This window comes from Ranitomeya imitator, chromosome 4, assembly GCF_032444005.1.
Source record: "Ranitomeya imitator isolate aRanImi1 chromosome 4, aRanImi1.pri, whole genome shotgun sequence".
Lineage (NCBI taxonomy): Eukaryota > Metazoa > Chordata > Amphibia > Anura > Dendrobatidae > Ranitomeya > Ranitomeya imitator.
The window spans coordinates 310,692,382-310,836,560 of record NC_091285.1 but is presented as its reverse complement, the minus strand read 5'-3'; positions in this window follow the sequence as shown (position 1 = coordinate 310,836,560).

Below are 144,179 nucleotides of genomic sequence, written 5' to 3'. Positions count from 1 at the left end.
ACAAACCTCAAAACCCCGACAGATGTAAATAGTTAACTGTTTTCTGTTTTGCTGCTTTAAACCCGTCCAGGGTTATTTCTTAAAGGGATCCCTTTGTTGACCCGGGATCCCTATTGTTTTCATTCCTTTTTTCTACTTTGCACAAGTTCATCATTGTTTAAAAGACTGCCGGATCATGAACAGTGAATGATTCCAAAACTGTTTTGTACATAGTTTGCACCTTCTTAAAGGTGCCCCCTACTGGTTTTACAAAAGGAAGAATACTTTGCGAAGAGGTTGGTTTTGGACATGACGCATAAGGTCTTGCTTTCCTCGGACTTGCAGACGGAGAGAATCTGCACTACCTCCTAGAGACTTGGCTCCCTCTTAAAGGGAATGTATACATGTTGCCTTAGGAAAGGTTGAAATGTTGATAATGTTGAAATTTAGAAAAGTTTGATAATGTTGATAGAGATTGAGGACAGGAAAGATTGAAAGTGAAGCCGTAGGGGTTAGAGAGAGAGTCCTCCTGAGAACCGTAGAACGACAGTTGGTTGTTGGAAGAGAAACAATGACAGTAGGCCTGGCCCAGGAGCTAGGCGGTCCTGCATTGGTGAAGCTAGAAAGACAAGTTGAGTTATTTTATAGTATTTTATAGTAGGCCTTTAGTGGGTTCAGCTTATACGCCCTTAAAGGAAAAGTTAAATTATTGTTCAGAATTTGCACTTAGTAGAATACCCGGCTGGGTAATGAGAGTTATTTATAGTACGTAGAATAGGATGTATGTCTTTTGCTGAAATGTATTGTTGTTCTTCTTCCCAGTCCAGGAGTACTGGATTTAACCGGCGGGGAGCGCAGCGCCCCAGAGATCTGGTCGTTGCAGTATGACACTCTGCCGCTAAGGGGAGTGATGGTACGTCTGATGGCACTGAAGGAATTCTACTGACCAGGTATCACCAGCAAAAATTACACTTCACACTCCAGCCACTAGGGGGAGAAAAAGGCTTTGTTTATTGGGCCACTCCTCACACTGGTAAAACTAGGGGTTGGATAGGAAGTTAGTCAGAAGCTGACTGGGTTGGATTCAGGCAACATCCCGTGGCAGGGGGTGTTGCAGGGAGAAGACACAGGGGGGGCCCTGTCAGGCATGGGAACCTGGCAGGTGCCTAGCGAACAGAGCAGAAAGTAACAGAATCGCGTCTGCACACCCCGCGGCGGTATCCTAAGAGAGAGACACGAAGGGAAGGATATTGTGGAACACTGAGAAACGAGATCAAGCACAAAGGAGAACCAGTAGGAGTCGTGCCCCAAGAACGGCAACATCCTACTGAGGCGCGTAGCCGGTGGCCGGAACACCGCGGGAGTAACTGACTCTAGGCCTTACTTCGAACTCCGCAGGACAGTTAATTATAGGTTGGCTGTCTACCTTAAATTTCCTACGAAGACATAGGGGACAACGCGTGGAGAGGGGCGTCTCTAGGGTCCCGGAAGAGCTCCGAGCCTTCCCGTCATACGGGTGCGTCCTAGCCATAACATACCTGGGGGACGAGAAACTAGTAACATCTGGAACAAGCGAGAGAGAATTAGAAAGAACGAACGAACGAGAAGAGCAGTTGTGAGGACTATTCCGAATGCTCAGCAGGGTAGCACTACAACACACAGGCACATAGGTGTGAATTACTTAGGTTTTTAGTTAAACACATCAATTGATGTAAACAATAAAAGTTATTTTTTTCAGCTCAGTGTCCCTTACAAATTTCTGTCCGTGGTTTGTACACTCATTTTGTAGTGGCAGACTTTTTATTTACCACACATGTGTTTATACATGTAAATGAGATCTCCCCTGAGACATCTTTTTTCTAAGCTAAGCAAGCCCAACTTTTCCAACCTCTCCACATATGAGAGGCCTTCTATCACTTGCAATAATCTAGTTATCCGTCGTTGAACTGATTCTAACTTCTGAATATCCTTTTTAAAACTGGATCCCAAAACGGGATCCCATATTCTTGATGTGGCCTCACACATGATTTATAGAGGGGTAATAATACATTGGGATTACAGGATTTTATCTCTCTTTTTATACACAATAAAATTTCAGATTGATTTGCAGCAGCTGCTTGACATTGAGTACTGCTGATCAGTTTACTTGGAGCCAGAATACCCAAGTTCTTCTGTTCTGTAATTCCAAGTATACTCCCATTTAGTGTCCAGTGGCATGTAAAAGTTTCGGCACAGTTAAGCAAGTTGAAGATGAAATGATCTCCAAAACTGCTAAAGTTAAAGATGACACATTTACTTTGTATTTTAGGCAAAAAAAATATCATATAAGACACACTGGAGCATTAGACACCCATAGGTTATAGAGCAGGAAAATAGAAAAAAATTGAAGCAAAAAATCTGCACATGACACACTGTTATGAGGGGGAAATCTGCTGCTGACACTGTTGTAGGAGTAATATCCCCCATCCTGGTATATATATATATATATATATGTCCTCATCCTGGTATATATGCCCCCCTATCCTTATATACAGTGGGGCAAAAAAGTATTTAGTCAGTCAGCAATAGTGCAAGTTCCACCACTTAAAAAGATGAGAGGCGTCTGTAATTTACATCACAGGTAGACCTCAACTATGGGAGACAAACTGAGAAAAAAAAATCCAGAAAATCACATTGTCTGTTTTTTTAATATTTTATTTGCATATTATGGTGGAAAATAAGTATTTGGTCAGAAACAAAATTTCATCTCAATACTTTGTAATATATCCTTTGTTGGCAATGACAGAGGTCAAACGTTTTCTGTAAGTCTTCACAAGGTTGCCACACACTGTTGTTGGTATGTTGGCCCATTCCTCCATGCAGATCTCCTCTAGAGCAGTGATGTTTTTGGCTTTTCGCTTGGCAACACGGACTTTCAACTCCCTCCAAAGGTTTTCTATAGGGTTGAGATCTGGAGACTGGCTAGGCCACTCCAGGACCTTGAAATGCTTCTTACGAAGCCAATTCTTCGTTGGCCGGGCGGTGTGCTTTGGATCATTGTCATGTTGCAAGACCCAGCCACGTTTCATCTTCAATGCCCTTGCTGATGGAAGGAGGTTTGCACTCAAAGTCTCACGATACATGGCCCATTCATTCTTTCATGTACCCGGATCAGTCGTCCTGGCCCCTTTGCAGAGAAACAGCCCCAAAGCATGATGTTTCCACCACCATGCTTTACAGTAGGTATGGTGTTTGATGGATGCAACTCAGTATTCTTTTTCCTCCAAACACGACAAGTTGTGTTTCTAACAAACAGTTCCAGTTTGGTTTCATCAGACCATAGGACATTCTCCCAAAACTCCTCTGGATCATCCAAATGCTCTCTAGCAAACTTCAGACGGGCCCGGACATGTACTGGCTTAAGCAGTGGGACACGTATGGCACTGCAGGATCTGAGTCCATGGTGGCGTAGTGTGTTACTTATGGTAGGCCTTGTTACATTGGTCCCAGCTCTCTGCAGTTCATTCACTAGGTCCCCCCGCGTGGTTCTGGGATTTTTGCTCACCGTTCTTGTGATCATTCTGACCCCACGGGGTGGGATTTTGCGTGGAGCCCCAGATCGAGGGAGATTATCAGTGGTCTTGTATGTCTTCCATTTTCTAATTATTGCTCCCACTGTTGATTTCTTCACTCCAAGCTGGTTGGCTATTGCAGATTCAGGCTTCCCAGCCTGGTGCAGGGCTACAATTTTGTTTCTGGTGTCCTTTGACAGCTCTTTGGTCTTCACCATAGTGGAGTTTGGAGTCAGACTGTTTAAGGGTGTGCACAGGTGTCTTTTTATACTGATAACAAGTTTAAACAGGTGCCATTACTATAGGTAATGAGTGGAGGAAAGAGGAGACTCTTAAAGAAGAAGTTACATGTCTGTGAGAGCCAGAAATCTTGATTGTTTGTTTCTGACCAAATACTTATTTTCCACCATAATATGCAAAAAAAATGATAAAAAAAACAGACAATGTGATTTTCTGGATTTTTTTTTCTCAGTTTGTCGCCCATAGTTGAGGTCTACCTATGATGTAAATTACAGACGCCTCTCATCTTTTTAAGTGGTGGAACTTGCACTATTGCTGACTGACTAAATACTTTTTTGCCCCACTGTATATGTCCCCATCCAGGTATACATGGCCTGCCTTCTTGGTATACATTTTCCCATCCCCATCCAGGTATACATGGCCCCCATCCTCATCCTGGTATACATGGCTCCCCATCCCACCCAGGAATACAGGGCCTGCTCCAGGTTTTTGAGGGCCCTGGGCGAAAGAGTCTCAGTGGGCCCCCCTACCTTTAATACAAACCACAATTCATGATCCACAGATACAGCAGAGAAATATCAGTATAGTATATAGCACAGCCCACGTAGTATATAGCACAGCCCACATAGTATATAGCACAGCCCACGTAGTATATAACACAGCCATGTAGTGTAGTATATACAGACAGTAGTCTACATGTCCCAGCATCACTCACTCAGATGCCATACTGTAGGTCTGCCTTTGCTCCAGGATGGAAGACTTCTTCACTTTCCCCATCACGGACACACACAGATGCTGCACTGCTGCTCATGTTTCTGCTTGGCGATGCACTGCTCATTCTCCGGGCACTGGATAGTCAGACCCCGCGCGCCACGGTGCTGGATGTTGATGATTCCCAGGGCATAACGGACCGCTCTGAGCTCTTAGAATTACGAGCTCATCCTCACTCTCACCCGGAAGTGATAACACGAACCGGAAGTCCCTTTGCGTATCCATGGTGAGACTGCTAATCAATGGCGACGCGTCATGGCTCTCCAGCAGCTGCGAAACTCCTAGAGCTCTGTGCCACCTGCTGTCGGGGATGTGCTCCAAGTCCTGGGAGTTGTGTGTATTACAGGGGACAGGGGATGTAGTTCGGCTGCGGGGGCCCCCCAGGAGCCTCAGTGTCATACTGTCAATGGGACCCCCATCTCACCGGGGCCCCGCCACTTGCCCGGGTGTGCTGGGTGCTGACACCGGCCCTGAGGAATACATGACCCACCTTCCTGGTATACATGACCCCTGGTTCCTTACCTCCACTGCGTTTGATGATCTCTTCACATGGCCGCGGGAGGCTGTGACATCAGTCAGGACAATCCCTCAGAACAGCCTCCAATGTTTTCAGGGCACCTTCCGGTTCTGGTTCAGACGGCCTCATGAATTCCCCAGCAGTCCACTTTCCATCCGTTGGAAAGGACCCCACTCCTCCCACTCGTTCATCAACCAGGCCTCAAAGCACAGGGGGCTCGTCTCCGCCCGGGCTACAGAGCACTTCCAGTCCTGGCACCTGACACCACCGCAGAAGGACATGCTTTGCCTCTGCATGCTGTCTGGCAATGGCATCTCTTCTCTTGACATGCAGTCTCGTCCTTCTGGGCTCCACCCATTCGTGGGTGGAGTCTACTCTGGCTGCCCCACCTGTTTCCTCGCATTCTGGTGAGAAGGCTGAAGCTTCTTCACCCGCACCCATTTTTTTGGGGGGGGGCATTACTCACAGTGGGATGTGTCCTTCCTTTTGGCGCCAGTTTCATTGCATGATGCCAACGAAAGACGGCACCACTCTCTATTTTCGCACCACTGACAGCTGTTTCCTTGTCAGCGGTCGGTGCCATCTTAAAGTCACTATCAGCCCACATCTTTAACTCTTTCATGGCTGTCAGCAGTCCACAAGTCTCAGGGCTCTTATCCACTAGTTCTGTAGCTGTAGGGCTTCTGGATTTGATCCGGCCGACTATGCCAAGTGTAACAAGGGCGACCGGGGAGGTAGTCATGGCCAAGTTTACTAAGACACAGTCAGTGAGCACCCTAGCCCCTTGCACACAGACAAGTGAGGTCCTAGTCCTGTGGCACTGTCAGTTACCTCCATCATACGAGTACTACAGCCACTGGGGATGAGCTCGCAGGAAAATGCCACAGTCCACAGTCTGTTCCAATGGGAAAACTTTACTATAACAATGCAATGCTTCCTGCTCTGTCCCTGCAGCTTTGTGAGATGGCACGGGCTCCACAGTTCCCATCCAGGCCAGGAACCATAAAAGTCCTTCTGGGGTCGGTCCTCAACACCAGGACCCATCCACACAGTCCGTGTTAGCTAGTGTCCCCCTCGACTGGGGTGCCCTCTGCTCCTGGCAGTGCAGCATGTCCTGCCTCGGGCAAGCCTGCCTGGGATCTGCTGCAAGAACAGGAAATCCTTCTGTGAGCCTGGTGGACCAGCCCCCTTTTTACCTCCTATTCCTGAACTAACTTTATACACATGTAGTCACATAACATTCACAGTACATTACGCATTGGACATAGAACATTGTACATGAAACATTACATGTAAAACTTGAGAAACCATTGAGGTGCCGCATGGGCTCAGTGTGTAGAAGAGAGGAGGCAACTGAGGTTGCCCACTATCTCCTTACAATGCTTTCAAAAGGAGGTACTGCTAGGTACTAACCATGCAGGGTGCCCAAACGTTTGCATCTGCCCATTTTCCTTTTTGTAATTTGTAATAATTTGTTCAAAGATCTTACCTAGCATAGACGTTTGGTGTTGTCAGCAACAGCTGACACTTTACTCTCAATCCCATCCACAACATCATTAATGAAGAGATTAAAAATAGTGATGATTGAGCATTACAATGCTTGAGTGCTCGGTATTCAAATAAAGCAGGTCGTACGCTCGGATGGGCTCAACTTGAGTAAAGAGTATATTAGAAGTCAATGGGAAACTCGAGCATTTTTCAAGAAGACCCTAACAGGGGAGCTGGGAGAGGAAAGAAAATCTCTGAAATGGATGGAAACAGCTCTTAAATGGAATGGGAACAGCATGGTGAAGATGCCTGGATGCATCTCTGACTCCCACATTGCTGCTGGGAACAATGTTGTCAGAGTATTACTCCACTTTTATGGATTGACAATAAAAATGCAAAACCAAAGCGCAATGGATTTTGCTGGAAAAAATGTTAGGAAACATTCTTTCCTGTGTAATGACTTGTATGTAAGGCAAAATTAAAAATAGAAAAAAATACCTGCTTTCTCCACCATGCCATCTCTCACCGTATTTCCCCATTGCCTATATCTACAGTAGAGCGATAAATAATAATAATAATAATCTTTATTTTTATATAGCGCTTTACAGTTTTGCAGACATTATCATGACTGTCCCCGATGGGGCTCACAATCTAGAATCCCTATCAGTATGTTTTTGGAATGTGGGAGGTAACCGGAGTGCCCGGAGGAAACCCACGCAAACACGGAGAGAACATACAAACTCTTTGCAGATGTTGTCCTGGGTGGGATTAGAACCCAGGACCCCAGCGCTGCAAGGCTGCAGTGCTAACCACTGCGCCACCGTGCTGCCCGATAAATAAAGCTGCACTCACCAGTAAATATACTTTTAACATTTTACTAACTTATCTGGGCATCTGGTGTGTGTAACATCGTCATACACATGCTGTTTAATTTATGAATTAGGGACTCTGAAACGCGCAAAGTTTATGCGGACAATGCAAGAACTGCCAAAAATTAGAAGAGGTATTCAGATACAATGTAAGTGCTAAAGACACCACAAGGTGTCAGTGTGGGTATTCATGAATTAGAAAAACTGAGAGGAAGACATTCCGGTGAAGTGTAAATAGTAGAACCATAGTGGGACAATACTTACAGTGGTAGTGCAGTCTCGGTTTCCTGAATGGCGCCCTCCCCAATACGTGTTTCGGCACCCCCTGACGTCTCGGTTGTTCTAATTCATGAATACCCACACTGACACCTTGTGGTGTCTTTAGCACTTACACTGTATCTAATTGTTAATTCAATCTTTTTATGTGCACACTATGCCATGAATATTTATTGATATATCTTTTATTGAAAATCTTTTTAAGTTTTTCATTATACTCTTATGTGAAGGTATTCACTATTAGTACATATGCATTGATATTCCTGGTTTGAGTGCCCCTCAGTTATGGTTACTTTTTATGTTTGCATTGTTTTTTGTCTGTTATGATTTACCTGATTTATAAATAAACTTTATCTTATTTAACACCTACTATTTTGGACTTTGGTCGTTTTTTTTCTTGTTTTTGTTTTCATATTGAGGGAAGGAAAAAGGGGAAGAGGACGTGAATTAAAATATAGATTATTAATTGCCTAATTAAATGAACAAAATATGTTGCTGAAATTATCTATCATAGTAAATCAGTGGCATACTTAAATTGTCACATTTATTTCACAAAATTCTCAGTATAGTGTAATAGATGACAGTAAAAAATGTTGTGAATCTATATATAATAATAGCCAATGTCCCTTAAATATAAAATGGCTATATGGACAATAAATTGGATGAATAGCCAGGGAACTAAATTATATTATCGTTAACCAAATAACACACTTAGGGGTCAATAATCATAATAAATTTTAAGTGCCACTAACTATAATTATCTGAGTACAAAGTGGGAATCTTGTTTATTCATAAGAATCATATGTGTTATGACCTGGTGGTGAGGACAATAATTGACCTGGTGGTTAAGAGAACACGGAATGACCTGATAGTTACTAATAATACAGGACAAGCTCTGAGACGTGGGAACTCTGCTGACCGCAATCCCTAATCCTATCACACACACTAGAAAAAGCCGTGGATTGCTCCTAACGCTCCCTATGCAACTCGTCACAGCCTAAGGAACTAGCTAGCCCTAAAGATAGAAAAATAAAGCCTACCTTGCCTCAGAGAAACTCCCCAAAGGAACAGGCAGCCCCCCACATATAATGACTGTGAGTTAAGATGAAAATTACAAACACAGAGATGAAATAGATTTAGCAAAGTGAGGCCCGACTTACTGAACAGACAGAGGATAGGAAAGGTAACTTTGCGGTCAGCACAAAAAACTACAAAAAGACCACGCAGAGGGCGCAAAAAGACCCTCCGCACCGACTCACAGTGCGGAGGCGCTCCCTCTGCGTTCCAGAGCTTCCAGCAAGCAAGACAAAAATCAAAATAGCAAGCTGGACAGAAAAAATAGCAAACAGAGAAAAACAAGCAGGAACTTAGCTTCTGCTGGGAAGACAGGTCACAAGAACGATCCAGGAGCGAACTAGACCAATACTGGAACATTGACAGGTGGCATGGAGCAATGATCTAGGTGGAGTTAAATAGAGCAACCAGCTAACGAATTAACCTCGTCACCTGTGGAAGGAACCTCAGAAGCCGCAGCCCCACTCACAACCACCAGAGGAAGCCCATGGACAGAACCAGCCGAAGTACCATTCATGACCACAGGAGGGAGCTTAACAACAGAATTCACAACAGTACCCCCCCCTTGAGGAGGGGTCACCGAACCCTCACCAGAGCCCCCAGGCCGACCAGAACGAGCCAAATGAAAGGCACGAACCAGATCGGCAGCATGAACATCAGAGGCAAAAACCCAGGAATTATCTTCCTGACCATAACCCTTCCACTTGACCAGGTACTGGAGTTTCCGTCTCGAAATACGAGAATCCAAAATCTTCTCCACCACATACTCCAACTCCCCCTCAACCAACACTGGGGCAGGAGGATCAACGGATGGAACCACAGGCGCCACGTATCTCCGCAACAACGACCTATGGAATACATTATGGATGGCAAAAGAAGCTGGAAGGGTCAAACGAAATGACACAGGATTAAGAACCTCAGAAATCTTATACGGACCAATGAAACGAGGCTTAAACTTAGGAGAGGAAACCTTCATAGGAACATAACGAGACGACAACCAAACCAAATCCCCAACACGAAGTCGGGGACCCACACAACGCCGGCGGTTAGCGAAACGTTGAGCCCTCTCCTGGGACAACGTCAAATTGTCCACCACATGAGTCCAAATCTGCTGCAACCTATCCACCACAGTATTCACACCAGGACAGTCCGAAGACTCAACCTGCCCTGAAGAGAAACGAGGATGGAAACCAGAATTGCAGAAAAACTGTGAAACCAAAGTAGCCGAGCTGGCCCGATTATTAAGGGCGAACTCAGCCAAAGGCAAAAAGGACACCCAATCATCCTGATCAGCAGAAACAAAGCATCTCAGATATGTTTCCAAAGTCTGATTAGTGCGTTCGGTTTGGCCATTTGTCTGAGGATGGAAAGCCGAGGAAAAAGACAAATCAATGCCCATCCTAGCACAAAAGGATCGCCAAAACCTCGAAACAAACTGGGAACCTCTGTCCGAAACGATGTTCTCCGGAATGCCATGTAAACGAACCACATGCTGGAAAAACAACGGCACCAAATCAGAGGAGGAAGGCAATTTAGACAAGGGTACCAAATGGACCATCTTAGAGAAGCGATCACAAACCACCCAAATGACCGACATCTTTTGAGAGACAGGGAGATCCGAAATAAAATCCATAGAAATATGCGTCCAGGGCCTCTTCGGGACCGGCAAGGGCAAAAGCAACCCACTGGCACGAGAACAGCAGGGCTTAGCCCGAGCACAAGTCCCACAGGACTGCACAAAAGAACGCACATCCCGCGACAAAGACGGCCACCAAAAGGATCTAGCCACCAAATCTCTGGTACCAAAGATTCCAGGATGACCAGCCAACACCGAACAATGAACCTCAGAGATAACTCTACTAGTCCATTTATCAGGGACAAACAGTTTCTCCGCTGGGCAATGGTCAGGTCTATCAGCCTGAAATTTTTGCAGCACCCGCCGCAAATCAGGGGAGATGGCAGACAAAATTACCCCCTCTTTGAGAATACCTGCCGGCTCAGGAACACCCGGAGAGTCGGGCACAAAACTCCTTGACAGGGCATCAGCCTTCACATTCTTAGAGCCCGGAAGGTACGAAACCACAAAATCAAAACGGGAGAAAAATAGCGACCAACGAGCCTGTCTAGGATTCAACCGTTTGGCAGACTCGAGATAAGTCAAATTCTTGTGATCCGTCAAGACCACCACGCGATGCTTGGCTCCTTCAAGCAAATGACGCCACTCCTCGAATGCCCACTTCATGGCCAACAACTCTCGATTGCCAACATCATATTTGCGCTCAGCAGGCGAAAACTTTCTAGAAAAGAAGGCACATGGTTTCATCACCGAGCCATCAGAACTTCTTTGCGACAAAACAGCTCCTGCTCCAATCTCAGAAGCATCAACCTCGACCTGAAACGGGAGCGAAACATCTGGCTGGCACAACACAGGGGCAGAAGAAAAACGACGCTTCAACTCCTGAAAAGCTGCCACAGCCGCAGAAGACCAATTGACCACATCAGCACCCTTCTTGGTCAAATCAGTCAACGGTTTAGCAACACTAGAAAAATTACTGATGAAGCGACGATAAAAATTAGCAAAGCCCAGGAACTTTTGCAGACTCTTCACAGATGTCGGCTGAGTCCAATCATAAATGGCCTGGACCTTAACAGGGTCAATCTCGATAGTAGAAGGGGAAAAAATGAAACCCAAAAATGAAACCTTCTGAACTCCAAAGAGACACTTAGACCCCTTCACAAACAAAGAATTAGCACGAAGGACCTGGAACACCATTCTGACCTGCTTCACGTGAGACTCCCAATCATCCGAGAAGACCAAAATATCCAAATATACAATCATGAATTTATCCAGGTACTCTCGGAAGATGTCATGCACAAAGGACTGAAATGCTGATGGAGCATTGGAAAGCCCGAATGGCATAACCAGGTACTCAAAATGGCCCTCGGGCGTATTAAATGCTGTTTTCCATTCATCGCCCTGTTTTATACGCACAAGATTATACGCACCACGAAGATCTATCTTGGTGAACCAACTAACCCCCTTAATCTGAGCAAACAAATCAGACAGTAGCGGCAAAGGGTACTGAAATTTGACCGTGATCTTATTAAGAAGGCGGTAATCGATACAAGGTCTCAAAGAACCATCCTTCTTGGCCACAAAAAAGAAGCCTGCTCCCAACCGTGACGACGACGGGCGAATATGCCCTTTCTCCAAGGACTCCTTTATATAACTCCGCATAGCGGCGTGTTCTGGCACAGATAAATTGAACAGTCGGCCCTTAGGAAACTTAGTACCAGGAATCAAATTAATAGCACAATCACAATCCCTATGAGGAGGTAGGGCACTGGATTTGGGCTCATCAAATACATCCCGGTAATCCGACAAAAACTCAGGGACTTCAGAAGGAGTGGAAGACGAAATTGACAGCAATGGAACATCACCATGTACCCCTTGACAACCCCAGCTGGACACAGACATAGATTTCCAATCCAATACTGGATTATGGACCTGTAGCCATGGCAACCCCAAAACGACCACATCATGCAGATTATGTAACACCAAAAAGCGAATATCCTCCGGATGTGCAGGAGCCATGCACATGGTCAATTGAGTCCAGTACTGAGGCTTATTCTTGGCCAAAGGCGTAGCATCAATTCCTCTCAATGGAATAGGACACTGCAAGGGCTCTAAGAAAAAACCACAGCGCCTAGCAAACTCCAAGTCCATCAAATTCAGGGCAGCGCCTGAATCCACAAACGCCATAACTGATTTGCTCTTTGTCGTCCTATTCTGAGTAATGGACAAAAGAAATTTAGGCTGTACCGTACCAATGGTGACAGACCTAGCGAACCGCTTAGTGCGCTTAGGACAATCAGAGATAGCATGAGTGGAGTCACCACAGTAAAAACACAGCCCATTCTGACATCTGTGTCCTTGCCGTTCAGCTCTGGTCAAAGTCCTATCACACTGCATAGGCTCAGACCTATGCTCAGAGAATACCGCCAAATGGTGCACAGCTTTGCGCTCACGCAAGCGCCGATCGATCTAAATGGCCAAGGACATAGACTCATTCAGACCAGCAGGCGTGGGAAATCCCACCATAGCATCCTTAAGGGCTTCAGAAAGACCTTTTCTGAAAATTGCCGCCAGGCCACACTCATTCCACTGAGTAAGCACAGACCACTTTCTAAACTTCTGACATACCTCCGCTTCATCCTGACCCTGACACAAAGCCAGCAAGTTTTTCTCTGCCTGATCCACTAATTTTGGTTCATCATAAAGCAATCCAAGCGCCAGAAAAAACGCATCAACATCACGCAATGCAGGATCTCCTGGCGCAAGGGAAAATGCCCAGTCTTGAGGATCACCACGTAACAAAGAAATAATGATTTTTACTTGTTGAACTGGGTCACCAGAGGAGCGGGGTTTCAAAGCAAGAAACAATTTACAATTATTTTTGAAATTCAGAAACTTAGATCTATCCCCAGAAAACAAATCAGGAATTGGAATTCTAGGCTCTAACATTGGATTCCGAACTACAAAATCTTGAATGCTTTGTACCCTTGTAGTGAGATGATCCACACAAGAGGACAGACCTTGAATGTCCATATCTACACCTGTGTCCTGAACCACCCAGAGGTAAAGGGGAAAAGAAAGACAAAACACACTGCAGAGAAAAAAAAATGGTCTCAGAACTTCTCTTATCCCTCTATTGAGATGCATTAACACTTTGGGCCACCTGTACTGTTACAAATAAATCAGACAGCAGCAGCAAAGGGTACTGAAATTTGACTGTGATCTAATTAAGAAGGTGGTAATCAATACAAGGTCTCAAAGAACCATCCTTCTTGGCCACAAAAAAGAACCCTGCTCCCAATGGTGACGACGACGGGCGAGTATGACCCTTCTCCAAGGATTCCTTTATATAACTCCGCATAGCGGCGTGTTCTGGCATAGATAAATTGAACAGTCGGCCCTTAGGAAACTTACTACCAGGAATCAAATTGATAGCACAATCGCAATCCCTATGAGGAGGTAGGGCACTGGATTTGGGCCCATCAAATACATCCCGGTAATCCGACAAAAACTCCGGAACTTCAGAAGGGGTGGATGACGAAATAGACAAAAATGGAACATCACCATGTACCCCCTGACAACCCCAGCTGGACACAGACATAGATTTCCAATCCAATACTGGATTATGGACCTGTACCCATGGCAATCCCAAAACGACCACATCATGCAGATTATGCAACACCAAAAAGCGAATATCCTCCTGATGTGCAGGAGCCATGCACATGGTCAATTGGGTCCAGTACTGGGGCTTATTCTTGGCCAAAGGCGTAGCATCAATTCCTCTCAATGGAATAGGATACTGCAAGCGCTCCAAGAAAAAACCACAGCGCCTAGCAAACTCCAAGTCCATCAAATTCAGGGCAGCGCCTGAATCCACAAATGCCATAACAGGATAGGATGACAAAGAGCAAATCAGAGTAACGGACAAAAGAAATTTCGACTGTACCGTACCAATGGTGGCAGACCTAGCGAAACGCTTAGTGCGCTTAGGACAATCGGAGATAGCATGAGTAGAATCACCACAGTAAAAACACAGCCCATTCCAACGTCTGTGTTCTTGCCATTCAGCTCTGGTCAAAGTCCTATCACATTGCATAGGCTCAGGTCTATGCTCAGATAATACCGCCAAATGGTGCACAACTTTACGCTCACGCAAGCGTCGATCGATCTGAATGGCCAAAGACATAGACTCATTCAGACCAGCAGGCATGGGATATCCCACCATGACATCCTTAAGGGCTTCAGAGAGACCCTTTCTGAAAATTGCTGCCAGCGCACATTCATTCCACTGAGTGAGTACAGACCACTTCCTAAACTTCTGACAATATATCTCTACCTCATCCTGACCCTGACACAGAGCCAGCAAGATTTTCTCTGCCTGATCCACTGAATTTGGTTCATCATAAAGCAATCCAAGCGCCAGAAAAAGCGCATCAACATCACGCAATGCCGGATCTCCTGGCGCAAGGGAAAATGCCCAGTCTTGAGGGTCGCCACGTAACAAAGAAATAATGATTTTCACTTGTTGAACAGGGTCACCTGAGGAGCGAGGTTTCAAAGCAAGAAACAATTTACAATTATTTTTGAAATTCAGAAACTTAGATCTATCCCCAAAAAACAAATCAGAAATAGGAATCCTAGGCTCTGACATCGGATTCTGAACCACAAAATCTTGAATGTTTTGTACCCTTGCAGTGAGATTATCCATACAAGAGGACAGACCTTGAATGTCCATATCTACACCTGTATCCTGAACCACCCAGAGATAAAGGGGAAAAGAGAGACAAAACACACTGCAAAGAAAAAAAAATGGTCTCAGAACTTCTCTTATCCCTCTATTGAGATGCATTAATACTTTTGGCCACCTGTACTGTTATGACCTGGTGGTGAGGACAATAATGGACCTGGTGGTTACGAGCACACGGAATGACCTGATAGTTACTAATAATACAGGACAAGCTCTGAGACGTGGGAACTCTGCTGACCGCAATCCCTAATCCTATCACACACACTAGAAAAAGCCGTGGATTGCTCCTAACGCTCCCTATGCAACTCGTCACAGCCTAAGGAACTAGCTAGCCCTAAAGATAGAAAAATAAAGCCTACCTTGCCTCAGAGAAACTCCCCAAAGGAACAGGCAGCCCCCCACATATAATGACTGTGAGTTAAGATGAAAATTACAAACACAGAGATGAAATAGATTTAGCAAAGTGAGGCCCGACTTACTGAACAGACAGAGGATAGGAAAGGTAACTTTGCGGTCAGCACAAAAAACTACAAAAAGACCACGCAGAGGGCGCAAAAAGACCCTCCGCACTGACTCACGGTGCGGAGGCGCTCCCTCTGCGCCCCAGAGCTTCCAGCAAGCAAGACAAAAATCAAAATAGCAAGCTGGACAGAAAAAATAGCAAACAGAGAAAAACAAGCAGGAACTTAGCTTCTGCTGGGAAGACAGGTCACAAGAACGATCCAGGAGCGAACTAGACCAATACTGGAACATTGACAGGTGGCATGGAGCAATGATCTAGGTGGAGTTAAATAGAGCAGCCAGCTAACAAATTAACCTCGTCACCTGTGGAAGGAACCTCAGAAGCCGCAGCCCCACTCACAACCACCAGAGGAAGCCCATGGACAGAACCAGCCGAAGTACCATTCATGACCACAGGAGGGAGCTTAACAACAGAATTCACAACACATATGGCAGGGTCAGTAAACTTATTATATGGAATTAAAGATCTACATCCCCTCCCAAACAACAACAATCATTGTAAGGATTCTCATTCTTATTCTATTGAGCTACCTGCTCAGTAAGATATGACAGCACTGATGTAAGCACAGTATATAGTATGAAATATAAGCGGCATTCCGCGTGTTAGTGGAGCCGCTGTCCTTGTGAATAGAAGTGTGTGCAGTATTACATTAGTGCAGCTCCTATCATGGATAACAGTGCACACAGTTAGATGTCACCAAAGGTGATTACACAGGCTGTCACTAAGGCACAATGTTAGTATGCGGCAGAGCACATGATTATTCCAAAGGAGTCGCTGCACTCATTGATTTAAAGCACGTATAGTGGTATAAAACCACTGTGTCTGTCATTCAGATCATACAAGCAAATACAAGTTATGTCAGTGTGTGTCAGCAAAAGGGCCATCAAAGGATAAATTTATTGCTTATCTATATGCTTGCTCTAATATAGATTTGGCTGACTATCCCAAAAACCTTAAAGTCCCTGACATGTTTTCCGACCATATATGTTGGCTTTATCTAAGGGCTTGATCATCTTCGTCTGCTGCCTATTTATAGTTCTTCAAATGATTGACAAAAACTAGTGCTTCTCACTAAATTAGACTATCATCAAAAAGTTAACTTATTTAAGTTCAGCAATAGAAAAAGTGAATCTCATATATTATATAGAGTTATTACAAACAGAGTGATCGATTTCAAGTGTTTATTTCTGTTAATGTTGATGATTATGGCTTACAGCCAATGAAAAGTAATTATCTCAGTAAATTAGAATAATTAGCAAAAAAACCCTGCAAAGGCTTCCTAAGCATTTAGAAAAGGTCCCTTATTCTGTTTCAGTAGGCTCCACAATCATGGGGAAGACTGCTGACTTGACAAATGTCCAAAAGGCAGTCATTGACACACTCCACAAGGAAGGTAAGCTGCAAAAGGTCATTGCTAAAGAAGCTGTCTGTTCACAGAGTGCTGTATCCAAGCATATTAATGGAAAGCTGAATGGAAGGAAAAAGTGTGGTAAAAAAGGTGCACAAGCAAGGTCCACTGTGTTTTATCAACACCAAAGTCAGTGCAGAACCAAGAAAGTTTTGACCTCTTCATGCTTCCCTCTGCTGACAAGCTTTTTTGAGATGTACTGTAAGTTTCATTTTCCAGCAAGATTTGGCACCTATACTTACTGCCAAAAGTACCAATATCTGGTTTAAATACAACAGTATCACTGTGCTTAATTCGCCAGCAAACTCGCCTGACCTCAACCCCATAGAAAATCTATGGGGTATTGCTAAGAGGAAGATGAGAGACACCAGACCCTACAATGCAGATGAGCTGAAAGATGCTATCAAAGCAACCTGGGGTTCCTTAACACCTCAGCAGTGCCACAGGCTGATCGCCTCCATGCCGCTCCACATTGTTGCAGTAATTGATGCAAAAGGAGCCCCGACCAAGTATTCAGTGCATTTACTGAACATACATTTCAGTACGCCAACATTTCGGATTTTAAAATCATTTTTCAAGCTGGTGTTATAAAGTATTCTAATTTACTGAGATAATGACTTTTAGGTTTTCATTGGTTGTAAGCCATAATCATCAACATTAACAGAAATAAACATTTAAAATAGATCACTCTGTTTGTAATGACTCTATATAATATATGAGTTTCACTTTTTGTATTGGGGAACTGAAGTAAATTAACTTTTTAATGATATTCTAATTTAGTGAGAAGCACTTCTATATTAACCAATCCAATGAAATCTCCAAAATGTATAGGGAAAATCAGTTAGGTTATCTCTATTCCACAGGTCTCCAACCAAAAAGGTGTTTGATTATTTTCATATAATTTTCATGTATTTTTGGTGTTCTGATAACGAAAAAATTATTGAAAAAAATCCTAAATGTCAGGCCTTGCCACAAACCTGTATGTTCTTGTGTAACTCTGGTGTGAATCATCAGCAGGCAGATTATTTTCTTTTCCCACTAGCATCAATAGGAACTGCGTGATTGGCTGGTGGCAGTCAGGTGGTTAGTGACATGTGAAAGGTCCTTATGCTTTCAAGAAACTTGCATTGGAATTTCATTCATCAACTGTGTTTCCCCAAATTAGCATTATAGCTTGGCGGCAGTGTATTAATTCACCTGACCATTTCTGTTTCATTTGTGGTGAATTTACAGTGTTGAATTAACAGATGAATGTCACAGACTTTGTGAAAAAATTATACTTTGCATACTTCTGACTAAACTTGGAGATCAATATAAAGTTTGGGTGCCTCAAAGTGTGCAAATGATTTGTTGAGGACCTCTGAAATAGGTTCAAGGGTAAGAAAAAAGCTTTCCGTTATGGGATTCCTATGGTATGGCAAGAGCAAAAGAACAATAGTGGCGACTGTTACTTTCGTTCATGAAATGTGAAAGGGTATAATTTCAAATGGAAGCATTCCATTTCATATCCCAATTTTCACTCAGCAATTCGTCCCATCCCCCATGATACAGATATACCAGTACTCAAGGCCCCTGCTACCTTCGAAGAGATACCTAGCTCTGATTAAGGTGGAATAACACCTGAACCAGATGACGAATCAAGTTCTGACTTTGAAGATGATACAAGACGAACATTTTGTTCCCAGGAGGAGATGAAGGATTTAGTAAGAGACTTGAATCTTCCCAAAGATGCTGAGTTAGGGTATGTGCACACGTCAGGATTTTTAGCGTTTTTTTGCGGCATTTCGCTATAAAAACGCTATAATTCCGCATTAAAAACGCTAAAATTATGCATCCTATCATTTAGAATGCATTCCGGATTTTTTGTGCAGATGTAAGCGTTTTTTTCCGAAAAAAAAACGCTTACCGCTAAAAATCCGGACATGCTCTATCTTTTTCCGGATTTCTAAGCCAAAATGACATTCCGGAAAAAAAAAAAAATCCGCAAAAATTCTGCAAAAAATCAGCGCAAAATCCGCGCAAAAAACGCACAATTTCCGCGAGAAATCCGTGCAAAAAAAAACGCGGATTTCTGGCAGAAATCTCAGGATTTGGTCAAGAAAAAATCCTGACGTGTGCACATACCCTTACTTGGATCAAGGCTAAAAAGGAGGAATTTAATGTTACCAGAAGTCTCTTTCTCATAGTCCAGACATCATGAAAAGGAGTTAATCCCTTACTTTGCCCAGGAAGACAAGTTGGTATATTGCATCAAAGTCGAAGGTTTAATGGTGAATTCAAAATCCAATATGATTCTGCAATGGTGCCTTTTTATAGATTCTTCAAAAAGAAGTCTCAAAGGAGTTTTACTCCACAACGGCGGTTTTTATGCTTTCATCCCGGTAGGTCGTTCCGTACACTTGAAGGAAACCTACGAGAACTTGGAATTGGTTCTTTGTAAACTTAAATATTAAGACCATGGTTGGCAAGTGTGTGGGGATTTGAAAGTCTTGTGCATGCTGCTCAGGCAACAAGCTGTGTATACTAAATACGCTTTTTTTCCTGTGTCTTTGGGACACTTGAGACCAACAAAATCACTGGAAGAAGAAGAGTTGGCAGCCGAGGGTGCTTACAGTTGGTGAAAAAAATGTCCTCCAAGAAACTTCGGTACCTCCCTATAAAGTTCTTCTACAACCTCTCCACGTAAAATTGGGCTTAAAGAAGCAATTCGTAAAATCAGTTCGAAGAGATGGGGAATACTTCAAATACTTGGTCACCAAGTTTCCAAGCCTTTCAGAGACAAAATTGAAGGAAGGTGTGTTCGTCGGACCAGACATTAGAAGGCTTATACTTGATAAAGAGTTTGTCAAAAACCATGACGGATCCTCAAAAAGTAGGGTGGATTGCATTTAAAGAGTTCGTAGAGAATTTTTTAGGCAATGAAAAAGATCCTGACTACAAAAAGCCTTATGAGTTTTAAAGTGCATTTCCTCCATTCCCACCTTGACTACTTTCCTGAAAATTTAGGAGCTGTAAGTAAAGAGTTTAACGCTCACTCCAAGACTGGATGGCGCGATTGAGGATGCTTAGTCACAACCCTCCAGGGTTAGTCTGGTTTGAGGAACAGTGGGACCACAATCTACTCTACCTTGGTGATCACTGGAGCCTCTAGTGGTGAGTTCAGGCTTGTGCGCCAGGTAGCTGCCAGGTACCACTCCGTGGCAGCATCAGGCAGTAGCAGCTGAACCCACAGGGGGACAGGACACTAATGACAGGTGCAGGCAAGTACTGGTGGGCATGGATGATGTACTGGCAGGCAGGTGGGCATGGCTGGCACTCTGGCAGGCAGGCATGGCTGGCACTCTGGCAGGCAGGTGGGCATGGCTGGCACTCTGGTAGGCATGGCTGGAGGAGCAGGAACTGGTTTGGGAAGGACAGGAACACTGGCAGGTACGTGTGGGATATGGGGACAGGTAGGAACCAGTTCAGATTGGACTAACAAAGAGCCGCAGGATGTGGGACAGGTGCAGAGCAGAGCCGCAGGATGCAGGAAGGGAGCAGAGCAGCAGGATGCGGGATGGGAGTAGAGCTGAGCTGCAGGATGTTGGACGGGAGCAGAGCAGAGCCGCAGGAGCAAAAGAGGGAGCAGACACAAGGAAAGACACAGCAGGGTACGGAAGGCTTCAGACAAGGATACAAACAGGTTCAGGTAAGGAATTAGATCAGACAAGGTCAGACACTGGAACAAATTCAGGATGAAGGATTCAGGCCTGGGTGTACAGCCCTTAGGGTGTCAGAAACAAGACAAACAGGAAACAGGAACAGACTTGGGTATACAGCCCCCTTGGTGACAAATACAAGAGCAGGCACAGGACAGGCCTGTCAACTCGGTAACAGAACACAGACCGAGAGAGAATGTTGCTCAGGCATCTTCCTATTGGTAGAGATACCTTAAGTCCCTGGTACCTCTTGGCAATATGCTGGGGACACATTAGGAGTGTGCACACTGTCTCTTTAAGACTCATTAAGTGCAGGCAGGAAGTATGCACACACCAAGCAGAGGACACATGATTTACAGCATGGAGCAGGCAGAGGGTAGAACACACAACATGGCCCGGAGTGGTGAGTAAGTCTGTGTATCAGCCTGATGGGAGATGGAAAGCCATGCAGTGATGGCGGCAGGGATGGTACAAAGAGCAAGGTGAATGATTCCACCAGGACATTGAAGAGATGGAAAGAAGATACCAGGGAAAATGGAGCATTACAATGATGGCAGACTAATGTAGGATGCTTCAGAGAGGCGTCGCAGATGCTACTCACAAGCGTAAATGTACCAAGAAGAGTCTCACTGGGAAAAAAAATTTGTGAGTGTTAGTGAGCTCAGTTCAAAAATGATTTTCATGAAAAATTTGTAATAAAAAATATGTTTGTAAGTCTATTTTCATTTATTTTGTACACACTTAGATAGGAGAAAAAAGGATCATCCCCGCGCTGCCGCATGAAGAATTTCAAAAATTGTAGAGGTTTCAACGTGGTTTATTCTACGCGTTTCAGGGTTCAGGTGACCCCTTCATCAGGACATACCACAAATATTGTACCATATTATGGTATTATTATGGTAATATGGTACAATATTTGTGGTATGTCCTGATGAAGGGGTCACCTGAACCCTGAAACGCGTAGAATAAACCACGTTGAAACCTCTACAATTTTTGAAATTCTTCATGCGGCAGCGCGGGGATGATCCTTTTTTCTCCTATCTAAGTGTGTGCTTCAATCAGGTCCTGCACTGACCTGTGGATCTGCAGCAGCCGCCATTAATATATGTCCTTCCTTCAATCTCACCAGGTGAGTAGTTCTCTTGGTGGGCAACTTTGTGTAACGTTTGATAAGACCCTATTTGCGCTTTTGTGTCTCCCTCTTTTCATTTATTTTGTGGTATTGCTTTATTTAACATAGTTACCTAAATTGTCAGGAAATGTGATGTCCTATGACAAAACTGAGGTCATTTTCGGATTCAGTGCACCAAAAAACATAAAGATTTAGTGGAATAACCAAAACAGCTCTTGAAATGTTATTTTTTGCAGACCTGTGTTCTCAATATATAAATCATTCAGGTTGATGGTAAACCTGTATAAGGTAATTGTTCAATAAATGAAAAGTATAAAGTTAGTGCATTAGATTATATCTATTGAATTCTGAACTCCCAAATCCAAAAGCCCTCCTCCTTCTGAGCCCCACTATGCCTAAATCATAGTAAGCGGCCACATGTTTAATATTATTGTAATGGAGAGAAGACATTTAATTTACAGATGCATATCATCAGAAGCACCAGCTAAGAACAATGTATGGGGGCTAGGGTTGAGCGAAACGGGTCGAACATTTTCAAAAGTCGCCGACTTTTGGCTAAGTCGGGGTTTCATGAAACCCGATCCGACCCCTGTGCGGGGTCGGCCATGCGGTACGCGACTTTCGCGCCAAAGTCGCGTTTCAATGACGCGAAAAGCGCCATTTCTCAGCCAATGAAGGTAAACGCAGAGTGTGGGCAGCGTGATGACATAGGTCCTGGTCCCCACCATCTTAGAGAAGGGCATTGCAGTGATTGGCTTGCTGTCTGCGACGTCACAGGGGCTATAAAGAGGCGTTCCCGCCGACCGCCATCTTACTGCTGCTGATCTGAGCTTAGGGAGAGGTTGCTGCCGCTTTGTCAGAAGCAGGGATAGCGTTAGGCAGGGTCCATTAACCACAAAACCGCTTGTGCTGCAGCGATTTGCACTGTCCAACACCACCCTCGGTGTGCAGGGACAGTGGAAGTTTTTTTTTTTTTTTTTTTCCCCTCAGCGCTGTAGCTCATTGGGCTGCCCTAGAAGGCTCCCTGATAGCTGCATTGCTGTGTGTACGCCGCTGTGCAAACCAACTGCTTTTTTCAAAGCACAAATCCTCTTGTTCCTTCCTTTCTGCACAGCTATCTTTTTTGTTTGTCCACACTTTTTATTTCATTTGTGCATCAGTCCACTCCTTATTGCTGCCTGCCATACCTGGCTGAGATTACTGCAGGCAGGGAGATAGTAGCTGCCTGCCATACCTGGCTGAGATTACTGCAGGCAGGGAGATAGTAATTGTAGGACATTCCCTGTTTTTTTTTTTTTTTTTTTTTTGGTGGGAGATTAAGATTGGCAATTTGGCATTTCTGCTAGAGTGCCATCCCTGTGTGTGCCATCTCTCTCACATAGTGGGCCATAGAAAGCCTTTTCATTTTTCTGTATTTTTTTTTGTGGGGTGTATAAATTCTCCCTGATAAAAATACAGTGGGAGATTAATATTGGCCTTTGGGCTTGTGTGCCAGTCCTGAGTGTGCCATCTCTCTCACAAATAGTGGGCCATAGAAAGCCTATTTATTTTTTTTTTTGGTTTTATAAATTCTCCCAGAAAAAAAGGGAGATTAATATTGGCCTCTGGGCTTGTGTGCCAGTCCTGAGCGTGCCATCTGTGCCAGCCAGCCCTGAGCGTGCCATCTCTCTCACAAATAGTGGGCCATAGAAAGCCTATTTAATTTTTTTTTTTGTTTTATCAATTTTCCCTGAAAAAAGGGAGATTAATATTGGCCTCTGGGCTTGTGTGCCAGTTGTGAGCGTGCCATCTGTGCCAGTCCTGAGCGTGCCATCTCTCTCACAAATAGTGGGCCATAGAAAGCCTATTTAAATATTTTTTTGGTTTTATAAATTCTCCCAGAAAAAAAGGGAGATTAATATTGGCCTCTGGGCTTCTGTGCCAGTCCTGAGCGTGCCATCTGTGCCAGTCCTGAGCGTCCCATCTCTCTCACAAATAGTGGGCCATAGAAAGCCTATTTTATTTTTTTTTTGGGTTTTAGAAATTCTCCCTGAAAAAAGGGAGATTAATATTGGCCTCTGGGCTTGTGTGCCAGTTGTGAGCGTGCCATCTGTGCCAGTCCTGAGCGTGCCATCTCTCTCACAAATAGTGGGCCATAGAAAGCCTATTTAAATATTTTTTTGGTTTTATAAATTCTCCCAGAAAAAAAGGGAGATTAATATTGGCCTCTGGGCTTCTGTGCCAGTCCTGAGCGTGCCATCTGTGCCAGTCCTGAGCGTCCCATCTCTCTCACAAATAGTGGGCCATAGAAAGCCTATTTTATTTTTTTTTTGGGTTTCAGAAATTCTCCCTGGAAAAAAAAAGGGAGATTAATATTGCCCTTTGGGCTTGTGTGCCAGTACTAAGCGTTCCATCTCTCTCTCTCTCTCAGTCAGTGGGCCATAGAACGCATATTTTTGGTTTTATTTGTTTTCTAAATTCTCCCTGAAAAAATCATTTTATTTTATTTGGTTTCTAAATTCTTCCTGATAAAATCATATTTTTTTTATTATTTTTATTTCTAAAGTCTCCCTGAAAAAAAAAAAAAAAAAACAACCAAAAAAACAGTGGGAGATTAATATTGGCCTTTCTGCTTGTGTGCCAGTCTTGACTCCTGGGTGTGCCATCTCTCTCTCTCTCTCTCTCTCTCTCTCTCTCCAATTGTGGTCCATAGAAAGCCTATATTTTTTTTCCTTGATTTGGGTTCTAAAATCTACCAGAGAAAATAACTACATCAATCATTGGTAGAAAAATATTGGCCTCTGGGTTTGTGTGCCACTCCTGACTCCTGTGTGCGTCATCTCTCAGTCAGTGGGCCATAGAACGCCTATTTTTGGTTTTATTTGTTTTCTAAATTCTCCCTGAAAAAATCATTTTATTTTATTTGGTTTCTAAATTCTTCCTGATAAAATCATATTTTTTTTATTATTTTTTTTTCTAAAGTCTCCCTGAAAAAAAAAAAAAAAAACAGTGGGAGATTAATATTGGCCTTTCTGCTTGTGTGCCAGTCTTGACTCCTGGGTGCGTCATCTCTCAGTCAGTGGGCCATAGAACGCCTATTTTTGGTTTTATTTGTTTTATAAATTCTCCCTGAAAAAATCATTTTATTTTATTTGGTTTCTAAATTCTTCCTGATAAAATCATATTTTTTTTATTATTTTTTTTTCTAAAGTCTCCCTGAAAAAAAAAAAAAAAAAACAACCAAAAAAAACAGTGGGAGATTAATATTGGCCTTTCTGCTTGTGTGCCAGTCTTGACTCCTGGGTGCGTCATCTCTCAGTCAGTGGGCCATAGAACGCCTATTTTTGGTTTTATTTGTTTTATAAATTCTCCCTGAAAAAATCATTTTATTTTATTTGGTTTCTAAATTCTTCCTGATAAAATCATATTTTTTTTATTATTTTTTTTTCTAAAGTCTCCCTGAAAAAAAAAAAAAAAAAAACAACCAAAAAAAACAGTGGGAGATTAATATTGGCCTTTCTGCTTGTGTGCCAGTCTTGACTCCTGGGTGTGCCATCTCTCTCTCTCTCTCTCTCTCTCTCTCTCTCTCTCTCTCTCTCTCTCCAATTGTGGTCCATAGAAAGCCTATATTTTTTTTCCTTGATTTGGGTTCTAAAATCTACCAGAGAAAATAACTACATCAATCATTGGTAGAAAAATATTGGCCTCTGGGTTTGTGTGCCACTCCTGACTCCTGTGTGCGTCATCTCTCAGTCAGTGGGCCATAGAACGCCTATTTTTGTTTTTATTTGTTTTATAAATTCTCCCTGAAAAAATCATTTTATTTTATTTGGTTTCTAAATTCTTCCTGATAAAATCATATTTTTTTTATTATTTTTTTTTCTAAAGTCTCCCTGAAAAAAAAAAAAAAAAAAAAAAACAAAAAAAAAACAGTGGGAGATTAATATTGGCCTTTCTGCTTGTGTGCCAGTCTTGACTCCTGGGTGTGCCATCTCTCTCTCTCTCTCTCTCCAATTGTGGTCCATAGAAAGCCTACATTTTTTTTCCTTGATTTGGGTTCCAAAATCTACCAGAGAAAATAACTCCATCAATCATTGGTAGAAAAATATTGGCCTCTGGGCTTGTGTGCCACTCCTGATTCCTGTGTGCGTCATCTCTCACTCAGTGGCCCATAGAAAGCATATAGTTTGTTACATTTGTTTTCTAAATTCTCCCTGCAAAAATCTATTTTTTTTTTTTTGGGGGGTTTCTAAAGTGTTCCTGAAAAAAATAAAAATAAAAAAAAAATAATAGTGTGACATTAATATTAACATTTGTGCTTCAGTGACAGTCCTGCGTGTGGGGCATCTCTCTAATTTGCAGCCACCAAAAAAAGAGTGTGTAACATTGGGCCTGATTTTCGCTGTGGTCTCACCAACCTGTAAAGGGGTAGCTAAATCATACTGAAGTTATAGCTCACCGTGTAAGTTGTGTGACTGCAACAAATAACGTTAGTTTGGTTACGTTTTTAAAACAATGAGGAAGTCTAGTGGAAGAGGTCGTGGCCGGGGGCGTTCATTGTCAGCTGGTAATGAGGGTAGTGGTAGTGGTGGAGCATCAGGTGGTCGTGGGGGAAAAAATATTGCACCTAAGTCTGGAGCTGTGGAGCCAGGTTCGTCGTCCGGCTACACAAGGCCTCGAACGCTCCCTTTTCTGGGATTAGGAAAACCGCTTTTAAAGCCGGAGCAGCAAGAGCAAGTTTTGGCTTATCTTGCTGACTCAGCCTCTAGCTCTTTTGCCTCATCTCGTGAAACTGGTAAAAGTAAAAGCAGCGCGTCGTTAGTGGATGTTCACGGTCAGGGACAAGTCACTTCCTTGTCCTCTTCAGCAAAAACAACAACAGAGAAGAATGCAGCAGGCGACACAACGGGTTACTCCATGGAGCTCTTTACACATACCGTCCCTGGCTTAGAAAGTGAAGCAGTTAACAGTCCATGCCCATTACAAATTGAATCTGACATGGAGTGCACTGACGCACAGCCACAGCCAGACTACTATGCTGGTCCTTTGACTCAGACCACAACATTGCCCTCGCAGGGTGCTGATCAAGAATCAGACCCTGATGAGACTATGTTGCCCCATCACGAACGCTATACCACCGAACGACACGGTGACACAGACGAAGTTGCGCAGGAGGTACAAGAAGAGTTATTAGATGACCCAGTTCTTGACCCCGATTGGCAGCCATTGGGGGAACAGGGTGCAGGCGGCAGCAGTTCTGAAGCAGAGGAGGAGGAGGGGCCGCAGCAGGCATCAACATCGCCACAGGTTCCATCTGCCGGGCCCGTATCTTGCCCAAAACGCGTGGCAAAGCCAAAACCTGGTGGAGGACAGCGTGGCCATCCGGTTAAAGCTCAGTCTGCAATGCCTGAAAAGGTATCCGATGCTAGAAAGAGTGCAGTCTGGCATTTTTTTAAACAACATCCAATTGATCAGCGCAAAGTCATCTGTCAAAAATGTTCTACTTCCTTAAGCAGAGGTCAGAATCTGAAAAGTCTCAATACTAGTTGCATGCATAGACATTTAACCACCATGCATTTGAAAGCTTGGACTAACTACCAAACGTCCCTTAAGGTTGTTGCACCCTCGGCCAATGAAGCTAGTCATCAACGCAACATCCCTTCCGGCAGTGTAGGACCACCATTTAGCGCACCACCTGCTGTATCTGTGCAGGTATCTTTGCCAGGCCAAAGCAGTCAGGGTCAGGGAATCACCAGTTTCGTAGTAGGAAACACTGCATCTAGGGCACCGGCGGCAACAATACCATCTCCCACCGTCTCTCAGTCTGCCATGTCCACCGGCACCCCCGCTAGTTCCACGATCTCCAGCTCTCCAGTCCAGCTCACCCTACATGAGACTATGGTTAGAAAAAGGAAATACTTAGCCTCGCATCCGCGTACACAGGGTTTGAACGCCCACATAGCTAGACTAATCTCGTTAGAGATGATGCCCTACCGGTTAGTTGAAAGCGAAGCTTTCAAAGACCTGATGGACTACGCTGTACCACGCTACGAGCTACCCAGTCGACACTTTTTTTCCAGAAAAGCCATCCCAGCCCTCCACCAGCATGTTAAAGAGCGCATCGTCCATGCACTCAGGCAATCTGTGAGCACAAAGGTGCACCTGACAACAGATGCATGGACCAGTAGGCATGGCCAGGGACGTTACGTGTCCATCACGGCACACTGGGTAAATGTGGTGGATTCAGGGTCCACAGGGGACAGCAAGTTTGGGACAGTTCTGCCTAGCCCACGGTCTAGTAAACAGTTGTCTGTAGCCGTTCGCACCCCCTCCTCCTCCTCCTCCTCGTCCTCCTGCAGAAGCAAGAGCTCGTCCACAGACCGCAGTCGCACAAACACTCCATCCGCACCTGCCACTGTTGCACACCAGGTCTCCCATTATGGGGCAGCTACTGGCATACGTCAGCAGGCTGTATTGGCTATGAAGTGTTTGGGCGACAATAGACACACCGCGGAAGTTCTGTCCGAGTTCTTGCAGCAAGAAACGCAGTCGTGGCTGGGCACTGTAGATCTTGAGGCAGGCAAGGTAGTGAGTGATAACGGAAGGAATTTCATGGCTGCCATCTCCCTTTCCCAACTGAAACACATTCCTTGCCTGGCTCACACCTTAAACCTGGTGGTGCAGTGCTTCCTGAAAAGTTATCCGGGGTTATCCGACCTGCTCCTCAAAGTGCGTGGACTTTGCGCACATATCCGCCGTTCGCCTGTACACTCCAGCCGTATGCAGACCTATCAGCGTTCTTTGAACCTTCCCCAGCATCGCCTAATCATAGACGTTGCAACAAGGTGGAACTCAACACTGCACATGCTTCAGAGACTGTGCGAACAGAGGCGGGCTGTTATGTTTTTGTGGGAGGATACACATACACGGGCAGGCAGTAGGATGGCAGACATGGAGTTGTCAGGTGTGCAGTGGTCGAAGATTCAAGACATGTGTCAAGTCCTTCAGTGTTTTGAGGAATGCACACGGCTGGTTAGTGCAGACAACGCCATAATAAGCATGAGCATCCCCCTAATGCGTCTGCTGATGCAAAGTTTGACGCACATAAAGGATCAGGCGTCTGCACCAGAGGAAGAGGAAAGCCTTGATGACAGTCAGCGATTGTCTGGTCAGGGCAGTGTACATGACGAGGTACCGGGCGAAGAGGAGGTGGAGGATGAGGAGGATGATGGGGATGAGTATATTTTTAATGAGGAAGCTTTCCCGGGGGCACGGGAAATTGGTGGCGTGGCAAGGCCGGGTTCTGGTTTTTTGAGGGACACAAGTGACGTAGATTTGCCTGCAACTGCCCCTCAACCAAGCACAACCGCAGATTTGACAACGGGAACTTTGGCCCACATGGCGGATTATGCCTTGCGTATCCTCAAAAGGGACACACGCATTACAAAAATGATGAACGATGACGATTACTGGTTGGCCTGCCTCCTTGATCCTCGCTATAAAGGCAAATTGCAAAATATTATGCCACATGAGAACTTGGAACTAATATTAGCAACAAAACAATCAACTCTTGTTGACCGTTTGCTTCTGGCATTCCCTGCACACAGCGCCCGTGATCGTTCTCACACGAGCTCCAGGGGCCAGCAGACCAGAGGTGTTAGAGGGGCAGAAATCAGAAGTGGCGTTGGACAGAGGGGTTTTCTGACCAGGTTGTGGAGTGATTTTTCTATGACCGCAGACAGGACAGGTACTGCAGCATCAATTCAAAGTGACAGGAGACAACATTTGTCCAGTATGGTTACAAACTATTTTTCATCCCTTATCGACGTTCTCCCTCAACCGTCATTCCCATTTGATTACTGGGCATCCAAATTAGACACCTGGCCAGAATTGGCAGAATATGCATTGCAGGAGCTTGCTTGCCCGGCAGCTAGTGTCCTATCAGAAAGAGTATTCAGTGCTGCAGGTTCAATACTAACAGAAAAAAGGACTCGTCTGGCTACCCGAAATGTAGATGATCTAACCTTCATTAAAATGAACCACAACTGGATTTCAAAATCTTTTGCCCCACCCTGCCCGGCTGACACCTAGCTTTCCTATGAAAAGGTCTTGCCTGTGGACTATTCTGAATGACTTTTCCAATCTCGTAATTTTCTTCACCTGATTGTCCAGCATACGACATGTTTCCACCTCACGAAATGGCCAAACTCCCCACACGGGGCCGTGCTATCGCCACTTTGCGCTTGGACCCTTGAGAGTGCTGTTTGTCTGAAGAGGTGGGTGTGGCCGCTTTTGGTCGACGGCACTGCCACTGGGTCCCTCATAGTACAATAAAGTGTCTCTGGCGGTGGTGGTGCGCACCCAACGTCAGACACACCGTTGTAATATGAGGGGCCCTGTGCCTGTACCGCCGGCCACAAGACAGTTCCCCCCCCCAGCTCAAACAGTGCTCTACCACTAGCAAAATTATCTCTCACAGCTTCACCAATGTGTAGTCTAGCCGCTGACATCCTTCAATGCCTGGCACTGACAATACCATTGTTTTGACATTTTTGTTATGTTAGGCCTTCGAAGCCTGTCTGCGGTCCCTTCTTTCTACAACTACTACACTGACCAGGCCACTGCTGGCCGTGTTACCCTGGAACCAATTTAAAAGTGCCTACAGTCAGCCCAATTTTGTTATGTTAGGCCTTCGAAGACTGTCTGCCGTCACTCCTTCCACTAGACTTCCACTGACCATACACTGCTGCCCATGTACCCCTGGAACCAATTTAAAGTGCCTACAGCCAGCCCAATTTTGTTATGTTAGGCCTTCGAAGCCTGTCTGCGGTCACTCCTTCCACTAGACTTCCACTGACCAGACCACTGCTGCCCGTGTACCCCTGGAACCAATTTAAAAGTGCCTACAGCCAGCCCAAGTTTGTTATGTTAGGCCTTGGAAGCCTGTCTGCGGTCACTCCTTCCACTAGACTTCCACTGACCAGACCACTGCTGCCCGTGTACCCCTGGAACCAATTTAAAAGTGCCTACAGCCAGCCCAAGTTTGTTATGTTAGGCCTTGGAAGCCTGTCTGCGGTCACTCCTTCCACTAGACTTCCACTGACCAGACCACTGCTGCCCGTGTACCCCTGGAACCAATTTAAAAGTGCCTACAGCCAGCCCAAGTTTGTTATGTTAGGCCTTGGAAGCCTGTCTGCGGTCACTCCTTCCACTAGACTTCCACTGACCAGACCACTGCTGCCCGTGTACCCCTGGAACCAATTTAAAAGTGCCTACAGCCAGCCCAAGTTTGTTATGTTAGGCCTTGGAAGCCTGTCTGCGGTCACTCCTTCCACTAGACTTCCACTGACCAGACCACTGCTGCCCGTGTACCCCTGGAACCAATTTAAAAGTGCCTACAGCCAGCCCAAGTTTGTTATGTTAGGCCTTCTAAGCCTGTCTGCGGTCCATTCTTTCAACTACTACTACACTGACCAGGTCACTGCTGCCCGTGTACCCCTGGAACCAATTTAAAATTGCCTACAGCCAGCCCAATTTTTTTATTTTAGGCCTTCGATGCCTGTCTGCGGTCCATTCTTTCAACTACTACTACACTGACCAGGTCACTGCTGTCCGTGTACCCCTGGAACCAATTTAAAATTGCCTACAGCCATGTGTTATTATTTTAGGCCTTCGATGCCTGTCTGCGGTCACTCCTTCCACTAGGCCTCCACTGACCACACCACTGCTGTCCGTGTACCCCTGGAACCAATTTAAAATTGCCTACAGCCAGCCCAATTTTTTTATTTTAGGCCTTCGATGCCTGTCTGCGGTCCATTCTTTCAACTACTACTACACTGACCAGGTCACTGCTGTCCGTGTACCCCTGTAACCAATTTAAAATTGCCTACAGCCATGTGTTATTATTTTAGGCATTCGATGCCTGTCTGCGGTCCATTTTTTCAACTACTACTACACTGACCAGGTCACTGCTGCCCGTGTACCCCTGGAACCAATTTAAAATTGCCTACAGCCATGTGTTATTATTTTAGGCCTTCGATGCCTGTCTGCGGTCACTCCTTCCACTAGGCCTCCACTGACCACACCACTGCTGCCCGTGTACCCCTGGAACCAATTTAAAATTGCCTACAGCCAGCCCAATTTTTTTATTTTAGGCCTTCGATGCCTGTCTGCGGTCCATTCTTTCAACTACTACTACACTGACCAGGTCACTGCTGCCCGTGTACCCCTGGAACCAATTTAAAATTGCCTACAGCCATGTGTTATTATTTTAGGCCTTCGATGCCTGTCTGCGGTCACTCCTTCCACTAGGCCTCCACTGACCACACCACTGCTGTCCGTGTACCCCTGGAACCAATTTAAAATTGCCTACAGCCATGTGTTATTATTTTAGGCCTTCGATGCCTGTCTGCGGTCACTCCTTCCACTAGGCCTCCACTGACCACACCACTGCTGTCCGTGTACCCCTGGAACCAATTTAAAATTGCCTACAGCCATGTGTTATTATTTTAGGCCTTCGATGCCTGTCTGCGGTCACTCCTTCCACTAGGCCTCCACTGACCACACCACTGCTGTCCGTGTACCCCTGGAACCAATTTAAAATTGCCTACAGCCAGCCCAATTTTTTTATTTTAGGCCTTCGATGCCTGTCTGCGGTCCATTCTTTCAACTACTACTACACTGACCAGGTCACTGCTGCCCGTGTACCCCTGGAACCAATTTAAAATTGCCTACAGCCATGTGTTATTATTTTAGGCATTCGATGCCTGTCTGCGGTCCATTTTTTCAACTACTACTACACTGACCAGGTCACTGCTGCCCGTGTACCCCTGGAACCAATTTAAAATTGCCTACAGCCATGTGTTATTATTTTAGGCCTTCGATGCCTGTCTGCGGTCACTCCTTCCACTAGGCCTCCACTGACCACACCACTGCTGCCCGTGTACCCCTGGAACCAATTTAAAATTGCCTACAGCCAGCCCAATTTTTTTATTTTAGGCCTTCGATGCCTGTCTGCGGTCCATTCTTTCAACTACTACTACACTGACCAGGTCACTGCTGTCCGTGTACCCCTGGAACCAATTTAAAATTGCCTACAGCCATGTGTTATTATTTTAGGCCTTCGATGCCTGTCTGCGGTCACTCCTTCCACTAGGCCTCCACTGACCACACCACTGCTGTCCGTGTACCCCTGGAACCAATTTAAAATTGCCTACAGCCATGTGTTATTATTTTAGGCCTTCGATGCCTGTCTGCGGTCACTCCTTCCACTAGGCCTCCACTGACCACACCACTGCTGTCCGTGTACCCCTGGAACCAATTTAAAATTGCCTACAGCCAGCCCAATTTTTTTATTTTAGGCCTTCGATGCCTGTCTGCGGTCCATTCTTTCAACTACTACTACACTGACCAGGTCACTGCTGTCCGTGTACCCCTGGAACCAATTTAAAATTGCCTACAGCCATGTGTTATTATTTTAGGCCTTCGATGCCTGTCTGCGGTCACTCCTTCCACTAGGCCTCCACTGACCACACCACTGCTGTCCGTGTACCCCTGGAACCAATTTAAAATTGCCTACAGCCATGTGTTATTATTTTAGGCCTTCGATGCCTGTCTGCGGTCACTCCTTCCACTAGGCCTCCACTGACCACACCACTGCTGTCCGTGTACCCCTGGAACCAATTTAAAATTGCCTACAGCCAGCCCAATTTTTTTATTTTAGGCCTTCGATGCCTGTCTGCGGTCCATTCTTTCAACTACTACTACACTGACCAGGTCACTGCTGTCCGTGTACCCCTGGAACCAATTTAAAATTGCCTACAGCCATGTGTTATTATTTTAGGCCTTCGATGCCTGTCTGCGGTCACTCCTTCCACTAGGCCTCCACTGACCACACCACTGCTGTCCGTGTACCCCTGGAACCAATTTAAAATTGCCTACAGCCATGTGTTATTATTTTAGGCCTTCGATGCCTGTCTGCGGTCACTCCTTCCACTAGGCCTCCACTGACCACACCACTGCTGCCCGTGTACCCCTGGAACCAATTTAAAATTGCCTACAGCCAGCCCAATTTTTTTATTTTAGGCCTTCGATGCCTGTCTGCGGTCCATTCTTTCAACTACTACTACACTGACCAGGTCACTGCTGTCCGTGTACCCCTGGAACCAATTTAAAATTGCCTACAGCCATGTGTTATTATTTTAGGCCTTCGATGCCTGTCTGCGGTCACTCCTTCCACTAGGCCTCCACTGACCACACCACTGCTGTCCGTGTACCCCTGGAACCAATTTAAAATTGCCTACAGCCATGTGTTATTATTTTAGGCCTTCGATGCCTGTCTGCGGTCACTCCTTCCACTAGGCCTCCACTGACCACACCACTGCTGTCCGTGTACCCCTGGAACCAATTTAAAATTGCCTACAGCCAGCCCAATTTTTTTATTTTAGGCCTTCGATGCCTGTCTGCGGTCCATTCTTTCAACTACTACTACACTGACCAGGTCACTGCTGTCCGTGTACCCCTGTAACCAATTTAAAATTGCCTACAGCCATGTGTTATTATTTTAGGCATTCGATGCCTGTCTGCGGTCCATTTTTTCAACTACTACTACACTGACCAGGTCACTGCTGCCCGTGTACCCCTGGAACCAATTTAAAATTGCCTACAGCCATGTGTTATTATTTTAGGCCTTCGATGCCTGTCTGCGGTCACTCCTTCCACTAGGCCTCCACTGACCACACCACTGCTGCCCGTGTACCCCTGGAACCAATTTAAAATTGCCTACAGCCAGCCCAATTTTTTTATTTTAGGCCTTCGATGCCTGTCTGCGGTCCATTCTTTCAACTACTACTACACTGACCAGGTCACTGCTGCCCGTGTACCCCTGGAACCAATTTAAAATTGCCTACAGCCATGTGTTATTATTTTAGGCCTTCGATGCCTGTCTGCGGTCACTCCTTCCACTAGGCCTCCACTGACCACACCACTGCTGTCCGTGTACCCCTGGAACCAATTTAAAATTGCCTACAGCCATGTGTTATTATTTTAGGCCTTCGATGCCTGTCTGCGGTCCATTCTTTCAACTACTACTACACTGACCAGGGCACTGCTGGCCGTGTACCCCTGGAACCAACATCAGAAAATATAAAAATAAGTATTTTGCTTATAAAAAAGAAAATACTGGTGAGATATCAAATGCAGACATTTTAACATTAAAAACAAACACACAACTCTAATCTGGTACAGTACTAAAAATGGCCACCAGCTACAATTACTTTCTCCTGCAAGTAGTTAACTGAAAGTTTTTTTAAATTGAAAACACACATATGGCATCCACCGAGTGTTGTCCTGTCGCGTCTTCTTTATATTATTGCCGAGAAGATGCAAAATAATGAAAATAATAAAATCATTAATTACCAAAATAATAGAGAAAGTCAACACCACATTGCAAATAAACATTCATTCCAAATAAAGAAGCAGGGCGCGTCCGAGGGTGAGTATATACCTAATAAGAATATAATCACCCTCGGACGCGCAATGCTTATTTCCAACAGCCTTCCTTCCTAAGAATCAGCCCTTCCGTCGTGTAGAGAGACGTTGTGTTACACTCCAAGGTGTTCCCCAGGTTGCCTTTCCTGAGCTTCGATCTTCCGGCTCTCGTTTAGTAGTTCTTGGAAACTACTCTGCATTAGGCCTTCAAATTGGGTATGGGGTGTAGAGAGATGGTGTGTTCCACTCCAAGGTGTTCCCCAGGTTGCCTTTCCTGAGCTTCGATCTTCCGGCTCTCGTTTAGTAGTTGTTGGAAACTACGCTGCATTAGGCCTTCAAATTGGGTATGGGGTGTAGCGAGAGGGTGTGTTACACTCCAAGGTGTTCCCCAGGTTGCCTTTCCTGAGCTTCGATCTTCCGGCTCTCGTTTAGTAGTTCTTGGAAACTACACTGCATTAGGCCTTCAAATTGGGTATGGGGTGTAGAGAGAGGGTGTGTTACACTCCAAGGTGTTCCCCAGGTTGCCTTTCCTGAGCTTCGATATTCCGGCTCTCGTTTAGTAGTTGTCGGAAACTACGCTGCATTAGGCCTACAAATTGGGTATGGGGCGTAGAGAGAGGGTGTGTTACACTCCAAGGTGTTCCCCAGGTTGCCTTTCCTGAGCTTCGATATTCCGGCTCTCGTTTAGTAGTTGTCGGAAACTACGCTGCATTAGGCCTACAAATTGGGTATGGGGTGTAGAGAGAGGGTGTGTTACACTCCAAGGTGTTCCCCAGGTTGCCTTTCCTGAGCTTCGATCTTCATGCTCTCGTTTAGTAGTTGTCGGAAACTACGCTGCATTAGGCCTACAAATTGGGTATGGGGTGTAGAGAGAGGGTTTGTTACACTCCAAGGTGTTCCCCAGGTTGCCTTTCCTGAGCTTCGATCTTCCGGCTCTCGTTTAGTAGTTGTTGGAAACTACGCTGCATTAGGCCTTCAAATTGGGTATGGGGTGTAGCGAGAGGGTGTGTTACACTCCAAGGTGTTCCCCAGGTTGCCTTTCCTGAGCTTCGATCTTCCGGCTCTCGTTTAGTAGTTCTTGGAAACTACACTGCATTAGGCCTTCAAATTGGGTATGGGGTGTAGAGAGAGGGTGTGTTACACTCTAAGGTGTTCCCCAGGTTTCCTTGCCATTGCTTCGGTCTTCCGACTCTCGTTTAGTAGTTGTAGAAAAGTACACTGCATTAGGCCATACAAAATGGGTATGGGGTGGAGAGAGATGGTGTGTTACACTCCAAGGTGTTCCCCAGGTTGCCTTTCCTGAGCTTCTATCTTCAGGCTCTCATTAAATTGTGGTTAAATGGAACAACTGCATTTGGCGTACTAGTTGGTTTGGGGCCTACTATCGGTGTCTGCCACTCCTTGCTGTTCTCCTCCACTGAACAAAGCTGTGCCGCCTGTTTACTACGGTTGCCAATTTTGAACTGCATTTCGACTACTTACTGATTTGGCCCTACTCTCTGTGTCAGCCTCTCATTCCAGTTGTCCTCCACTGCAATGCCCCCTGGTTATTCCTGTGTTACCAATTTTGAACTGCATTTAGCCCACTTTCTTCTTTGGGCCTATATCTGTGTTTCCACTTCATCGTGCCCATTGCCCAGCCAGTGATAGATGAGTCTGCTGGTACATTGACCCATAACGCAACATTCCCCGTGCACGCTACACAACAACATTGTGACCCTGCTGAAAGTCAGGTTGCTCTTCCCGCATACCATACCACCTTACACGGGGACAAAGAGGAAGGTGCAGATGAAAGTGCAGGTTCCTTCATCAGGTGGGGGGAGGAATACTAGTTGGCGACGTCACTGGCACAGGGCCTCTCATAGTACGCAAAAGTGTTGCTGCCGGTGGGAGGCGCCCCCGCCGTGCAAACACACCGCTGTACTTTGAGGGGCCCTGTGCCAGTGCCAATGCCAACGAGTGGGCCCCCCCTGCTTGCTCAGGTTCACAGCACTTGCAAAGTTGAAATACTTACCTCTCCCTGCTCCACTGCCGTGACGTGGTCCAGATTTCCTGGGCCCACTAATTACTTGAACCAGCCCTACCCCCCACAACTTTAGCCAAATGACCCCCAATTTCAAATGCCTTCCAATTATTATAAGGTAAATTACGCTTGACAAGCTTCATTAAGAAGAATGGATGGTTTTGACATTAAAATGGCCACTCTAGGTGTTTTCCTGGCCCCCACTCACTGCCGACTATGCTGCCCCATTGACTTGCATTGGGTTTCGTGTTTCGGTCGATCCCGACTTTACGTCATAATCGGCCGATTTCACTCGACCCGACTTTGGACATAGTCGGGTTTCGCAAAACCCGGCTCGACTCTAAAAAGGTCAAGGTCGCTCAACTCTAATGGGGGCCATACAAAACATATGGGGCTCTACGCTGTATGTGGACCCAATGTATGGGTACAAGACTGGCACGTCTGCAATTCTCCAGAAAATAATCTGGGCAGAGATGTTACAAAATAGTCACTGCAGCTGTACACCATGTTCCAAATTATTATGCAAATTGGATTTAAGTGTCAGAAAGATGTAATTGTTTTGTTTTTCAAATAAACTCGTGGATGGTATTGTGTCTCAGGGCTCAATAGATCACTGAAATCTATCTTAAACACATGTGATAATTAGTTTTCCAGGTGATTCTAATTAAAGGAGAACTACTTAAAAATGATGTTCCACATTATTAAGCAAGCCACAGGTTTCAAGCAATATGGGAAATAAAAAGGATCTCTCTGCTGCTGAAAAGCGTTAAATAGTGCAATGCCTTGAAATGAAAACATTAGATATTTCACAAAAACTTAAGAGTGATCATCATACTCTGAAGAGATTTGTGACTGAAACAGAGCACAGACAAAGTTTATGCAGATAAAGGCAAAATGAGGAAGGTTTCTGCCAGACAAATTCATTGGATTAAGAGAGCAGCTACCAAAATACCAATACAAAGCAGCAAACAGTTATTTGAAGCTGCTGGTGCCTCTGGAGTCCCTCGAACCTCAAGGTGTAGGATATTTCAAAGGCTTGCCATGGTGTATAAATCTACTATTTGGCCACCCATAAACAGTGTTCACAAGCAGAAAGGGTTGCAGTGGGCTAAGACATACATGATGACTAATTTTATTTTTTACTGATGAGTGTCGAGCAAGCCTGGATGGTCCAGATGGATGGAGTAGTGGATGGTTGGTGGATAGCCACCATGTCCCAACAATGTCCCAACAAGGCTGCAACGTCAGCAAGGAGGTGGAGGAGTCATGTTTCGGGCCGGAATTATGGGGAAACAGCTGGTAGGGCCCTTAAAGGTTCCTGAAGGTGTGAAAATGACCTCTGCAAAGTATATAGAGTTTCTGACTGACAACTTTCTTCCATGGCATAAAAAGCAGAAACATGCCTTCAGGAGCAAAATCATCTCCATGCATGACAATGCACCATCTCATGCTGCAAAGAATACCTCTGAGTCATTGGCTGCTATGGGCATAAAAGGAGATAAACTCATCGTGTGGCCACCATCTTCCCCTGACCTCAACCCTATAGAGAACCTTTGGAGTATCATCAAGCAAAAGATCTATGAGTGTGGGAGGCAGTTCACATCAAAACAGCAACTCTGGGAGGCTATTCTGACTTCATGCAAAGAAATACAAGCAGAAACTCTCCAAAAACTCACAAGTTCAATGGATGCAAGAATTGTGAAGGTGATATCAAAGAAGGTTTCCTACGTTAACATGTAACGTGGCCTGTTAGGATGCTTTAGAGTTAAATAGCTTTTTTGTTCAGTGAATGTGGCCTCCTAATGCTGCAAATTCAACAAATGAGCATTTTCAGTTCTTTAAAACATATCAAATGCTTAGAAATTCTACTGTGCCTAATAGTTTGGTACAGTGTATTTTGAGTTTTTATTCATTTTGGAGATTATACTGTTATCATTGTGAGGTTTCTTCAATAACATTTGATGTATACTCTAACGAGTGATGGCTTTTATAAGACTGACTGTCATTTGCACCGACCAGGAAAATGTCATTTGCATAATAATTTGGAACATGATGTAGATTAATTCATTGAGAGGTGCAGTTTCTACAATGGGGTCAGTTTTCTGCTGTTTTGGCACTTTCGGGACTCTGTAAATGTCGCCCACAAACTATTCTAGCAAAATCTGTGCTCCAAACGTCAAATGGCGCTTCTTCCTTCTCAGCCCTGATGTGTAGCCTAACAGCAATTTCTGAGAACATATGGGACAGCTGCACATTTGGGAGAAATTGAACAATAAATTGTGGATTCCAGTTTCACCTATTAACACTTGTATACCTGACAAATTAACAGCAAATACAAAAAGTACATTTTTACCACTAAAATGTCATATTTCCACGTCTCAATGTTATAAAATTCTGTAAGGCACCTATGGGTTAAAAATACTCACTACACCTTTAGATACATCCCTTGAGGGGTCTAGTTTCCAAAATGGGGTCACTTGTGGTGGGTTTCTGCTGTTTTCACATGCAAGGGGATCTTCAAATGTGGCATGGCATTTACAATCTATCCCAGATAAACAGTGCTCTTTCCTTTCCTAGCCTTGCCTTGTGCCAAAGCAGATGTTTAGTCACGTTCAGAACCAAAAATTATGGGGTCCATTTTCTCCTATTATCCATTGGGAAAATTACAAATTTGGGTGAAAACCAACATTTTCGTGAAAAAAATGAAAATTTTCAGTTTGACTACCTAATGTTATCAAAGTCTGCGCAGTACCTGTGGGTTCCAAATGCTCACTATACCCTTAGATAAAATAATTGAGGGGTGTAGTTTCCAAAACGCGGTAACTTTTCACTGTTTAGGAATATCAGGGACTCTCCAAACACGACATGATGCCTGCAGGCCATTCCATCAAAGCCTGCCTTCTAAAATGTCACTCCTTCCTTTCCGAGCCCTGTTGTGCATCCAAGCAGTAGTCTTCCTTCACACATGGAGTATCTCCGTACTCTGTAGAAATTGCACATCAAATTTTGGGGTCCATTTTCTCCTGTTGTCATTCTGAAAGTAAAAAAATTTGGGCTAAATGTACATTTGTGTTTTTTTTTTATTTCACAGCTCTAAGTTATAAACTTCTGTGAAGCATCTGGGGTTCAAGGTTTTCACCACACATCTAGATACATTTCTTAAGTGGTTTACAAAATGGGGTCACTTGTGGGCGGTTTCTACTGTTAGGGCACATCAAGGGCTCTCCAATCGCGATATGGCGTCTGCTCTCGATTCCAGCCATTTTTGCGTTCAAAAGTCAAACGGTACTCCTTCCGTTCCAAGGCCTGCCGTGCGCCTAAATAGTAGTATTTCCCCACATATGGGATATCGGTGTACCAGAGAGAAATTGCACAACAAATTTTGGGGGCCATTTTTTCCTGTCCTTTGTGAAAGTAACACATTTGGAGCAAAGGTAAAATTTTTGTGAAAAAAGTAAAATGTTCACTTTTTCCTTCCACATTGCTTTAGTTCCTGTGAAGCACCTGAAAGGTTAATAAACTTTTTGAATGTGGTTTTGAGCACTTTGAGGGGTACAGTGTTTAGGATGTTGTCACTTTTGGGTATTTTCTATCATATAGACCCCCCAAAGTCACTTAAAATGTGATGTGGTTCCTAAAAATTAGTTTTGAATTTTTTTTGGGAAAAATGAGAAATTGCCGGTCATCTTTTGACCCTTCTAACTTCCTAACAAAAAAAAGTGTGTATCCAAAATTGCTCTGATGTAAAGTAGACATGTGTAAAATGTTATTTATGACCTATTTCGTGTGACATAACACTCTGATTTAGAGGCACAAAAATTAAAAATTTGAAAATTTCAAAATTTACTAAATTTTTATCAAATTTCACAAATAAATGCAAGTCATATGGAAAAAATGTTACCAATATCATAAAGTACAATATTCCACACAAAAAAATCTCAGAATCAGTGGGATACATTGAAGCATTCCAGAGTTATTGCCACATAAATTGACAGTGGTCAGATTTCAGAAATTTTGCCTGGTCATAATCGTTACAATTGGCTCAGTCACTAAGGGGTTAAATCAATGAGTGTGGCTTCTCCTTTGGAAAAATCATGTGGTCTGCTGCATACTCGCATTGTGCCTCTGTGACAGCCTGTATAATAACTTTTGCTGAAATCTAACTGTGCACACTGTTATCCAGCTGTGCTGTTATATCACAGTGGCTCCACTAGCATGTGGGATGCCGTGTACATCTAGTTTATATAGAGCGCTTACTTAAGTGCTGGTATTATCTTAAAATATTAACATTATGGTTCATTGACAGCGTCTATGACCATCTAGGGTGACAACTGTGTGCATTGTTACTTGTGATTGGAGCTGCGCTAATATAATACTGCACACACTTCTATTCTCAAGGACAGTGGCTCCACTAACACGCGGAATGCTGCTTATCATCAGCTCTGTCATATCTAAAGCTGGTTTCACACTTGCGTTTTAAAACGCAGCGTTTTAAACGCAAGCGCATTTGGTGCAAAAACTCGTTTAAACGCAGCGTTTTTTAAGCACATGCGTTTTTGCGTTTAAACGCGTTTCCTGCGTTTGCATTTTTGAAACGCATGATGTGAAGTGTGTGACAGCTGCCAATCATCAAAATCAACTAGAAAACCCATTATAAACATAAATACTTAGGGTTAGGGTTAGGATCCCTAGTAACCCTAGGGATCCTAACCCTAACCCAAACTCTAACCCTAACCCTAACCCTAGGGATCCTAACCCTAACACAAACCCTAACCCTAACCCTAGGGATCCTAACCCTAACACAAACCCTAACCCTAACACAAACTCTAACCCTAACCCAAACTCTAACCCAAACTGTAAAACAAACTCTAACCCAAACTCTAACCCAAACTCTAACCCAAACTCTAACACAAACTCTAACACAAACTCTAGCACAAACCCTAACACAAACCCTAACCCAAACTCTAACCCTAACCCTAGGGATCCTAACCCTAACACAAACCCTAACCCTAACCCTAGGGATCCTAACCCTAACACAAACCCTAACCCTAACCCTAGAGATCCTAACCCTAACACAAACTCTAACCCTAACCCTTACACAAACCCTAACCCTAGGGATCTTAACCCTAACCCTAACACAAACCCTAACCGTAACCCTAACCCTAGAGATCCTAACCATAACCCTAACACAAACTCTAACCCTAACACAAACCCTAACCCTAACCCTAGAGATCCTAACCCTAACAAAAACTCTAACCCTAACACAAACCCTAACCCTAAACCTAGGGATCCTAACCCTAACACAAACCCTAACCCTAACACAAACTCTAACCCTAACACAAACCCTAACCCTAGGGATCCTAACCCTAACACAAACCCTAACCCTAACCCTAGAGATCCTATCCCTAACCCTAACACAAACCCTAACCCTAAAACACAAACTCTAACCCTAGGGATCCTAACCCTAACACAAACCATAACCCTAGGGATCCTAACCCTAACACAAACTCTAACCCTAACCCAAACCCTAACACAAACCCTAACCCTAACCCTAGGGATCCTAACCCTAACCCTAACACAAACCCTAACGCTAACACAAACTCTAACCCTAACCCTAAAACACAAACTCTAACCCTAGGGATCCTAACACAAACCCTAACTCTAACTGTAACCCTAACCCTAAGGGATCCTAACCCTAAGGGTTAGGGTTAGGATCCCTAGGGTTAGGGTTAGGATCCCTAGGGTTAGGGCTAGGGTTAGGGTTAGAGTTAGGGTTAGGGCTAGGGTTAGGGTTACAGTTTGGGTTAGGGTTTGTGTTAGAGTTTGTGTTAGAGTTTGTGTTACAGTTTGTGTTACAGTTTGTGTTTTAGGGTTAGGGTTAGGGTTTGTGTTAGGGTTAGGGTTCGTGTTAGGGTTAGGGTTAGGATCCCTAGGGTGAGGGTTAGGGCTAGGGTTAGGGTTAGGGCTAGGGTTAGGGTTACAGTTTGGGTTAGGGTTTGTGTTACAGTTTGTGTTTTAGGGTTAGGGTTAGGGTTTGTGTTAGGGTTCGGATCCCTAGGGTTAGGGTTAGGGTTTGTGTTAGGGTTAGGGTTAGGATCCCTAGGGTTAGGGTTAGAGTTTGTGTTACAGTTTGTGTTAGAGTTTGTGTTAGAGTTTGTGTTAGAGTTTGTGTTAGAGTTTGTGCTAGAGTTTGTGTTACAGTTTGGGTTTTAGGGTTAGGGTTAGGGTTTGTATTAGGGTTAGGATCCCTAGGGTTAGGGTTAGGGTTTGTGTTAGAGTTTGTGTTAGAGTTTGTGTTAGAGTTTGTGTTAGTTTGTGTTAGAGTTTGTGTTACAGTTTGTGTTTTAGGGTTAGGGTTTGGGTTTGTGTTAGGGTTAGGGTTAGGATCCCTAGGGTTAGGGTTAGGGTTAGGATCCCTAGGGTTAGGGTTAGAGTTAGAGTTTGTGTTAGAGTTTGTGTTAGAGTTTGTGTTAGAGTTTGTGTTAGAGTTTGTGTTACAGTTTGTGTTACAGTTTGTGTTTTAGGGTTAGGGTTAGGGTTTGTGTTAGGGTTAGGATTAGGATCCCTAGGGTTAGGGCTAGGGTTAGGGCTAGGGTTAGGGTTAGGGTTTGTGTTAGGGTTAGGGTTAGGATCCCTAGGGTTAGGGTTAGGGTTAGAGTTTGTGTTAGAGTTTGTGTTACAGTTTGTGTTACAGTTTGTGTTAGAGTTTGTGTTAGAGTTTGTGTTACAGTTTGTGTTAGAGTTTGTGGTACAGTTTGTGTTACAGTTTGTGTTTTAGGGTTAGGGTTAGGGTTTGTGTTAGGGTTAGGATCCCTAGGGTTAGGCTTAGGGTTTGTGTTAGGGTTAGGATCCCTAGGGTTAGGGTTAGGGTTAGGTTTAGAGTTTGTGTTAGAGTTTGTGTTAGAGTTTGTGTTAGAGTTTGTGTTACAGTTTGGGTTACAGTTTGGGTTAGAGTTTGTGTTTTAGGGTTAGGGTTAGGGTTGGGGATGGCTTATAAGTGTGTATTCTTGTGTTTTTTTATAAAAACGCATGCAAACGCATGTGCTTAAAAACGCATGCGTTTACATAGACATCAATGGGTTTTTTTACTGCGAAATAACGCATGCGTTTTTTTTCGCGGCAAAAAAAGCCACTAAACGCTGCTAAAATTACTACATGTTGCATTTCTGCAACAAAACGCACGCATGCGGTGAAAAAACGCATGCGTTGCAAAAACGCGTCGAAACGCATGCAAAAAACGCATGCGTTTTTAATGTTAAGTATAGGGAAAAAAATGCATGCTTTTTTTGCATTTTTTACCGCAAAAACGCAAAAAATAAACGCAAATGTGAAACCACCCTAACTGAGCAGGTAGCTCAATAGAATAAGACTGGGAATCCTTAGACTATGTGCACACGTTGCGGTTTTTACTGCGGAACCGCAGCGATTTTGATGATGCGGGTCCGCAACAGTTTCCATTGCGTTTACAGTAAACATGTAAACCAATGGGAAACCGCAAACCGCTGTGCAGATGCTGCGGGAAAAACCACGCAGAATCGCAGCGGTTTACAACCAGCAGCATGTTACTTCTTTGTGCAGAATCGCAGCGATTCTGCACACATAGAAATGCATTGATCCGCTTACTTCCAGCATGGGGCTATGCCCACCATGCGGGAAGTAAGCGGATAATGTGTGGTTGCTACCCGGGGTGGAGGAGAGGAGACTCTCCTCCAGGCCCTGGGAACCATATTTGTGGTAAAAAAAAGAATTAAAATAAAAAATAATGATATACTCACCTCTCAGCGCTGCACGCGGCCGTCCGGTCTCAGGTTTGCTATGCGAGCAGGACTTGCGGTGACGTCGCGGTCCTTCTCGCACAGCATCTTTGGAACCGGACTGCCACCTGCAGCACCGAGGAGATTGGGACATCAGAGGGTGAGTATAACTTTTTTTTTTTTTTTTAACATTACTATTGATGCTGCATATGCAGCATCAATAGAAAAACCAGTGCAGGAGTAAAACCCGCAGCGGAAACCGCAAGACAAAACGTGATAAATCTGCAGGAATAACCGCAGCGGTTTTGCCCTGCAGATCTATCAAATCCGCTGCGGGAGAACCCGCAGGGACCCGAAGCTACGTGTGCACATAGCCTTATAGTGATCTTTGGTGGTTGGAAGGGGATCTAGGCCCTTAATTCCATATAATATGTACTAGATGGTGGCCCGATTCTAACGCATCAGGTATTCTAGAATATGCATGTCCACGTAGTATATTGCCCAGCCACATAGTATATTGCCCAGTCACGTAATATATTGCCCAGCGACATAGTATATTGCCCTGCAAGGTAGTATATTGCCAAGCTACGTAGAATATTGGCCAGTCACGTAGTATATTGCCCAGTCACGTAGTATATTGCCCAGCCACGTAGTATATTGCCCAGCAACGTAGTATATTGCACAGCCGCGTAGTATATTGCACAGCCACATAGTATGTAGTATATTGGTCAGCCATGTAGTATATTGCCAAGTAATGTAGTATATTGGCCAGTGACATAAAATAAAAAATAAACATATACTCACCTTAGTCCTGGCTCCTGTGTACGGTGCACGCGGCAGCTTCCGGTGCCAGGGTTGGTTTGACTATGAGCGCAGGACCTGTGATGACGCCGTGGTCACATGACCGTGACGTCATGGCAAGTCCTTCTCGCGCAGGCGCGCAGGACCGGTGATGAAGTCGCGGTCACATGACCGTGATGTTATGGCAGGTCCTTCTCCCATAGCATCCTTAGCACCGGAACCTGCCGGCGGACAGGACGCGACGTCGGAGGATGAGAATAACGTTTTTTTTTATTATTATTATTTGTAACATTAGATTGTTTTACTATTGATGCTGCATACGCAGCATCAATAGTAAAAACTTGGTCACACAGGGTTAATAGCTGCGTAACCGGAGTGCGTTACATCACGCTCCAGTAACGTTGGCATTAACCCTGTGTGAGAGCTGACTGGATGACTGGAGGGGAGTATGGAGCGGGCACTGACTGCGGGGAGGAAAGAGCGGGCATATTGCCGCCAGACTGTGGCCGTCGCTGATTGGTCGTGGCAATGGTCATGGGTGTTTTGCCACGACCAATCACGACTTGGATTCCATGACAGACAGAGGCCGCGACCAATGAATATCAGTGACAGAAAGACAGACGGAAGTGACCCTTAGACAATAATATAGTAGGATACTGACCCTGCCATATGATCCTTCTGAATAAACAGTTTCCCCCTTGTATTCAGATCATTACAGTTAGTGGCAGTTTAAATATATTAGCATTATTAACCCCTAAGTGTGTGCTTTGATTAATGATAATAAAATTTAGGCTGGCTATTCATCCAATTTATGGTCCATATAGCCATGTTATATTTGACAAACATTGGCTCTTATTATATTTTCTGTAGATTGGCAACATTTTTTACTGTCATCTATAACACCATACTGAGAATTTTCTGCAATAAATATGGTAATTTAAGTATGCCACTGATTTTATATAATAGATAACTTCAGCAACATAATTTATTAATTTTATTAGGTAATTAATAAGTTATATTTTAATTCACATCCTCCTCCCCCCTTCCCTTCCCTCACTATATGTATCGTGAAGAAAATAAGTATTTGATACAACACAGATTTTAATAAACACCTAGAGACAAAGGCACCACACATTAATAATGTAAAAGAATCACTTTATTAATAGAAAAAGGACCACAACGTGATCTTTTTTTAAAAAAAAGCCATAACAGGCACAATGGTAAGACATAACAAACACAGAACGGGTAGACAGAACCTGGTAAATAACAACAGATCAATATATATACTGTTGTGAATTCTGTGGTCACAAGTGGTATTGCAGTCTCTGGGCGTCCTCCCTCAGGTGTTTTGGTGAGCTCGTTGGCTGCCTTGCTATTTAGCTCCACCTGAGTCTGTCTTCCTTGCTCCTTGTCAATGTTCCAGTGTTGGATCTGAGCTACTGCATCTTTCCTTGGGCCTGCTGCTCTGCTAGATAAGTGCTTCTAGTTTGTTTTCTGTTTTTTCTGTCCAGCTTGTTATTATCTTTTGCTGGAAGCTCTGAGAAGCAAAGGGGTGCACCGCCGTGCTGTTAGTTCGGCACGGTGGGTCTTTTTTGCCCCTTTGCGTGGTTTTCGTTTTAGGGTTTTTTGTAGACTGCATAGTTCTCTTTGCTATCCTCGCTCTGTCTAGAATATCGGGCCTCACTTTGCTGAATCTATTTCATTCCTACGTTTGTCTTTTCATCTTGCTAACAGTCATTATATGTGGGGGCTGCCTATTCCTTTGGGGTATTTCTCTGAGGTAAGTCAGGCTTGTATTTCTATCTTCAGGCTAGTCAGCTCCTCAGGCAGTGCCGAGTTGCATAGGTAGTGATAGGCGCAATCCACTGCTGCTTCCAGTTGTGTGAGGACAGTTCAGGTACTGCAGTCTACAGAGATTCCACGTCTCAGAGCTCGTCCTATTGTTTTGGGTTTTTGCCAGATCTCTGTATGTGCGCTGATTACTGCACGCTGTGTTGCCTGATTGCCAGCCATAACAGTACAAGGAGCCAATTCAATGATTTCCAATAGAGGGAAAAAAGAAATCCTGACATCATTTTTTTTTCTTAGCTCTGTCTTCAGTCTTTTTTTTCCCCTAGACATTAGAGTGCTTCAGGACACAGCTGTGGACATGGATATTCAGGCTCTGTGCTCCTCAATGGATAATCTCGTTGTAAATGTACAAAAGATTCAAGATACTATTGATCAGAAATCGATGCTAGAACCAAGAATTCCGATTCCTGATTTGTTTTTTGGTGACAGAACTAAGTTCCTGAGCTTCAGAAATAATTGTAAGCTATTTTTGGCCTTGAAACCTCATTCTTCTGGTAATCCTATTCAACAGGTTTTGATTATTATTTCTTTTTTGCGCGGCGACCCACAGGACTGGGCGTTTTCTCTTGCACCAGGAGATTCTGCATTGAGTAATATTGATGCATTTTTCCAGGCGCTGGGATTGCTTTACGATGAGCCTAATTCAGTGGATCAAGCTGAGAAAAATCTGCTGGCTTTATGCCAGGGTCAGGATGATGTAGAACTATATTGTCAGAAATTTAGAAAATGGTCAGTACTCACTCTGTGGAATGAATCTGCACTAGCGGCTTTGTTCAGAAAGGGTCTCTCTGAAGCTCTTAAGGATGTAATGGTGGGATTTCCTATGCCTGCTGGTTTGAATGAGTCTATGTCCTTGGCCATTCAGATCGGTCGTCGCTTGCGCGAGCGTAAATCTGTGCACCATCTGGCGGTATTGTCTGAGAGTAAGCCTGAGCCTATGCAGTGCAACAGGACTATGACTAAAGTAGAACGGCACGAACACAGACGTCTGAACAGACTGTGTTTCTATTGTGGTGATTCTACTCATGCTATTTCTAATTGTCCTAAACGCACTAGGCGGTTCGATAGCTCTGCCGTTATTGGTACTGTACAGTCCAAATTCCTTTTGTCCATTACCTTAATGTGCTCTTTGTCATCATATTCTGTCATGGCGTTTGTGGATTCAGGCGCTGCCCTGAATCTGATGGATTTGGATTATGCTAAACGTTGTGGATTTTTCTTGGAGCCTTTGCGGTGTCCTATTCCGTTGAGAGGAATTGATGCTACACCTCTGGCCAAGAATAAGCCTCAGTACTGGGCCCAGCTGACCATGTGCATGGCTCCTGCACATCAGGAAGTTATTCGCTTTTTGGTACTGCATAATTTGCATGATGTGGTCGTGTTGGGGTTGCCATGGCTACAAACCCATAATCCAGTATTGGATTGGAACTCTATGTCGGTAACCAGCTGGGGTTGTCAGGGAGTACATGGTGATGTTCCATTTTTGTCTATTTCGTCATCCATTCCTTCTGACATCCCAGAGTTCTTGTCGGACTTTCAGGATGTATTTGAAGAGTCCAAGTCTGATGCCCTTCCTCCGCATAGGAATTGTGATTGTGCTATCGATTTGATTCCTGGTAGTAAATTCCCTAAGGGTCGTTTATTTAATTTGTCCGTACCTGAACACACCGCTATGCGCAGTTATGTGAAGGAGTCCCTGGAGAAGGGACATATTCGCCCATCGTCGTCACCATTGGGAGCAGGGTTCTTTTTTGTAGCCAAGAAGGATGGTTCGCTAAGACCGTGTATTGATTACCGCCTTCTTAATAAGATCACTGTTAAGTTTCAGTATCCCTTGCCATTGATTTCTGACTTGTTTGCTCGGATTAAGGGGGCTAGTTGGTTTACTAAGATTGATCTTCGTGGTGCGTATAATCTGGTGAGAATCAGGCAGGGAGATGAATGGAAAACGGCATTTAATACGCCCGAGGGTCATTTTGAGTATCTGGTGATGCCGTTCGGACTTGCCAATGCTCCATCTGTTTTTCAGTCTTTTATGCATGACATTTTTCGTGAGTATCTGGATAAATTCTTGATTGTTTACTTGGATGACATTTTGATCTTCTCAGATGATTGGGAGTCTCATGTAAAGCAAGTCAGAATGGTTTTCCAGGTACTGCGTGCTAATTCCTTGTTTGTGAAGGGATCAAAGTGTCTCTTCGGTGTGCAGAAAGTTTCATTTTTGGGGTTCATCTTTTCCCCTTCTACTATCGAGATGGATCCGGTTAAGGTTCAGGCCATCCAGGATTGGACTCAGCCGACATCTCTAAAAAGTTTGCAGAAATTCCTGGGCTTTGCTAATTTTTATCGTCGCTTCATCTGTAATTTTTCTAGCATTGCCAGACCATTGACCGATTTGACCAAGAAGGGTGCTGATTTGGTTAATTGGTCTTCTGCTGCCGTGGAAGCTTTTCAGGAGTTGAAGCGTCGTTTTTGCTGTGCCCCTGTGTTGTGTCAACCTGATGTTTCTCTTCCGTTCCAGGTCGAGGTTGATGCTTCTGAGATTGGTGCAGGGGCGGTTTTGTCACAGAGAGGTTCTGGTTGCTCAGTGTTCAAACCATGTGCTTTCTTTTCCAGGAAATTTTCTGCTGCTGAGCGTAATTATGATGTGGGCAACCGAGAGTTGCTGGCCATGAAGTGGGCATTCGAGGAGTGGCGTCATTGGCTTGAGGGTGCTAAGCATCGCGTGGTGGTTTTGACTGATCATAAGAACCTTACTTATCTTGAGTCTGCCAAGCGCTTGAATCCTAGACAGGCCCGTTGGTCGTTATTTTTTGCTCGTTTTGATTTTGTGATTTCATACCTTCCGGGCTCTAAAAATGTGAAGGCGGATGCTCTGTCTAGGAGTTTTGTGCCCGACTCTCCGGGGTTATCTGAGCCGGCGAGTATCCTCAAGGAAGGAGTCATTGTGTCTGCCATCTCCCCTGATTTGCGGAGAGTGTTGCAGAAATTTCAGGCTAATAAACCTGATCGTTGTCCGGCCGAGAAACTGTTCGTCCCTGATAGGTGGACTAGTAAAGTTATCTCTGAACTTCATTGTTCGGTGCTGGCCGGTCATCCAGGAATCTTTGGTACCAGGGAGTTGGTTGCTAGATCCTTTTGGTGGCCGTCTCTGTCGCGGGATGTGCGTGCTTTTGTGCAGTCCTGTGGAATTTGTGCTAGGGCTAAGCCCTGCTGTTCACGTGCCAGTGGGTTGCTTTTGCCCTTGCCGGTCCCGAAGAGGCCTTGGACACATATTTCGATGGATTTCATTTCTGACCTTCCCGTTTCTCAAAAGATGTCTGTCATTTGGGTGGTCTGTGATCGCTTTTCTAAAATGGTCCATCTGGTGCCCTTGGTTAAATTGCCTTCCTCCTCTGATTTGGTGCCTTTGTTCTTCCAGCATGTGGTTCGTTTACATGGCATTCCTGAGAATATTGTTTCTGACAGAGGTTCCCAGTTTGTCTCAAGGTTCTGGCGAGCCTTTTGTGGTAGGATGGGCATTGACCTATCTTTTTCCTCGGCCTTCCATCCTCAGACTAATGGCCAGACCGAACGAACCAATCAGACCTTGGAAACATATCTGAGATGTTTTGTTTCCGCTGACCAGGATGATTGGGTGTCATTTTTGCCGTTGGCTGAGTTCGCCCTTAATAATCGGGCCAGCTCGGCTACCTTGGTCTCTCCATTTTTCTGCAATTCTGGGTTCCATCCTCGTTTCTCTTCAGGACAGGTTGAGTCTTCGGACTGTCCTGGTGTGGATTATGTGGTGGACAGGTTGCAGCAGATCTGGACTCAGGTAGTGGACAATTTGACCTTGTCCCAGGAGAAGGCTCAGCTTTTCGCTAATCGCAGACGCCGTGTGGGACCCCGACTTCGTGTTGGGGATCTGGTTTGGTTATCTTCTCGTCATATACCTATGAAGGTTTCCTCTCCTAAATTTAAACCTCGTTTTATTGGTCCGTATAGGATTTCTGAGATTCTCAATCCGGTGTCTTTTCGTCTGACCCTCCCAGACTCCTTTTCCATACATAATGTATTCCATAGGTCGTTGTTGAGGAGATACGTGGCACCTATGGTTCCATCTGTGGAGCCTCCTGCCCCTGTTTTGGTGGAGGGGGAATTGGAGTATATTGTGGAGAAGATTTTGGATTCTCGTGTCTCTAGACGGAAACTCCAGTATCTGGTCAAATGGAAGGGTTATGCTCAGGAAGATAATTCCTGGGTTTTTGCCTCTGATGTCCATGCCCCAGATCTTGTTCGTGCCTTTCATGTGGCTCATCCTGGTCGGCCTGGGGGTTCTGGTGAGGGTTCGGTGACCCCTCCTCAAGGGGGGGGTACTGTTGTGAATTCTGTGGTCACAAGTGGTATTGCAGTCTCTGGGCGTCCTCCCTCAGGTGTTTTGGTGAGCTCGTTGGCTGCCTTGCTATTTAGCTCCACCTGAGTCTGTCTTCCTTGCTCCTTGTCAATGTTCCAGTGTTGGATCTGAGCTACTGCATCTTTCCTTGGGCCTGCTGCTCTGCTAGATAAGTGCTTCTAGTTTGTTTTCTGTTTTTTCTGTCCAGCTTGTTATTATCTTTTGCTGGAAGCTCTGAGAAGCAAAGGGGTGCACCGCCGTGCTGTTAGTTCGGCACGGTGGGTCTTTTTTGCCCCTTTGCGTGGTTTTCGTTTTAGGGTTTTTTGTAGACTGCATAGTTCTCTTTGCTATCCTCGCTCTGTCTAGAATATCGGGCCTCACTTTGCTGAATCTATTTCATTCCTACGTTTGTCTTTTCATCTTGCTAACAGTCATTATATGTGGGGGCTGCCTATTCCTTTGGGGTATTTCTCTGAGGTAAGTCAGGCTTGTATTTCTATCTTCAGGCTAGTCAGCTCCTCAGGCAGTGCCGAGTTGCATAGGTAGTGATAGGCGCAATCCACTGCTGCTTCCAGTTGTGTGAGGACAGTTCAGGTACTGCAGTCTACAGAGATTCCACGTCTCAGAGCTCGTCCTATTGTTTTGGGTTTTTGCCAGATCTCTGTATGTGCGCTGATTACTGCACGCTGTGTTGCCTGATTGCCAGCCATAACAATATACGCACTAAGTGTGACAATAGAAACTCTCATTACATAACAGGCATGCTATATATAGCAGTAGGGCAGCTATGGAGTTGTTTTATTTACTCCAAGACAGTGCTATAGTCACTGTTCACATAATAGAGGTGTATATATATAACGGTGCTGGAGCAAAAAATAACTCCACACATATTTGCACATGGCTCTTACATAAAATCAACATACATTATAACGTGAGGTTAAATAAGCCATAAACACCTAGTATACATGATGTCCGGTAATTACCAAAGCATACATATACCCTGCTACAAAATATATGCATAAGACATGCCCCTGGACGAAGCATTTCACTGCGAAACGCGCGTCGGGTGTGGTAGACTCCTGGTTCCTCTCCTTTACACGGGTAACACATGTCTTATGCATATATTTTGTAGCAGGGTATATGTATGCTTTGGTAATTACCGGACATCATGTATACTAGGTGTTTATGGCTTATTTAACCCTGCTGTTTTGTTCGCATTTACTATACACTTGTAGTGTTCCGGGTCACTATCATCCAAATCATCATTGGCAAACTACAAATGGGCCTGGACATGTTCTGGCTTGAGCAGGGGACCATGCAGGATTTTAATCCTTAACCCCGTAGTGTGTTACTAGTGGTAATGTTTGAGACTTGGGGCCCAGCTCTCTTCATGTCATTGACCAGGTCCTGAAATTTAGTTCTGGGCTGATTCCTAATCTTTCTCAGCATCATCCTTACCCCATGAGTTGAGATCTTGCATGAAGCCCCAGACTGAGGCTGAAGATTAACAGTCATCTTGCGCTTTTTCCATTTTCTAATAATTTTGCAAACAGTTGTTTCCTTCTCACCAAGCTGCTTGCCTGTTGTCCTGCAGCCAATCCCAGCCTTGCACAATTTTTCCCTAGTGTCCTTAGACAGCTCTTTGGTCTTGGCCATGGTGGAGAGGTTGGAGTGTGATTGACTGAGTGTGTGGGCAGGTGTCTTTCATACAGGTAGCGAGTTCAAACAAGTGCAATTAATACAGGTAATGACTGCAGAGTAGGAGGGCTTCTTAAAGAAAAACTAGCAGGTCTGTGATAGCCAGAAATCTTGCTGGTTGGTAGGTGATCAAATAATTTTTTCATGCAATAAAATGCAATTTAATTATTTAAAAAATCATGCAATGTGATTTTCTGTTTTTTATTTTTAGATTATGTCTCTCACAGGTGAAGTGTACCTACGATAAAAATTACAGACCTCTCCATTCTTTGTAGGTGAGAAAACTTGCAAAATTGGCAATGTATCAAATACTTATTTTCCTCACTGCATTTTGAACAATTGGTGTCAGCTTATGTGAATTTATTAATTGTTTGCTAAATTTACTAGCTCCTTATATCCTGGAAAACATGTAGCGGAAGGCCTCAGGAAACATTTTTTTCCTATTTTTAAGGAGTGGGATTCCTAGACTGGAAAAGCCTACACACTATGGACTAAATGCAATGGTTGAAAAACATTTACCCCTGGGGTAAGTATATATATGAGAATTGCAGAGGTAGGTCTCATACACATCCTGTAAATACTATGAAGGAGGGCATCATATATGGATCGCCCCCACGTAAGGGCAATGGGATACTCGGTACCGGGTCCTTCAGTTCCCTCAGCGGGGATGTCACGGTGGCCCGACCCAGACCGTGGCCCTATGAGGGGCGCCCAATAAAAGGCAGAGTTCATAGATAACGGTAGTGTTCGTGACGCCACCTGTGGTATTCGGTCAGGGTGACCGACGCTGCTTAGGGGTCCGCTGGGGTGATGGAATGGCAGCTAGATGGTATACCTTCCCACAGGTGAAGTATTTCCCCAGGGCTTCCCAGAAGTGTAGATGATGATGGTGGATGGTGCAAGGCGCGGTGAATAACGAGGATACAATGGATGCAGTCTCTTTACCTTTACCGAAGGCTTCAGCATCCACAGTCCAGAGTGCCGGATGACAGGGTAGGCAGAGTCCGGCTGGTCTGATGGCAATTCCAGAGTCCCCTTATCCAGGTGGAAATCAGTAGCCTTCCCCTTGCGCACAGTAACGTAGTAGGTCCCTACTTGCATTAGCTACCATAAGGTCCTCACTCTTGTTATTTCTCTCTCTCTGTCCCCCCAGATGCATAGGACATAACCCGTATGACGGTGGTGGCCTGAGGCTTGTTTATAGGGACCCTAGAGACGCCCCTCCTCCACGTTGCCACCTTGTCTGCTTAGGTGTTTAGGTCGGACAGCCAACTTGGAATCGACTTCCCTGCCGGTCTCTGAAGTAAAGCGTAGAGTCTATTACTCCCTCGGTGTTCCGGCCACCGGATCTGCACTCAGATGGAGGCAGCCTGCTTCTAGCTGGTCTCCCACTGTTGTTTCACTCCTGTTACTATGACTTCTGTGCTCACTCACTACGGCACACTTCCTTTCCTGTCCGTTCTTAGGAGGCTGCCGCATGGGTTGCAGGCGCAGCTCCGTGTCCTTTTTTCCTACTGAGCCGCTGATGTTCCTTCTTGTTCCTCTGCCTGACAGGAATTCCCTGGGCCGAGCCCAGTCTGCTTCTCTCCTCCTGGCTCCAACTCTGACTGACTTTCTCCTTCTCCCTCCAGTCAGCTTCTCCCTCACTTCCTAACCAACCCCCAGTTTTACCCAAATGTGAGGAGTGGCCTAATAGATAGAACCTTTTGCTCCCCCTGGTGGCCGGCGTGTGAAGTGTGTGTGTGGCTGTGATACCTGGCAGGGTGAACTCCTTTGGTGCCATCAGACGTAACATCGCTCCCCCTGGTGGAAGAATGACATGACTGCAACGACCAGGACTCTGGGGCGCTGCATATACACCCTTGAAAAATTAAGAGCGATAGTCGCATGATGACCCTTTACAAATTATGTACGAGGGCGACATGATGACCCTCTAAAATTTGAATGAGGGCTGCCATCTGATGACCTTCTAAAAATTTAATGTGAGGGCCACATTATTACCCTCTAAATATTATAAATGAGGACCTGCTGTTTACCCTCTAGAAATTATGAGCAAGGGCCGCATGATGACCGTCTAGAAATTATAATCGAGGGCAGCCTGTTTACCCTATAAAAAGTATGAGTGAGGGACGCCTGTTTGCCCTATTAAAATGGTGAGCAAGTGCCGCATGATGACCTTCCAAAAATTATAATTGATGACTGCCTGTTTGCCTTTTAAAATTAAGAGTGAGGGCAGCACGATAACCCTCTAAAATTTCTGAGGGCCACCTGATGACCCTCTAAATATTATAAGTGAGGACCACAATATGACCTTGCTGATATGATGGAGGAGGATGAGGAAGAAGACACAAAAAAGAAGAAACCAAAAACTGTATACTCTTTTTTGGGTGGAAAGGGGTGCATGGGAACACACCAGAAAAAAAATTAAAATTTGAATTTGCTTTATGTTCCACTGCTGTCATCCATTGGGGTTGAGACGTCTGGGCCAGTCCAGGCGCTGTTCATTTTGATAAGTCAGCCTGTCAGTATTTTCAGATGACAGGCAGATGCGCCTATCAGTTATTATGCACCCGTTGACACTTAAAACCCACTCTAACAAAATGTTAGCAGCAGGTCAGGCCAGCACCTGGGACTCGCCATGGTGGGAGGAAGAAGGATCCAGGTGAGGATTATGTGGTCCAGACTCTTGGCTAGTGAGATTGCACCATGTGGAAGACACGGTGTTGCTTTGAAACAAGCTGGAAGCCTGTTCTGCCATCCAACTGACCACCTGTTTGCACTGTTCTGGCTTCAAGAGTCCCCTACCAAGTGGGACAATAAGCTAGGTTGCGTGGATGAGCATGTTTATCATGTTCCCACAGCAAGAGGAGTTTCACCTGGCCCATGGTCTCAGAGGAGATTGCGTGAACCATCAACAGCACGTCAACTTCCCTGTTCCTTACTGCATGCCTTGCACATTTTAAATTAGGTATATAATATATACCTGCAAACATTCCAGCATTAATAAAAAGAAAATATGTAGCGCAGAAAAGGACTTTTGTTTTTAGGTTGAAGCAGCATTATACCTATAGAAGGACTGTAAAGGCAATAAGGTCTGTCTATGTGCCTCTGATTCAAAACTTCAAAACTATCCTTACTACACCAGCTATCCCTACCCGAATGCAAGTAACAGCAGTTTTACTAGAGAAAGGACAATATGTAGCCCTGAAAAGAACTTTTGTTTTAATGTTGCAGCAGCAGTATACAAGTACTACAATAGCAATTAAACACTTCTTATATGCCCGCTCTAATCTAAGCCTCCTAGATCACCTTTCCCTGATTTACTTCCAGAGGAGAGTGTACCAAGTAAGTAGCGCATCACCAAGTCTTATATAAGACCCAATGATGCGATGCGGCAGGCCAATCACAGTAACGCCAGTAGCCAACATGGCTATGGCATTACTGTGTATGACAGGCAATCCTCACATGTTTATTGGCTTTTTAACAGTCGTGAACCATGCTGGACGGTGACTCAAGCATGGTGTGTGAGCAACCACGATACTCAGTCGAGTACGAGTGTACCCGAGCACCCTGTAGCTCAATCGAGTATTGAGTGTGAATCGAGTCATGGCAGTAAATATATATACTACTATACTACTTACTGTAAGTAAAGGTGAGGTCAAACAATCTGAGGTCAATTCCAGGAAATAGCGCAGTATGACAAAGGAAAGTCAGAGATAAAGTCCAATACATGAGCCGAGGTCAGGAAAGCCAGAGAGACCATCAGGTACAGGGAGCATGCACAAGCAAACTCAGGTCACAAGCATAGGGTCATAGTCCGGGAAAATAATTAAGTCAAGCAAGGTCAGGCACAGAGCGCAGGGGGATCAATGTTCCACAGGCAACAGCAAGTGTAGGATTGACACTGGGGGAAGGAACTAGCATGCTTAAGTAGAAGCCTGATTAAGGAAAATGAACACAGACTGACAGCCCCGACACAAAGTACCAAAAAGACAGAAACAGAGTTGGAATCATGACATTGATCAGTGGCGATCATTAATTAGAAATAATAGGTCCTAGCACAGATTCCTGCAGTACCCCACTGCTGATTTTATCCCATTTAGAGAATGTACCAATCATGTTGATTCTTTGTTTTCTGTCTTTTAGCCAATTCCTTACTCATTACTTGTTCTGTCGCCTGTAGCTTCAGCATAAGGCTGTTATGTGGTACAGTATTAAATGCCTTTGCAAAGTCAAGATAAATCACATCAGCCATAATTCTTTAATCTAGATTTGCACTTACCTCCTCATTGAAAGCTAATGTTATTTAGACATGACTTTCATGAATACATACTGGTTGTCAGTTATTATTCTCTGCAATTTATTTCTGCAGGTCATCTCTTATATTGCCTTCAAAAATGTTGCACATTACTATTATTGCCAGACTTACCATACAGTAGTTGCCTGGATCCACCTTCTTACCTTTCTTAAATATCGGTACCACATGAGAAATCCTCCAATCCTGTGGCACCAACCCTGTTACTAGAGAGTCTAAGAATATGAGATACAACGGTCTGTCAATTTCTGAGCTCAATTTCCTCATTATCCAAGGAAGAATGCCATCCGGGCTGGGGATTTGTCAATGTTTAATTTGCTCAGATGCAGGCGTACTTCTTCTTCTGTTAAACTAGCTATATCAGGAGGTGAACTTTGATTTTTGTCTTGATGAATGATCTCTGTAACAGTAAATTTATTGGTAAACACGGATGAAAAGTGCCTGATTAATATCTCAGCCTTTTCTTTGTCCTCTATCATCTTTTACAGAGCCGATACCATCCTTTTTTTTATTTTGGCATTGATGTATTTATAAAAATTTAGGGGATATATTTTAATGCTAACAATATACATAAACCCAGACTCATGGTAACGGGTGGCCCAGGAATAAATCCCGGCCCCTCTAGCTACAACTCCCAATGCATCATATACAAAAACAGGAGGAAAACAGGGAGTGTTTGATAAAAATAATACAAAGTTTTATTACACATATACAGTAAACCACATACATTTAAAAACAGATACAGATACCAAGAGGGAACCTCAAACACACCGGACCGGAATAGTACCAGACAACTTATAGTGCATACTAATGTACTCCACAAATGAAGGATCAGTAACCTCCAAAAGAGCCCCAGACACAGACTGTATCACCTGCCCATATGGCTCACGTATACCGGTAATCTATCAGAACTTAATTCATGTAAGTTAGGCTAGGAAACAATCTAGGAAGGGGTTAATGTGAGGAGAGTGGAGAGGCATAAATAACCAGCTAAGTAGCGTTAAAAAAAGCCCCACCAAAAAACACTGCTCACAACCGGTTCTTACCACAGGTGCTGAGGAGCCCTAGAATCGGGCAATGCCCCCGACGCGCGTTTCGCTTGTAGGTCTGCTCGTTTTTTCAAGGGGCAGTGTCCCTTTCTGTCTGGTCAGGACCTTATATCCCATAGATCGCCGGTCACATGACCATCATGTGACCGGAAGAAGGTCAGCGGCTGTAACTAAGCGGCGCATGCGCCTGCGGCCAGCCTCCCCGCCACCACCCGATCCAGCCAGTGCCCGAAGCCAGACGAGCAGTCGCATGCTGTCACCATGGAAACCTGGTCGCCAGGCCACAGACGCCAGACGGCCGGATACAGGAGGCGCAAGGAGGGGAGACGGCGGGCGCACGCGCACAGCAGCCCCAGAGTGGTAGGACGCAGGGGATGATGTACCACCAATGTGCCCATAGTATTACAACATAAACGGTCACAATATATAAGTGTATGTAACAGGCATGAATGGGACAGGTGGTAGGACACAAGAGAAAATACATCATTCCCAATACCTCCGTGATATTAGGAACATAAACCATCACCATAAATGAGTACATGTTAAAGGCAAAAATGGGACAGGTCCATGATCCATGACACTTGCAGATGGCAGAAGATTTTTCCATAATATTAGATTCGTCCATATCCAATAAATTGTAAGGAAATCCATAATCATAGAAAAGATACAGAATCTAATAAAAAAAATAAAACACAATAAGAAAAACACCACAAACAACAAAGGAACAACAAAAAGCATAAAATGGAGGGGAAGAAGGGCTCATGAATAACCATTATATTTTACTACAGGAATGGGGCAAAGTTCAAGGCCTCATTGAGACCATTAGGTCTGACAGTGTCCAAAGTGACTATCCATTTTAGCTCATGCTGAGCAAGGAGGCGTTTAATATTTCCGCCCCTTATTCCAGTATGGACTAAGTCTATCCCTCTAACCTTAAAACATTTAGGGTCACAATTGTGGGCTTCCCTAAAATGTCTAGGGATAGTCTGCAACTCAGATATATCTTCCACTGTCCTGGCCGCGCCAATGCCCCGCACATGTTCCCTCACTCTCACTCTTAATTCCCTGGATGTAAGACCCACGTATATCAATGGGCAACTACATGTGGCATAGTATATCACATTCTTGCTGCTGCAAGAAATGTAGTCCCTAATCTGATATTCCTTTTTACCATCCGCAGAGTGAAAGGAGGTACTGCGCAGGACATTGGCGCAGGCAAGACAGTGGCCGCAGCTGTGACAACCCCTAATGGGTCGTGATGAGCCAAAAAGGCCGGTGGTTGGTGCCGTATAATGACTTTTGACCAGAAGGTCCCTCAAATTTCTGGCCCTACGTGGAGTCATCTGCTCCCTGTTACCCTGTTTTTTCCATCTTTTTACTAGCACTTGCTGTCCACTGTGATTTTTTTGCAACAGTGTGTTTTTGGTTTTACTGTGCTTTTTTGTGTTTTCAGGATTCTAGTAGTGTATCTTTAAACATGCCCCATTTATAAAAAAAAAACAGCTCACCATGCTTGCATCTTGAGAGTTTTCAGAGCCCGGAAGTGCCTTGTCAAGGTATGGAAAATGCAAAGGAAGAAACTCCAGCTCCACAAACTGGGATTCTTTACTTGCATAAATAAATTCACATGAACCAGTCATGTGAATATGTATCGCTGACTGTGGAAGTCCTCCAAATTGCTTATGTAAATAAAGAATCACAGTTCGTTGACTTGGGATCTCTTCATTTTGCATCCCCCATTTATGTTTGGTATCCATGGTTGCCATGACATGCTCCCAGTCTACACGATTAAGCACTTCCCATAATTTGTTGAAATCACCTTTCCTAAAATTCCAAGTTTTGCATTTCCCCTTTCAAATGTTTTATTGAATATTAAATTGAAAGTCACCATATTATGGTAACCACATCCCAAATGCTCCCTGACTTGTAGATCTGAAATTGTATCTGGCCTATAAAGGTATAGGTTTTTAACCCCTTAACCCCCAGGCCATTTTCCGTTTTTGCGGTTTAGTTTTTTGCTCCCCTTCTTCCCAGAGCCATAACTTTTTTATTTTTCACTTAAAATAGCCATATGAGGGCTTGTATTTTGTGGGACAAGTTGTAATCATGAACAACACCATTGGTTTTAAAATATCGTGTACTGGGAAACAGGAAAAAATTCCAAGTGTGGTGAAATTGCAAAAAAAGTGCAATTCCACAGTTGTTTTTTTTACCATGTTCACTAAATGCTAAAACTGCCATTATGATTCTCCAGGTCATTACGAGTTCATAGGCACCAAACATGTCTAGGTTCTTTTTTATTTAAGTGGTGAAATAAAAAATTCCAAACTTTGGTAAGAAAAAAATGACGCCATTTTCCAATACCTATAGTGTCTCCATTTTTTGTGATTTGGGGCTGGGTGTGGAGTTATTTTTTGAGCACTAAGCTTACACTTTTATTGATAACATTTTAGTGTAGATACGATCTTTTGATCGACTGTTATTGCATTTTATTGCAATGTAGGGGCGACTCAAAAAATTAAATTTAGCATAAGAAGATGCACAACATGCCCCCATAGCTGTACCAGATGTTTGCCTGTAATACCATCTTTGTTAGTTTGGATGTGGAGGCCCCTTACACAAGCATTCCACACAATCTTGGGATGCAGGTTGTCACATATTTCCTTAACAAACTGTAAGGAACGAAAATCATGAGAAATTTGTCTTGGCACTTTTATATTTTATTTTAGATAAAACTGTTTTGTTTTTGATTCAAAGTATTACAGGCAAGCATCTGGCACAGCTATGGGGACACATTGTGCATCTTCTTAAGCTAAGTTGTTTCTTGGGTGGTGGGAGACAGTTGTCTATTCACATGAGGTCTTTTCAACAAACATCCTTACTTGGCAATGTGTTATGATCAGGTGACCTTGGAGCAGCATAAAAACTTTCACTGGAGTAGGTGGTAACTATACTGACCGCAAAGCCTGATCTTAACACCGTAACTAGAAGTAGCCATGGGGTGTGCCTAACAAAACCTAGACACCTCGACACAGCCAGAGGAATAAATACCCCTATAGATGGAAATAGGAATTCTACCTTGCCTCAGAGCAGAACCCCAAAGGATAGGCAGCCCCCACAAATATAGACTGTGAGTAGTAGAGGAAAAGACACACGCAGGCAGGAAACAGGATTTAGCAAATGAGGCCACACTAGCTAAATAGGAAAGGATAGGACAGGATACTAAGCAGTCAGTATTAAAAATCCTTCCAAAAATATCCACAGCAGAAAATACAAAAATCCACCATCTAACTAAAGATGTGGAGCGTATATCTGCAACTCCAGAGAATCCAACAAGACTGAGAAAACACTGACACAGTCTAAGCTGGACAAGAGAAAAACAAATGAATAGCACAGAATATAAGCACACTGCATGTGTGCCACAGAAAAAGAAACTGATACTTATCTTTGCTGAATTGGCAGCTAAGCAGGAGAAGCCAGAAAGTGATCCAACACTTCACAAGAAACATTGACAACTGGCAAGGACTAATGAATCCTGCACACCTAAATATCCCAGTCAGAACTGCAATCAGCAGATACACCTGGCCAGGACTGCGACTCAGAGACAACTGCATTCCCACCTACAACCACTGGAGGGAACCCAAAAGCAGAATTCACAACAGCAATGGCATATTGATGATGTTCTGTTATTTTGGACAGGCTCTCTGGCGGCCTGCAGAAGTTTTATTGAAGATCTGAACAGCAATACATTCAACATAAAGCTCTTGTCTGCTACAGGTGCTTCTCACAAAATTAGAATATCATAAAAAAATAATTTATTTCAGTTCTTCAATACAAAAACCAGAACAAATATATATAGAGTAATTACAAACAGAGTGATCTATTTCAAGTGTTTATTTCTGTTTATGTTCATGATTATGGCTTACAGCCAATGAAAACCCAAAGTCATTATCTCAGTAAAGTAGAATATTTAACAAAAAACACCTGCAAAGGCTTCTTAGGTGTTTATAAAGGTCCCTTAGTCTGTTACAGTAGGTTCCACAATTGTGGGAAAGGCTGCTGACTTGACAGATGTCCATAAGGCAGTCATTAACACACTCCACAAGGAGTGTAAGCCACACAAAAGGTCATTACTAAAGAAGCTGGTTGTTCACAGAGTGCTGTATCCAAGCATATTAATGGAAAGTTGAATGGAAAGAAAAAGTGTGGTAGAAAAAGGTGCACAAGCAACTGGGTTAACCACAGCCTTGTAAGGATTGTTAAGAAAAGGCCATTCAAAAATTTGTGGGAGATTCACAAGGAGTGGACTTCTGCTGGAGTCATTGCTTCAAGAGCCACCACACACAGACTTATCCAGACATGGCTACAAGTTTTGCATTCCTTGCGTCAAACCACTCATTAATAATAGACAATGCCAGAAGCGTCTTACCTGGGCCAAGAAGAAAAAGAACTGGACAATTGCTCAGTGGTCCAAGGTGTTGTTTTCAGATGAAAGTACATTTTGCATTTCATTTGGAAATCAAAGTCCCAGAGTCTGGAGGAAGAGTGGAGAGGCACACAATCCAAGCTGCTTGAGATCTAGTGTAAAGTTTCCACAATCAGTGATAGTTTGGGGAGCCATGTCATCTGCTGGTGTAGGTTTACTGTGTTTTATGAAGACCAAAGTCACCACAACCAAAAATTTTAGAGCACTCCATGCTTCCCTCTGCTGACAAGCTTTTTGGAGATGGAAATTTCATTCTCCAGCAGGACTTGGCCCTTGTCCACACTGCCAAAAGTACCAATACCTGTTTTAAAAACAACAGTATCACTGTGCTTGATTGGCCAGCAAACTCTCCTGCCCTTAACCCAATAAATAATCTATGGGGTATTGTCAAGAGGAAGATGAGAGACACAATACCCCAACAATGTAGACAAAGCTGAGGGCTGCTATCACAGCAACCTGGGCTTCCATAACACCTCAGCAGTGCCACAGGCTGATCGTCTCCATGCCATGCCGCATTTATGTAGTAATTGATGCAAAAGGAGCCCCGACCAAGTATTGACTGCATTTACTGAACATACATTTCAGTAGGCCAACATTTCGGATTTTAGAATCTTTTTTCAAGCTGGTGTTATAAAGTATTCTAATTTACTGAGATAATAACTTTTGGGTTTTCATTGGCTGTAAGCCATAGTCATCAACATTGAATAAAGAAGAAAAGTCGCGGTCTTAATGGAGCTCTTAGGGTGGAGATTAAAAAGGCATTTATGATTAAAATGAGCAAACCTTTAATATAGAAGTTATCCACAACGTGTTTCAATGGCATGGCGCCGTCTTCATCAGGTGTGATATGGAAACCTTTTATTTTGCATAATCATCAACATTGACAGAAATAAAAACTTGAAATAAATCACTCTGTAATGACTATATGATATATGAGATTAACTTTTTGTTTTAAAGAACTGAAATAAATTAATTTTTTTATGATATTCTAATTTCATGAGAAGCACCTGTATCTTAGAGACTGCAATGGATTTTCTAGGCATCAGGTTGATGATTACAGACTCTAGGATCTCCACTAGCCTTTATCGTAAGGCCACAGCAACAAATAGCCTGCTGCACTATACCAGCTTCCATCCATACATCTCAAAAATGGAAATCCCAAAGGCCAGTTTCTCTGGTTATGGAGAAACTCTAGCTCCAACATTGACTTTCAGGAACAGGCCAAGGATCTCTCTACCTGCTTCAAGACCAGAGAATACCCACAGAAGGTCATCTCCAGTGCCTTCCAATATGTTGACAACATACATCAGCACAATCTATTTACAAAAAAGATATGTGAATCCAACAGACCTCTGTCCATTATCACCACCTTTAACACTGGTCTACAAAAAAAAAAAATTTTGGCATGGACTTTAAGAACAGTTTTAGACTAATTTGAGGGTGCTGAATTAAAATCTGATCTTATAATTTCTCTATCACATCACGTTTTTGCGCTATAGGTATATAGCCAATTTTCATGAATTCCATGATAAATATAAGTAGTGTATGAAAAGTGCCGGTTTATACGGTTCACTAAGGTAAATTTAGTTTTAGTTTTGTATCCCAATAAATGTGAGAATATCTTTGTTTTCTTTGAACATGCATAATTCCCATTTGGTATGATAAGAAAGTAAGCAGACAGTTTTCAATGTACACAACAGTCGTTTGCAGGTACTGTTTTATTTATTGAAATTTTCAATGAATTTTGATATTTATTGTTTTTATCCTGCTGTTTTTCTGGTTTTTGTTTGGGAATCAATACCTGAGGTGTGTGTGTGGGGGGATTACATCTGTGGAAACTTTACTGTGTAGACTCAACATTACTGACTTTAAGAGAGTGTATTTTGCGTACTTCATTGGGCTCCTCACAAAGTGTGCAAAACCTGTATTGAGAGCTTGAGATCATGGTCTCAAGGAAAGAATGCTAAACTTCAATTTGGAGTTCCTATGGTTTGGAGAGAACCAAGCAATCATTTAGAAGACTGCTATTTCTACCTTGTCGATGTAAAAGGTTTCAATAAGAAAAACAAGCAATATTTGCAATACCCGAGTATCCCTTCAGCTATTTGACCAGTTGCCCATCGTGAAAACATACCTGTTCCAAAATTTACTGCGCTTCCAGAAAACGTTGACACAGAACTCTCCTCACATTGTTATACTGATGAAGAAGACAGTCCAGATATTTTTCAGCCATGTGATGAAGATTGTGACAAACCAATTCTGTTTACTCAGTCTGCTTTGAATGATCTGGGTAGAGATCTTTATCTACCAAAAGAGACTGCTGAACTATTGGCTTCAAGACTACAAGAGAATCGAATGTTGAAACCCGGTACAAGTGTCTCATTTTATCGTAACAGGGAAGCAGAGCAGGGTAAGTACTTCCATTCAGATGGCCAGCTTGTCTATTGTACTGATGTTGAAGGGCTACTTCTCTTTATGGGACTTCCAGTATATGATTCAAGGGATTGGAGGCTTTTTATTGATAGTTCCAAAAGAAGTTTAAAATGTGTTCTGTTACACAATGGAAATAAGTATGGCTCTGTACCAATAGGTAATTCTGTAAAACTTAAAGAAGAATATAAAAACATCAAGATTGTTCTAGAGAGGTTACAATATAATGTTCATGGGTGGTTAATTTGTGTTGATTTGAAAATGGTTAACTTTCTTTTGGGTCTGCAAGGAGGGTACACAAAACACCCTTGTTTTCTGTGCTACTGGGACAGAAGAGCTACAGCAGAGCATTGGGTGAAAACTGAGTGGCCTCAGCGACAGAGTTTGGCATCTGGCGATAAGAATGTCATCCATGATCTTCTAGTGGATAGGAAGAACATTGCCTTTCCTCCCTTACACATAAAACTTGGATTGATGAAGCGGTTCATCAAAGCTCTCAATCACAGTGGAGAATGCTTTAACTATATATGTTCAATTTTTCCTGGTCTTAGTGAAGAGAAGAAAAAGGCTGGAATATTTGATGGACCTCAAATAAGAACACTTATGAGAGACCCAAATTTTATCACATCAATGAATGAGACAGAAGAAAGAGCTTGGAATGCATTTTGTAATGTGGTGCAGAATTTTCTAGAGAATAAGAACGCAGACAACTATGAAGAGATTGTGGAAGAGCTACTAATGTGTCTGCGAAATCTTGGATGTAGAATGAGTATCAAGATTCACTAGTTACACAGCCATTTGAACTTTTTTCCAGAGAACCTTGGGGATGTGAGCGAGGAACAAGGGGAGCGTTTTCATCAGGACATTAAAACAATGGAAGAACGGTATCAAGGCCGGTGGGACTCACATATGATGGCTGACTATTGCTGGAGCTTGATGAGAGACAATCCAGAAGCTGTACATCACAGATCAGCCAAGAAAAGAAAGTTCAAATAACTGCCATTTGTCATATATCTGTGTGCCATACATGTTTTTTTATATTTTGTAGTTTAATTCTGTAAGTATATTTGATTTGCTGTACATAGACTTTGTAATCTTTGTTATTCCTTGATTAAAAATATACAAAATGTAGTACCGAAAATCATGTGATCTTATCATAAAACACTAGATAGTAGTAATTTTCATCAAAAATTGAAAATATCTCGAAATCCTGATGTGATAGCCAAAAACAGACTTCATATTCGTAATCAGCAGCCAAAATTGACTTAAAATATGTTTTAAAACCTTTTGCCAGTGGTCTGATGTCCAGGGAATTCTGGTAAAGAACTGGGGCATTCTGTCTAGTGATACCAAAATCACTCCTCACATTCCATCTACTCCACATTTGGTGGCCAGACGGGCAAGTAATTTCAGAGATAAACTCGGCTATAGCCATTACCAACACCCCAAATCCAAACTCAATAGTGGAACCAAGATCTTTGGCTCTTACCACTGTGGTAATTGTAACATTTGCCAATGCATGATTGCACAGGATGGGTATTCTATCCCCTCCTTACCCACTTGGATTTGTCCTAGGGCTTAGTTCAATTGAAGATCCCGTAACTTGTTTATGCTATTTATTGTGATTGCCCTAAAGTGTACATCGGTCAAATGACACATGAAATAAGGGGAAAGCAGCAACATCTCTGTAACATCTCCATGGCCCAAAAAGACCATGAAAAGAACAAAACCATCTCATCTGTGGCCTCACCTTTTCTGGATGTCCATAATGGCAGAACTATGGGCTTTAAGGTAATGGGCCTTGAGACAAACCATAAAAACATTAGGGGAGGAAACATTACCAACCATCTTTTACAATGCGAATCAAAATGGATATATGACCTACAAATTCTCTCCACAAAGGAGCTCAATGAGGAACTGTTGTTCACAGGCTTCTACAGTTGTGACTGTGTCCTGTTGTGAATTCTGTTTTCGAACTCCCTCCTGTGGTCATGAATGGTACTTCGGCGAGTTCTGTCCATGGACTCCCTCTGGTGGCTGTGAGTGGAGCTGCTGCTTCTGGGGTTCCTTCCACAGGTGACGTGTTGTGAATTCGGTTGTCGGGCTCCCTCCTGTGGTCATGAATGGTACTTCGGCTGGTTCTGTCCATAGAATCCTCTGGTGGGTGTTTCTGAGTTTCACAGGTGACGAGGTTAATTCGTTAGCTGCTGCTCTATTTAACTCCACTTAGATCTTTGCTCCATGCCACCTGTCAATGTTCCAGTATTGGTCTAGTTCACTCCTGGATCGTTCTTGTGACCTGTCTTCCCATCAGAAGCTAAGTTCCAGCTTGTATTTCTTTGGTTTGCTATTTTTCTGTCCAGCTTGCTATTTAATTTGTTGCCTTGCTTGCTGGAAGCTCTGGGACGCAAAGGGAGCGCCTCCGCACTGTGAGTCGGTGCGGAGGGTCTTTTTGCGCCCTCTGCTTGGTCTTTTTGTAGGTTTTTGTGCTGACCGCAAAGTAACCTTTTCTATCCTCGGTCTGTTCAGTAAGTGGGGCCTCACTTTGCTAAATCTATTTCATCTCTGTGTTTGTATTTTCATCTTTACTCACAGTCATTATATGTGGGGGGCTGCCTTTTCCTTTGGGGAATTTCTCTGAGGCAAGGTAGGCTTTATTTTTATATCTTCAGGGCTAGCTAGTTTCTTAGGCTGTGCCGAGTTGCATAGGGAGCGTTAGGCGCAATCCACGGCTATTTCTAGTGTGTTTGATAGGTTTAGGGATTGCGATCAGCAGAGTTCCCACGTCCCAGAGTTCATCCTTATTGTCAGTAACTATCAGGTCATTCCGTGTGCTCTTAATCACCAGGTCCATTATTGTCCTGACCACCAGGTCATAACAGTACAGGTGGCCCAAAGTACTAATGCATCTCAATAGAGGGATAAGAGAAGTTCTGAGACCATTTTTTTTTCTTTGCAGTGTGTTTTGTCTCTATTTTCCCCTTTACCTCTGGGTGGTTCAGGACACTGGTGTAAACATGGACATTCAAGGTCTGTCCTCTTGGATGGATAATCTCACTACAAGGATACAAAACATTCAAGATTTTGTGGTTCAGAATCCGATGTCAGAGCCTAGGATTCCAATTCCTGATTTGTTTTTTGGCGATAGATCTAAGTTCTTGAATTTCAAAAATAATTGTAAATTGTTTCTTGCCTTGAAACCTCGCTCCTCAGGTGACCCTGTTCAACAAGTAAAGATCATTATTTCTTTGTTACGTGGTGACCCTCAAGACTGGGCATGTTCCCTTGCGCCAGGAGATCCGGCATTGCGTGATGTAGATGCGTTTTTTCTGGCGCTTGGATTGCTTTATGACGAACCTAATTCAGTGGATCAGGCAGAGAAAATCTTGCTGGCTCTGTGTCAGGGTCAGGATGAAGTGGAGATATATTGTCAGAAGTTTAGAAAGTGGTCTGTGCTCACTCAGTGGAATGAATGTGCCCTGGCAGCAATCTTCAGAAAGGGTCTCTCTGAAGCCCTTAAGGATGTCATGGTGGGGTTTCCCATGCCTGCTGGTCTGAATGAGTCTATGTCCTTGGCCATTCAGATCGATCGACGCTTGCATGAGCGTAAAGCTGTGCACCATTTGGCGGTACTATCTGAGCATGGGCGTGAGCCTATGCAGTGTGATAGGACTTTGACCAGAGCTGAACGGCAAGAACACAGACGTCGGAATGGGCTATGTTTTTACTGTGGTGATTCCACTCATGCTATCTCCGATTGTCCTAAGCGCACTAAGCGTTTCGCTAGGTCTGCCACCATTGGTACGGTACAGTCTAAATTTCTATTGTCTGTTACTCTGATTTGCTCTTTGTCATCCTATTCTGTTATGGCATTTGTGGATTCAGGCGCTGCCCTAAATTTGATGGACTTGGAGTATGCTAGGCGCTGTGGTTTTCTCTTGGAGCCCTTGCAGTATCCTATTCCATTGAGAGGAATTGATGCTACGCCTTTGGCCAAGAATAAGCCTCAGTATTGGAACCAATTGACCATGTGCATGGCTCCTGCACATCAGTAGGATATCCGCTTTCTGGTGTTGCATAATCTGCATGATGTGGTCGTTTTGGGGTTGCCATGGCTACAGGTTCATAATCCAGTATCCAGTATTGGACTGGAAATCTATGTCTGTGTCCAGCTGGGGTTGCCAGAGGGTACATGGTGATGTTACATTTTTGTCTATTTCGTCTTCCACTTCTTCTGAAGTTCCAGAGTTTTTGTCGGATTATCGGGATGTATTTGATGAGCCCAAAGCCAGTGCCCTACCTCCTCATAGGGATTGCGATTGTGCAATTAATTTGATTCCTGGTAGTAAGTTTCCTAAGGGCCGATTGTTCAATTTATCTGTGCCAGAACATGCCGCTATGCGGAGTTATATAAAGGAATCCTTGGAGAAAGGCCATATTCGCGCGTCGTCATCACCGTTAGGAGCAGGGTTCTTTTTTGTGGCCAAGAAGGATGGTTCTTTGAGACCTTGTATTGATTACCGCCTTCTTAATAAAATTACTGTCAAATTTCAGTATCCTTTGCCGTTGCTGTCTGATTTGTTTGCTCGTATTAAAGGGGCTAGTTGGTTCACCAAGATAGATCTTCGAGGGGCGTATAATCTTGTGCGTATTAAACAAGGCGATGAATGGAAAACAGCATTTAATACGCCTGAGGGCCATTTTGAGTACCTGGTTATGCCATTCGGGCTTTCCAATGCTCCATCAGTATTTCAGTCCTTTATGCATGACATCTTCCGAGAGTACCTGGATAAATTCCTGATTGTGTATTTGGACGATATTTTGGTCTTTTCGGATGATTGGGAGTCTCATGTGAAGCAGGTCAGAATGGTGTTCCAGGTCCTTCGTGCAAATTCCTTGTTTGTTAAGGGGTCAAAGTGTCTCTTTGGAGTTCAGAAGGTTTCATTTTTGGGGTTCATTTTTTCCCCTTCTACTATCGAGATGGACCCTGTTAAAGTCCAGGCCATTTACGATTGGACTCAGCCGACATCTGTGAAGAGCCTGCAAAAGTTCCTGGGCTTTGCTAATTTTTATCGGCGCTTCATCGCTAATTTTTCTACTGTTGCTAAACCGTTGACTGATTTGACCAAGAAGGGTGCTGATGTGGTCAATTGGTCTTCTGCAGCTGTAGAGGCTTTTCAGGAGTTGAAGCGTCGTTTTTCTTCTTCCCCTGTGTTGTGCCAGCCAGATGTTTCACTTCCGTTGCAGGTTGAGGTTGATGCTTCTGAGATTGGAGCAGGGGCTGTTTTGTCACAGAGAAGTTCTGATGGCTCAGTGATGAAGCCATGTGCTTTCTTTTCTAGAAAGTTTTCGCCTGCTGAGCGTAACTATGATGTTGGTAATCGTGAATTGTTGGCCATGAAGTGGGCATTCGAGGAGTGGCGTCATTGGCTGGAAGGAGCCAAGCATCGCGTGGTGGTCTTGACAGATCACAAGAATTTGACTTATCTTGAGTCTGCCAAACGGTTGAATCCGAGACAGGCTCGATGGTCGTTATTTTTCTCCCGTTTTGATTTTGTGGTTTCGTACCTTACGGGCTCTAAGAATGTGAAGGCTGATGCCCTGTCAAGGAGTTTTGTGCCTGACTCTCCGGGTGTTCCTGAGCCGGCGGGTATTCTCAAAGAGGGGGTAATTTTGTCTGCCATCTCCCCTGATTTGCGGCGGGTGCTGCAAAAATTTCAGGCTGATAGACCTGACCGTTGCCCAGCGGAAAAACTGTTTGTCCCTGATAGATGGACTAGTAGAGTTATCTCTGAGATTCATTGTTCAGTGTTGGCTGGGCATCCTGGAATCTTTGGTACCAGAGATTTGGTGGCTAGATCCTTCTGGTGGCCGTCGTTGTCGCGGGATGTGCGTTCTTTTGTGCAGTCCTGTGGGACTTGTGCTCGGGCTAAGCCCTGCTGTTCTCGTGCCAGTGCGTTGCTTTTGCCCTTGCCGGTCCCGAAGAGGCCCTGGATGCATATTTCTATGGATTTTATTTCGGATCTCCCCGTCTCTCAAAAGATGTCGGTCATTTGGGTGGTTTGTGATCGCTTTTCTAAGATGGTCCATTTGGTACCTTTGTCTAAATTGCCTTCCTCCTCTGATTTGGTGCCATTATTTTTCCAGCATGTGGTTCGTTTACATGGTATCCTGGAGAATATCGTTTCTGACAGAGGTTCACAGTTTGTTTCAAGGTTTTGGCGATCCTTTTGTGATAGGATGGGCATTGATTTGTCTTTTTCCTCGGCTTTCCATCCTCAGACAAATGGCCAAACCGAACGAACTAATCAAACTTTGGAAACATATCTGAGATGCTTTGTTTCTGCTGATCAGGATGATTGGGTGTCCTTTTTGCCGTTGGCTGAGTTCGCCCTTAATAATCGGGCCAGCTCGGCTACTTTGGTTTCGCCGTTTTTCTGCAATTCTGGTTTCCATCCTCGTTTCTCTTCAGGGCAGGTTGAGTCTTCAGACTGTCCTGGTGTAGATACTGTGGTGGATAGGTTGCAGCAGAGTTGGACTCATGTGGTGGACAATTTGACATTGTCCCAGGAGAACGCTCAACGTTTCGCTAACCGCCGGCGCTGTGTGGGTCCCCGACTTCGTGTTGGGGATTTGGTTTGGTTGTCGTCTCGTTATGTTCCTATGAAGGTTTCCTCTCCTAAGTTTAAGCCTCGTTTCATTGGTCCGTATAAGATTTCTGAGGTTATCAATCCTGTGTCATTTCGTTTGGCCCTTCCTGCTTCTTTTGCCATCCATGATGTGTTCCATAGGTCGTTGTTGCGGAGATACGTGGCGCCTGTGGTTCCATCCGTTGATCCTCCTGCCCCGGTTTTAGTTGAGGGGGAGTTGGAGTATGTGGTGGAGAAGATTTTGGATTCTCGTGCTTCGAGACGGAAACTCCAGTACCTGGTCAAGTGGAAGGGTTATGATCAGGAGGATAATTCCTGGGTTTTTGCCTCTGATGTTCATGCTGCCGATCTGGTTCGTGCCTTTCATTTGGCTCATCCTGGTCGGCCTGGGGGCTCTGGTGAGGGTTCGGTGACTCCTCCTCAAGGGTCATGAATGGTACTTCGGCTGGTTCTGTCCATGGACTTCCTCTGGTGGGTGTTTCTGAGTTTCATAGGTGACGAGGTTAATTCGTTAGCTGCTGCTCTATTTAACTCCACTTAGATCTTTGCTCCATGCCACCTGTCAAAGTTCCAGTATTGGTCTAGTTCACTCCCAGATCGTTCTTGTGACCTGTCTTCCCATCAGAAGCTAAGTTCCAGCTTGTATTTCTTTTGGTTTGCTATTTTTCTGTCCAGCTTGCTATTTAATTTGTTGTCTTGCTTGCTGGAAGCTCTGGGACGCAAAGGGAGCGCCTCCGCACCGTGAGTCGGTGCGGAGGGTCTTTTTGCGCCCTCTGCGTGGTCTTTTTGTAGGTTTTTGTGCTGACCGCAAAGTAACCTTTCCTATCCTCGGTCTGTTCAGTAAGTGGGGCCTCACTTTGCTAAATCTATTTCATCTCTGTGTTTGTATTTTCATCTTTACTCACAGTCATTATATGTGGGGGGCTGCCTTTTCCTTTGGGGAATTTCTCTGAGGCAAGGTAGGCTTTATTTTTCTATCTTCAGGGCTAGCTAGTTTCTTAGGCTGTGCCGAGTTGCATAGGGAGCATTAGGCGCAATCCACGGCTATTTCTAGTGTGTTTGATAGGTTTAGGGATTGCGGTCAGCAGAGTTCCCACGTCCCAGAGCTCGTCCTTATTATCAGTAACTATCAGATCATTCCGTGTGCTCTTAACCACCAGGTCCATTATTGTCCTGACCACCAGGTCATAACAGTGACGTAGTTTATTCTTTGGCTGGCTGTTCTATTTAACTCCACTCAGATCGTTACTCCATGCCAGCTGTCAATGTTCTTGTACTGGTTCAGTTCGCTCTTGGATCTTTCTGGTGACCTGTCTACTCCAGCAGAAGCTAAGTCCCTGCTAGTTATTATTTGTTCATTGTTTCCTTGTCCAGTTGGCTATCATGATTTTGCCTTGCTAGCTGGAAGCTCTGGGATGCAGAGTGGCACCGTGAGTTGGTGCGGAGGTCTTTTTGCACACTCTGTGTGTGGTCTTTTGTAGTTTTTTGTGCTGACTGCAAATATACCTTTCCTATCCTCAGTCTGTTTAGTAAGTCTGGCCTCCCTTTGCTGAAACCTGTTTCATTTCTGTGTTTGTGACTTTCATCTTAACTCACAGTCAATATATGTGGGGGGCTGCCTTTTCCTTTGGGGAATTTTTCTGAGGCAAGGTAGGCTTTATTTTCTATCTTTAGGGCTAGTTAGCTCTTAGGCTGTGAAGAGGCATCTTGGTCGTGTTAGGTACGCTCCACAGCTATTTCTAGTTGTGTGATAGGATTAGGGGTTGCGGTCGGCAGAGCTCCCACTTCCCAGAGCTTGTCCTGTGTGAGTTTAACCATCAGGTCGTTCCGGGTGCTCCTAACCACCAGGTCCATAACAGTACAGCTGGCCCAAAGTATTAATGCATCTCAATAAAGGGATAAGAGAAGTTCTGAGACCATTTTTTTTTCTCTGCAGTGTTTTTTGTCTTTCTTTTCCCCTTAACATCTGGATGGTTCAGGACACAGGTGTAGATATGGACATTCAAGGTCTGTCCTCTTGTGTGGATCATCTCACTGCAAGGGTACAAAACATTCAAGATTTTGTGGTTCAGAATCCGATGTTAGAGCCTAGAATTCCAATTCCTGATTTGTTTTCTGGGGATAGATCTAAATTCCTGAATTTCAAAAATAATTGTAAACTGTTTCTAGCTTTGAAACCCCGCTCCTCTGGTGACCCCGTTCAACAAGTAAAAATCATTATTTCTTTGTTGCGTGGTGACCCTCAAGACTGGGCATTTTCCCTTGCGCCAGGAGATCCGGCATTGCGTGATGTAGATGCGTTTTTTCTGGCGCTTGGATTGCTTTATGATGAACCAAATTCAGTGGATCAGGCAGAGAAAATCTTGCTGGCTTTGTGTCAGGGTCAGGATGAAGCGGAGGTGTACTGTCAGAAGTTTAGAAAGTGGTCTGTGCTTACTCAGTGGAATGAGTGTGCCCTGGCGGCAATTTTCAGAAAGGGTCTTTCTGAAGCCCTTAAGGATGTCATGGTGGGATTTCCCACGCCTGCTGGTCTGAATGAGTCTATGTCCTTGGCCATTCAGATCGATCGGCGCTTGCGTGAGCGCAAAGCTGTGCACCATTTGGCGGTATTCGCTGAGCATAGGCCTGAGCCTATGCAATGTGATAGGACTTTGACCAGAGCTGAACGGCAGGAACACAGATGTCGGAATGGGCTGTGTTTTTACTGTGGTGATTCCACTCATGCTATCTCCGATTGTCCTAAGTGCACTAAGCGGTTCGCTAGGTCTGCCACCATTGGTACGGTACAGTCTAAATTTCTTTTGTCCGTTACTCTGATTTGCTCTCTGTCATCCTATTCTGTTATGGCATTTGTGGATTCAGGCGCTGCCCTGAATTTGATGGACTTGGAGTATGCTAGGCGCTGTGGTTTTCTCTTGGAGCCCTTGCAGTATCCTATTCCATTGAGAGGAATTGATGCTACGCCTTTGGCCAAGAATAAGCCTCAGTATTGGAACCAATTGACCATGTGCATGGCTCCTGCACATCAGTAGGATATCCGCTTTCTGGTGTTGCATAATCTGCATGATGTGGTCGTTTTGGGGTTGCCATGGCTACAGGTTCATAATCCAGTATTGGACTGGAAATCTATGTCTGTGTCCAGCTGGGGTTGCCAGGGGGTACATGGTGATGTTACATTTTTGTCTATTTCGTCTTCCACTTCTTCTGAAGTTCCAGAGTTTTTGTCGGATTATCGGGATGTATTTGATGAGCCCAAAGCCAGTGCCCTACCTCCTCATAGGGATTGCGATTGTGCAATTAATTTGATTCCTGGTAGTAAGTTTCCTAAGGGCCGATTGTTCAATTTATCTGTGCCAGAACATGCCGCTATGCGGAGTTATATAAAGGAATCCTTGGAGAAAGGCCATATTCGCGCGTCGTCATCACCGTTAGGAGCAGGGTTCTTTTTTGTGGCCAAGAAGGATGGTTCTTTGAGACCTTGTATTGATTACCGCCTTCTTAATAAAATTACTGTCAAATTTCAGTATCCTTTGCCGTTGCTGTCTGATTTGTTTGCTCGTATTAAAGGGGCTAGTTGGTTCACCAAGATAGATCTTCGAGGGGCGTATAATCTTGTGCGTATTAAACAAGGCGATGAATGGAAAACAGCATTTAATACGCCTGAGGGCCATTTTGAGTACCTGGTTATGCCATTCGGGCTTTCCAATGCTCCATCAGTATTTCAGTCCTTTATGCATGACATCTTCCGAGAGTACCTGGATAAATTCCTGATTGTGTATTTGGACGATATTTTGGTCTTTTCGGATGATTGGGAGTCTCATGTGAAGCAGGTCAGAATGGTGTTCCAGGTCCTTCGTGCAAATTCCTTGTTTGTTAAGGGGTCAAAGTGTCTCTTTGGAGTTCAGAAGGTTTCATTTTTGGGGTTCATTTTTTCCCCTTCTACTATCGAGATGGACCCTGTTAAAGTCCAGGCCATTTACGATTGGACTCAGCCGACATCTGTGAAGAGCCTGCAAAAGTTCCTGGGCTTTGCTAATTTTTATCGGCGCTTCATCGCTAATTTTTCTACTGTTGCTAAACCGTTGACTGATTTGACCAAGAAGGGTGCTGATGTGGTCAATTGGTCTTCTGCAGCTGTAGAGGCTTTTCAGGAGTTGAAGCGTCGTTTTTCTTCTTCCCCTGTGTTGTGCCAGCCAGATGTTTCGCTTTCGTTGCAGGTTGAGGTTGATGCTTCTGAGATTGGAGCAGGGGCTGTTTTGTCGGAGAAGTTCTGATGGCTCGGTGATGAAGCCATGTGCTTTCTTTTCTAGAAAGTTTTCGCCTGCTGAGCGTAACTATGATGTTGGTAATCGTGAATTGTTGGCCATGAAGTGGGCATTCGAGGAGTGGCGTCATTGGCTGGAAGGAGCCAAGCATCGCGTGGTGGTCTTGACAGATCACAAGAATTTGACTTATCTTGAGTCTGCCAAACGGTTGAATCCGAGACAGGCTCGATGGTCGTTATTTTTCTCCCGTTTTGATTTTGTGGTTTCGTACCTTACGGGCTCTAAGAATGTGAAGGCTGATGCCCTGTCAAGGAGTTTTGTGCCTGACTCTCCGGGTGTTCCTGAGCCGGCGGGTATTCTCAAAGAGGGGGTAATTTTGTCTGCCATCTCCCCTGATTTGCGGCGGGTGCTGCAAAAATTTCAGGCTGATAGACCTGACCGTTGCCCAGCGGAAAAACTGTTTGTCCCTGATAGATGGACTAGTAGAGTTATCTCTGAGATTCATTGTTCAGTGTTGGCTGGGCATCCTGGAATCTTTGGTACCAGAGATTTGGTGGCTAGATCCTTCTGGTGGCCGTTGTTGTCGCGGGATGTGCGTTCTTTTGTGCAGTCCTGTGGGACTTGTGCTCGGGCTAAGCCCTGCTGTTCTCGTGCCACTGCGTTGCTTTTGCCCTTGCCGGTCCCGAAGAGGCCCTGGATGCATATTTCTATGGATTTTATTTCGGATCTCCCCGTCTCTCAAAAGATGTCGGTCATTTGGGTGGTTTGTGATCGCTTTTCTAAGATGGTCCATTTGGTACCTTTGTCTAAATTGCCTTCCTCCTCTGATTTGGTGCCATTATTTTTCCAGCATGTGGTTCGTTTACATGGTATCCCGGAGAATATCGTTTCTGACAGAGGTTCACAGTTTGTTTCAAGGTTTTGGCGATCCTTTTGTGATAGGATGGGCATTGATTTGTCTTTTTCCTCGGCTTTCCATCCTCAGACAAATGGCCAAACCGAACGAACTAATCAAACTTTGGAAACATATCTGAGATGCTTTGTTTCTGCTGATCAGGATGATTGGGTGTCCTTTTTGCCGTTGGCTGAGTTCGCCCTTAATAATCGGGCCAGCTCGGCTACTTTGGTTTCGCCGTTTTTCTGCAATTCTGGTTTCCATCCTCGTTTCTCTTCAGGGCAGGTTGAGTCTTCAGACTGTCCTGGTGTAGATACTGTGGTGGATAGGTTGCAGCAGAGTTGGACTCATGTGGTGGACAATTTGACATTGTCCCAGGAGAACGCTCAACGTTTCGCTAACCGCCGGCGCTGTGTGGGTCCCCGACTTCGTGTTGGGGATTTGGTTTGGTTGTCGTCTCGTTATGTTCCTATGAAGGTTTCCTCTCCTAAGTTTAAGCCTCGTTTCATTGGTCCGTATAAGATTTCTGAGGTTATCAATCCTGTGTCATTTCGTTTGGCCCTTCCTGCTTCTTTTGCCATCCATGATGTGTTCCATAGGTTGTTGTTGCGGAGATACGTGGCGCCTGTGGTTCCATCCGTTGATCCTCCTGCCCCGGTTTTAGTTGAGGGGGAGTTGGAGTATGTGGTGGAGAAGATTTTGGATTCTCGTGCTTCGAGACGGAAACTCCAGTACCTGGTCAAGTGGAAGGGTTATGATCAGGAGGATAATTCCTGGGTTTTTGCCTCTGATGTTCATGCTGCCGATCTGGTTCGTGCCTTTCATTTGGCTCATCCTGGTCGGCCTGGGGGCTCTGGTGAGGGTTCGGTGACTCCTCCTCAAGGGTCATGAATGGTACTTCGGCTGGTTCTGTCCATGGACTTCCTCTGGTGGGTGTTTCTGAGTTTCATAGGTGACGAGGTTAATTCGTTAGCTGCTGCTCTATTTAACTCCACTTAGATCTTTGCTCCATGCCACCTGTCAAAGTTCCAGTATTGGTCTAGTTCACTCCCAGATCGTTCTTGTGACCTGTCTTCCCATCAGAAGCTAAGTTCCAGCTTGTATTTCTTTTGGTTTGCTATTTTTCTGTCCAGCTTGCTATTTAATTTGTTGTCTTGCTTGCTGGAAGCTCTGGGGCGCAAAGGGAGCGCCTCCGCACCGTGAGTCGGTGCGGAGGGTCTTTTTGCGCCCTCTGCATGGTCTTTTTGTAGGTTTTTGTGCTGACCGCAAAGTAACCTTTCCTATCCTCGGTCTGTTCAGTAAGTGGGGCCTCACTTTGCTAAATCTATTTCATCTCTGTGTTTGTATTTTCATCTTTACTCACAGTCATTATATGTGGGGGGCTGCCTTTTCCTTTGGGGAATTTCTCTGAGGCAAGGTAGGCTTTATTTTTCTATCTTCAGGGCTAGCTAGTTTCTTAGGCTGTGCCGAGTTGCATAGGGAGCATTAGGCGCAATCCACGGCTATTTCTAGTGTGTTTGATAGGTTTAGGGATTGCGGTCAGCAGAGTTCCCACGTCCCAGAGCTCGTCCTTATTATCAGTAACTATCAGATCATTCCGTGTGCTCTTAACCACCAGGTCCATTATTGTCCTGACCACCAGGTCATAACAGTGACGTAGTTTATTCTTTGGCTGGCTGTTCTATTTAACTCCACTCAGATCGTTACTCCATGCCAGCTGTCAATGTTCTTGTACTGGTTCAGTTCGCTCTTGGATCTTTCTGGTGACCTGTCTACTCCAGCAGAAGCTAAGTCCCTGCTAGCTATTATTTGTTCATTGTTTCCTTGTCCAGTTGGCTATCATGATTTTGCCTTGCTAGCTGGAAGCTCTGGGATGCAGAGTGGCACCGTGAGTTGGTGCGGAGGTCTTTTTGCACACTCTGTGTGTGGTCTTTTGTAGTTTTTTGTGCTGACTGCAAATATACCTTTCCTATCCTCAGTCTGTTTAGTAAGTCTGGCCTCCCTTTGCTGAAACCTGTTTCATTTCTGTGTTTGTGACTTTCATCTTAACTCACAGTCAATATATGTGGGGGGCTGCCTTTTCCTTTGGGGAATTTCTCTGAGGCAAGGTAGGCTTTATTTTCTATCTTTAGGGCTAGTTAGCTCTTAGGCTGTGAAGAGGCATCTTGGTCGTGTTAGGTACGCTCCACGGCTATTTCTAGTTGTGTGATAGGATTAGGGGTTGCGGTCGGCAGAGCTCCCACTTCCCAGAGCTTGTCCTGTGTGAGTTTAACCATCAGGTCGTTCCGGGTGCTCCTAACCACCAGGTCCATAACAGTACAGCTGGCCCAAAGTATTAATGCATCTCAATAAAGGGATAAGAGAAGTTCTGAGACCATTTTTTTTTCTCTGCAGTGTTTTTTGTCTTTCTTTTCCCCTTAACATCTGGATGGTTCAGGACACAGGTGTAGATATGGACATTCAAGGTCTGTCCTCTTGTGTGGATCATCTCACTGCAAGGGTACAAAACATTCAAGATTTTGTGGTTCAGAATCCGATGTTAGAGCCTAGAATTCCAATTCCTGATTTGTTTTCTGGGGATAGATCTAAATTCCTGAATTTCAAAAATAATTGTAAACTGTTTCTAGCTTTGAAACCCCGCTCCTCTGGTGACCCCGTTCAACAAGTAAAAATCATTATTTCTTTGTTGCGTGGTGACCCTCAAGACTGGGCATTTTCCCTTGCGCCAGGAGATCCTGCATTGCGTGATGTAGATGCGTTTTTTCTGGCGCTTGGATTGCTTTATGATGAACCAAATTCAGTGGATCAGGCAGAGAAAATCTTGCTGGCTTTGTGTCAGGGTCAGGATGAAGCGGAGGTGTACTGTCAGAAGTTTAGAAAGTGGTCTGTGCTTACTCAGTGGAATGAGTGTGCCCTGGCGGCAATTTTCAGAAAGGGTCTTTCTGAAGCCCTTAAGGATGTCATGGTGGGATTTCCCACGCCTGCTGGTCTGAATGAGTCTATGTCCTTGGCCATTCAGATCGATCGGCGCTTGCGTGAGCGCAAAGCTGTGCACCATTTGGCGGTATTCGCTGAGCATAGGCCTGAGCCTATGCAATGTGATAGGACTTTGACCAGAGCTGAACGGCAGGAACACAGACATCGGAATGGGCTGTGTTTTTACTGTGGTGATTCCACTCATGCTATCTCCGATTGTCCTAAGCGCACTAAGCGGTTCGCTAGGTCTGCCACCATTGGTACGGTACAGTCTAAATTTCTTTTGTCCGTTACTCTGATTTGCTCTCTGTCATCCTATTCTGTTATGGCATTTGTGGATTCAGGCGCTGCCCTGAATTTGATGGACTTGGAGTTTGCCAGGCGCTGTGGTTTTTTCTTGGAGCCCTTGCAGTATCCTATTCCATTGAGAGGAATTGATGCTACGCCTTTGGCCAAGAATAAGCCTCAGTACTGGACTCAATTGACCATGTGCATGGCTCCTGCACATCAGGAGGATATTCGCTTTTTTGGTGTTGCATAATCTGCATGATGTGGTCGTTTTGGGGTTGCCATGGCTACAGGTCCATAATCCAGTATTGGATTGGAAATCTATGTCTGTGTCCGGCTGGGGTTGTCAGGGGGTACATGGTGATGTTCCCTTGCTGTCAATTTCGCCTTCCACTCCTTCTGAAGTCCCTGAGTTTTTGTCAGATTACCGGGATGTATTTGAAGAGCCCAAATCCGGTGCCTTACCTCCTCATAGGGATTGCGATTGTGCTATTAATTTGATTCCTGGTAGTAAGTTTCCTAAGGGCCGACTGTTTAATTTATCTGTGCCAGAGCACGCCGCTATGCGGAGTTATATAAAGGAATCCTTGGGAAAGGTCATATTCGCCCGTCGTCATCACCGTTGGGAGCAGGGTTCTTTTTTGTGGCCAAGAAGGATGGCTCTTTGAGACCTTGTATTGATTACCGCCTTCTTAATAAGATCACAGTTAAATTTCAGTACCCTTTGCCGCTGCTGTCTGATTTGTTTGCTCGGATTAAAGGGGCTAGTTGGTTCACCAAGATAGATCTTTGAGGGGCGTATAATCTTGTGCGTATTAAACAAGGCGATGAATGGAAAACAGCATTTAATACGCCCGAGGGCCATTTTGAGTACCTGGTTATGCCATTTGGGCTTTCTAATGCTCCATCTGTGTTTCAGTCCTTTATGCATGACATCTTCCGAGAGTACCTGGATAGATTCATGATTGTATATTTGGATGATATTTTGGTCTTTTCGGATGATTGGGAGTCTCATGTGAAGGTCAGAATGGTGTTCCAGGTCCTTTGTGCGAATTCCTTGTTTGTGAAGGGGTCGAAATGTCTCTTTGGGGTTCAGAAGGTTTCATTTTTGGGTTTCATTTTTTCCCCTTCTACTATCGAGATGGACCCTGTTAAAGTTCAGGCCATTTATGATTTGACTCAGCCGATATCTGTGAAGAGTCTGCAGAAGTTCCTGGGCTTTGCTAATTTTTACCATCGCTTCATCGCTAATTTTTCTAGTGTTACTAAACCGTTGACTGATTTGACCAAGAAAGGTGCTGATGTGGTCAATTGGTCCTCGGCGGCTGTAGAGGCTTTTCAGGAGTTGAAGCGTCGTTTTTCTTCTGCCCCTGTGTTGTGCCAGCCAGATGTTTCGCTCCTGTTTCAGGTTGAGGTTGATGCTTCTGAGATTGGAGCAGGGGCTGTTTTGTCGCAAAGAAGTTCTGATGGCTCGGTGATGAAACCATGTGCCTTCTTTTCTAGAAAATTCTCGCCTGCTGAGCGCAATTATGATGTTGGCAATTGAGAGTTGTTGGCCATGAAGTGGGCATTCGAGGAGTGGCGACATTGGCTTGAAGGAGCCAAGCATCGTGTGGTGGTCTTGACGGATTACAAGAATTTGACTTTTCTCGAGTCTGCCAAACGGTTGAATCCTAGACAGGCTCGATGGTCGCTGTTTTTCTCCCGTTTTGATTTTGTGGTTTCGTACCTTCCGGGCTCTAAGAATGTGAAGGCTGATGCCCTGTCAAGGAGTTTTGTGCCTGACTCTCCGGGTGTTCCTGATCCGGCGGGTATTCTCAAAGAGGGGATAATTTTGTCTGCCATCTCCCCTGATTTGCGACGTATGCTGCAGAAGTTTCAGACATTGTCCAGCGGAGAAACTGTTTGTCCCTGATAGATGGACTAGTAGAGTTATCTCTGAGGTTCATTGTTCGGTGTTGGCGGGTCATCCTGGAATCTTTGGTACCAGAGATTTGGTGGCTAGATCCTTTTGGTGGCCTTCTTTGTCACGGGATGTGCGTTCTTTTGTGCAGTCCTGTGGGACTTGTGCTCGGGCTAAGCCCTGCTGTTCTCGTGCCAGTGGGTTGCTTTTGCCCTTGCCGGTCCCGAAGAGGCCCTGGACGCATATTTCCATGGATTTTATTTCAGATCTCCCTGTCTCTCAAAGGATGTCGGTCATTTGGGTGGTTTGTGATCGCTTCTCTAAGATGGTTCATTTGGTACCCTTGTCTAAATTGCCTTCCTCCTCTGATTTGGTGCCATTGTTTTTCCAGCATGTGGTTCGTTTGCATGGCATTCCTGAGACCATCTTCTCGGACAGAGGTTCCCAGTTTGTTTCAAGGTTTTGGCGGTCCTTTTGTGCTAAGATGGGCATTGATTTGTCTGTTTCTTCGGCTTTCCATCCTCAGACAAATGGCCAAACCGAACGAACTAATCAGACTTTGGAGACATATCTGAGATGCTTTGTTTCTGCTGATCAGGATGATTGGGTGTCCTTCTTGCCTTTGGCTGAGTTCGCCCTTAATAATCGGGCCAGCTCGGCTACTTTGGTTTCGCCTTTTTTCTGTAATTCTGGTTTCCATCTTCGTTTCTCTTCAGGGCAGGTTGAGCCTTCGGACTGTCCTGGTGTGGATGCGGTGGTGGACAGGTTGCAGCAGATTTAGACTCATGTGGTGGACAATTTGACATTGTCCCAGGAGAAGGCTCAACGTTTCGCTAACCGCCAGCGCTGTGTTGGTCCCCGACTTCGTGTTGGGGATTTGGTTTGGTTGTCATCTCATCATGTTCCTATGAAGGTTTCCTCTCCTAAGTTTAAGCCTCGTTTCATTGGTCCGTATAAGATTTCTGAGGTTCTCAATCCTGTGTCATTTCGTTTAGTCCTTCCAGCTTCTTTTGCCATCCATAATGTGTTCCATAGGTCGTTATTGCGGAGATGCGTGGCGCCTATGGTTCCCTCCGTTGATCCTCCTGCCCCGGTGTTGGTCGAGAGGGAGTTGGAGTATGTGGTGGAGAAGATTTTGGATTCTCGTATTTCGAGACGGAAACTCCAGTACCTGGTCAAGTGGAAGGGTTATGGTCAGGAAGATAATAGAAAATAAAGCCTACCTTGCCTCAGAGAAATTCCCCAAAGGAAAAGGCAGCCCCCCACATATATTGACTGTGAGTTAAGATGAAAGTCACAAACACAGAAATGAAACAGGTTTCAGCAAAGGGAGGCCAGACTTACTAAACAGACTGAGGATAGGAAAGGTATCTTTGCGGTTAGCACAAAAAACTACAAAAGACCACACAGAGTGTGCAAAAAGACCTCCGCACCGACTCACGGTGCGGAGGTGCCACTCTGCATCCCAGAGCTTCCAGCTAGCAAGGCAAAATCATGATAGCCAACTGGACAAGGAAACAATGAACAAATAATAACTAGCAGGGACTTAGCTTCTGCTGGAGTAGACAGGTCACCAGAAAGATCCAAGAGCGAACTGAACCAGTACAAGAACATTGACAGCTGGCATGGAGTAACGATCTGAGTGGAGTTAAATAGAACAGCCAGCCAAAGAATAAACTTTGTCACCTGTGGAAGGAACCTTAGAAGCAGCAGCTCCACTCACAGCTACCAGAGGGAGTCCATGGACAGAACTCGCCGAAGTACCATTCATGACCACAGGAGGGAGTTCGAAAACAGAATTCACAACAGTACCCCCCTTGAGGAGGGGTCACCGAACCCTCACCAGAGCCCCCAGGTTGATCAGGATGAGCCAAACGAAAGGCACGAACTAGATCGGCAGCATGAACATCAGAGGCAAAAACCCAGGAATTATCTTCCTGACCATAACCCTTCCACTTGACCCGTTATAATTGTTTTGATTTGACTTCTGACGATTGTTGGACTACTGACAGAGCCACATAAGTGTGTCATGAACGATTAAATAAATAACTAAATACAATTTCATTATCCAATTTCGATTATAATTAATTTTTAATTGTAAATCCAACTTTTTGCAGTAGCTTAGGTGTGCTGGAGAAATGTGATCTCGTGACTGGCCTCACTTTTGCCATCTGGTGGTAATCCTTGCCTCCTGCAGGCTTTGCTTCTAATCTCTTTTGGCATTCTTGCATTCAGCTCCAGTGCATGTGCAGGAATGCTGCACTCTAATTGCTTGGCATCTTGTTTCCAAACACTGTATCCACCTCCTTCACGCATTTTGGCAGTACCATCCCTTCTGCTGACAGGAGTCTCAGCTGCTATGGATCTTCTCATCAAGGTATCTATTTATACTTTGAGATGTTCAACTTAGCCATTATCCTTGCCCCTGAAGAAGCCACCTGAGAGGCGACATGCATTGGAATTCCAAGCGTCCCTCCAGGCCCTTGCACTTTGACTCCTGCTCTATAAGCATCTCATCTGGCGCTTTGCTTGCGGCTCTATGATTACAGGGCTGCGGGTAAGTTTTTGTCACTGTTGTTTGTCTACAGCAAACTTCCTTATCTATTTTTGTGAAACCTTGTCTGTATCCTAATAACTCTAATTGTTCACTTCTACCATATTTTTGACATTATTGTACTTTTTTGTGGCATTACACCTTGTATGATTGAGCATTATGGTTGAGTTCCACCTCTCTATGGCACATGTCCTCTACTGTCCATACCTCTGTTGCCCTTTTGATAATTGGTGCAATATTCAGACCTGCAGTATATGGTTTATATACTGGGTGTCAAATTATTAATCTCAATTGAAGGGCCAGAGTTCTGAGTTATGTCAGCACAACGTTGATACTTTTGATTTGATACTCTACATATTTACATATATCTCTTTGATGCCATACTGTCTGTTGGGCTAAACTTCCTGTCATAAGTGTATATTTCAACCTTGTTTTTAATTGTTTTTAAGTGCTGTTTTTTTGGCTCTTTTGAATACTCAATAAATATTGTTATTTACACGGTGATCCCTGATTTTTGGCATGTTTCTTTCTCTTCTGTTTTTACACTCCTCAAACTGACATGCTTCAGGTTGATTCCGTTCATTCTTAGATGGTGCCCACCTTTCTGTATGTAATCATAGAGGTCTGCTGGAGACCACTGGTTGTCATGCCAACCCATCATGACCTGCTATCACGTGATGAGGTCACCTATGGGCGGGATTTCCGGTGTGCTTGCCATGAGCAAAAGTTAAATTCCGCTTTCAGAAATTGACAGCGGCATTTAATGGGTTAACAGCCACGTGTAGATCGTGATTCCACCCGTGGCTGTTAGAGGCACATGTCAGCTGTTCAAAACAGATGACATGTGCCAGGAAAGATGTGGCTCAGCGCGGGAGCCCACATCAAAGGAGGGATTCTGACGTGGGCATATTATTATGCCCAATGTTGGAAAGGGGTTAATATTAGAGGTAGAACTGTCCCAATTATGATCACTGTGAAGTGGTGGGATGGCTTTTGTATTTGTTTGATGACAAAAGCATGTTAACTAAGTATTATTTTCATGCAATTTGCTATTTATTTACTACAGGGTGTTTAATCATTATGTTTTTGTTTTTGTTTTTTTTTTCTGTTCAGTGGCTAGTGTGAACATTCGCTTACATGCTACATGCACACCAGCTTATATCCCAGTTCATACCTTTTGGTTTTTTTTTCTGTTTTTTTGCGTCATGTTTCATATAAAAGGTGTGGTCTTCCTTTTGTTTAAGCTGTGCATTGTATTGGTGTGGGCTTCCATAACTGGGTGTCCACTAGTTGGGCCCAGTCCTTCTCAGCCCTTACCCACATGCATGTCACTTGACATACGGTATGGTTTTTAATATTAGAGTTAGGACTGTACCAATTACAGTCACCATGGAGGGATGGCTTTTTATTTATTTTTTATCAAAAAACATGTTAACTAAGTACCGTATATTATTTTCATGCACTGTGCTATTTGTTTATTTACTGCAAGGGATTTAGTCACGGGTTTGTCAGATGCAACAGTCGCTCTACATCAAGCTGCAGAAGGTCTCTGTGTTGGCATTGCAGACGCCTTCTTAATCGTTCTGATTGTTGGATCCAATGGCAACCTCCCTCCAGCTCTAATTGACACACCTGGACCTTGGTGTTTACAAACTCCCAGCCTTCTTCAGGTAGTCATCGGTGATATTCACTTTTTCCTTTGTGAAGGCTTGAAGCTGTAGCTGTCAGCTAACTTCCTCTATGTTGCTCTTGGAGGACGCTTGATGTGATCTCTCTGAAGTCTTCTCAAGCTAAGTTCCTCTCTCCTTGTTTGCCTCAAATCTTTAGTCATCAGTGGGAACTGACTAATGCTCATTCCCACTCCCTCCCTATCCAGGGTCTAGCTCTAGGGATATACAGGGCTTAGGTTTCCTGCTCGGCAAGTGGTGTGGAAATATATATAGGGACCGTAGAGTAGGCAGGGTGTTAAAAGATTTGCCTAGGGTCTTCACTCCCCCATTCCCTAGTGTTTGGGTTTCCTTCCCCTCATCCCTTCATGTTGCACTTAGTTTTTCCCACACTATGCGTGACATTATCATCTGCCATGCATATTTAGAAAAAAGAAAAAACCTGACATGTGGTTTTATTTGTGTTTTTCCCACACTGTGGATGACAGTATTTACTCATTATGTTTCTGTCTTTGCTTTTTTTATGATTCTAGTAGTGTATCCTTAATCATGCCCCATTAATAAAATAAAATCCTGCTCACCATGATTGCATCTTGAGGGAGTTTGGAGCCTGGAAGTGCCTTGTCAAGGTGTGGAAATGCAAAATGAAAAAACTCCAGCTGCACAATTTGTGATTCTTTAGTCACATAAGTAAATTCACATGACATGGTCATGTGAATTTGTATCGCTGACTGTGAGTCCTCCTAATTGTTGAATAAAGAATCACAGATTGTGGACCTGGGGTCTCTTCATTTTGCTTCCCCCATTTATGTTTGAATTCCAAGGTTGCCATGACATGGTCCCAGTCTACATGATTAAGCACTTCCCATAATTTGTTGAAATCATCTTTCCTAAAGTTCCATGTTTTTGCATTTCCCCTTTGAAATGTTTTTTTTTTTAAATATTACATTGAAACTTACCATATTATGGTAACCACATCCTTGATTTGTAAACCTGAAATTGTATCTGGACTATTTGACACAACTAGATCCAGCAGATTATCTGCCTGGTTGGGTCATCTACCAACTGAGAAAGGTAATGGTATTGAACTGCGGATAAGAACTTTCAGCTTTTAGCACAACCAGAGAATTCTATGTCCCATTGAATGTCTGGATAGTTATCATCCCAAATAGTAAGGACCCTATTATTATTTGCTGCCTTTTTAATTTGTTGCAGCATTTCATCCTCTATCTGTTCAGCTTATAGCAAACTCCAATTAGCAGCTTTCATTATTGCCACTCCCCATGTGCATTTATTCATACTCTACATTGTTGCAGCTCCCCCAATGTCATCATTGAACACAGGTCTTAAATTGGATTTAAAAAAAATACACACTCCTCCACCTTTTTGTCTTTTTTGTTTTTTCTAAAAGTATTGTAACCCTCTACGCTTGTCACCCCGTCATGGCTCTTATTAAACCAGATTTCCATAATGCCCATCATTTCATATTCTATGGTCTACATAAGAGTCTCCAATTTATTCATTTTATTTGCTAGCAGACATTTAATACTATTAGCACATTTATTACTCCTACTCACCTTCATCATTATCCTCTACTGTCTCACTCTCTCTGTCTTTTCTATTTATCCCCTTATTAGCACAAGATCCTAGTTAAAAGGCTCCTCCATCCATCTGACCATTTTCCTCCCCATTCAGGTGCAGCCTGTCCCTGCTGTAGATCCTGTAGATGACAGAAAAGTTGGCCCAGTTCTCCATGAACCTAAACCCTCTACTCTTACACCAATTTAAAAGGCACTTATTTATCTCCTTCAGCTCTTTCTAGCTTTCTAGTAATGCTCGTGGCTCTGGCAGTATTTCTGAAAACACCACCTTGGAGGTCCTGGCCTTCAGCTTCTCTCCTAGTTTCCTGTAATCATTTTTAAGAACTTTCCACCTCCCTTTAACTTTGTCACTGGTACCAATGTGCACCATGACCGTTAGGTTTTCCCCAGCCGCACTCAGCAATGTTTATCCTATCCACAATATGCCGAATCCAAGCACCTGGCAGACAAATGGATACACGTAAGTAACATGGGAATGGTGACAGTTTTCTTGCATAGGGTGTCTTGCAATGAAATCTGCTGCAATCACCCGGGTACTGCGTTCACCAGACATCAACACAATTTCTATCCGCTTCTCACGTGTTAACCTCTGCGACATGTCAATGGCTGTAAACAAAAAGAAACTTGTAAATAACTCATGAAAGAATAAAGTTACGTTAAAACCAAGCAAACCATTGTTTTTCTTGTGAAATTTTCAATAAATTTGATGTGTCACATGACCCTCTTCCCACTGGAAAAAATAGAGTTGGATTCAAAATGGCCGACTTCAATATGGCCGCCATGGTAACCACCCATCTTGAAAAGTTTTCCCCTCCCATATAGTAATGTGCCACAAACAGGAAGTTGATATCACCAACCATTCCCATTTTATTTAGTTGTATCCATATACATGGCCCACCCTGTAGAGTCCCCTACCATCAACAACTGTCTGGCCTTTGCTGCACTTCTATTTCCCTCCTTCCTACAGCAGTCGTTTTCCTGGTTGCTAGGAGCAGCGACCTGCTGTAGTGATCCCGATCCTGAGATTGCATTCCAGACAGGCATTTTTACTAGATTGTGCCAGATCAGAACTAGGCTCCCTGACACTTTTCCCCCAACCCTTTCTTCTAATTGTTACCCAGATACCACATAGTGTCTCAGTATAATCACCATCCTGTTACTGAACAACAAAGTCCACTATGCCAAAACAAATATAACAATAGCACCACCTGCAAGTGATAATTCCAATACACCATGACTGGACCTATATCTCCCAACGTTTGTTGGGAACAGAACAGAAATAGGAACAAATTCTGTGGCATTCGTAGCATGCAGCGGCAAATTGTGGCCATGCCCTTAGTCACACTGCAATCAACACCAACTTACCATTTCTTTCCACCCTGACAAGAAAAGATGTCAGAGGGGTGCTGGCAGTGAGGGACATTCAGAAGATACCCGATACTTCAAGGCGTAGACCCTAATTTGGGATTGTCCCTCTGTATCTAGGACAGTTGGGACAAGAGATGAGTAGGTCGAATCATGGGACTCCAGTCTAGTGTGCAGGTCAGTGATACTTGGTGGCTGGACAGCAGGCTACAATTCTCTTATGTTCCGGTGTTCCCATCCTAATTTCTGATTAGCCAAAGCTGGCGTGTCATCATCTGTGGGTCATGCTCACTCTATTTGGAGCATATGGATTAATTTTTTGCTCATATATTCACAGTCATAGCAGATGGAACTTCTAACCTTCATATATGCTCCACTATATGACATCTGTCTTTTTTGTGTCTATACGGCAATGTTCACACATAGTTTAAATATTGTTTTTTGTTTTCTGCAGGTGTTATTGCATTACTGCTGAATTTTTTATGCCTGTTTCCACTTTCAATGTTTTTTTGGTGCAGATATAAAGATCTGTTTTTTATAGTAAAGAAAAGTTTTGATTCTGCGCTTAAATAAGTAACCATTTTTTTCATGCATTTTTAGCCTGCACATAGAAGCCTCTAGCGAAAAAAGCACTGAAACCACACAGTTAGGTAGCATCTCTAAACACACAACAGGCAGTTTTCATGAAATTACATCCATTTTCCTTGGATAGTTAAACACAGCAGGATTTCTGTACAAAAGAGCAGCAGAAAATACGCAGCATTTATGCCACATGTAAACACGGTCTAAATGTCCAAGCAAAGTGGATATGATTAGTGATGATTAGTGATGAGCGAATTTGTTTGGAAAACGATCACCAAACAAAAATTTGGCACGAATATGGCACATTCAGATTCGTGATCGTGAACACGAGCAAAATTTTATAAAATCAGTAACATTTGGTAAAAAGTGCAGGGAAATATTTTCAGCACTTTAGCAACGATAATGGTGGTGTATCATGAGCATTTGGCATGTGTCTGAGGGGAGGGGGTTTGCAGAGCTCAGAGGCGGGGCGTTCTTGTAAACAGTTTTTTTTTTCTTAACTTTATGTGTGCACATTGCATCTAGCCAATCAGGGCACAGGAAACACCCACAATGTCCTGACACAACCGCTTGTATCATTGGCTGCTGAAATCACATGTCCCTCTCCATATAAAGTGTGGACATCTTGTTTTAGTGCCATTTTGACACTGTGACAGCGCAGAGACGATGATCTTGACACTGGCACTGTTAGCAGAAAGATTTTAGCTAGTTGGCTATTAGTCAAATAGTGTAGCTAGCTAGTGTCCAGTGTGGCTGTTAAACTTATCCTATAGCATTTTTTTTGCCATTAGTAAGGTCCACAGACAAAGTCAGCAGGTCACATGTCCTACAAGTGTGCTGTGCACTGCTTCTATTGTGCTTCATGCACGAGTATAGCATTCTAAATCTTTTTTCACTAGCTAAATGTCAAGATGTCGAGGCATTCCTGATGGTTTTCAAAAGGGTGGGTGGAACGGGAGAAAATACCTCCGGAGCAGTGGGTGGAGATTCTGGTGCCATATCTAACGGGGGAACCGCCAAAGGCCTTTTATGACTTGGCCTTACAGGATGCAAAAGAGTACACCAAGTTGAATATTGAAATCTTGGTACGCGTAGGAGTGACTCTGACTGACAGGGTACAACAGGTGCATCAGTGGGCCTATTATGGTGACAAATCTTCCCTGTCTCAAATGTTCAACCCCCTACACTTGGTTCAAAAGTGGTTGCAACCTGAATCTTCATCCCCAGTGCAGATGGTGGAGAGGGTCATCATGGACAGATTCATACACTACCTTCCGATGCTGATGCCATCCTGGGTTGCCCAGGGATTTTCCCGGAATGCCGATGACTTGGTGGGCCTGGAGGTAAGGTACCAGGCAGTCGAGAGTTCCTTAGTAAGGCAAGAGGTTTTAAGATCTCTATACTGGGTTTCCCAATGGGGGCTGACACCCAAAGGAAGGAGGCTAGAACCACATCCAAGGGTCCAGAAAACATCTGAGTTGTTGCCAAAGGCCCCTTTCAATAACATGATTTGATGGCAGTGTCACACTCTGGGTCACAAAGCTGTCAATTGCCCCATGACCACGAAGCCAATGGAATGCAGCATAGGATGGCATTGCTCATATTTTGCATCTTGATTTATTGTAGGCCCTGTCACATCTGTCAGCTTACCGCCCCAGTGGCTCACTTCCTTAGTGCCATTGCCAATCATGTATCCAATGCCCCATGTCGATGAACTGATTGAAGGTTATGACCATCCCGGTACATAACCACCCATGACTAGAAATGAGCGAACTTGTTCATAAAATGTTCACCAATCTCAAATTCGGAATGAACGTAGGACATTCGGATGCATGTCACAATTCCATAGCATTTTTCCTAAAAATCGTCAAAAGTCTGCCAAAGTTTGATAAGTAACCAAGTTCACTAAGGGCTCTTTCAGATGTAGTGTTTCCAGTAGCAGCATGGGCCGCAAAGCGTCCCACATATGTGCACACTGATAACACCAGGATGACATCCCTGTGTCATCAGTGTGACACATACTGGCAACTAAGAATCAGCGGTACTGTTTGCGCTGTTCCCCAGCTGAAGTGAAGACAGCTGAAGTGAAGACAGCTCACATCACAGTCCCCTGCTCATGCTTCAATTAGTATTAGCAGGTTACATTGTTGAGAATTGTATTGAACTGATAACAGCGGTATAAATAAATAAATTTAAAAAATTAAGGAGGGGTTCCCCTGTGTTTTTGAACACCAGCCAAGCAAAATTGACAGCTGTGGTCTGCAGTCATCAGCTGTTAGTTTCAGCAAGGCTGGTTATCAAAAATAGAGGGGTTCCCACAGCGTATTTTCTAATGATTTAAGTAAATAATTTAAAAAAACATTGTGAGGTCCCTCACATTTTTGAAAACCAGCCAAGAAAAAGCAGACAGCTAGGGGCTGGTATTCCCAGGCTGGTAAGGGGCAATGGATATTGGCCCCCAGCCTAAAAATAGCAGCCTGCAGCCACCCCAGAAAAGGATGTGCCAATTCTGGCACTTTTCTCAGTTCTTCCCACTTGCCCTGTGGTGGTGGCAAGTGGAGTTCATATTTGTGGGGCTGATGTCACCTTTGTATTGTCTGGTAACATCAAGCCCACCGGTTACTAATGGAGAGACATATAATACACACATACTAATCCTATAGTTATATTGTAAATAAATTCACAGCCAGAATAAAGTTCTTTAACTGAAAGAATTACACAAACTCCTTTAATAAACCTAAATTAACTCATACTCATGTCATCACCCTGTTCACAGAAGCCATGGCCTCCTGCAACAGAATTAAAATAATAATTCACAATATCCCTTAACTGTCCACCAAGAAGATAATAATCCATTTGTCCAGTGACAGGTTTAGCTCTGCTACATGTAGATGGCATGCTGCAATGTTGCATGATACGACTATACAGCCTGCCATCCTGCAGAGACACTGAGCAGTGTTTGCTACCACTGCTCAGTATCTCGTGGTGGACTCCTATGACCTGACTGATGTCACAGTGAACACGAGAAATTTCTCATGCTAGCAGTGCTGTCAGAAAGGTCCTGGGAGTTCACTTCCAATGAATTTTGTTCAACTCACTGACATCAATGCGAGCGCCATGGGAAATGTTGTAACAACCCTTGAGGTGATGTCAGTGAGTTGAACTGAATTAATTGACTGTAAACTCCCAGGACCTTTATGATGTCACAGCGAGCGTGAAAACTGTCTCACTCTTGCGGTGACGTCAGCCAGGTTATAGGAGTAGACTGCGAGACACTGAGCAGTGGTAGCACATGCTGCTCAGTGTTTCTGCTGAATGGCAGGCTGTATAGTCGCATTATGCAGCAATGCAGCCTGCCATCTAGATGTAGCAGAGAAAGACCTATTGTGGTACAAATGGATTATTCTCTTCTCTGCGGACAGGTGAGAAATATTGTTGTTTATTATTTTTATTTTATTACAGGAAACATTGGCTTCTGTGGATTTGGTGATGATGTAAATATGGTTTAATTTCGATTCATTAAAGGACTTTATTCTCGGTGAGTGTTTTTTTACAATATGACAATGTGGTTTTTAATGAGGGAGTCTTATAGATGACTCTCCATTACTAACCTTGGGGCTTGATGTCACCTGACAATACAAAGGTGATATAAACCTCACCAACTATCATCCCACTTGCCACCACACCAGAGCAAGTGAAAAGAGTGAGGTTAAGTGCCAGATTTGATGCATCTTATGGATGTGCCATTTCAATGGTTGCTGAGAGCTGTTGTTTTTAATTTGGGAGGGGTCTATATTCATTGCCCCTTTCTTGACTATTAATATCAGCCCACAGCTGTCTGCCTTGCCTTTTCTCTTTATTAAACATATGGTTGACCGTACATCATTTTTGGGGGGTCCACCTTTTTAATAACCAGGAAAGGCTAAGTAGACACCTGTGATCTGATGTTAATTGCCTGGGAAGCTTTGTGAATATTGTCTCTTTCTCAGAAGATTGACATCAACCCCCAGCCATGGGCTTTCTCTTTGAAGATTAAGAAAATTATGGGGGAGCCTCGTGTGTTTTTTTTTCAATTACTTTTTTAATTGTCAATGTAGAAAGGAAGTGCCCCAAAATGTACATCTTTATATAAAGATGTGTATAGTGATATATATATATATATATTTATATTTAATTCACCCACATGTATGCTGAAGCCCCTCCTCCAGCATGCTATTCTGCCATGTGCTAGAAAAATAGGTTTAATCAGGATCGAGGGGATGTATCTTACTGGACATGCATCATCCCCACACAAATGGGGTTGGACACACCTCTTTTTAGCTGGACATAAATAGACAAGACATGTGCTTTGCTCCCTCTTTTGCCTCTCTGCTCTCCTAGGAGGATGATAGACACACATGGCTGAGTATACTCTACTTACTAGGCCTCAGGGATAGTTGAGCCATAAGTGGGAGGGCTGATATTGCATGTGTGATTTGGCTAATTTGGGCAGTTAATTGTGGGTTTTTACTGTGTTATATTGTTGTGATATTACTATATACTAGTTAGTGCTGCAGTATCAATATTGTGTTTATACAGGGTGGGCATTTATATGGATACACCTGGGTGGGCCAATTATAAAGTTGGATCCAAAATGGCCAACTTCAAAATGGCTACCATGGTCACCACCCATCTTGAAAAGTTTTCCCCCTCCCATATACTAATGTGCCATAAACAGGAAGCTGATATCACCAACCATTCCCATTTTATTTAGGTGTATCCATATACATGGCCCACCCTGGTGTATCCATATAAATGGCCCACCCTAAGTATATATATATATATACTAGATTGTGGCCCGATTCTAATGCATCGGGTATTCTAGAATATGCATGTCCCAGTAGTATATGGACAATGATGATTCCAGAATTCGCGGCAGACTGATTGGTCGAGGCAACCTTTAGGACATCATCGTCGCCATGGCAACCATTATGACATCATCGTCGCTGTGCCCATTGCTGATTGGTCGAGGCCTGGCGGCCTCGACCAATCAGACGCGGGATATCTACATTCTTTATGACATCATCGTCGCTGTGCCCGTCGCTGATTGGTCGAGGCCTGGCGGCCTCGACCAATCAGAGACGCGGGATTTCTACGTCGATGCTGTGCCCGACGTTGATTGGTCGAGGCCTGGCAGCCTCGACCAATCAGAGAGGCGGGATTTCCAGGACAGACAGACAGACAGAAAGACAGACAGACAGAAAGACAGACAGACGGAAAAACCCTTAGGCAATTATATATATAGATATATATAAATATATCTATATATATATATATATGTATTTATTAGACAGGTATGGGCTGATATAAATAGCCTAGGAAGGGGCCATGAATATTGGCCCCTCCCAGACTAAAAACATCAGCTTTCTGCAGCCACAGAAATGATGCATCCATAAGATGCGCCAAATTTGGCACTTAACCTCACTGTTCCCACTTGCCCGATGCGGTGCCAAGTGGGGTGAGAGTTGGGGGTTGATGTCACATATGTATTGTCAGGTGACATCAAGCCCAGAAGTTAGTAATGGAGAGGCATCTATAAGACTCCCCCATTACTAACCCCATTGTCATATTGTATATAAAACCACATACCCAGAAATAAAGTCCTTTAATTGATAGAATGACAGAGACTCCTTTAATGAATCTAAATTAAACCATACTTATATCATCTTCCAGTCCACAGAAGCCAATGTCTCCTGTAACAGAATTAAAATAATAAACAAGGCATGCTGCTCTTGATGGGGTTTGCTATAGTTAGACACTCTCCATTCACAAAGAGGTGCACACATCAGTCTCTGATTTGTAGCATCAAATTCATGGCAAACTGTGGGTCACGCCCCGCCATGCCTCGTCCCACACTCACCCATTGAGAGAAACTAGTGTGAAAGCATGAAAAGACATTGAGTTGCACATAATTTGGCGTCAATCAAAACTTTTGCAACAGATTTCTGACATAAAATCATTGATGAATCAGAGCCATAGTTCACAAGTTTAAAGTTAAAGGAACACTGGCTACACTTCCTGAATGTGACAGAAAGAGAAGGCTACCACCAGCTGCCACAAGATTCCTGAGAGGGCAGGTGGTGAAAAAATAAAGATTGAAACTCTTCAGGCCATCAACGTTGACTGACTAAAATCCCACAGAAATTTTTTGTGGGATTTGAAGGAAGTGGTTACTGTAAACCAATCCAAGAATATTATTGAACAGAAAGCAATGGCCTCTGAAAAATGGGCTAAGATTCCATAGGCTGCAGAAGATAGTTTCTGGCTATGCATCGTGTTTTCAGTAGTGCATAACAGCCAAAGAAGAGAACATGCTTTAGTTATTTGAAGTTCATATTGCGCATAATGGATCATACCAGTGCCCAAATGAAAGAACCAGTGGAATTATATTAGGCAAGAATTTTCCTAGTTCAACATTGAGAGTGGAAAAAAATATAATTTTTTAAGTCGCTCTGGCTGTAGAACTTATTTTAATCATCTTTCTGAAAAGATAAACACATCATTTTTTTACATAATCTCCCTGCTTTTCAATACATTTTGTCCATTTGTCAATGAACTTTGGTAGTCCCTCCATAAAAATTATTTTAGGCTGACCTGAGAGCCAAAAATGCACCACTGTCTTCAGTCCATCATCAGACATAAATTTCCAGTCCCGTATGGCTCTTTTAGGGGGCATAATCCATTGTCATTCAAATATTCACCAGAATCAGCTCACATTCATGACCCTGGTAATGTCAAGCAATTGGGGTAAGGAGACCTAGCCTACCCCCACCCACCGTTGATATTCCTCTTGGCGCATGCCCGTACCCTTAAATAAAACACGAACAACAAATTCTTTTGAATATTATCAGCCACAGCAGCCTTTTTTATTTAACATAAACAAACATATATTGAATTATACATCCATTAAACTTTAAACTAGGAGGAGTCCTTGGAGCTCCCAGGAATCTGGTGATCAACACAGCATAGCGTGAACATTATCAAAACCAAATTACTCCCAGCCGTTACCACACTGGCTCGGGAGCACCAAAAACCCCAGCGGGTTCACTGTTCACGCTAAAATTCCAGGGGAACCGACCACCCCTGCCAGAACCCCCACCCAAGTCACCAGATCCAAAATCAATTGAACTCTAAATACAGAGGAGCCATAAGCCAATGGATCCCCCAACCCAATTTCCACCAACTCCAAGGACTCCACCCAGCCACCACAACGAGGAACTTTGAGTACCTCAAAGACCCGAGACCCCACCAAAACGAAAAGCTATGGCCTTCTCCACATTTTCCTGCAAACCAAGCGCCCAAATTCAATCCCCACTGCATTTAAATGAACCCCGTCTGCCAGCCAGAACGCCCCATCCCCTTTTTCCAATTCAAAATGCCTCACGTCAACTCCCCCATTTCTGACCACAAAAGCAGACACATCTCTGTTAACCTTAATCCTGGCCTTGTTCATTTTGTCCAACGACCGCATATTCCTCCAACGCTTTCGCGGCACGATCTCCGACCGAACCACCGATAATCCAGGATACAAGAGCCACAACCCATGCCCCTAAAGCCAATCCACCGTACCACCGCCACCGACCGATCGAAACCAAGCTGTCTACCCTCCGACCATACATCAGCTCGCAGGGCTCCCCAGAGTATATAGGAATGGCCGAAAATCCACACCAATAGTGGCATGGAACCTGAAAAATACAAATACAAGCAATTAAACCCACAGCTAAATCCTTAAATTAACAAAGCAACTGATGAAGCCAGTTAACCTGATCACACCCCATTTAACACCTAACATAACTGCGATATCTATTCGACTTCCATCTACCAATACGCTTAATAACCTTGAAATCCAAACCTCCCGCGGCAGCATCCGTTGCCGCCCCAATGCAAAACGAATGAAGAGTAAAACGAGAATCATCCAACCCCAACGCGTTAAGTGCCTTTTTAAAAACCATATGAAACTGATTCCGCGAAAGAGAGGAACCATCCTCGTGGCAAAGTAACGAACCCGCTCTGTGAGGCACAAGCTCCCAAAAACATCTCAAGCAATTGACAGGACACATTCCCGAATTGGTGACCAAACCCAGCACGACCTTCCTACCTTTCCCTACCTGGTCAGTCTTAGAGCGACTTAACCAAAACTCTACGCGCCCATCGGACAAGAATACATCCCACACCAAAACTCCCCCCACCACCCTTTTGTTGGGGGACACCAGCTCCCCGATTCTCATTGCACCGAAAAATGCAAAAGAAAAGGCCAATCTGAACAGACGATGTTCAAAATCCGACCTACAACAAGCCACCAACACCTGTCCCAACCGCTCCAACATCACAAAAGACACGGGACACCTTGAATTCAACCGACCATATTTTGTGCGGAAACCTTTTACCGCCTGCCTCACCAAAAACACTTTTTGACAAATCTCGCTGCACCCTCAATTTAAAACCAAAGACCAGCGTGGCCAACATACGCGATACCTTCGTCCATGAACAACCTTCCGAAAACCCACAACTCAGCCAGGACAACAATACACCCACTTCCTCATCAGAACCACCTACACCCGGGCAAGATGCCAACACCCTTTCCGAAGACAACCAAACAGCCTGATAAGCCTCCCATGTTTTTGGAGCCAATGACGACTTTATCAATTCTTCTGCGTCCCAGATACCACAAGCCAAAGTTCCGCAGGGCATTCCAAACCGACGGTCTCTGCTTCCGGAGCCAAGGACTGAAAACGCTCAAACTGAAAACGAGAAAGAGAGTCAGCTATTGAATTACGCACCCCAGGCACATGAGTCGCCATAACCTGCGAGTTCAATTCCAAACAAAATAGAACCAACTGTCGAAGAACCCGCACCACGTGTGGTGACGACGCTGTGAGACCATTCACTGCACACACCACCCCCATATGATCACAGTTAAAACGAATGCGCCTGTCACGAAATTCATGCTTCCACAAATGAACCACCACCAAGATAGGAAAAATTTCCAATAGCGCGATGTTACGAACCAGCCCCGACGAGAACTACTCCGCAGGCCAGGGTGCCGCACACCACTGCCCTCTAAAGTATGCTCCAAAACCACTGCCACCCGCCGCATCTGTAAACAAATCCAACGAATCATTGTCCACCACCTCCTCCATCATCAAGGAACGACAATTATAAGTTTCCAAAAAGGTACTCCAAACCGCCAAATCCTCTTTCAGCTCCGCCGACAACCGAATAAAATGATGCGGGGCCTGAACTCCAGCCTTGGCACTCGCCAACTTCCTGGAAAACACTCTCCCCATCAGCCTTACCCGACAAGCAAAATTAAGTTTGCCAAGCAATGATTGCAGATCCCGCAAAGTCAGTTTCTTCAAACGCCGCGCCCAATCCAAATCTTTGCGCAATCCTTCTATCTTTTATACAGGGCGGCCTAAACTCCCACTCCACTGTATTAATGACGATGCCCAGGAAACTCAAACACGTACTCGGGCCTTCAGTTTTTCCAGGGGTTAAAGGAACCCCAAACTGCTCAGCCACCCATTCAACAGCCCGCAAAAGCCTACGACAACGATCGAACCCAGCTGGGCCTACACACAAAAAATCGTCCAGATAGTGTATCACTGAATCACAATCCGAAATTTCCTTAACCGCCCATTCTAAGAAGGAACTGAATGTTTCAAACAGAGCACATGATAAGGAACAACCCATGGGCAAACACCTATCCACGAAGAACCCCTCTCCCAAAAACAACCCAACAGTCTAACACTATCTGGATGAATCGGCAGCAACCGAAACGCCGCCTCAATATCCGTTTTGGCCAACAGGGCCCCCTTTCCGTACTTGCAGACCCATGCAATGGCCTCAACAAATGATGTGTAAACCACCGAGCAAAGCTCAGGCGCAATACCGTTGTTAACTGACAACCCACGAGGATAAGACAGGTGGTGAATCAAATGAAATTTACCCGCTTCCTTCTTGGGCACCACACCTAGCAGGGAAACAACCAAATCCTCAAACCGAGGGGACAAAAAGGGGCCGGACATATGACCCAAAGCCACCTCCTTCCTCAACTTCTCCGAAACCACCTCCCCAAGTTTTTAATGACCCGTGGAACCACAATCAGAGGGGCAGGAATTACAAAACTATCCTGAAAACCTCGATATAACAAATCCACTGCCTCCTTCTTTGGGTATTTGTTTAGATAAGGGGCCATCCTTTCCAGCCTCAGCGGCATCACCCCCATGGGAATTTCCGGCCCCTGACTTCGACTTAGCTTTTTTGAAGCATTTTGAGGCCCAGTGTGAGGAGCCACTGCAGTGGGAACACAGGTGCTTAAACTTGCAGTTAACCCCGAACTTACACTGCCCGTTGTTGTGCTGCCAACATAAACCCGCTTTGTGCCCCCCTGACTGACTGGATTGTCCTGACGTCCCCATAGAGCTGGACTGACTACCTTGACTGGAACCTCCGGCCCCCCGTTGAAAGGAATGACCGAATTTATACTGCGCCATAACACGTAGCCAGAGCCCTATGTCTTTTTGGTCCCATCAAAGAGCCGGACATATAGCTTTTCTCTGCCGAAATTGCTTGTCGAACCTCAGCCACGCCTGCCCCCCATATACCCTATGAGCTTCCCCAATAGAGTCCATATAACAAAACAGGCCCGAACAGTTCTCCGGCGCCTTCTCCCCAATCACACTCGCCAAAATAGCAAAAACCTGCAGCCAATTAATGAAAGTCTGAGGAATCAAACGCCACCTGCGTTTTTCTTCCTCCTCCTTCTTACTGTCCTCTTTCTTCCCCTTATCCAGGTTGAATTTCTCCAAAGGGAACAGCAAAAATATTTCCACATACTCATCTTTCAAAATCTTTTCTCTCACCTCTTTTTAAGATGCGCCCCCAAAGGGCCCTCAAAACAGACATATACCTCCCCGTGAGCCCTATCATCTAAGTGAATGCGACACTCCTTCTCTTTCTCCATCTAAACCAAAACTGAAACCAGTGCCAAGGGGCCCACCGCCACTTCCCTTGCACCACCAACCCCCCTTCCTGAACCGATCCAAGCTGCCAAATGCCTTTGATAACTCATACCCCTCTCCAGCCTTGCCAATAAATCCCTCACGTTGGCTAATACTACACCTACACCCCCCACATCCACCTCACCCATGACCCCACCCCCAGGAATAGGACCCACATCCCAATGCAGCTAATGGTAAGACCACCACCGCATCCAGTGACCCAGGCGCAGGGGAAGACACTGCCACAGCGAACAGGGCCAGCCCAACTCCTCGTACCCCAGGGCCACCCGGTCTGGAACTGCCACCCTGCCTGCTTGAAGGGGACGCTGAGGCAGGCCACGCAGCAGGCACATCTTTGCCGCGGCCCCCCGACATGCTAGGCCTCACTCGTTGTCCGGCTCACGCTGGCTCAGCCCCCACAATGCTGCGAGGCGAAGGCCTGGCAGCCGCCAATGGACCCCGCCTGGTGATCAGATTCCTCCTCGATGGTGCCCGGCCTGGAGGGTCCCTAGAGGGGATCCTGCGCCTACGGGGGGCCCGGGGAGCCGAGTCGGGAGACAGCCGCTCAGGAGGCCTGGTCTTGCGCGAGCGCCATAATGGAGACGCCGACCCACCGCTGGCCCGCAGCTCCCAATTATGCCCGCCACTTGCTGCTCCAGCCAGCCCGGAGGGTGCTCAATCAGAAGGCTAAAGAATACATTTAAAAAAACTGACCGTCACATCCAAACATAGACTAAGTGAACTAAGGTGAAATGTATTCTTTAGCCTTCTGAATGAGCACTCCGACTCCTAGCCACAGGTGTTTTAATTACAGCAGGTCCAATACCCCTCCACAGAGAGAGAGAATTTTAGTCTAAGAAGAGGTTTCACAGGTACCCATTCAGATGGAGACGTTTATTCTCAGCGAGGAAAGGCAAGTTTAGGACCTGGTATAAGAGAGTTGCCGTTAAGTGGCTACCAGGTACACATAAAATTGGCCATTTTTATGCACTAAACACTCTCATTTTTCATATTTCTAGTGCAGTAATGCAGTTCAATTTTCGTGTTTCATGTTTGCATGTTTTAGCGCTGCAGTGTGCTGCCTTATTTACTTGACTATATACGAGTTGGCGACTCAAGGTTCAGCACCTGTTCACACTTAGTCTATGTTTGGATGTGACGGTCAGTTTTTTGAAACAGCTCCTTCTTCATGGCTGACAATTGTGCAACCTTCTTTGAGCTTCTCTATCCATTAATATACACTTCTCCACAGCAAAACACTTTTTCTGTACTGTGCAGCAGAAACACCCTCAGACCACAAAAACAAATCACCGGCAACAAAAGTTGTGCAGATATTTTCTGACTCACCCTAGTGTGCATGTGTGTGGGTATGTATATACAATATATATATATATATATATATATATATATGTATATATATATATATATATATATATGTACTGTCTATATATATTTATATATATATATACAGTGGGGCAAAAAAGTATTTAGTCAGTCAGCAATAGTGCAAGTTCCACCACTTAAAAAGATGAGAGGCGTCTGTAATTTACATCATAGGTAGACCTCAACTATGGGAGACAAACTGAGAAAAAAAAATCCAGAAAATCACATTGTCTGTTTTTTTAACATTTTATTTGCATATTATGGTGGAAAATAAGTATTTGGTCAGAAACAAACAATCAAGATTTCTGGCTCTCACAGACCTGTAACTTCTTTTTTAAGAGTCTCCTCTTTCCTCCACTCATGTGGGTATGTATATACAATATATACATATATATATATATATATATATATATATATATATATATATATATACATATATATATATATATATATATATATATATACAGGTCCTTCTCAAAAAATTAGCATATAGTGTTAAATTTCATTATTTACCATAATGTAATGATTACAATTAAACTTTCATATATTATAGATTCATTATCCACCAACTGAAATTTGTCAGGTCTTTTATTGTTTTAATACTGATGATTTTGGCATACAACTCCTGATAACCCAAAAAACCTGTCTCAATAAATTAGCATATTTCACCCATCCAATCAAATAAAAGTGTTTTTTAATAACAAACAAAAAAACCAACAAATAATAATGTTCAGTTATGCACTCAATACTTGGTCGGGAATCCTTTGGCAGAAATGACTGCTTCAATGCGGCGTGGCATGGAGGCAATCAGCCTGTGACACTGCTAAGATGTTATGGAGGCCCAGGATGCTTCAATAGCGGCCTTAAGCTCATCCAGAGTGTTGGGTCTTGCGTCTCTCAACTTTCTCTTCACAATATCCCACAGATTCTCTATGGGGTTCAGGTCAGGAGAGTTGGCAGGCCAATTGAGCACAGTAATACCATGGTCAGTAAACCATTTACCAGTGGTTTTGGCACTGTGAGCAGGTGCCAGGTCGTGCTGAAAAATGAAATCTTCATCTCCATAAAGCATTTCAGCCGATGGAAGCATGAAGTGCTCCAAAATCTCCTGATAGCTAGCTGCATTGACCCTGCCCTTGATGAAACACAGTGGACCAACACCAGCAGCTGACATGGCACCCCACACCATCACTGACTGTGGGTACTTGACACTGGACTTCAGGCATTTTGGCATTTCCTTCTCCCCAGTCTTCCTCCAGACTCTGGCACCTTGATTTCCGATTGACATGCAAAATTTGCTTTCATCAGAAAAAAGTACTTGGGACCACTTAGCAACAGTCCAGTGCTGCTTCTCTGTTGCCCAGGTCAGGCGCCTCTGCCGCTGTTTATGGTTCAAAAGTGGCTTTACCTGGGGAATGCGGCACCTGTAGCCCATTTCCTGCACACGCCTGTGCACGGTGGCTCTGGATGTTTCCACACCAGACTCAGTCCACTGCTTCCTCAGGTTCCCCAAGGTCTGGAATCGGTCCTTCTCCACAATCTTCCTCAGGGTCCGGTCTCCTCTTCTCGTTGTACAGCGTTTTCTGCCACATTGTTTCCTTCCAACAGACTTACCATTGAGGTGCCTTGATACAGCACTCTGGGAACAGCCTATTTGTTGAGAAATCTCTTTCTGGGTCTTACCCTCTTGCTTGAGGGTGTCAATGATGGCCTTCTTGACATCTGTCAGGTCGCTAGTCTTACCCATGATGGGGGTTTTGAGTAATGAACCAGGCAGGGAGTTTATAAAAGCCTCAGGTATCTTTTGCATGTGTTTAGAGTTAATTAGTTGATTCAGAAGATTAGGGTAATAGGTCGTTTAGAGAACCTTTTCTTGATATGCTAATTTATTGAGACAGGTTTTTTGGGTTATCAGGAGTTGTATGCCAAAATCATCAGTATTAACCCCTTAGTGACAGAGCCAATTTGGTACTTAATGACCAGGCCAATTTTTGCAATTCTGACCACTGTCACTTTATGAGGTTATAACTCTGGAACGCTTCAACGGATCCCGCTGATTCTGAGATTGTTTTTTCGTGACATATTGTACTTCATGTTAGTGGTAACATTTCTTCGATATTACTTGCGATTATTTATGAAAAAAACGGAAATATGGCGAAAATTTTTAAAATTTTGCAGTTTTCAAACTTTGTATTTTTATGCCCTTAAATCAGAGAGATATGTCATAAAAAATAGTTAATAAATAACATTTCCCACATATCTACTTTACATCAGCACAATTTTGGAAACAAAATTTTTTTTTGTTAGGGAGTTATAAGGGTTAAAAGTTGACCAGCAATTTCTCATTTTTACAACACCATTTTTTTTTAGGGACCACATCACATTTGAAGTCATTTTGAGGGGTCTATATGATAGAAAATAATGAAGTGTGACACCATTCTAAAAACTACACCCCTCAAGGTTCTCAAAACCACATTCAAGAAGTTTATTAACCCTTTACGTGCTTCACAGGAACTGAAACAATGTGGAAGGAAAAAATGAACATTTAACTTTTTTTTGCAAACATCTTAATTCAGAACCATTTTTTTTATTTTCACAAGTGTAAAAACAGAAATGTAACCATAAATTTTGTTATGCAATTTCTCCTGAACACGCCAATACCCCATATGTGGGGGTAAACCACTGTTAGGGCGCACTGCAGAACTTAGAAGGAGCGCCGTTTGACTTTTTCAATGCAGAATTGGCTGGAATTGAGATCGGACACCATGTCACATTTAGAGAGCCCCTGATGTACCTAAACAGTGGAAACTCCCCACAAGTGACACCATTTTGGAAACTAGACCCCTTAAGGAACTTATCTAGATGTGTAGTGAGCACTTTGAACCCCCAAGTACTTCACAGAAGTTTATAACGTAGAGCCGTGAAAATAAAAAATCGCTTTTGTTTACACAAAAATGATTTTTTGCCCACAAATTCTTATTTTCACAAGGGTAACAGGAGAAATTAGACCACAAAAGTTGTTGTGCAATTTCTCCTGAGTACGCTGATACCCAATATGTGGGGGTAAACAACTGTTAGGGCGCACCGCAGAGCTTGGAAGAGAAGGAGTGCCGTTTTACTTTTTCAATGTAGAATTGGCTGGAATTGAGATTGGACGCCATGTCGCGTTTGGAGAGCCCCTGATGTGCCTAAACAGTGGAAACCCCCCACAAGTAACACCATATTGGAAACTAGACCCCTTAAGGAACTTATCTAGATGTGTGGCGAGCACTTTGAACCCCCATGTGCTTCACAGAAGTTTATAACGTAGAGCCGTGAAAAAAAAAATTGCATTTTTTCTACAAAAATGAATTTTTGCCCACAAATTTTTATTTTCACAAGGGTAACAGGAGAAATTAGACCATAAAAGTTGTTGTGCAATTTCTCCTGAGTACGTCGATACCCAATATGTGGGGGTAAACCACTGTTTGGGCGCACCGCAGAGCTTGGAAGAGAAAGAGTGCCGTTTTACTTTTTCAATGTAGAATTGGCTGGAATTGAGATCGGACGCCATGTCGCGTTTGGAGAGCCCCTGATGTGCCTAAACAGTAGAAATCCCCCACAAGTGACCCCACTTTGGAAACTAGACCCCCCATGGAACTTATCTAGATGTGTGGTGAGAACCTTGAATGCCCAAGTGCTTCACAGAAGTTTATAATGCAGAGCCGTGAAAATAAAAAATATTTTTTTTTTCCACAAAAAAGATTTTTAGCCACCAAATTTTTATTTTCACAAGGGTAACAAGAGAAACTGGACCCCAAAAGTTGTTGTCCAATTTGTCCTGAGTATGCTGGTACCCCATATGTGGGGGTAAACCACTGTTTGGGCGCACGGCAGAGCTCGGAAGGAAGGAGCGCCGTTTTGGAATGCAGACTTTGATAGAATGGTCTGCGGGTATTATGTTGCGTTTGCAGAGCCCCTGATGTACCTAACCAGTAGAAACCCTCCACAAGTGACCCCATTTTGGAAACTAGACCCCCCAAGGAACTTATCTAGATGTGTGGTGAGAACTTTGAATGCCCAAGTGCTTCACAGAAGTTTTGAATGCAGAGTCGTGAAAATAAATATTTTTTTTTCACAAAAAAGATTTTGTAGCCCCCAAGTTTTTTATTTTCACAAGGGTAACAAGAGAAATTGGACCCCAGAAGTTGTTGTCCAATTTATCCCGAGTACGCTGATGCCCCATATGTGGGGGTAACCCACTGTTTGGGCGCACGGCAGAGCTCAGAAGGGAGGGAGCACCATTTGACTTTTTGAGCGCAAAATTGGCTGTCGTGTTTGGAGACCCCCTGATGTACTTAAACAGTGGAAACCCCCCAATTCTAGCTCCAACCCTAACCCCAACACACCCCTAACCCTAATCCCAACCTCATCCATAATCCTAATCACTAACCCTAACCATAATCACAACCCTTACCCCAAAACAACCCTAATGTCAACCCTAACCATAACCCTAATCAAAACCCTAAATCCAACACACCCATAATCCTAATCTCAACCCTAACCTCAAACCTAACCCTAATCCCAATACACCCCTAATCACAACCCTAACCTTAACCCTAATCCCAAACCTAACCCTAATCCCAAGCGTAACCCTAATGCCAACCCTAACCCTAATACGAACCCTAATCCAAACCCTAACCCTAATCCCAGCTCTAACCCTAACTTTAGCCCCAACCCTAGCCCTAACTTTAGCCCCAACCCTAACCCTAGCCCTAGGGCTACTTTCACACTTGCGTCGTTTGGCATTCCGTCGCAATCCGTCCTTTTGGACAAGAAACGGATCCTGCAAATGTGCCCGCAGGATGCGTTTTTTGCCCATAGACTTGTATTGCCGACGGATCGTGACGGATGGCCACACGTCGCGTCCGTCGTGCACTGGATCAGTTGTGTTTTGGCGGAGCGTCGGCACAAAAAAATGTTCAATGAAACGTTTTTTTGTACGTCGCATCCGCCATTTCTGACCGCGCATGCGTGGCCGTAACTCCGCCCCCTCCTCCCCAGGACATAGATTGGGCAGCGGATGTGTTGAAAAACTACAGCTGCTGCCCACGTTGTGCACAATTTTCACAACGTGCGTCGGTATGTCGGGCCGACGCATTGCGACGGCCCCGTACCGACGTAAGTGTGAAAGAAGCCTAACCCTAAGTTTAGCCCCAACCCTAACCCTAAATTTAGCCCCAACCCTAACCCTAAATTTAGCCCCAAACCTAGCCCTACCCCTAACCTAACCCTACCCCTAACCTAACCCTACCCCTAACCCTACCCCTAACCCTACCCCTAACCTAACCCTAACCTAACCCTACCCCTACCCCTAACCCTAACCTAACCCTACCCCTAACCCTACCCCTAACCTAACCCTACCCCTAACCTAACCCTAACCCTACCCCTAACCTTACCCCTAACCTAACCCTAACCTAACCCTACCCCTAACCCTACCCCTAACCCTACCCCTAACCCTAACCTAACCCTACCCCTAACCTAACCCTACCCCTAACCCTACCCCTAACCTAACCCTAACCCTACCCCTAACCCTACCCCTAACCCTACCCCTAACCTAACCCTAACCTAACCCTAACCCTACCCCTAACCCTACCCCTAACCCTACCCCTAACCTAACCCTACCCCTAACCCTACCCCTAACCTAACCCTACCCCTAACCCTACCCCTAACCTAACCCTAACCCTAACCCTACCCCTAACCCTAACCTAACCCTACCCCTAACCCTAACCTAACCCTACCCCTAACCCTAACCCTACCCCTAACCTAACCCTACCCCTAACCCTAACCCTACCCCTAACCCTACCCCTAACCCTACCCCTAACCCTACCCCTAATTTTAGCCCCAACTGCTGTTCTCCTGCCGGCCGGCAGATGGAGACAGATGGCGGGCGCACTGGGCATGCGTCCGCCATGTTCTGCTGCCGGCGGCCAGGAGGAGCAGCAAGAGGATCCAGGGACCTAGGTGAGTATGCTAGGGTCCCCGAATCCCCCTATTTCTCTGTCCTCTGATGTGCGATCACATCAGAGGACAGAGAATTACACTTTACTTTTTTTTTTTTTTGCGGTCGCCGGTAAACAGTTAATTACCGGCGATCGCAAAACAGGGGTCGGTAATACCGACCCCGATCGTGCTCTTTGGGGTCTCGGCTACCCCCGGCAGCCGAGACCCCAAAGATCCTCCCGGTGCCGGCCGGCGGGCGCACTGCGCATGCGCCCGCCATTTTGAAGATGGCGGCGCCCACCGGGAGACACGAGGAGCATCGGGGGAGCTAGGTGAGTATTGGGGGGCCTCCTGGGACCCCTTTTCTCTGTCCTCCGATGTGCGATCACATCGGAGGACAGAGAAATTAAGAACGGTGAGCAAAAATCCCAGAACCACGCGGGGGGACCTAGTGAATGAAATGCAGAGAGCTGGGACCAATGTATCAAGGCCTACCATAAGTAACACACTACGCCACTATGGACTCAGATCCTGCAGTACCAGACGTGTCCCACTGCTTAAGCCAGTACATGTCCGGGCCCGTCTGAAGTTTGTTAGAGAGCATTTGGATGATCCAGAGGAGTTTTGGGAGAATGTCCTATGGTCTGATGAAACCAAACTGGAACTGTTTGGTAGAAACACAACTTGTTGTGTTTGGAGGAAAAAGAATACTGAGTTGCATCCATCAAACACCATACCTACTGTAAAGCATGGTGGTGGAAACATCATGCTTTGGGGCTGTTTCTCTGCAAAGGGGCCAGGACGACTGATCCGGGTACATGAAAGAATGAATGGGGCCATGTATCGTGAGATTTTGAGTGCAAACCTCCTTCCATCAGCAAGGGCATTGAAGATGAAACGTGGCTGGGTCTTTCAACATGACAATGATCCAAAGCACACCGCCAGGGCAACGAAGGAGTGGCTTCGTAAGAAGCATTTCAAGGTCCTGGAGTGGCCTAGCCAGTCTCCAGATCTCAACCCTATAGAAAACCTTTGGAGGGAGTTGAAAGTCCGTGTTGCCAAGCGAAAAGCCAAAAACATCACTGCTCTAGAGGAGATCTGCATGGAGGAATGGGCCAACATACCAACAACAGTGTGTGGCAACCTTGTGAAGACTTACAGAAAACGTTTGACCTCTGTCATTGCGAACAAAGGATATATTACAAAGTATTGAGATGAAATTTTGTTTCTGACCAAATACTTATTTTCCACCATAATATGCAAATAAATTGTTAAAAAAAACAGACAATGTGATTTTCTGGATTTTTTTTTCTCAGTTTGTCTCCCATAGTTGAGGTCTACCTATGATGTAAATTACAGACGCCTCTCATCTTTTTAAGTGGTGGAACTTGCACTATTGCTGACTGACTAAATACTTTTTTGCCCTTTTTTGTATATATATATATATATATATATATATATATATATATATACAGTACAGACCAAAAGTTTGGACACACCCTCCCATTTAAAGATTTTTCTGTATTTTCATGACTATGAAAATTGTAAATTCACACTGAAGGCATCAAAACTATGAATTAACACATGTGGAATTATATACTTAACAAAAAAGTGTGAAACAACTGAAAATATGTCTTATATTCTAGGTTCTTCAAAGTAGCCACCTTTTGCTTTGATGACTGCTTTGCACACTCTTGACATTCTCTTGATGAGCTTCAAGAGATAGTCACCGGAAATGGTTTTCACTTCACAGGTGTGCTCTGTCAGGTTTAATAAGAGCTGATTATGGCCACCTGCAAGGTCAATGGGAGGAGTACAAGATCAGCCTGGAGGCAGCCTGCATCCAGTAAATAAACAGACAAAATAAAACAACAACCAGCACTCCTAATGTGAACATGTGCAAGCTGCAAAACTACATTATATAGACAAAAAGAACACAGCAGCACATGTGCATGAACGTAGGCCATTGGGAAAACACAGAAAAGCATTAAAATCGTTCAATGTATATTATACAACTCAAAAACATTTTTTTCTTCACAAAACTTACATTAATAGATGAAATTGAAGGGTCTTAGCACATAAATTGGCCAATTCATGTATGCCTATCAACCACGGCAAGGTGACCTCCCTCTGATGGGTCCTACTCTACTGTACATGCCACTTTTGGGCCACCAGCCTACAACTATGGACAAAACATGTCACTCTCAGGCTAAACCTACATGCACATGTGCTGCTGTGTTCTTTTTGTATATATATATATATATATATATATATATATATATATATATATATATATATATACACACTGCTCAAAAAAATAAAGGGAACACTAAAATCCCACATCCTACATATCACTGAATGAAATATTTCTGTTGTAAATCTTTTCTCATTACAGAGTGGAATGTGTTGGAAACAATAAAACCTTAATCCCTCTCTGACCTTAGACGTACTATCCCATCGAGGTGACCTGGGCCTATCTGACCCTCAACGGGATAGTACATCATAGCGATCGGCCTCGCTTCCGGGGGGAGCGCGGCCGATCACGGCCGGGTGTCAGCTGACTATCACAGCTGACATCCGGCACTATGTGCCAGGAGCGCAAAAATGGATAGAGAGAACCACTCCAAAAGAGAGCACACCGCTATATAATTATATATAAAGAGGCAAAACTTTTATTGATACAAAAATATAAAAACACTTAAAAAATACATGTATACAACAACATCCCCAGTGCTACTGCCAAAATAAAAAAGGTCATGATATATATAGTAAAGATACAAAGATAATATGCATAGTCATAATGAAAAAACGACCTAGAATATAGAAAATACAATAAACACACACCCCGGAAAGGGGTCATGGACCGCCAACGCGGCACATTAACCCCCGGCGCACATTGTGATCAAACATGATCGCAGTGTGCCGGCGGTATAGGGAAGCATCGCGCAGGGAGGGGGCTCCCTGTGGGCTTCCCTGAGACCCCCGGAGCAACGCGATGTGATCGCATTGCTGCGAGGATCTCTTACCTCCTCCTCCCTCCAGCAGGCCCGGATCCAAGATGGCCACGACATCTGGGTCCTGCAGGGAGGTGGCTTCACTGCGCCTGCTCAGAGCAGGCGCCGGGAAGCCAGGAGAAGTGCACGTCAGATCGCTGATCTGACACAGTGCACAGCATAGTGTCAGATCAGCTATCTTACACTATAACATGATGCCCCCCCTGGGGCAATGTTATAGTGTAAAAAAAAATATATTCACATGTGTAAAAAATGTAAAAAAATGTAAAAAAAAATTCCAATAAAAAATAAAAAATTCTTCCTATAAATACATTTCTTTATCTAAATAAAAAAAAAACAATAAAAGTACACATATTTAGTATCGCCGCGTCCATAACGTCCCTACCTATAAAACTATATCACTAGTTAACCCCTTCAGTGAACACCGTAAAAAAAAACCAAGGCAAAAAACGCTTTATTCTCATACTGCCAAACAAAAAGTGGAATAACACACACTCAAAAAGACTAATATAAATAACTATGGTACTGCTGAAAACGTCTTCTTGTCCCGCAAAAAACGAGCTGGCATACAGTATCATCAGCGAAAAAATAAAAAAGTTATAGTCCTCAGAATAAAGCGATGCAAAAAGAATTATTTTTTCTATAAAATAGTTTTTATCGTATAAAAGCGCCAAAACATAAAAAAATATAAATGAGGTATCGCTATAATCGTACTGACCAGAAGAATAAAACTGCTTTATCCATTTTACCAAACGCGGAACGGTATAAACGCCTCCTTCAAAAGAATTTCATGAATAGCTGGTTTTTGGTCATTCTGCCTCACAAAAATCGGAATAAAAAGCGATCAAAAAATGTCACGTGCCTGAAAATGTTACCAATAAAAACATCAACTCGTCCCGCAAAAAACAAGACCTCACATGGCTCTGTGGACCCAAATATAGAAAAATTATAGCTCTCAAAATGTGGTAACGCAAAAAAAATTTTTTGCAATAAAAAGCGTCTTTCAGTGTGTGACGGCTGTCAATCATAAAAAATCCGCTAAAAAACCCGCTATAAAAGTAAATCAAACCCCCCTTCATCACCCCCTTAGTTAGGGAAAAATAAAAAAATAAAAAAAATGTATTTATTTCCATTTTCCCATTAGGGTTAGGGCTAGGGCTAGGGTTAGGGCTAGGGTTAGGGTTAGGGCTAGGGTTAGGGCTAGGGTTAGGGTTGGGGCTAGAGTTAAGGCTACAGTTAGTGTCGGGGCTAAAGTTAGGGTTAGGGTTGGGGCTAAAGTTAGGGCTAGGGTTGGGGCTACAATTACGGCTGGGAATAGGGTTGGGTATGTTTGGATTAGGGTTTCAGTTATAATTGGGGGGTTTCCTGTTATGATCCGGTGACCTTGGAGCCGCATGGAACTTTCTCTGGAGTTGGTGGAAACTGTACTGATTGCAAATCCTGAACTTAACACTGCAACTAGAAGTAGCCGTGGGGTGTGCCTAACAAATCCTAGACACCTCGACACAGCCGGAGGACTAAATACCCCTATAGATGGAAATAGGAATTCTACCTTGCCTCAGACAAGAACCCCAAAGGATAGGCAGCCCCCCACAAATATTGACTGTGAGTAGTAGAGGAAAAGACACATGCAGTCAGGAAACAGGATTTAGCAAAAGAGGCCACTCTAGCTAAAAAAGGAAAGGATAGGACAGAATACTAAGCAGTCAGTATTAAAACCCTTCCAAAAATATCCACAGCAGAAAATACAAAAAATTCCACCATCTAACTAAAGATGTGGAGCGTATATCTGCAACTCCAGAGAATCCAACAAGACTGAGAAAACACTGACACAATCTAAGCTGGACAAGAGAAAACAAATGAATAGCACAGAATTATTAAGCACACAGCATGTGTGCCACAGAAATAAAAACCAGACACTTATCTTTGCTGAATTGGCAGCAAGGCAGGAGGAACCAGACAAAGATCCAAAACCTCCCAGAACCATGGACAACTGGCAAGGACTAATGAATCCTGCACACCTAAATACCCCAGTCAGAACTGCAATCAGCAGATACACCTGGCCAGGACTGCAACTCAGGGACAACTGCATTACCACCTACAACCACTGGAGGGAACCCCAAAACAGAATTCACAACAGTTTCCACTGTTTAGGCACATCAGGGGCTCTCGAAACGCGACATGACTTCCGATCTCATTACAGCCAATTCTGCATTGAAAAAGTAAAACAGTGCTCCTTCCCTTCCGAGCTCTCCCGTGTGCCCAAACAGGGGTTTACCCCAACATATGGGGTATTAGCGTACTCAGGACAAATTGAACAACAACTTTTGGGGTCCAATTTCTCCTGTTACCCTTGGGAAAATACAAAACTGGGGGATAAAAAATAATTTTTGTGGGAAATTTTTTTATTTTTTTTATTTTCACGGCTCTGCATTATAAACTGCAGTGAAACACTTGGGGGTTCAAAGCTCTCACAACACATCTAGATGAGTTCCTTAGGGGGTCTACTTTCCAAAATGGTGTCACTTGTTGGCGGTTTCTACTTTTTAGGCACATTAGGGGCTCTGCAAACGCAATGTGACGCCTGCAGACCATTCCATCTACATCTGCATTCCAAATGGCACTCCTTCCCTTATGAGCCCTCCCATGCGCCCAAACGGTGGTTCCCCCTACCTATGGGGTATCAGCGTACTCAGGACAAATTGGACAACAACGTTTGGGGTCCAATTTCTCATGTTACCCTTGGGAAAATACAAAACTGGGGGCTAAAAAATAATTTTTGTGGGAAAATTTCTATTTTTTATTTTTATGGCTCTGCATTATAAACTTCTGTGAAGCACTTGGTGGGTCAAAGTGCTCACCACACATCTAGATAAGTTCCTTAGGGGTTCTACTTTCCAAAATGGTGTCACTTGTGGGGGGTTTCAATTTTAGGCACATTAGGGGCTCTGCAAACGCAACATGGCATCCCATCTCAATTCCAGTCAATTTTGCATTGAAAAGTCAAACGGTGCTCCTTCCCTTCCGAGCTCTGCCATGCGCACAAACAATGGTTTACCCCCACATGTGGGGTATTGGCGTACTCAGAACAATGGCACAACAATTTTTGGGGTCCAATTTCTTCTCTTACCCTTGGGAAAATAAAACAAATTGGAGCTGAAGTAAATTTTTTTGTGAAAAAAGTTAAAAGTTCATTTTTTTTAAACATTCCAAAAATTCTTGTAATACACCTGAAGGGTTAATAAACTTCTTGAATGTGGTTTTGAGCACCTTGAGGGGTGCAGTTTTTAGAATGGTGTCACACTTGGTTATTTTCTATCATATAGATCCCTCAAAATGACTTCAAATGTGATGTGGTCCCTAAAAAATATTGGTGTTGTAAAAATGAGAAATTGCTGGTCAACTTTTAACCCTTATAACTCCCTAAGAAAAATTTTTGGTTCTGAAATTGTGCTGATGTAAAGTAGACATGTGGGAAATGTTACTTATTAATTATTTTACATGACATATCTCTGTGATTTTAGGGCATAAAAATTCAAAGTTGGAAAATTGCAAAATTTTCAAAATTTTCCCCAAATTTCCATTTTTTTCACAAATAAACGCAAGTTATATCGAATAAATGTTACCACTATCATGAAGTACAATATGTCATGAGAAAACTATGTCAGAATCTCCAAGATCCGTTGAAGCATTCCAGAGTTATAACCTCATAAAGGGACAGTGGTCAGAATTGTAAAAATTGGCCTGGTCATTAACGTGCAAACCACCCTTGGGGGTAAAGGGGTTAAAAATGATCAATGTAAATCACAAGTAATATCCAACGAAGGTCTGGAGTTGGAATGATGCTCAAAATCAATGTGGAAAATGAAGTTACAGGCTGATCTAACTTCAGTGGAAATGCCTCAAGACAAGGAAATGATGCTCAGTAGTGTGTGGCCTCCATGTGCCTGTATGATCTCCCTACAACCTGGGCATGCTCCTGATGATGCGGTGGATGGTCTCCTGAGGGGTCTCCTCCCAGACCTGGACTAAAGCATCCGTCAACTCCTGGACAGTCTGTGGTGCAACGTGACGGTGGTTGGTGCAAGACATGATGTCCCAGATGTGTTCAATCGGATTCGGGTTCGGGGAACGGGCAGACCAGCTCATAGCTCAATGCATTCATCTTGCAGGAACTGCTAACACACTCCAGCAACATGAAATCTGGCATTGTCCTGCATTAGGAGGAACCCAGGGCCCACCGCACCAGCATATGGTCTCATAAGGGTCTGAGGATCTCATCTTGGTACCTAATGGCAGTCATGCTACCTCTGGTGAGCACATAGAGGGCTAAGCAGCCCTCCATAGAAGTGCCACCCCACACAATTACTGACCCACTGCCAAACCGGTCATGCTGAAGGATGTTGCAGGCAGCAGATTGCTCTACACAGCGTCTCCAGACTCTGTCACGTTTGTCACATGTGCTCAGTGTGAACCTGCTTTTATCTGCGAAGAGCACAAGGCACCAGGGGTGAATTTGCCAATCCTGGTGTTCTGTGGCAAAATTCAAGCGTCCTGCATGGTGTTGGGCTGTGGACATCGGGCACTCAAACCATCCTCATGGAGTCGGTTTCTAACCATTTGTGCTGATACATGCACATTTGTGACCTGCTGGAGGTCATTTTTCAGGGCTCTGGCAGTGCTCCTCCTGTTCCTCCTTGCATAAAGGCTGAGGTAGCGGTCCTGCTGCTGGGTTGTTGCCCTCCTACGGCCCCCTCCATGTCTCCTGGTGTACTGGCCTGTCTCCTGGTAGTGCCTCCAGCCTCTGGACACTACGCTGACAGACACAGCAAACCAGCTGTTAGGTCTCGAGTTCCCGCTTCTGCACAGGGGGAATCTCGAGCCATCTCCGCTGCGGTCTCCCATTCTTATCCAGCCGCAGTGGAGTCTACTCAGCAGGGACGTCGGTCCCAGCGTCTTGCTCAGTCTCACTCTGTACAGAGAGTTACTGCTGCTTCTTCAGCTGCTGCCATTAAAGCCAGTGCTGGTCAGCAGCGAGCGGACTTCTCTGGGACTAAGTCCTTGTCTGCACACACTGAGCATGCCCAGGGCAAGATCTCCCGTTGGAGATCGAGGGTCATGTGCTCAGGCTCTGCAGCACATTCCATTGGTCCTCTTGGCAGGTCTTGGAAGGGCAAAGTTTCTGTGGCCACTTCCTGTGCTGCAACTATATAAACTGCGCATGACCGCACGGCCATGCGCTAGTGTACAATTGTTAATGTGTGTATGTTGTGAGTGCAAGTCGTCCTTGGATACCCCTACCCTATTGAATGTCTGTTCGCGGAAGGTGTATGGTTGCTATCTAGCGCCCGACTTATCCTACAGCACGAATCACACATTACAGCGTCCAGTTGCTGTGACCGCCAGTACGGCGCCGTGCACTTCCTCTGTGCTTTCCTTACCCAAGCCTGGGTGGTTAGTGGCGTTCGTCAGTGCGGCACCGCATGCACTCTTGTGCCTTAATATTGTTGTTTAGTTTCCTTACACACCCAGTTGCGGTGTTGTGCCAGCAAGGGTCTAATCGGACTTCAATCCTAGTTGGGGTTGAGTTCGCTGACTACTTGCTCGCACTCTATGTGCGGTACCGCGGTCCTGTGACGCAACAGGATCGCTTCCTTCACGCTGGGTGAAGTTTAACCCACGTGTGTATACTTATGAGTACCGCCATATAGTCCGTCATTACTTGGCAGCAGGTTCCATCTCTGCACAGTGGACCCCGGGCTGCGAATGCACCATACTCTATCTGTCTTATTATTTGGTGCGTTCCGCTAGCCCTAACACCAGCTTGCCACAGCTCGCATTGATGTGCCATCCTGAATGAGCTCTACTACCTGAGCCACTTGTGTGGGTTGTAGAGTCCATCTCATGCTACCACGAGTGTGAAAGCACAACCAACATTCAAAAGTGACCAAAACATCAGCCAGAAAGCATTGGTACTGAGATGTGGTCTGTGATCCTCACCTGAAGAACCACTCCTATATTGAGTGTGTCTTGATATTTGCCAATAATTTCCATCTGTTGTCTATTCCATTTGCACAACAGCATGTAAAATTGATTGTCAAACAGTGTTGCTTCCTAAGTGGACAGTTTGATTTCACAGAAGTTTGATTTACTTAGAGTTATATTTTGTTTTTTAAGTGTTCCCTTAATTTTTTTTGAGCAGTATATATATATATATATATATATATATATATATATATGTATATATATATATATAATGTACATGTTTATATATATATATATATATATATATATATATATATATATATATATTGTTAGCAATCAGATGTAGAAGCTGGAAAAAAGAAACACTTTAATCATTAGTCAGTTGAATGTAGAACTGAAGTTTCTCCTGCAACTTCTCCTGTAGATGAATATCTTTTCACAAAATTCAAAATGTCACATAATGCAGATCTACCCTTCCTATTTGACAGGTCAGTGCCTTAAGCAGTAAAGGCAAATGGCCATACTGCATGTCTGTATATTCTAAGCACTGGATCTGACGAGAATGTTCTTACACAATGTATAGCAACTTCATCATAAAGAAAGTATCCTTAAAAATAAAAGAAAATAGACTCTGGTTTGAAGGAAGAGTAGATTGATTCATTTCATGTAATGTTTTATAGGAATTAATAGCAAAACTGTGCTAAAAGCTAGAACTCATGATGCCTTTCATGTCATATCATGTTAGTAGACATACATAGTGTTTCATCTTTGTGGAAGATTGCAAATATTTGAACACTGCTGGATCAAAATTACAAATTCAAATCTAGTATGTAACCATCTTCTTTATTTCCCTGTCTTCGTTTTTATGGTAATGTCTCTTTTCTAATGTAAGCCTATGGAGAAAAAAAACATTGAGGATTTTTTAACTAGCAGCATTGCAGGGGGGCTAAAAGGAGCAAAGAAGATTTAGTGGTGAAAAGAGCAAATAAATAGGTGCTCCAAGATTAAAAAGAGGGTAGAAGTACATGCTGAGCTGTTGAAAGACCTCTCCCTGTTTAAAGAAAAATATTGTTTGGTGCTTTCACCACTGCATGATCAAAATAAGAGGTACAAATTAGTTCATGGCTGCTGAAGATACAAAACATCATGCAGAGAGCTGTCTTTGGGAACGTTTTAATGAGGAGAAGAGGTCATCAGACTGTGACATTGCTTTTCAGAATTCTTCAAGAACAACACAGACTTCCTGTTCCAAATGTGGTAAAGAATAAAACAACCTTAGTAGTAATCTTACAACTTTTGAACCGTGTACCTTCGAAATGCAGTGCTCATTTGGCAGCTTTAGTTAGTTATCTCAAAAGAACTGTGCCATATTTTCCATGTTCCCTTATTTCAAAAAGTGGAGTATAATAATATAACTTCATATTTATATAATAAAAGTTTTCATTCACATGTCAGAAGGGATGAGATGTTGTTTTTCTCTGCGTAGATCAACAAATGACTTAAATAGGTATCACAGAAAGACACTTCAGTTTTTTGCTTCACCACTCCAATGACCAAGGTTCTTCTGGATGACTGTCATCTTTGAACATGTTAGTTCTAATCACTCTCATTTAATGAACTTCTTATCACACTGAGGGTGAGAAACAGTGACCGTTATAGTGGCAAAAACATAACCCCTTCCATTTCAGTTTTCACTGTAACATCTTCCATGGCGTGGATAAGCTCTACATGGTCCATTGACAGCTTGATCTTATTGGCTTAAACAATTGTGACCTTTACAGGGCATTTAGTTGTATTCTAATACTCTAGTAATAGTTGTAACTATAAAGACTGACAAATTCATCACTTCTAAAGCACGGATGCACAACAATCTAACTACAACAGTTTTTAGCTTGATCACTATTATTGTTTGGTATACTATTATATTATACTAATATTGTATACCCAACTAAAGCATTGACATCCGTAGTTTATAGTTTATCATGTGATTAGAAAAAAAAGAGTCTGTTTTTTGTGTGTGGTACAGATCTACACATTCAGATTTCAGTGAGGATATTCCAACTTTGACCTTGTACTTCTAAAGGTCATTCACGCTTCTTTTGTGTATATGGTGCATTTCGAGTCAATCAATTAATTTGCGCTATTTTTAAAAATGGGAAACACACACCTACAAATAATACAAGTTGATTACTATTTTATTACCCTAAAAGACAGTTGATGAAGCTTGCAAAAAAACTCATAAGGCTAAAACGGTCAATTAATAGGATTGCAGGGTAAGTCTACAGTATAGTGTTGGCCTTTTCTGGAAAATTCAAAGAAATATTCTGACCAAATGCATGTCGGTGTTAAGAAACAAATATAACCTAACACCTCATTTTCTTGGCAAACTGCATGAAAATTTTTGAATATCTGTTACACAACATTCATCCACTACTAAAGACTGTAATAATTAGGATTGGTGAGATGAAATAACTTTTTTTTATTCTGTACCAGTAAGTTGTAATTCACTACCCCATATAAACCTTGTGCATATTGTGTAAGATCAGCTCAGAATTTTGGCACGTTATTTTTCAGAGAAGACACAAGTCCATCAAATTCAACTTTTAATTTTAGAGCATTTTTGCACGGAAAGGAGAAACTCCCATGAGGCACATTGCAATTGCCTACTGTTAAGGAAGAACATTTATTCTCACTCCAAATATTGCAATTAAAATATATTCATGGATTAACGACTTATCTCCAGTTCAAATAACTTTCATCTAGCTCACCTTATTCTTTTGTATATACCTTCGGAGAAGCCCTTTAAATTAAATATACTATATACAATGTAATAACTTTTATTGTAGTTGAAAATAGTCTATGATGTGTCCAATTTGCCAAAATGGAGGACATAGATGACAGGTAAATACTATTGCTAAAAGAATGTACATTTGTCATATAATCTGAACACTAAGAATAAATCATAAAAAAATGGAAGTGTTTTCAATTGATTGTAAAAAATACAAAGACGTTACTAATAAAAAAAAAATGCATGCTAGACCCATACAATTTATATTTTTTCTTTTACGTTTTTGAGCAACGTAATGTTACAAAATGTTTTTGAGCAATATATATATAAATTTATTTTTTTATTGTAAATACATACAATTCTGAAGTCTTTTCAAAAATAAACCTCTTAGAATATAGCTGTAATAAAATACGTTGTTAAAAAGATTTCTGTGATATATTTTTAAGACCCACTAAGTGACATGTAGAACACACACTTACAAGATTTTATTCTGTCAGTGTCTATGCTGCATGTCATCATCTAAGACAACGCAAGTCTGATCATTGTGTTACTGTAATGCAAGTAGGGATGGTTTTGCATACATATCTTTTTGTGTGATTTCAGCTGTTAATGGTGTCATGCTCTCAAGGACCTTCTGTCTGTACAATAATCCTTAAAAATACTCCCAGAGGCATATGTCAAGAGGAGTCCCAGTATCTGCGCCCTTACATTTTTGTTATTTTTCTTTCAAAGTGCAGCTCATAAAAAGATAAAAAAAGACTTCATTTATTACTGTTCTTTTGAAAAAATATTCCTTTATAATGACAATATTTGATCGTAAAAAAAAAATAAACCCAAGCTATTTTCATTGATATGGTTCACTTTTACCCAAGAAAAGAGCTCATTATTAGCAGGAAGGTTTTTAAATGTTTTCTTGGATTATAATTCATGAAAGGTGTACTGGTTAATAGGACACTATGAGCGGTTTGACATTGAAATAATAAGAATGTCTTCATAAGCACAGTATTCAGGAGAAAAAAGCCTGAAAACCATACACGGCATTTCTATTTTTTTTTGGGGAAAAAATATTATCAATCATAATGCAGTCAGGGAAATGTTGGATGGTCACTGTGTCTTAATTTTTCAGGTTAGATTGCCAATATAAAAACATTTGTGAATATATCTTATTATAGTTTACATATATTTGCTTTCTACAGCACACTCCCACAGGACTATGCATAATGGAAAATCTTCAGTAGAATCCAATGCATTAAAAACTTCTGTGGACTTCATTAAGGAAGTCCAGTGGCTTTACCACAAATGTAAGTTTGCATTGTGCGCCTGTTGCATAAATTAATCAGGATTTTTACCACAGTTTGCTTTTATGAGACAACTCTGCTATTGTAATCTGCAGTGGATTTCCCACACAACCAAGAATCTGTTGTCAGTGCAGCCCACCTCACATACTGAACCGCTCTTCTGTCCTCAAGTGGATGAGCATGTGTCCAGACCTGTCCGCCAGCCTCCAATTAAAATGCACTATGCATGATGATGAAGAGGAGGTGGCTGGTGGACAGATCTGTTCACATGCTCATCTATCAACTACCAATTGCAGAACAGCAGAGCTGTGCAGTTTGTGAGAAAGATTTACCAACAAGTGCAAGAGTATACCCTGTAAGGCCTCTGTTAGTGATCTGATCTGTCAGTCATGTACATGTTATATCTGTGTTTTTAACTCCTTACCAACATCCACCATACATGTAAATCGGTAGCAGGTGTGCCTGATTCATACCTGGCGAAAACGGCAATGGTATATAACCAGGACCTGCCACTAACAGCTCCGTCCAGAACAATTAACAGCATGCAGGTATGAGGGAGGGCTAGGACCGTAGTAGTGGCTGAGAGTATCTGTTTTAGCACGCCCTGGTCTCCCGTCACATTAATATAGTGTCCCCACCGCAGCATACCTTCCGGTTCACCTTCTGCACCGTCAGGGTCCCATCAGACTGGCTGAAGATTCACTGCTACCGTTGTTTCATTCAAAGACACAGAGTCCGTTTCAAACTTCAAATGCAAAACTTTGTTTTTACAGCACATCCATTTTAATTACAGCATCAACAACAGATTCTACATTACACATTTCTTCCTCTTTCCCTGTACTCTGCTCCTGATCACACAGCACGTGCCTGAGTCGGACCATATCATATGGTTCCTCAACATCCTCCCTGTTCAGTCCCTCTGTGCTTGGGGATTCCCTCAGCCATTTCCCACCGGATCTGAAGGCATCAGCCCATGCGATGATCTGCCACATGGTGAGCGACCTGTCCTTCTGTACTGCTGTGACTTCTCCGCTTGTGGCCGGGCTTCAATGTAAACCATAATTTTTACTTCATGCAGCAATATTATGATATTAGCTATTGAACCCATTCTACGCCTGGGTGGCTAGCATTTTTATTGGTACATTCTTGGCTCCAATTTTTTTTTAATAAACTGTGTGTGAAAATTCGCATATACATTGCTTCAGTAAAATGGCACTGGAGATCGCGGTATGCCCAAGCGATGACTCCTGCGCCATTTTATTGAAGTAGTGTACTACAACTCCAACACAGCAGTGCACATGCTCCAGCCATAAACATAATGGTGATGGGCAGTGCATGTGCACTTCTATGTTAATGTTGCAGTACATTACTTTAATAAAATGGCACTGAAGTCAGCGCATGCGCATACCACGATCTCTGGCACCATTTTATTGAAGACACTGTATATGGAATTTGCAGACGCAGGGTCTTAAAAAATTGGCGTCAGATAGTGCGGTATGCGCACAAGCATGACTCTGGCACCATTTTATTGAAGTATTGTATTATAAAATTAAAAGGGAATCTTTAACCTTCAGATATGTGGTTAATCTGCAGGTTAACAACGTTATTATGCTGCTTACCGCCTACACGCAGCCAAATACAGCCGGGAGAAAATTAACTTTATTCTCCCTGCAAGCATTCAGTTTCAATCATGGAAGCTGGGGCAGTGCCAGTTCGGTCACCTCTCTGAGTACATAGAGCAGCTGCTGTAAGTGCTCCCATTGGAAATGGCTGACACTGGCTCTCCATTGATGCTGGCTGTTAGTCAGGGTCGGGGGCGCAGTTACAGCGGCTGATCTGTATTCTGAGAGTAATGACTGAACTGGTGCCATCCCAAACCACATGTCTGAAACCGAATGCTGCCGGAGAGAATAAAACAAATTTCTCCTCGCTGCATGCAGGTGCCATGCAGCATAATAATGCTGTTAACATGCAGATTAACCGCAAAGCTGCAGGTTAACAGCATTATTTATAGTGACAGGCTTTAATGTAGCACAAAAATGTACCAATAAAAATACTCACCACCCGGGCGTAGAGCGGGTTCAATAAGTAATCCTGGTATATACTCTCCCAGCCTGGTACATGCTCCTTCATTCTATTATATGCTCCCCCATCCTTGTCATCCTAGTCCCTCATCCTGATATATGCTCTCCCATTGTGATATATGCTCCCCCATCCTGGTATATGCTACCCTATCTTAGCCCTTCATCCTGGTATGTGATACCTCATCCTGATCCTCCCATCCTATGATATGCTCCCTCGTATAGGTATACGCTCCCCCATCCTGGTACATGCTCCTCCATCCTGTGTGATGCAGCGGTAGGACCATACGCAGTGAAATGGCAGTGAATCAAGCAAGTTCAAACAAAACGTTCCTTTATTGTGTTACATCACACAGTGTATTAGAAATACACAGTAAACAGCTTCTTCATCCAGATCAATGGAAAATACACAGTACACGGCTTCTTCACACAGTCCATTAGAAATACACAGTAAATGGCTTTAGTTTGCAGTCCCTACTCAGGACAGACTTCCCTTTGTCCAGTTTCCCTGGAGCAACCGCATGCCGTTACCAAGTCTCTTTACTCACGTCGTGCTCCAAACTTTATCCTCCGGATTGCAGCCTGGCAAACACAAGACAGCCCGGGATGCAGGGTGTCAGTCCCCTTGGTTCCTCTTGCACCTGTGTTGCTCCACACAGAAAGAGCTCTGCAGACAACTGCTCTGTCTGCCTCCAAACCAACACTGACACACTTCCCCCTCTACCACAGGGCTTTTAATCATTCACTGCTTCACCATTCTAGCTACAGCCACACCTGTGTGTGCAGTATGCCCTCATGGCCTCATTATGCCTCCATGCGCATTCTGGAGTGCATAAACAGTGCCCCCTAGCTGTAACAGGGGTCACTGCCTCACATATCCTCCCCCCTGTTCATACCTGTGGGGTTGAACATTTGTTACCCCGTAAGGGCATGAAACAGGGCCCCGTGACATCCCCACTCGACACTACATTAAGAAACCAAAGTAGGTACCGGAATCATCGATCAGCGCATGCATCCTTCCCCTTTGCATTTCTGCTCCATATTTCATATCATTACGGGACCACCCACCCCGTTCTCCATTGCAGAAGCCAAGCCCTCTTTTCTGATTAACTGCAGATTTGGGTCAGTTTTGAGTGGTCTCAACCTTGTTTATTTTGTGTTCACTAATCCCATGGGTCATCCTGTCACCTAAGTATATACTTTTGGGCCCCTGGTACCGTTTCCTCTATACCGGCTGAAACGCCGCGGACCGCGCTGTCAAGTCTGACCATATGTCTGTATTATGTTGCACCCGAACCTGCGTCTCCCGACACTGCTGTCTAGCAAGCGCTCTATCTAATTTATCCTGACCCCCGGCCCCATCCTTGACCGTTGTCAGAGGGTTCCTCATGTGCACATCTCCAGTTGCCTCTGCGACCATACACACCCGGCTCTTCTCATTCCTGTGTCATTTATACCTGCGTCTCTGTGTGGGACCCTGGATTTGAGCTGTCCCAACCTTACCAGGGAACACCTCCAGTTGAAGGTTCAATGGGGTCCCCACAGCCTCTACTGCCACAACCTCTACGGGAAGCCTATCGGGATTACACTCTAACCCTAAATTGGCGACCCCTGTGGCATACATCTTAGGATCTTCGGGTTCTATGCTCGAAACAACATCTTTAGTTTCTCCTGCCATTACCTCTAGGGGAACCCTATCGGGATTACACTCTGTCCCTAGGTTGGCGACCCCTATGGCAGGTATCTCAATATCTTTGGGTTCACACCCAGTACAACACTTTCCTGAGAGGGTTGACCCTGGTTTTCCACAGGGACCAAAACAGGGGCAAATCTCTGCCCAACACAGCCCCATATGGAAGGGTCTTTGCCACTCCTACCACATGCTTAATGTCCCCGCATAGTGTGGAAAAATTAACCTCTGCGGTCGGGTACTCCCGGATCACCCATCAACTCCACTTTCAGTCCTTTGGGTTTGTCCCCGTCAACAAGGGACCGATGGACCAGAGTCACTTTATTCCCCGTGTCCAGGAGAGCCTCTGTTTGGCACCCATTCACAAGTATCTGGCATAATTCTGGTTCGCTGCTGGCTGTGCCCGTAGTGGTGACAGAGACTGGCTGGGCACACATAAACTCCTGACCGGTGTTCCCACAGTCCATGGGCTTAGATGTCACCGAACAGTTACTATCCACATGCCCAGGCTTTGGTGCCACGTCCTGAGTGGATTTATACTGCTCAATCAATTCTATCAACATTTCCAGGTTGCCTAGGTCCCTTAGCCCGACCCAACGCTGCATGGCGGCAGGCAGAGCCCTCACGATCTGGTCAGCCACGATTCTCTCCATCATCTCAAATGGGGAAAAAACTCAGGCTGGAGCCATTCCTCCACCAATTGCAATAAGTCATTTGCATGAGACCTGGCAGGCTGAGTCTCTACATAGGAACACTGGTACATCCAATGATCGCCCCTTACCTTTGGGGTCTCTTCAGGACTCTGCTGTTCACCCCTCACATTTGGTGTCTCCACTTTATATCACTGAAGCTCTGCTAGATCCCTCTGCAGCGCCACCTACTGCCACTGATGCTGCTGAAACTGCAGCTCCTGCTGCTGCAAAACTTCTTGCTCTGAATGCTGAAACAGCAGCATCTCTTACTGAAGCCTTTGCTGATTGAGCACAACCTTCTCCAAAGGTTCCTACATTTCTCCAGCAGACTTGCACAACGATCTGCAGCACTCTCTGGGGTATGCCTTAGTTCACATGCCCGCATTCTCCACCATATGTAATGCAGCAGTAGGACTATACGCAGTGAAACGGCAGCGACCCAAGCAAGTTCAAACAAAGCGTTCCTTTATTGTGTTACTTCACACAGTCTATTAGCAATATACCGTAAACGGCTTCTTCATCCAGACCAATGGAAAATACATAGTACACGGCTTCTTCACACAGTCCTTTAGAAATACACAGTAAACGGCTTTAGTTTGCAGTCCCTACACAGACTAGACTTCCCTTTGTCCAGTTTCCCTGGGGCAACCGCATGCCATTACCAAGTCTCTTTATTCATGCCGTGCACCACACGCTATCCTCTGGATTTCAGCCTGGCAAACACAAGACAGCCCGGGATGCAGGGTGTCAGTCCCCTTGGTTCCTCTTGCCCCTGTGTTGCTCCACACAGAAAGAGCTCTGCAGACAACTGCTCTGTCTGCCTCCAAACCAACACTGACGCACCTCCCCCTCTACTACTCTTTTAATCAGTCACTGCTTCACCATTCTAATTACAGCCACACCTGTGTCTGCAGTACGCCCTCATGGCCTAATTATGCCTCTGTGTGCATTCTGGAGAGCACAAACAGCACCTCCTAGCTGTAACAGGGGTCACTGCCTCACATCTGTTATATGGTTCCTCATCCTGGTATATGCTCTTCCATCCTGGCTCCCCATCCTGGTATATGCTCCCTCCTACATGGTCATTCATTCTGGTATATGCCCCCTATCCTGGTTCCCCATCCTGGTATATGCTCCCTCATCCTATTTTATGCTTCCCATCCTTAATGTGCTGCTGTTGTTCCATACATACAATAAAAACCTCCTACTCACATTTTCCCCGCTCCCCTGAAGTGTGTCACTGGCATTAAATATTTAAATAAACTGGCGCAAGAGTCAGCAAGTGCAAATACCATGCTATCGGCATCGTTTTGTTGATGACACTGTGTGCAAATTTGTCTTCAATAAAATGGCACCAGAGATAGTGCTATGTGCAGGCATTGACTCAAGCACCACACTCCTCCAGCCTTGCCAGAGATCACGGTATGTCATCATAGTGCTGGAGATTACAGTATGCGGTCAGCGCCTATGCATACCATGATCTCCGGCGCCACACTTCTACAGCCTCGTCCTCCTCTTAGTCTGTTAACGCTTTATGTTTCCTTCTGACTCCAGCCATACTGAGCAGGTGCAGTCTATACAGGCTTTGCTCAAAAGGATGCATCTAGCGCTATATTATAGATTGCTGTCTATAGTACAAGTGATCAGACGATCGTAGATTCAATTCCTCTAAGGCGACTAATAAATACAGTTAGGGTTGAGCGACTTTTACTTTTATAGGATCGGGTCGGGTTTCACGAAACCCGACTTTCTCAAAAGTCGGGTCGAGTGAAATCGGCCGATCCTATAGAAAAGTCGGGGTCGGGGTCGGCCGAAACACGAAACCCAATGCAGTGCAATGGGATACTATGGTTCCGAGGGTCTGAAGGAGAGGAAACTCTCCTTCAGGCCCAGGGATCCATATTTAAGTGTAAAATAAAGAATTAAAATAAAAAATATTGCTATACTCACCCTCTGACGCGCCCTGGTACTAACCGGCAGCCTTCCTTCCTTAGAATCAGCGCGTGAAGGACCTTTAGATGACGTCGCGGCTTGTGATTGGTCGCGCGACCGCCCATGTGACCGCTCACGTGACCAATCACAAGCCGCGACGTCACCGAAGGTCCTTCAAGCGCTGATTCTTAGGAAGGAAGGCTGCCGGAAAGAAGCAGGGCGCGTCCGAGGGTGAGTATATACCTAATAGGAATATACTCACCCACGGACGCGCCCTGCTTCTTTCCGGCAGCCTTCCTTCCTAAGAATCAGCGCTTGAAGGACCTTCGGTGACGTCACGGCTTGTGATTGGTCACGTGAGCGGTCACATGGGCGGTCGCGCGACCAATCACAAGCCGCGACGTCATCTAAAGGTCCTTCACGCACTGATTCTAAGGAAGGAAGGCTGCCGGTTAGTACCAGGGCGCGTCAGAGGGTGAGTATAGCAATATTTTTTATTTTAATTCTTTATTTTACACTTAAAGGGAACCTGTCACCCCGTTTTTTGAGATTGAGATATAAATACTGTTAAATATGGCCTGCGCTGTGTGTTACTATAGTGTATGTAGTGTACCCCGATTCCCCACCTATGCTGAGAAATACATTACCAAAGTCGCCGTTTTCGCCTGTCAATCAGGCTGGTCAGGTCGGGAGGGCGTGTTCACAGCGCTGGTTCTTCCTCAGCTTTACGTTGGTGGCGTAGTGGTGTGCGCCTGTTGAAGTGACTAATCCACTGTGGGCACGTGAACAAGCAGCGCGCGATCTGCGCTGTCATCCCTTTCGTCGGTGGGGGCGGCCATCTTCCTGGGGCCGCGCGTGCGCAGATCGAGTGCTCTGCTGCACGGGGCTTCAGGAAAATGGCCGCGGGATGCCGCGCGTGCGCATTAGAGATCGCGGCGGCCATTTTCCCAAAGCCGAGATGCAAACTCGGCTTTGGGAAAATGGCCGCCGCGATCTCTAATGCGCACGCGCGGCAACCCGCGGCCATTTTCCTGAAGCCCCGTGCAGCAGAGCACTCGATCTGCGCACGCGTGGCCCCAGGAACATGGCCGCCCCCACCGACGAAAGGGATGACAGCGCAGATCGCGCGCTGCTTGTTCACGTGCCCACAGTGGATGAGTCACCTCAACATGCGGACACCACTACGCCACCAACGTAAAGCTGAGGAAGAACCAGCGATGTCACCACGCCCACCTGACCTGACCAGCCTGATTGACAGGCGAAAACGGCGACTTTGGTAAGTTATTTCTCAGCATAGGTGGGGAATCGGGGTACACTACATACACTATAGTAACACACAGCGCAGGCCCTATTTAACAGTATTTATATCTCAATCTCAAAAAACGGGGTGACAGGTTCCCTTTAAATATGGATTCTGATACCGATTTCCGATATTGCAAACATATCGGAACTCGGTATCGGAATTCCGATACCAGATTCAGAAGATCGCCGACCTCATGGCCGACCCCACACAGGGGTCGGGTCGGGTTTCATGAAACCCGACTTTGCCAAAAGTCGGCGACTTCTGAAAATGGCCGACCTGTTTCGCTCAACCCTAAATACAGTACAATATATAAAAAGTTTTTAACAATATGAGAAACACCCCTTAAGTTTGAATCAACCCTCATTCCCCCATTAAAAATAATGATCATAAAAAACACACATATGTAGTATTGCCATATACTGTACATAAAAGTCTGATTTATCAAAATGAAAAAATGTGCAACTGGATTGGTAAACACTAGGGTTGAGTGACTTTTACTTTTTTAGGGTCGAGTCGGGTTTCGCGGAACCCGACTATCTCAAAAGTCGAGTCGAGTGAAATCGGCCGATTATCGCAAAAAGTCGGGGATCGACCGAAACACGAAACCCAATGCAAGTCAATGGGGAAGCATATTCGGCAGTGAGTGGAGGCCAGGAAAACACATACAGTGCCTATTTTAATGGCAAAAACATCCATTCTTGTTACTGAAGCTTGTCAATCTTAATTTACCTTATAATAATAGTTAGGAATTGGAAATTAGGGGTCATTTGGCTAAAGTTGTGGGGGGTAGGGCTGGTTCAAGTATTTAGTGGGCCCAGGAAACATGGACCACGTCACGGCAGTGGAGCAGGGAGAGGTAAGTATTTAAACTTTGCAAGTGCTGTGATCCTGAGCAAGCAGGGGGGGCCCACTCGTTCGCATTGGCACTGGCACAGAGCCCTTCAAAGTACAGCAGTGTGTTTGCACGGAGGGGGCGCCTCCCACCGGCAGCGACACTTTTGCGTACTATGATGGGCCCTGTGCCAGTGACGTCGCCAACGAGTATTCCCTCCCCCACCTGATGAAGGAACCTGCACTTTCATCTGCACCTTCCTCTTTGTCCCAGTGTAAGGTGGTATAGTATGCAGGAAGGGGAACCTGACTTTCAGCAGGGTCACATTCTGGCTGTGTAGCGTGCAAGGGGAATGTAGCAGTCTGGGTCAATGTACCAGCAGACTCATCTAGCACTGGCTGGGCAATGGGCAGGATGAGGAGGAAACACAGATATAGGCCCAAATAATAAAGTGGGCTAAATGCAGTTCAAAATTGGTATCAGGACTAACCAAGCGGCATTGCTTTGTTCAGTGGAGGACAACTGTAATGAGAGGCTGACACAGTGAGTAGGCCCAAATCAATAAGTAGGCTAAATGCAGTTCAAAATTGGTAACAGTAGTAAACAGGCGGCACTGCTTTGTTCAGTGGAGAACAGCAAGGAGCGGCAGACATCGTTAGTAGGGCCAACAAAAAAAGTAGGCCAAATGCAGTGTTATATTAAAAACAATTTAACAAGAGCCTGAAGATAGAAGCTCAGGAAAGGCAACCTGGAGAACACCTTGGAGCGGCAGACACTGTTAGTAGGCCCCAACCAAACAAGTAGCCTCAATGCAGTTGTTAGACTAAAAACTATTTAATGAGAGCCTGAAGATAGAAGCTCAGGAAAGGCAACCTGGAGAACACCTTGGAGTGGCAGACACCGTTTGTAGAACCCAACCAAACTTGTAGCCCCAATGCAGTTGTTAGATTAAAAACTAATTAACGAGAGCCTGAAGAGTGAAGCTCAGTAAAGGCAACCTGGAGAACACCTTGGAGCTGCAGACACCGTTTGTAGAACCCAACCAAACTTGTGGCCCCAATGCAGTTTTCAAATTCCGATAGGCTGAAAACCTGATAATTGCAGCTCAGCTTTTTTAAGAGGAGGACAGCTGTATTGAGTGGCACAGCCAGACACTGGTAGTAGGCCTTACACCACAAAGTTGGCTCGATGCAGGTTTAAAAAAGGTTACAGGGGTACACGGGCAGCATTGGTGTGGTCAGCGGAGGAAAATTGGCAGGAGGGACCGCAGACAGACTTACTAGGCCTTAAATTAAAAAAAGTTGGCTCGATGCAGGTTTTATTAGGTTACAGGGGTACACAGGCAGCATTGCTGTGGTCAGCGGAGAACAATTGGAAGGAGGGACCGCAGACAGACTTACTAGTCCTTAAATTAAAAAAGTTGGCTCGATGCAGGTTTTATTAGGTTAGAACTACTGTATTACAGTATAGTTTCTGTGGCAGAAAATGACTGACAGATACCACAGACAGGACTGGCACAGATGCACAGATTAGGCAATATTCTTTTCCCTTTTTTTATATGGGAGACTAGTGAATAAATCAGGCCCACTGTATTACAGTATAGTTTCTGTGGCAGAAAATTAGTGACAGATACCACAGACAGGACTGACACAGATGCACAGATTTGCCAGTATTAATCTCCCCCTTTTTTATATGGGAGACTGGTGAATAAATCAGGCCCACTGTATTACAGTATAGTTTCTGTGGCAGAAAATGACTGACAGAGATACCGCAGACAGGACTGGCACAGATGCACAGATTAGGCAATATTAATCTCCCCTTTTTTATATGGGAGACTAGTGAATAAATCAGGCCCACTGTATTACAGTATAGTTTCTGTGGCAGAAAATGACTGACAGAGATACCGCAGACAGGACTGGCGCAGATGCACTGATTGGCAATATAAATCTCCCTTTTTAGGTGTGGGACAGTGCAGAAAAATACAGGCCCACTGTTTTACACTACACAGTTTCAGGGGCAGAAAGTGGCTTGAAGATATATATAAAAAAAAAAATGGGACTGTACTACAATTACTATCTCCCTACAATAATCTCAGAAAAGTATGGCAGGCAGCAATAAAAAGGACTGCTGCACACAAAAGTGTGGACAAACAAACAAGATAGCTGTGCAGAAAGGAAGGAGCAACAGGATTTGTGCTTTGAAAAAAGCAGTTGGTTTCACAGCGGCGTACAAACAGCAATGCAGCTATCAGGGAGCCTTCTAGGGCAGCCCAATAAGCTACAGAGCTGATGAAGAAAAATCTAGCCTCCACTGTCCCTGCAAAGAAAAGGTGGTGTTGGACAGTGGAAATCGCTACAGCACAAGCGGTTTGAGGGTTAATGTACCCTGCCTAACGCTATCCCTGCTTCTGACGAAGCTGCAGCAACCTCTCCCTATGCTCAGATCAGCAGCAGTAAGATGGCGGTCGTCGTGCACGCCCCTTTATAGCCCCTGTGATGCAGCAGAAAGCAAGCCAATCACTGCTATGCCCTTTTCTAAGATGGTGGGGACCAGGACCTATGTCATCACGCTGCCCACACTCTGCGTCCACCTTCATTGGCTGAGAAAAGGCGCTGATTGCGTCATATGAAACGCGACTTTGGCGCGAAGATCGCCGACCGCGTGGCCGATCCCACACTGGGATCAGGTTGGGTTTCATGAAACCCGACTTTGGCAAAAGTCGGCGACTTATGAAAATGACCGATCCATTTCGCTCAACCCTACTGGTAACATATCATAATGGAGAGCCAGGCACAGGGCTGCCACTAGAAATTTTGGGGCCCCATACTGGCAAAATTTTTGGGGCCCCTTTGAGACTCCGCCCAGGCTCCACCCCAGCCCCACCTCCAGGCTCCACCCCTCGAACTGTCCACAGTCCCACCGCTATCTCTTGGAAAATCTCCACTTCTCACCTATCACACATTAACAGTTCCCATCACCAGATCACACATTTAGCCGGCAGCTTTTGTTTTGGCCAAAAGATTTTTTAAGCCGCCACCAGAACACGGTAGACACTTTTGGCCGGGCCCTACTGTACTGTAACCTACTAAATATTTGTTAAAATATGCAATACAATTTAGGTATATTTTTATTTATTTTTCAATTTTTAAAATGACCTATAATACTACATACAAGGAACAAATACCACAACACTATGACCAGATGACATATTACCACCACAGTGATCAAATAATATAAAATACAAGGAACAAATACCACAACACCATGACCAGACCGCATATTACCACCACATAGTGACTGAATACTACAATACTGATCAGTAATAAAAAAAACAACCACAATACTATCACCATCAGTGCCATTATACACAGGAGATCTGTAATTAGTAAGCAGTGTCTGTGTACAGGTAATACAGTGATCACCGGTGACATTATACACAGGAGCTCTGTATATAGTATACAGTGTATAGTGTCAGTGTATAGTTAACACTGACTCACCAGTGACGTCTCTAGGTGAAGTCCTTCATCTTTCATCCAGCACAGACCGCCATCATTTCTTCCAGCCAGGACTCGTCTCTGCAGGAAATAACACAGTTATCTCGAGTTCCACTTGCAGAATACATTACTTAATTTTCACAGCCTCTACATTACACCACATAAAGAAGGTGACATAGTATCACTCTGCACAGTAACAGGACCTCCCCCCATTTAAAACAGTATACTCAAAAAATAAAATAAATACATCACTGCAATAATAATATCCCTTAATTAGCCCCTATGGTAATATTCGCCATCCTAGCCCCCGTGTGTCTCATTGCAGGCTCCAGCCATATGTTCTCCCATCCTGCCCTCATGAGTATCCATTCTGCCCCATATGATCTCCCCATCCTGCCCCATCTGTCTCCATCGTATCCATCCTGCCCCATCTGTCTCCAATCCTGCCCCATCTGTCTCCATTCTGCCCCATCTGTTTCCAATCCTGCCCCATCTGTGTCCAGCACTCTGCCCCATCTGTGTCCAGCACTCTGCCCCATCTGTTTCCAATCCTGCCCCATCTGTGTCCAGCACTCTGCCCCATCTGTTTCCAATCCTGCCCCATCTGTGTCCAGCACTCTGCCCCATCTGTGTTCAGCACTCTGCCCCATCTGTGTCCAATCCTGCCCCATCTGTGTCCAGCGCTCTGCCCCATCTCTGTCCAGCGCTCTGCCCCATCTCTGTCCAGCGCTCTGCCCCATCTCTGTCCAGCGCTCTGCCCCATCTCTGTCCAGCGCTCTGCCCCATCTCTGTCCAGCGCTCTGCCCCATCTCTGTCCAGCGCTCTGCCCCATCTCTGTCCAGCGCTCTGCCCCATCTCTGTCCAGCGCTCTGCCCCATCTCTGTCCAGCGCTCTGCCCCATCTCTGTCCAGCGCTCTGCCCCATCTCTGTCCAGCACTCTGCCCCATCTCTTCCCAGCACTCTGCCCCATCTCTGCCCAGCACTCTGCCCCATCTCTTCCCAGCACTCTGCCCAGCACTCTGCCCCATCTCTGTCCAGCACTCTGCCCCATCTCTGTCCAGCACTCTGCCCCATCTCTGTCCAGCACTCTGCCCCATCTCTGTCCAGCACTCTGCCCCATCTCTGTCCAGCACTCTGCCCCATCTCTTCCCAGCACTCTGCCCCATCTCTTCCCAGCACTCTGCCCCATCTCTGTCTAGCACTCTGCCCCATCTCTGTCCAGCGTTTTGCCCCATCTCTGTCCAGCGCTCTGCCCCATCTCTGTCCAGCGCTGTGCCCCTTCTCTGTCCAGCGCTCTGCCCCATCTCTGTCCAGCGCTCTGCCCCATCTCTGTCCAACGCTCTGCCCCATCTCTGTCCAGCGCTCTGCCCCATCTCTGTCCAGCGCTCTGCCCCATCTCTGTCCAGCGCTCTGCCCCATCTCTGTCCAGCGCTCTGCCCCATCTCTGTCCAGCGCTCTGCCCCATCTCTGTCCAGCGCTCTGCCCCATTTCTGTCCAGCGCTCTGCCCCATCTCTGTCCAGCACTCTGCCCCATCTCTGTCCAGCACTCTGCCCCATCTCTGTCCAGCACTCTGCCCCATCTCTGTCCAGCACTCTGCCCCATCTCTTCCCAGCACTCTGCCCAGCACTCTGCCCCATCTCTGCCCAGCACTCTGCCATATCTCTTCCCAGCACTCTGCTCAGCACTCTGCCCCATCTCTGTGCAGCACTCTGCCCCATCTCTGTCCAGCACTCTGCCCCATCTCTGTCCAGCACTCTGCCCCATCTCTGTCCAGCACTCTGCCCCATCTCTGTCCAGCACTCTGCCCCATCTCTGTCCAGCACTCTGCCCCATCTCTGTCCAGCACTCTGCCCCATCTCTGTCCAGCACTCTGCCCAGCACTCTGCCCCATCTCTTCCCAGCACTCTGACCAGCACTCTGCCCCATCTCTGTCCAGCACTCTGCCCCATCTCTGACCAGCACTCTGCCCCATCTCTGTCCAGCACTCTGCCCCATCTCTGTCCAGCACTCTGCCCCATCTCTGTCCAGCACTCTGCCCCATCTCTGTCCAGCACTCTGCCCCATCTCTGTCCAGCACTCTGCCCAGCACTCTGCCCCATCTCTTCCCAGCACTTTGCCCCATTTCTTCCCAGCACTCTGCCCCATCTCTTCCCTGCACTCTGCCCCATCTCTGTCTAGCACTCTGCCCCATCTCTGTCCAGCACTCTGCCCCATCTCTGTCCAGCACTCTACCCAGCACTCTGCCCCATCTCTTCCCAGCACTCTGCCCCATCTCTTCCCAGCACTCTGCCCCATCTCTGTCCAGCGTTTTGCCCCTGTGTCCAGCACTCTGCCCCATCTCTGTCCAGCACTCTGCCCAGCACTCTGCCCCATCTCTTCCCAGCACTCTGCCCCATCTCTTCCCAGCACTCTGCCCCATCTCTGTCCAGCACTCTGCCCCATCTCTGTCCAGCACTCTGCCCCATCTCTGTCCAGCACTCTGCCCCATCTCTGTCCAGCACTCTGCCCAGCACTCTGCCCCATCTCTTCCCAGCACTCTGACCAGCACTCTGCCCCATCTCTGTCCAGCACTCTGCCCCATCTCTGACCAGCACTCTGCCCCATCTCTGTCCAGCACTCTGCCCCATCTCTGTCCAGCACTCTGCCCCATCTCTGTCCAGCACTCTGCCCCATCTCTGTCCAGCACTCTGCCCCATCTCTGTCCAGCACTCTGCCCAGCACTCTGCCCCATCTCTTCCCAGCACTTTGCCCCATTTCTTCCCAGCACTCTGCCCCATCTCTTCCCTGCACTCTGCCCCATCTCTGTCTAGCACTCTGCCCCATCTCTGTCCAGCACTCTGCCCCATCTCTGTCCAGCACTCTACCCAGCACTCTGCCCCATCTCTTCCCAGCACTCTGCCCCATCTCTTCCCAGCACTCTGCCCCATCTCTGTCCAGCGTTTTGCCCCTGTGTCCAGCACTCTGCCCCATCTCTGTCCAGCACTCTGCCCAGCACTCTGCCCCATCTCTTCCCAGCACTCTGCCCCATCTCTTCCCAGCACTCTGCCCCATCTCTGTCCAGCACTCTGCCCCATCTCTGTCCAGCACTCTACCCAGCACTCTGCCCCATCTCTTCCCAGCACTCTGCCCCATCTCTTCCCTGCACTCTGCCCCATCTCTGTCTAGCACTCTGCCCCATCTCTGTCCAGCACTCTGCTCCATCTCTGTCCAGCACTCTACCCAGCACTCTGCCCCATCTCTTCCCAGCACTCTGCCCCATCTCTTCCCAGCACTCTGCCCCATCTCTGTCCAGCGTTTTGCCCCTGTGTCCAGCACTCTGCCCCATCTCTGTCCAGCACTCTGCCCCATCTCTGTCCAGCACTCTGCCCCATCTCTGTCCAGCACTCTACCCAGCACTCTGCCCCATCTCTTCCCAGCACTCTGCCCCGTCTCTTCCCAGCACTCTGCCCCATCTCTGTCCAGCGTTTTTCCCCTGTGTCCAGCACTCTGCCCCATCTCTGTCCAGCACTCTGCCCCATCTCTGTCCAGCACTCTGCCCCATCTCTGTCCAGCACTCTGCCCCATCTCTTCCCAGCACTCTGCCCAGCACTCTGCCCCATCTCTGCCCAGCACTCTGCCATATCTCTTCCCAGCACTCTGCTCAGCACTCTGCCCCATCTCTGTGCAGCACTCTGCCCCATCTCTGTGCAGCACTCTGCCCCATCTCTGTCCAGCACTCTGCCCCATCTCTGTCCAGCACTCTGCCCCATCTCTGTCCAGCACTCTGCCCCATCTCTGTCCAGCACTCTGCCCCATCTCTGTCCAGCACTCTGCCCCATCTCTGTCCAGCACTCTGCCCAGCACTCTGCCCCATCTCTTCCCAGCACTCTGACCAGCACTCTGCCCCATCTCTGTCCAGCACTCTGCCCCATCTCTGACCAGCACTCTGCCCCATCTCTGTCCAGCACTCTGCCCCATCTCTGTCCAGCACTCTGCCCCATCTCTGTCCAGCACTCTGCCCCATCTCTGTCCAGCACTCTGCCCCATCTCTGTCCAGCACTCTGCCCAGCACTCTGCCCCATCTCTTCCCAGCACTTTGCCCCATTTCTTCCCAGCACTCTGCCCCATCTCTTCCCTGCACTCTGCCCCATCTCTGTCTAGCACTCTGCCCCATCTCTGTCCAGCACTCTGCCCCATCTCTGTCCAGCACTCTACCCAGCACTCTGCCCCATCTCTTCCCAGCACTCTGCCCCATCTCTTCCCAGCACTCTGCCCCATCTCTGTCCAGCGTTTTGCCCCTGTGTCCAGCACTCTGCCCCATCTCTGTCCAGCACTCTGCCCAGCACTCTGCCCCATCTCTTCCCAGCACTCTGCCCCATCTCTTCCCAGCACTCTGCCCCATCTCTGTCCAGCACTCTGCCCCATCTCTGTCCAGCACTCTACCCAGCACTCTGCCCCATCTCTTCCCAGCACTCTGCCCCATCTCTTCCCAGCACTCTGCCCCATCTCTTCCCAGCACTCTGCCCCATCTCTGTCCAGCGTTTTGCCCCTGTGTCCAGCACTCTGCCCCATCTCTGTCCAGCACTCTGCCCAGCACTCTGCCCCATCTCTTCCCAGCACTCTGCCCCATCTCTTCCCTGCACTCTGCCCCATCTCTGTCTAGCACTCTGCCCCATCTCTGTCCAGCACTCTGCCCCATCTCTGTCCAGCACTCTACCCAGCACTCTGCCCCATCTCTTCCCAGCACTCTGCCCCATCTCTTCCCAGCACTCTGCCCCATCTCTGTCCAGCGTTTTGCCCCTGTGTCCAGCACTCTGCCCCATCTCTGTCCAGCACTCTGCCCCATCTCTGTCCAGCACTCTGCCCCATCTCTGTCCAGCACTCTGCCCCATCTCTGTCCAGCACTCTGCCCCATCTCTTCCCAGCACTCTGCCCCATCTCTTCCCAGCACTCTGCCCCATCTCTGTCCAGCGTTCTTCCTTGGGCCCCCGGATCGCCGCTCTAAAAAAAAAAAAAAGTTCTTCTTACCTGCCGCGCTCCTGCGACGGGCGAAGTCTCCACGCAGCTGCAGCGTGCATGTACTCGCCGGCGACTGACAATGATGTCAGACGCCGGCGACATGCACGCACGCTGCGGCTGACGTCAGCGCCGGCCAGCCTCAGATTGGCTGGCGGCGCCGCGGCTGTTAACTATTGACGTGCGGGCCCGCGCCCGCACGTCAATAGCTTTAAACAGCTGCAGCGTCGGCGCTAAGGGCCCGGTTAGCCTGCGGCTGCCGGTAGGGGCCCGGTGAGCAGATAAGAGGGGGCCCGATGCGGGCCCCCTCTGCTCACCGGGCCCCATACGCCAGTCACGGCCGTCATGCCCTGATGGCGGCCCTGGCCAGGCAGCCTGGAAGCAATTTTTGGATACACCTGGCCAGGTAGGTACGGAGGCCTTCCATCTGCGCTGTCCTCCCTTTTTCCTTGCTGCCTAACAGCTCACCCTCCTGCTGCTAACTGTCCCTCTCCATTTTTTTTATAAATTCACATTGCCCGCATGGCAGGCAGCTCGAGAATATCACAGGTGCTACTGTTATGAATAGGTAATTCAGAACCACAATGGACCTTGAAGTTCAGAGCACACAAAGTGACCTAACAATAACCAAAAAACATAGGACGAGCTCTGAGACGTGGGAACTCTGCTGACCGCAATCCCTAATCCTATCACACCACACTAGAGGTAGCCGTGGATTGCGCCTAACGCTCCCTATGCAACTCGGCACAGCCTGAGAAACTAGCTAGGCCTGAAGACAGAAAAATAAGCCTACCTTGCCTCAGAGAAATTCCCCAAAGGAAAAGGCAGCCCCCCACATATAATGACTGTGAGTAAGATGAAAACACAAACACAGAGATGAAATAGATTTAGCAAAGTAAAGCCCGACTTACTGAATAGACCGAGGATAGGAAAGATAGCTTTGTGGTCAACACAAAAACCTACAAACAACCACGCAGAGGGGCAAAATGACCCTCCGCACCGACTAACGGTACGGAGGTGCTCCCTCTGCGTCTCAGAGCTTCCAGCAAGCAAGAAAAACCAATTAAGCAAGCTGGACAGAAAATATAGCAACAAAAGTAACACAAGCAGAACTTAGCTTATGCTGAGCAGACAGGCCACAGGAACGATCCAGGAGGAAGCAAGACCAATACTAGAACATTGACTGCAGGCCAGGATCAAAGCACTAGGTGGAGTTAAATAGAGCAGCACCTAACAACTTAACCTCATCACCTGAGGAAGGAAACTCAGAAGCCGCAGTACCACTCGTGACCACAGGAGGGAGCTTGATCACAGAATTCACAACAGTACCCCCCCCTTGAGGAGGGGTCACCGAACCCTCACCAGAGCCCCCAGGCCGACCAGGATGAGCCATATGAAAGGCACGAACAAGATCGGCAGCATGGACATCAGAGGCAAAGACCCAGGAATTATCTTCCTGACCATAACCCTTCCACTTAACCAGATACTGGAGTTTCCGTCTCAAAACACGAGAATCCAAAATCTTCTCCACTATATACTCCAACTCCCCCTCCACCAAAACCGGGGCAGGAGGATCAACAGATGGAACCACAGGCGCCACGTATCTCCGCAACAATGACCTATGGAATACGTTATGGATGGAAAAAGAATCTGGAAGGGTCAAACGAAAAGACACAGGATTAAGAACCTCAGAAATCCTATACGGACCAATGAAACGAGGCTTAAACTTAGGAGAGGAAACCTTCATAGGAATATAACGAGATGACAACCATACCAAATCCCCAACACGAAGTCGGGGACCCACACAGCGTCTGCGATTAGCGAAACGTTGGGCCTTCTCCTGGGACAAGGTCAAATTGTCCACTACATGAGTCCAAATCCGCTGCAATCTGTCCACCACAGTATCCACACCAGGACAGTCCGAAGACTCAACCTGCCCTGAAGAGAAACGAGGATGGAACCCAGAATTGCAGAAAAATGGTGAAACCAAGGTAGCCGAGCTGGCCCGATTATTAAGAGCGAACTCAGCCAACGGCAAAAAAGACACCCAATCATCCTGATCAGCAGAAACAAAACATCTCAGATATGTTTCCAAGGTCTGATTGGTTCGTTCAGTCTGGCCATTTGTCTGAGGATGGAAAGCCGAGGAAAAAGACAAATCAATGCCCATCCTAGCACAAAAGGCTCGCCAAAACCTCGAAACAAACTGGGAACCTCTGTCAGAAACGATGTTCTCTGGAATGCCATGTAAACGAACCACATGCTGGAAGAACAATGGCACCAAATCAGAGGAGGAAGGTAATTTAGACAAGGGTACCAAATGGATCATCTTAGAGAAGCGATCACAAACTACCCAAATGACCGACATTTTTTGAGAGACGGGGAGATCCGAAATAAAATCCATAGAGATATGTGTCCAAGGCCTCTTCGGGATCGGCAAGGGCAAAAGCAACCCACTGGCACGAGAACAGCAGGGCTTAGCCCGAGCACAAATCCCACAGGACTGCACAAAAGAACGCACATCCCGCGACAGAGACGGCCACCAAAAGGATCTAGCCACCAAATCTCTGGTACCAAAGATTCCAGGATGACCAGCCAACACCGAACAATGAACCTCAGAGATAACTTTATTCGTCCACCTATCAGGGACAAACAGTTTCTCTGCTGGGCAACGATCAGGTTTATTAGCCTGAAATTTTTGCAGCACCCGCCGCAAATCAGGGGAGATGGCAGACACAATTACTCCCTCTTTGAGAATACCCGCTGGCTCAGGCAAACCCGGAGAGTCGGTCACAAAACTCCTAGACAGGGCATCCGCCTTCACATTTTTAGAGCCCGGAAGGTACGAAACCACAAAGTCAAAACGGGAGAAAAACAGCGACCAACGAGCCTGTCTAGGATTCAACCGTTTGGCAGACTCGAGATAAGTCAAGTTCTTGTGATCAGTCAAGACCACCACGCGATGCTTAGCTCCTTCAAGCCAATGACGCCACTCCTCGAATGCCCACTTCATGGCCAGCAACTCTCGATTGCCAACATCATAATTTCGCTCAGCAGGCGAAAACTTCCTGGAAAAGAAGGCGCATGGCTTCATCACCGAGCAATCAGCACCTCTTTGCGACAAAACAGCCCCCGCTCAAATTTCAGAAGCATCAACCTCAACCTGGAATGGAAGCGAAACATCTGGTTGACACAACACAGGGGCAGAAGAAAAACGACGCTTTAACTCTTGAAAAGCTTCCACAGCAGCAGAAGACCAATTGACCACATCAGCACCCTTCTTGGTCAAATCGGTCAATGGTTTAGCAATACTAGAAAAATTACAGATGAAGCGACGATAAAAATTAGCAAAGCCAAGGAACTTTTGCAGACTCTTCAGAGATGTCGGCTGAGTCCAATCATAAATGGCCTGGACCTTAACAGGGTCCATCTCGATGGTAGAAGGGGAAAAAATGAACCCCAAAAATGAAACCTTCTGAACACCAAAGAGACACTTTGATCCCTTCACAAACAAAGAATTAGCATGGAGGACCTGGAACACCATTCTGACCTGCTTCACATGAGACTCCCAATCATCCGAGAAGACCAAAATATCATCCAAGTATACAATCAGGAATTTATCCAGGTACTCTCGGAAGATGTCATGCATAAAGGACTGAAATACTGATGGAGCATTGGCAAGTCCGAATGGCATAACTAGGTACTCAAAATGGCCCTCGGGCGTATTAAATGCAGTTTTCCATTCATCGTCCCGTTTAATACGCACAAGATTATATGCACCACGAAGATCTATCTTGGTGAACCAACTAGCCCCCTTAATCCGAGCAAACAAATCAGATAGCAGCGGCAAGGGGTACTGAAATTTGACCGTGATTTTATTTAGAAGGCGGTAATCAATACAAGGTCTCAGCGAACCATCCTTCTTGGCCACAAAAAAGAACCCTTCTCCCAATGGCGATGACGACGGCCGAATATGACCCTTCTCCAAGGATTCTTTTACGTAACTCCGCATAGCGACGTGCTCAGGTACAGATAAATTAAACAGTCGACCCTTAGGAAACTTGCTACCAGGAATCAACTCGATAGCACAATCACAATCCCTATGCGGAGGTAGGGCATTGGACTTGGGCTCATCGAATACATCCCGGTAATTAGACAAGAACTCTGGGACCTCAGAAGGGGTGGATGATAAGATAGACAGAAATGGAACATCACCATGTACTCCCTGACAACCCCAGCTGGACACAGACATTGATTTCCAATCTAATACTGGGTTATGGACTTGTAGCCATGGCAACCCCAACACGACCACATCATGCAGATTTTGCAACACCAGAAAGCGAATATCCTCCTGGTGCGCAGGAGCCATGCACATGGTCAGCTGGGTCCAATACTGAGGCTTATTCTTGGCCAAAGGCGTAGCATCAATTCCTCTCAATGGAATCATACACTGCAAGGGCTCCAAGACAAACCCACAGTGCCTAGCAAACTCCAAGTCCATCAAATTCAGGGCAGCGCCTGAATCCACAAATGCCATGACAGAATAGGAAGACAAAGAGCAGATCAAAGTAACGGACAAAAGAAATTTCGACTGTACCGTACCAATGGTGGCAGACTTAGCGAACCGCTTAGTGCGCTTAGGACAATCGGAGATAGCATGAGTGGAATCACCACAGTAGAAACACAGCCCATTCTGACGTCTGTGTTCTTGCCTTTCAGCTCTGGTCAAAGTCCTATCGCACTGCATAGGCTCAGGTTTATGCTCAGATAATACCGCCAAATGGTGCACAGATTTACGCTCACGCAAGCGTCGACCGATCTGA